Source organism: Ursus arctos, unplaced genomic scaffold (genome assembly GCF_023065955.2).
Source record: "Ursus arctos isolate Adak ecotype North America unplaced genomic scaffold, UrsArc2.0 scaffold_20, whole genome shotgun sequence".
Classification (NCBI taxonomy): Eukaryota; Metazoa; Chordata; class Mammalia; order Carnivora; family Ursidae; genus Ursus; species Ursus arctos.
This window is the reverse complement of record NW_026622875.1, coordinates 49,716,910-49,857,969: the sequence shown is the minus strand read 5'-3', so window position 1 is coordinate 49,857,969 and position 141,060 is coordinate 49,716,910. Positions and strand designations below refer to the sequence as shown.

At 47.3% G+C, this 141,060-nt stretch overlaps 4 protein-coding genes and 1 non-coding gene across 9 annotated transcripts; 3 read left to right on the top strand and 2 right to left on the bottom strand.

Annotated features, from left to right (window-relative positions):
* The first annotated feature begins 21,819 nt into the window (after positions 1–21,819).
* WDR48 (WD repeat domain 48) lies at positions 21,820–66,561 on the top strand. 2 transcript variants are annotated; one of them, XM_026496752.4, is made up of 19 exons: positions 21,820–21,907; positions 35,483–35,623; positions 37,837–37,915; positions 38,812–38,894; positions 39,010–39,139; positions 41,071–41,159; positions 41,549–41,650; positions 45,728–45,952; positions 47,650–47,724; positions 48,824–48,926; positions 49,720–49,817; positions 53,606–53,713; positions 54,044–54,140; positions 56,322–56,417; positions 58,609–58,714; positions 59,642–59,729; positions 62,060–62,136; positions 63,502–63,694; positions 64,569–66,561. In XM_026496752.4, exons 1-19 carry the CDS (start codon positions 21,860–21,862, stop codon positions 64,662–64,664), a joined length of 2,034 nt encoding a protein of 677 aa, XP_026352537.1. In that variant the 5' UTR covers positions 21,820–21,859; the 3' UTR covers positions 64,665–66,561. The 2 variants fall into 2 exon arrangements, with proteins under 2 accessions (XP_026352537.1, XP_026352538.1); XM_026496753.4 differs by lacking the exon at positions 47,650–47,724 and having other exon boundaries at positions 21,827–21,907.
* On the bottom strand, positions 66,503–77,306 carry GORASP1 (golgi reassembly stacking protein 1). 3 transcript variants are annotated; one of them, XM_044383309.3, is made up of 11 exons: positions 77,129–77,194; positions 73,401–73,609; positions 73,230–73,310; positions 72,915–73,098; positions 72,474–72,677; positions 71,151–71,237; positions 70,880–71,010; positions 70,402–70,624; positions 69,526–69,676; positions 68,919–69,068; positions 66,503–68,671 (listed from the first exon to the last, which is right to left on the bottom strand). In XM_044383309.3, exons 2-11 carry the CDS (start codon positions 73,460–73,462, stop codon positions 68,418–68,420), a joined length of 1,527 nt encoding a protein of 508 aa, XP_044239244.1. In that variant the 5' UTR covers positions 73,463–73,609; positions 77,129–77,194; the 3' UTR covers positions 66,503–68,417. The 3 variants fall into 3 exon arrangements, with proteins under 3 accessions (XP_044239244.1, XP_057171782.1, XP_026352539.1); XM_057315799.1 differs by lacking the exons at positions 73,401–73,609; positions 77,129–77,194 and adding an exon at positions 76,461–76,846 and having other exon boundaries at positions 66,562–68,671; XM_026496754.4 differs by lacking the exons at positions 72,915–73,098; positions 73,401–73,609 and having other exon boundaries at positions 66,562–68,671; positions 77,129–77,306.
* TTC21A (tetratricopeptide repeat domain 21A) lies at positions 77,241–109,750 on the top strand. Its single transcript, XM_026496751.4, has 29 exons — positions 77,241–77,515; positions 78,779–78,908; positions 79,725–79,835; positions 80,508–80,674; positions 82,034–82,156; positions 83,995–84,152; positions 86,881–86,965; positions 88,581–88,679; positions 89,598–89,790; positions 92,165–92,262; positions 92,429–92,629; positions 93,316–93,445; positions 95,227–95,384; positions 95,615–95,830; positions 99,858–100,096; positions 100,890–100,962; positions 101,064–101,174; positions 101,494–101,632; positions 101,800–101,903; positions 103,041–103,229; positions 104,353–104,463; positions 105,147–105,228; positions 106,088–106,238; positions 106,461–106,622; positions 106,780–106,960; positions 107,044–107,268; positions 107,729–107,849; positions 107,965–108,032; positions 108,141–109,750. Exons 1-29 carry the CDS (start codon positions 77,489–77,491, stop codon positions 108,216–108,218), a joined length of 3,930 nt encoding a protein of 1,309 aa, XP_026352536.1. The 5' UTR covers positions 77,241–77,488; the 3' UTR covers positions 108,219–109,750.
* A 1,473-nt stretch (positions 109,751–111,223) lies between these two features.
* CSRNP1 (cysteine and serine rich nuclear protein 1) lies at positions 111,224–123,632 on the bottom strand. Of its 2 annotated transcripts, none has more exons than XM_057315797.1 (5): positions 123,472–123,632; positions 116,946–117,198; positions 114,323–114,582; positions 113,481–113,819; positions 111,224–113,397 (listed from the first exon to the last, which is right to left on the bottom strand). In XM_057315797.1, exons 2-5 carry the CDS (start codon positions 117,157–117,159, stop codon positions 112,417–112,419), a joined length of 1,794 nt encoding a protein of 597 aa, XP_057171780.1. In that variant the 5' UTR covers positions 117,160–117,198; positions 123,472–123,632; the 3' UTR covers positions 111,224–112,416. The 2 variants fall into 2 exon arrangements, with proteins under 2 accessions (XP_057171780.1, XP_026352548.1); XM_026496763.4 differs by having other exon boundaries at positions 113,481–113,795.
* LOC113254199 (U6 spliceosomal RNA) lies at positions 115,762–115,868 on the top strand. The gene has a single exon (XR_003315716.1). It is a non-coding gene; the product is annotated as a U6 spliceosomal RNA (small nuclear RNA).
* Positions 123,633–141,060: the final 17,428 nt, after the last annotated feature.

The window sequence follows — 141,060 nt, the reverse complement described above, 5'->3', positions numbered from 1 at the left end:
TCCACCAAAACAAGAAAGAAGCAGCCTTGGGATATATGAAACAAAGGCCCAGTTTCCTTTGGAGAGGAGTGAAGGTAGATCCCAGGATAATAGCTGAGCACCTATGTAGAGGAAAACCAGGTCATATTGGAGTGGTCAGAAGGATCTACAAACAGCTTCATTTTAAAAGATTAAATTATGAGGACACTTGTTGCACCTGAATACATTTAGGCCAGTAATTCTCAAAGTGAGGTCCAGTGACCCTAGGGGTTCCTCAAGACCCTGTCAGGGAATTTGCAAGGTCAAACTGATGAGGTACAGGTGACTATACATGAGGTTCAGTGGGGTGGAGTCTGGAGCCCATGACCAAGAAAGAATTCTTGAGGCATCTTTGGTGCAAAATGGGTGTTTATTAAAGCACGGGGACAGGACCCGTGGGCAGAAAGAGCTGCTGCCCCGGGGTTGTGAGGAATGGCCCATTATATACCCTCAAGTTGGGAGGGGGTTAGCGATAGCGTAAATCTCTAAGGAATTTTGGAGGCAAGATTTTCAGGACCTTGAGGGGGCTAGCTGTTGTTGGGCAAAGGTCATTTATTACCGTCTAATAAAACCTTAGTCATGAGACCCTTCAGATGTATATCGGTGGGCCATATGCTTGGGGGATGATTGTCAACACGTATCTTGGGGGGTTGGACATAAAGGAAGTTTCCAAAACAATTTTTATACGTTAAAGTAGACTTACAGGATCTTAGTGGAGGAGAGGGGATCAGGCCAGGACTGCCTTTTGCCCTTAGCAAAGTATTAACATTGAGGCAGCTGAGTTCCTAGAGGAATGTCGCCATGCCTGTTTCAAGGACTTGTCAATGGGCTGTAGGTAGTAAGGACTGTTTCTTTGTCCTTTAGGGTAGCCAGGAATGCCTGAGGAATGTTGCATACATCCCATGGGGGGGGGGGGTTTGCAGGGTGTCAGCTTCTGCTTTGTCTTCAGCTTGCCTTCCATTCCCTCATCAAAACTATTTTCACATGAGTATACAGTAGAGTTTTCCAGAGGCTACTTAACATACAACATACATACAACAGATTGAATGCAGAAGTAGAAATATGAAGCCAGATATCTACTAATAAACCCAACATTAGAGAGACTAGAAAATATGTAAAATAATACCACCCTTTTTATTAAATTTATTTTGTTTTGGAAAATATAGTTCTGTTTCATAAGAAAATGTCTCTTACGTTTACATGAAATAAATTTATTAATGCTTTTGAATGTGTATATAAATATTTTTTCCAGTTTTGATTTCTAATATGGTACATGTTAGTGGACATGATCTACATAAACAAAAACTTTTTGGGATCATCCATAAAATTATGAGTGAAAGGGGGTCTAAGACCAAAAAGTTTGAGAACTGCTGATTTACACAGCTAATAGGATGTTTGAATTACATTAGTGTTAAGTAGACCTAACCAAACAAATAGCCATAAACTCCAGAGAAGAGAGAAAATCAAACAGAAAAGGAAGGTATCCATAGTATAATGCATGGCTCAGCTGAGAAAAGCATTTACATGTAAACTGATACTGTCTAATTGAAAGTATGACATAACTATGTTAGGGACTGGGGGCAGGACCAGGGGGCTAAAAGGAAGTTCACAAAAGAGAGCTAACTCTGCATCTCCCACAGTAGAAAGTTGGCAGATAATAACATAGTAAATTGGGGATTTTAAATTTTGGTTTGAGAGGTGGGAGATGATATGTTGATTTTCAACGGGAGAATGGGACATAAGAGAATCGCAAGAGTGGGAATGCTGAGGCAAGGTAGGTGTGATCCGAAGACAAACAAACCAGTGTTTGAGAACCACTAATATTTATAGGAAGTAGTGAAGGTAGAGTCAAGAGAATGGTTTGTGGTTCTGCTGTGCCACTTACTCACCTAACCACGTCACTTGGTCTCAATTTCCTGCTAAGTTAGAGGGCTATACTTGACAGTCACTAAGATTACAATTAAGTCTAAAAATTACTGTATGTTCCACAATATTCTTTTTTTTTTTAAGATTTTATTTATTTATTTGACAGAGAGACAGCCAGCGAGAGAGGGAACCCAAGCAGTGGGAGTGGAAGAGGAAGAAGCAGGTTCCCAGCAGGGGAGCCTGATGCAGGGCTCCATCCCAGAACTCTGGGATCATGCCCTGAGCCGAAGGCAGACGCGAAACAATTGCGCCACCCAGGCGCCCCTGCACAATAATATTCTGAACAGCAAAGGCAGGTCAGTCAGATTGATCTAGACAAGGAAAGTCTTTTTTCTTTAACATAGAAATAAGAGGGGGCGCCTGGGTGGCACAGCGGTTAAGCGTCTGCCTTCGGCTCAGGGCGTGATCCCGGTGTTCTGGGATCGAGCCCCACATCAGGCTCGTCTGCTGGGAGCCTGCTTCTTCCTCTCCCACTCCCCCTGCTTGTGTTCCCTCTCTCACTGGCTGTCTCTCTCTGTCAAATAAATAAATAAAATCTTTAAAAAAAAAAACATAGAAATAAGAAACATTTTGGAGAAGAAAATAATATTTGATTTGGGCTTCGAGATTTCCAAATTAAATAATCCGTAATTCTATTCATTCAATAAAATTAGCATTCTGGATACAGTTCCATTACATGCAAATGCCATGGTGTTTTTTTCTAAGCTCCTTGTCAACAGCTTCTCTGCTTCGTAAATTCTATTTAAGATGCTGTTTTCTCTTCCTGATCTCTATGTGGCTAGAAAAAAGGAATTATGCTTAAGTAATAAGTGATGATACTCATCTCTTACTTTTTCTTATGTTCATTTCTATGGTTTCTACAGCAATTATGTTTCTTTACGGAGGATAGCTAAAAATGTATCTGCAGCAAGAGCTTGTAAGTGCAAGGTAAATGCTTGATTAGCTGCAATTAGGGGCTCATGAAAATAAATACCAGGTGACAGTTTGCACTATTCATCAAAGTATTAACAGAGGTGAGAGGGAGCACACTTTTTTTCTTTTTTAAAAATAACCAAATGAAGAAAAGTCATCCAAAATGCTCACTTAAAGAAAACCCCCTTTAATAGATTGTATCATTAATAGTGTCTTCCAGGGGACACCTGAGTGGCTCAGTTGGTCAAGTGTCTGACTCTTGATTTCAGCCCAGGTCATGATATCAGGGTTGTGAGATCGAGACTGTGCTGGGCTCCACACTCAGCACAGAATCTGCTTGGGATTGTCTCTCTCCTTCTCCCTCTGCCCCTTCCCCTGCTCACACGCACGCGAGTGCACACATTCTCTTTCTCTCTAAATAAGTATATAAAAAATAAAATCTTTTTTTAAAAAAACAGTGTTTTCCAATCCTTTTTCTTGGCAGATCTAGTAAACAGAGTGGTCCAGAGACAGATTTCAAAGGCACATTTTAAAAGTGCACATACACTGTCACATATAGAAAAATTTGTACGTGCCATAGCTGGTCTATGAAGGAGACATGGCCGCTGCCATAGATGATGACCAGAACAGAGAGGAAGAGGAAGAAATTCCCTGGCTTCCTCCTTTCTTTTCCTTTCTGGTCCCCAGTAGTGCCAACCCCAGCCAGAAGCCAGTGGACATGAGGGTCTAGAAAGTGCAGCGGGCAGCAGGCAAACCCTACCCATCAATCAGAGAAGGGTCAGGGTGAGACATAAACAAGAACCACATCAGCACAGTCCACCCCTTTTGCTACGCAGCATTCTTTCCCATCTTTCTACCCAAACTTAACTCTCTAAAACAACTTCATGCTTCTGCCTAACAAAACTGCAGTGTAAGTGCCTGGCATTAAGCTCTTGATTGCTGAGGTATCCATTTAGAAAGACATCCATCTTGAATAAACATTTTGCCAGTTGTGTGGCACAGCTACTAGCAAAACAACCAGATAGGGAATTGAGCCACCACTATCCACGAAGTTTTCTCTTTCAGAAAGCCCTGGATAACCTGGAAAATTGACCACTCTGATGACCCCACTTCTCCCTTCCCATGCCCTAATTTCTACTCTTAAGCTTTAAATTAGCCAATGAGGAGTGAACCCATGAAACCGCAGATACCCCACACTTGGACCCTAATAAAGGCAGAGCCCTAGGGCCTTCCTCTCTCCCTTTACCCTCTCTCTCCCTTTACCCTCAACCTCATTATATGGCCCTCCAGCATGCTGGAGGACTTGTGGGTAATAAATCCTGTTCCTCAAATTTCTCTGATAGTTTCTTGCTAAAATGTATCCTGAAATCATAATAAAAATCACAAGGGCTAATCCAGCCACAATACTGGCTCAGGTGGGGACATGTCTGTAGGGGATTGCTAAGAGTAATACAGGTCGGGACAAGCGCCTCAGGGTTCCTGGCCAATAGCATCACTATGAATAGGCTGAGACCAACAAAATGTCAGGCAGAAGATGTACCCTACAAATGAAGATGCCCTCACCCTCTCCCCAACAAGGGGAAACACAGTTCCATCTACCATGTTGTCCATATCAAGTTGGGTCTGAGTGTGACTCCTCATAACCTGTTGCCATTTAATGAAATTATAAAGTTAAGCACTGCCAAAACTCTTTATGCAAAATGACAGGAAAAGGAAGGGGGTGTTGAAATCATTCATTAAAATATACATAACATAGCAGCTTTAGTTCTCAACTTCATAACTCATCACAAGGCCATAGTTGATATTTATCATATCCTTCTCCCTCTACTTATTCCATGTTACTTTTGACATCATTCAGAACCTTGGTTGCTTGGAATTCTTTACGTAGTGAGGGGACACCAAACTTCATTCTTAACGGGCTTTAGTCCTTTATCATCCTGCCTTTTCGGGTTACTATTATCCCTTTCCCCCACACTGACCTTTCCTAGTGAACATGAAAGTATTAAGAAGCATCCCAATGAGGGGAGCCTGGGTGGCTAAGTTGGTTAAGTGTCCAACTCTTAACTCAGCTCAGGTCTTGATCTCACGGTTGTGAGTTCAAAACCTGTGTTGGGCTCCATACTGAGTGTGGAGCCTATTTAAAAAAAGAAGAAGAAGCAGGAGGAGGAGGAGGAGGAGAGGAAGGAAGAGGAAGAGGAGGAAGAAGAAGGAAGAGGAGGAGAAGAGGTAACAAATCCCAATTCCAGGCATAGTCTTATCTTCCTCCACTGTGTAAAAATGCCTCCATACCAATGGAAATTTTGTTGTGTATTCTAGTGGAAACATTCCACTCTTGGAAATTAAAACTTCTAGATGAGAAGAGCTAAGGTTACAGAAATGAGAAGCCAAACTCTTATAAGTGTGTTACTAGTTGTGAGAAGCTCCTCCCAACCAGTGTGCTCTTGCCATGAAAGAAAATGCAACATGTATTAACCGTTGGTTCAAATCATGACCCATAAAACAACACTCCAATTTGGTAAGGTGCTGTCTCCCAGCTGACACCAAAACTGGGTCTTCAGTAGACCTTTTCAACATTTTGTAAAACTAGCAGCTTCTGAATTTTGGGACACATGATAAGACTAGTTGAATCTCTTGCTGCATATACTTATGGTAAAATGAGTTCCTTGGTTGGAAGCAATGTTGTATGGAATACCTTGATGGTGAATAGGAATGCCATAAGTCCATGGACAAGGGTGCTGGCAGAAGCTAATGGACAGAGAGAAATAATTCATATTCAGAAAACAATCAGTGAGGACAAATTGCTTCCTATTTAATGATGGAAAGGCTCCAAGGTAACTGACCTACCACCAGGTGGGCCTGGCTGGTCCCACAAGGGAATGATGCCATATGAGGGGCCCAGCTCTGCTGCTGGCATATTGTGTGCTCAACAGTACAATAGCCAGATCAACCTTCAGTGTGAAAAGGTCCATGTTGTTAAGCTGAGGTATGGCCTGCATTCCTAATGTCATGGCCACTTTATTCATGAACCCCTAAGTGAGCAACAGAATGGTTGAAAAAAGAGAACTCATTTATATCTACAGGGTGGTTATCTTATCCAATTCATTGTTGTGAGGCTCCCCTGACATGGTTGCCTTTTGGTTGGTATTTACATTGGGTACAAATATCTTTGTACTCTTTGTCTCTCCTAAATCAGGTTCCCCAGAATAGAGTTAGACAGAGGTTCATATATGTGTGATTTATTTTTCAAGCACTCTCAGGAGAATCTGATAAGGGAATGAGAGAAGCAGAGTAGGGAAGGGAAAAGAAATAAGCAAGAACGCGGTTTCAGGTGAAGTCCAGCTACGTTCTGATCCCACAGGGCACTCTGGAGGGTAAACTGTACCACAAAATGTGTCCCACCTTGAGCCAAGGGGTTTTGCATCTCCACCTCAGTCAGTCATTGACTATGGGCTGCCAGGACAGAGAAGCAGCATAATTCCCAGGCACCGCTGGGTAAGATAACCTTGGCTGTTCAAGGACAATCCTCCTGAGAAAGCTGCAAGTATGAGGCATTGCCTGACCATCCACTCAGGTCAGAGATATGCATACAAATTAAGCATTAAAAGGATCCCATTTCAGGGCTCCCAGCTGGCTCAGTTGGTAGAGCATGTGACTCTTGATCTCAAGGTTGTGAGTTTGAACCCCACATTGGGCATGGAGCCTACTTTAAAAAAGGGGGGGATCCCATTTCTAGTGATCTTTGTTCCCTTATATAGATCCAGATTTCTATCTGGCATCATTTTCCTCCTGCCTAAAGGACATCCTTTAATATTTCCTGTTGTGTGTGATGTCATAGTGATTAATTCTTTCAGCCTTTGTGAAGTCGTCTAACATCTTTCACCTTATTTCACCTTCATTCTTGAAAGATATTTTTATTGGGCATAGAATTCTAGTTTGACAGGGTTTTTTTTTCTTTTAGTGTTTAAAGATATTGCTCTATATTGCTCTATTATCTTCTTATTTGCATTGTGTCCAAAAAGAAATCTGAAGTCATCCTTACTCTTGTTCCTCCATATATAGCATGTGTTTTTTCTCTGGTTATTTTTAAGACTCTCTCTTTATCACTGGTTTTAAGCAGTTTGATTATGATGGGCCTCTATGTTGTTTTCTTCATGCTTCTTATGCTCGAGTATTTGTGAAGTTTCATATATATATATGTATATATACATATATATATATGCACACATATATATTATAGTTTCTATCACATTTGGGAAATTTGATTTTTTTCCTTTTTTAAGAAATTTCATTTATTTATTTGACAGAGAGAGAGAGAACACAAGCAGGGAGAGTGGCAGAGGGAGAGGGAGAGGCAGACCCCCCACTGAGCAAGTAGCCCGATGTGGGGCTCCATCCCAGGACCCTGAGATCATGACCTGAGCCAAAGGCAGATGCACCTAACTGACTGAGCCACCCATGCACCCCAAGTTTGGGAAATTTTCAATCATTATTTATTTAAATATTTTTTTCTGTCTTTCCCACTCTCTCTGGATACTCCAACTATACTTGTATTAGGTTGCTTGATGTTGTCTTACAGTTCACTTATTAATTTTCATCTCTGAAAGCTCTATTTGAGTGTTTTTTTAAACATCTTCCATGTCTCTACTTAACTCTTTGAATATATGTATATGGTTATAACTTTTTTTTGTTAAAAGTAGGCTCCATGCCCAGTGTGGAGCCCACCATGGGACTTAAACTCACCACCCTGAGATCAAGACCTGAGCTGAGGTCAAGAGTCAGATGCTTAACCTACTGAGCCACCCAGGCTCCCCTATGGTTATAACTTTTAATATCCTTGTCTGCTAATTCTTCTATCTGTGTCCATTCTGCGTGGTTTCTTTCAACTGAATAAATTATCTCCTCATTATGGGTCGTATTTCCTACTTCTTTGCATTGCCTGGCAGTTATTTATCAGATAGCAGATGCAAAATTTACTTGTCAGGAATGGACATTTGTCTTTGAATAAATATTCCTGAGCTTTGCTCTGGGACACTATTAAGTTACTTGAAAAGTGCATTGATCCTTTTGGGTCTTCCTCTGATGATTTGTTAGGTGGCACTTCCACAGTGCTCATTCTAGGACTAATTATTTCCCATTACAGAGGTAAAACTCTTCTGTGTACCTTACCCAGTACCCTGTGAATCTTGAGGTTTCCCAGTCTGGCTGGTGGGAACAGGAACTCTTCCTGGCTCTGTGTGAGCACTGTGCATGGCATTGCCATCTCTCATACTTTTGGTGCTGCTTTCCCTGTCCTCAGGTTGTTTCCTTTTTTTCTTTTTTAAATATTTTATTTACTTATTTGAGAGAGAGAGAGAGAAAGAGAATGAGCAGGGGGGAGAGGCAGAGGGAGAGGGAGAAGCAGGCTCCCCACTGAGCAGGCAGCAGGACATGGGGCTCAATCCCGGGACCCTCAGATCATGACCCAAGCAGAAGGCAGTCGCCTGACTGAGCCATCCAGGCACCCATCTCAGGTTGTTTCCTTACATGCATTTGCTGACCCGTATTCTGCTGAATACTTGAGAGTACTCTACAGGTCTCTGGGTTTCTGTGTGCAGTTCTCTCCTCTTTGGTAGCCCATCCTGAGAACTCCAGCTTTCTTATTCTCCTCCAAACTCTCAGTTCCTCCTCAACTCATGGAGTCTGCTGGGGTCTGCCTGGGTTCCCCTTCCTGCACCAAGGCCTGGAAACTCTCTAAGGTGGGGCTCACCTCGTTCCTTGTCAGAGATCACTAGTCCTTTGTTGCCTATATTGAATTGAATGTCTTGAAAATCCCTGTTTTACATGTTTTGTCTGCTTTTTGGTTGCCCAGTGGGGAGGGTACATCCAATTCCTGTTATTCCGTCTTGAGCTAAATCAGAAGTCCTCTCCCTTGTTATTTTTATTAGTTACTTACATTATCCAACATTGATTTCTTTTCCTAACCTTCTGAGCAGAATGTTTAATTCATAGGTCACTCTTACTTATAATGATATTCTTTTTCATCACAGCTTTAACCAGAACTCATATATTTGGCCAAACAGTGTTTTTCTTATTGGTGCTTTCATTTTCTCTATACAGAAATTTTTTAAATCCCCAAATGATGGGAGTATTTACTGTTGGATCATTATACCTTTTTTTTTTAACATTAACTAGCATTCCTAATATTATTCTAACATAATTAACATTTCTAATAATTTTTTTTTTTTTTTTTTAAAGATTTTATTTATTTATTTGACAGAGAGAGACAGCCAGCGAGAGAGGGAACACAGCAGGGGGAGTGGGAGAGGAAGAAGCAGGCTCATAGCAGAGGAGCCTGATGTGGGACTCGATCCCGGTACGCCAGGATCACGCCCTGAGCCGAAGGCAGACGCTTTAACGACTGCGCTACCCAGGCGCCCCCATTTCTAATAATTTCTAACATTAACTAACTTGTAGTTTTCCCACATTATGATTAAAGGCTGTGGGGAAGCGTACTCCATAGTGGTTAGCAGCTGCATTCTTGAGTCAGAAAGCTGAGATTTAAAGCCCTGCTCTGTCTTTCCTGGCTATATTACCTTGGGCAGAGTATTTAACCTAAGGCTCAATTTCTTCATTTGTAAAATTGAGATAATAATCATACCTATCTCAAGTGGTTGCTCTGAGAGTTAAATTAAGATAATATATGTAAATCCTTTAGCACATAGTAAGTATTCAACAAATTTTAGTTAAAATTTCTATTTGGGGAAACTTATAGGGAATTTTTGCAGTCAACTTTTGCTGTTCAATTGGCACTTGCAAAAAGTGAAAAAGTGTATTATCTGTAGGTATAAAGTTTAATACAGTAGCACATTCTCTTGATCCCAGCTCCATACCCCCTTGGCTCTCTCTGAGTTTGCCTGCAGCTGCAAGGAACAATGTGCTGACAGTCCCCTCAAAAACCCAAACATCTCTTCTTCCCTGCTTGAAGGTGGCCAGCAATGTTTGGGACTTAAAACTCTCAGAGACAATTCTCAACCAGTGAAGGACAGGAGAAAGCAGATAAATATCCCAGCTTTGCTGTCCCTGGAGAGGTTATATCTAAGATACATTCTACATGTTCCTCAAAGAATCCCCCAGAGGAACTGAGCTTCAGTTACCCACAGGTGAAACCTGCTCATTATGCATCCTAGATGGGGCTTTCCTCCTTCCTGGCTCACTGCCCCTGCTCTTTTTCTTGTGCTCCCTGAGATTACCTCCTAAATAAACTATCTGCACAAGACTTCACCTCAGAATCTGTTTTCTGGAGGAACACAGACTAACACAGATATATACGTATTAGATTATCCTAGTAATTGTACAGTTTACATCCACTAAGCAGTCGTTCTCAAATCTCATTTGATATTACAATCAACTGGAGAGAAATACATCAAAATTTCTAGGAAGTGTTGAATAAAAAACAAATCCAGATTTAGTAAGGAGAGATAATTGGAAGGGAGTAATGCAAAGGGGTTGGGAGGGACTGCTCCTGCAAGGAGAAGCTCTGACCATAAGATCTTGAAGGTTAGACAAGAAGAGTTTTTCTTTTATAGAGAAGAGTAAACAAGACTAGAAGGGACTAGGTGTGGGGAAGTGGGGTGAAAGGGTGACCTAATGGAAGAGTAGATCAGAGAATGTTTTCCCCTACGGATGTTGCAGGAATTCTCTGCCTTTAGTGCCAACGGTTCTTGGTCATGTCGCTTCAAAGAATGAAGAGGTAGACCAAAAGAGTGGTGGGTAGCAAAGCAAAGTTTATTGAGTGATAGTGTAAAGCTACTGGAGAGGGCGGGAACCTGAGAGGGTTGCCCTCAGAGTTTCTAAGTTTAGGGATTTTTATGACCTCTTTTGTGGAACTATCTTAAGCAACCAGGGTGTGCTGAGTCGTGCCAATCAGGGCTTTGGTCAAGTTATCTACCTATTAGGTTAATGTCAACATGCTGATGGTCTTTTTTGTTGACATCTGGGGCTTACGTCTTAACTGCCCCTTGTCCCCGATAGTGACAAACGCTTTGTGGGTGATTGCCTTATTTTAGGATGTTTTGCGGAAGTCATTTCTGCAAAGGCTGCAAAGCAGAATGCTAGTGCGCTCCTCTCCAAACTGTAAAACAGGATATTAGCTGTTCTATTTTAGCTGTCCTGACTCCATATTTTCTTGTTGGGGACCCAGGCCCTGACTACCTAACTGTCCTACTAACTCCTAATAAGGAGAGGTTGTTAAGGAGGAGTTATGTGCTGGTTCAGGCAGGGGGTGGGCCAAAGCTCAGGGACTTAGGAGAAAGAGAGAATCTTAACTAAAGTTTGGTTAACAAGCATTTTGTTTTGATTGGTCAGTGGGAACAAGCAGATCAGCTAATCATTTATGAAGTCACTGGTGGGAACTTAGAGGGTCTGTGCCTAGTCTTGTCATAGGTAAACAAGGGGGCATAATTGAGTCTTACCTAAGTCATATGGGAAAGGATAGTTCTTTGCAGGAATTCTTTTCCACAACACAAAAGAGGTTCTGTGTGTGTGTGTGTGTGTGTGTGTGTGTGTGTGTGTATGCGTTATTCCTAAACTGTCACTGTTTTCCAGGAGCATAGGGCTCAGGTAAAATTCAACACTGTCAGGATGGAGCCTGGACAACAATAGTTTCTAGAAGCGCCCCCCTCCCCCGCCCCGATAATGTACAGATTACAATAAAAGACTTGAGAGACACATCAACTAATTAAAACATGTAGACCTTATTCAGGTCCTAATTCAAACAAAACTGGTTTTTTTTTAAAGACATTTATAAAACAATGAGAGATTTTTTAACCCTGAGTCTTTGATTAAGTTTAAGAATTGCTGTTTATTTTTCAGGTGTGATAATGATATTGTGCTTATGAATTTTTAATTTAAAAAAGTGATAATGGTATTGTGGTTATGTTTTTAAAAGAGTCCTTATATTTTAGAGCTACTCACTGGACAAAATGTTCATATACTGAAGGATTTCTGGAATTGCTTCAATATAGTACGGAAAGGGGGAAAGTGGGCAGAGAATTAGCTCGCCGTGACTTGGTAAAATTGTGAACGGTAGGTGGCAGGTCCCCTGGGTTCATTACAACAGTCTGTTTACTTTTGCATAGGTTTGAAATAAAAAAGCTTTTCTAAAGAAACCCCTAGTTGTTCTTAATATGCTATCCATGTTGAAACTGCTTTTCATAGCTTTAATTATTTTTTGTCTGTTCAACGATCAAAATCTGAAAGAGGTTTGTTAAGGGTTTCCCTCCCCTATTACATTTCTATCCATTTCTCCTTGTATTTCCTGTGATGTTTGGTTTATAGATGTCACTGCTTTATTATTTGTCACACGGAGGTTTATGAAAGATTGCCTTGGAAAAATAATACACCCTTATGGCAAAAGTAAGGAAAAAAATCAAGCAATATATAAGGGAGTACCGTGAAAAATAGATTTTTTCACATCAAATTCCCAACTTTCAATCCCTCTCCTGAGTGTCAGCCACAATTACCGATTTCTTCTGTCTCCGTTGAGGAACAATCAATGTGTGTGTGTTTGTGTGTGTGTGTGTACATTTGCATATACCTGAATGTCCTTTATTTAATATAATTGGGACCCCAGTGTTTTACACTGTTAGACTCCCTACATTTATCACTTAAATCACTTAAATCTTGTACAGAAAATAGCGCAGTGGAAACTGTGCCCCTCAGCACACCCTGCTGTTTCTGATTCCGTTTCTGAAAGCTATTTCACAGCTCTGTAAACTACAGATAACAATGCAAAGTAATTCCTGTCTATCGACATGCAAATCAATTCTGGCAGGCGCAGGGACAAGCTCCCCCACCCGTGGAAAAACCAGTTTTGCCCTCATTTATTTCAACATTCCTTTACTCCACAGGAATTCTTTGACTTTTCCTTTGAGTCAGTAATGGCATCTGCCTAGTTCGTTCCTTATGACCAAGTAAAATCTGCAGCTCATGTTCATTTTATATCTGCATGAGAGTCATGATTTTACTTTGTTTTTTTTTTTTTTTTGAGAATTATCCTTTAACAGTGTTTAGCCCATTGATTGAACATACAACTCATGGGATGTGAAGAAAACCCAACTTTATTTTTATCTCTCAGTGCCCTATGTGAGTAACCGTCTGGATGTATCGGTAACTCATTTACTCTGTTCCAGTCATTTACTTCAACAAGCCTTTGATAAATATGCTTTTACTTGTGTTTTTAAGTCAAATGTAATTACACTTGTAGGATGACTATCTAGAAGAAGGACTAAATCACTCTCCAAAGAAATTATACCAATTTATCCTCCCACTAAGAGTGTATAAAATGATGGTTCACATTCTCTGAACACAGCACATTATCAAAACTTTAGATCCTTCCATTCTGGTACGTGAAAAATGGAATCTTATTTAAATATGCATTTCTTTCATTAGGAATTAGATTGGCATATTTTCATACAATGTAAGCCATCAATTTTCTTTCTCTGTAAGCTGCCTATTTATGTCCTTTGCCCATTTTTTCTATTGTTTTGATTTTTCATATTAACTTGTAAACTCTCTTTGGTTATTAAGGAAATTGGCCCTTTGTCATGGGTGTTGCAAACATCTTTTCCCACAGTGGGGCTGGGGAACCGTGAAGAGACGGGGCCAGGCAAGCACAGTACAACTCGGTGGGTTCAGAATGTACCTGCATCTAGAAAGGCTGCGTCTCTCACATCTCCTGCCCTCCAGATGTGACTGAGTCCTCACCTTCTCATTCACAGCCCCTCAGCAATGAAGATCTAATTGAAGTGCAAGAAAAAGGGTGCACTGAAAAGTCACCATGGAAACTGCCCCTCCCACAGCATTTACCATTCAAAGGCTTCTATAGGCATTCATGTACAACAAATTAACAAAGAAAGATTTCCAGACTCAACCCTAATTTTGAATGCGGTTTGAAGGTGTTTAGAGGCAGGAAGAATGCCTGTGGTTTCCATTGGGAGATTACTAGGAAAAGAATTGTCTTCAGTTCCAGCTTCTGTGGAGGATAATTTAAGACGTTAGACTGTATTTTGTTTTTGCTGCAATTTTCCATCCTCCCCTACCTTCTGCTGATGGTTGCCAGTCCATAGTGCTTAGTGGGCCTTAAGCCTAAAGACTACCTCTGGTCTTGCCTTTAGTGAAAGTCTGGATTCACTGAAGAGGTTAAACTAGGTGGGAAAGGGTGTGCAGAGGAAAAATCCATTCTCTTTGGAGGGCAGAGAAGTCAATGAAATCAGGAAGAGAGGTTCTGCCAGGGGTGATGACCTATGGCCACTGCTGAAAGCATCCAGGATGGTGACTGCAGGGGAGCAAAATTTGCCACCCCAAAATGTGTCTCTTTGGCATGTGGATTATTTAGGATGATCACTTTTTAAGAAACAAAAGGGTCAGGAAGAAGCTTTGACCTTTCCCCTGACTGCCTAGAAGAATTTAGACAGAGGACCTGCTCCAGGAAGGGAACAATCACCATAGATAACTGCAGTATAATACGAATTAGGGGTGGTAGACAGGCCGCAAGGTAGCAAAGTCTGTGTAAATTCCTCTCTATGTCCCTTGTTTCTGGAAGGCCCAGCAAACATCTGCTTACCAAACGTTTATCTTTTTCATCTTCCTGTGGTTTATCTTCCTTCCTCATGAAGTCCCAGACAACTACCCCCTTCTCCTTAGCTCTAGATAAGCCTCAGCTGCCTGTGGGTCTCATATTTTTATGTAGTCCACCTATGTATGTAACTAAATTTAATTTTTTCCTGTTAATCTGCCTCATGTCAATTTTTTTTAATTTAAAGATTTTATTTATTTATTTGACAGAGAGAGAGAGACAGCCAGTGAGAGGGGGAACACAAGCAAGGGGGGTGGGAGAGGAAGAAGCAGGCTCCCAGCGGAGGAGCCCAACATGGGGCTTGATCCCAGGACCCCAGGATCCCACCCTGAGCCAAAGGCAGACGCTTAACGACTGAGCCACCCAGGCACCCCGCCTCATGTCAATTGAATTCAGCCAGCCAAAGGAAACTTGAAGGGTAAAGGAAAATTTTTCCTCCGAACAGTGACAGAAAGTGATCAATGATGGCTAGTGATCTTAAGGAGGTGGGGACTGAGGCACTGGGATTTCCAACTGTAACAAAAAAATTCCAGTCCCAGTGCAGGAAAAGACCAGGGGCCTGGTCACTTTCAAATGACATTGGGCATCTCTTAGCCTTAACCACTGTGGCCTAGGACTATTGATGCCTCCTGATATCTATGGGTGACTCCCAAAATCTATGGGTGACTTATCGTGGGTCACAGTGGCCAGAGGAGTCTAATCAATGACTGAGGTAGACTTTACCATCATTTTGGTTGGCTGAGGGCTCAAAATTACACTTAATACAATTCTAATAATCTCATATGATATATTTATATATCAGAGTTTGTAGAGTAAGATTCATACCCAAAGTACTTCTTAGGACTAGCATTTTGGGAAGCTTCAGCCAGTCAGCTACTGTGAAAAAGTCCCACCACAAAAAAAGTGTATTTGTGATGTAGTTTTAATTTTTTCCCTCCACTTAGTAAATGCTTATAAATGCATAACTTTTGCTATATTTTCTTTTATTTTCATAATCAATTATGGCTTTTTATGGGAACAAATAGATTTCCTTAAAAGGTACTTTGATTATGACATTTTAGCAGTAGGAAATCCATTTTAAGGTTTGATTTTGTCACCTCAGAGCTAGTGAGGGCCAAAATCAGGGATGATCTGGATGGTTCTCTACTGCCCTCCAGTGGGAAGTTGGATGGAGATGAAAACATTTTTGGAGTGAAAGAGACTGCTGTATACTTCTAATACTGGCATGTAAAAAATATAGACAGAAAGAAATAAAAAGAACCAAAGGCTATTTTTCTCTCAGTGTGTTCAGAAATAAGTGAACTGTTGAATGATGAGTCATTTAGTACCATGCCTTCTAAGGACGCCTTTAAACCTGAGGAGTTACTGACAAGACATAAAATAGCACACAATTTTTGATGTAAACATCTTAAGCATTCTGAATCTCTATATTTACTTATATAAAATTGATTTTCTTATGCATACTTATGTAGTTATGATGTTGTACTCCATTAGATATCAAACATCCTTCTTAGTAGAGAATTATTAAAGAGTTATAAGAAAAATGCATACAGCTTCTCAATTTCTCCATGTTTCTGACTGATAGCATGGCAGATTTACATTAACAAGTTTATTTAGCACATCTGTGTGAGGCTTAAAATTTGATACTTTTTAAATTGTTTTTAAGGATTTTATTTATTTATTTGAGAGAGAGAGAGAGCACAAGCAGGGTGAGTGGCAGAGGGAGAGGGAGAAGCCGACTCCCCACCGAGCAGGGAGCCCAATACGATGTGGAACTCTGCCCCAGGATCAGGGATCATGACCTCAGCTGAAGGCAGATGCTCAACCGACTGAGCCACCCAGGCACACCAATTTGATACTTTTTAAAATTCATATTTCAAATATCCAAATTAATGCTTTAGGTACTAGCAAAAGGTAATAGTTGCAAACCAAGGCTCTAAAGGGTTTCACATTTGTAAACAAATTTTCAAAACTTATTAATTCCTCTTAAACTACTAAAACAAAAAATATGACAAAATTTATGTCTCTCCCTGGTGATGGCAAATCTGGGGTGTGGTACGAAAACGTACCTGGTTACCTTCACTTTGTGGTTAGATGGATCATTGAGCCAGAAAACATGATTTAAGCATGAGGACAACCTGTAAAAAGGTCTTATCATTTCACAGATCTTTTTCCAGGCCGTTGAGAACAAGAGAGGAGGCAAGAACAAAAGGTATGAAATTTCAAGTTGGTTTGAAAACTTTAAAAGGTGATAGACCCTACATTACATAAAGCTTCTGAGACCTACTCTATGAAAATAAAGCACTTTGGCAATGTTCCCCGAGGAAGGTGATGATTAAAAATTACTCTGAAAATATATTGAATATTTCCTACATACCAGCTACTATGCTAAGATTATCTCATTTACCTTCATAAGAACCACATGAGATAGGTACCCTTGTTATTTCCATTGTACAGATAAAGAAACTGAATATGAGTAACTGGAAGAATCAACCTCCAGAGGAAGATTAAATATGAACATATCTGGTTTATTTGGAAGTAGAAGCCTTCTATAACTCTAATTTGCTTTTTATGTCTACTGCATTTTATTTAATACGTGTGCAGATTTTTTTTTTTTTTTTTTTGCAGGATTCTAAAGGCAGAGGTCTCAAAATCTGAGAACAATATAATAGGTGTCAAGCCTTCTTACATTTTGAATAAACATGCCAATCTGCCCATGCAGGAATTGCTAAGAGATTGATGAAGAAATTCTGTCAGGATAAGCCTCCTGGAAGTTACATAAGAAAAGACAAAGGATGAAATAGCGATTGCAGAGGCTGAGGGTGAGAATATCTTTGCAGAGCTATGAAGATGCTGTGACATTTCTCCTCCTTATGCAGGAGGGAGGGTTGTATCAGTTATCTATTACTGTGTAACAAATCATCCCAAAAGGAAGGTACATAAAACAATAAACACTTACTATCTCACACAATTTCTGTACATCAGGAATTTGGGAACAGTTTAGCTGAATATGCTGGCTCAGAATTTCTCATAAAGTTGCAGTTTAAGATATCATCTGATTGAGCACGCTGAGGTCACATGCCTATACCCTCCCTGTAAGAAGGCTAGAAAAAGTGAGTAACTGTCTTTTTCACTTTTTGTAAGCAGTGCTCATCACCACCAAGACACATGGTGGGTAATTCCCCAAACACAGAAAGAGAACTCAAATGGTAGACGGCAGAAAATAAAACCACAAAAACTTCTAACTCAAAGTCATCCCTTTGGCTGCTCAACACTGATATAACCACTGCTTTCAATGCTTATACTTCAAAAAAAGTTGCCACTTAAAATGTTGCAAATATCCTTCATACAGTCAAAGATGCACTCACTCCAAGGAAGTCAGCCAATGGTTTCATCAGTTACCACATCCATCTGTCCATTTCCAAGTCCAGAACCTCTAGTTGATATCCAGTCCTTTGCAATTTACAGGCTAAATACTGAAGTTTACCAACAATAGTACAACCTACATGCAATAGTGAAGTAGAGGGCAAAGAAAAAAAATAAAAACTAAAGCACATAAAAGTGCACACAAGTGCACACATAAAGGAGACACAAGTAAGGGTGCCAGCTCTCATTTCTTCCCCTGATCATGAGGACTTCACCACTCAGTGACTTCCTTTCTCCACCAGCCATTCTTTGTTTCCTTTACCTTCAGCCAGTACCTTCATTGCTAAGGGATCTGTGTATTTGATAGATCTGTTTAAAGATATAACCACAAACCTATTTCTGCTTGATGATCAGGGTGAATCACTCCAGTCAATACCATAATCTTGTTCTTCTTTTCCTTATCTTGCCTATCCAATGACACAAGACATGCAAAATGGTTAGATGGCAGTCTCACCCCCAAATCAATGAAACCATTGCTCAGGCTTTGTTGAAAAAATTCCTTTCTTTGGTAACATACCTCTAAACCAACAAAACCCAGAATCTCAGAGACTGGCAGTTAAAAAAAATTTAATATCCCGTTGTTCCTAAATCCATTATTTTTACGTATGGAAGCCTGAGAGTTTTAAAACATATCCACAAATTCTTTGACCCTTCTCCCATTAAGAAAACGAGTCTCCAGTTGCTGGAGGGGTGGGGGTGGAGGGATGGGGTAACTGGGTGATGGACATTGGGGAGGGTATGTGTTTTAATGAGCACTGGGTATTATAAAAGAATGATGAATCACAGTCCTGTATCCGTGAAACAAATAATACTTTATATATTAATTGAATTTAAATAAATTTAAAAAGAAAGAAAGAAAAGGAGTCTCCTTTGATATAACCAACCTTAGTGACTAAGATCCTAATGAACTGAATGTGGTTTTGAAGTGACTTCCATTGTTAGTTTAGAAAGGCATTACAGTTTCCATTCAGATTTCTCTCTCTGAGGATGTTTTGCCCTTGGAACCCAGCTACTATGTTATGAGGAACCAAATAGCACTGTAAAAAGGCCACAAGTGGGTGTTCTGGCCACAGACACATCATCAGTCCCCAGACATGTGAAAGAGTGAAACTTTAGATGATTTTAGCTCCCAACTTTTTGGCTGCCCCAGCTGGCATCAAATGGAAAGTGGAACAGAGATAAACTGTCCTGAGTCCTGCACAAGTTATGGATTTGTAATCAAAGTAAATGTTGTAGTTCTTTTAAACCAGTAAGTTTTGGAGGTAGTTATACAGCAATAGACAGCAAGGACCTGAAGGAAAAGAACCAAATATTGCACACTAGTTCAAAGCATATGCTGCAAAAAGGGTTATCTCTCAGAACACACCGGAACTAAGTCTTCAATAGGACATGTGCTTCTTGGTGATAGACAATACAATTAGACCAATGAATTCTATGGGCAATAACATACTGCATTACCTCTTTCATTAAAGAGTGAGCTTCTTGGTCAGAAGCTATATGGTGTCAGACACAATGACTGTGTATAAAACATTCAATAAATCCCCAGATGGTGGCACTGACAGCAGCACAGCAAACAGGGAAGCAAATCTAAATCTAGAATAAGCAATTTCAGAGAGGAAAATAACTATTCTCTTTCAATGACTGGGTAGGGGTAAAGGAATTGACTTGCCTCCAAGTGGCTGGCTGGTCCTCCTGGAGCAGGGGTATCTCACCAACTCAGAATTGGTCATTGCTGCTGGCAATCTGAACACTCAACAGTGGTTTGGTAATCCTAGGCATAGCTCCAATCCTGCTATCATTTCCATTTCATTCATGATTCCAATGAGCAAGCACTGAGCCTGGAAAAGGAGGTTGAGTTTCCTCCACAGAGCAGTTCATTTCATCCATATGATTCATAAGATTCATTCTGCTAGGTCCATCAGCATATCCCATCCCCTCCCAAATATTCCTTGTCACCAGTTCTCCAATCTTGTCTTTCCAATGTCCTTGAACACCTGGCCAAACAATTAGCTTTGCACCATGAATTATTATCCAAGGCCAACTCTCCTTTCAGGCAAAGTGAACTTCTGGACATACTGCTGGCCACTCTGCACATTAAAAGGACTTCATGACTTCAATGGTCTTCAGGTCCAAAGTGGGACCCCAACAATCTCACAGTGCATTTCTGGCAGGTACCACGATATTGCGCAGAGCAACAAACCTGAACAAGTCTGGCACATCATGGGTATTCAATAGACATTTGTTGAATCATGCTTTAAAAATGTAGATCATAGCTAACTAAAATTTAAATAAACATTTGGAAGAAAAAAATGCAGATCATTTCCCTCCCTCCCCTGTTTAAACTCCTTTAACAGCTTCCTATTGCTCTAAAAGCCCCTGCTGGGTGTGGCCTCTGCTTTTTCCTTCCCCTTGTTCTCTGAACTCTAAGCATTGGTCCTCAATTCTTAGATGTTCCCTATGCCCTCCTGCCACAAGACCTTTGCTCAGACTGTACCCTGTCCTTGCCGAATTAACTCCATTCTCAGATCTTGACAAGATTCTTTCCTGTCTTATAACTATTTTTCTTCACTATAATTAACTCCATATTTATTTATGTGTTTAATTAATTCCTGCCTTACCCTGGGACTCTAAGAATCTAAGGATTATGTGCACTCACCACTGGATCCCCAGCACCTAATATATTGCCTGGCACTTAACAGATGCCAAATATTTTGCTGAATGAACACATGAATAAATGAATGAATGTGTCTGTAATAAAATGTAGTATACGTAATTTATCTTCAAGTTATCACTGCCAGTTTTGCTTAAGAAGCTTTCTGCTATCAGTTCCTACTCCTCGAATTCACATTTCTTTATTAATTTAAAAAGGCATTTGTCTAGACAAGAACTTTCCTAAGCATCATTCTGTACTAGCACTATGCAATAGAAATATGTGAGCTACATACATAACTTCAAATATACTATCAGCCACATTACAAAAACTAAAGAAATAATCTTACTATTTAACCAGTATTTCCAAGACATCATTCAGTGTGAGATCGATATAAAACATATTAATGAAATATTTTACATTTTCTTTATCCTGTCTTTGAAATTTGGTGGGTATTTTAGTTTCATCATATCTCAGTTTGAATTAGCTATATTTCAAGTGCTCAGTAGCCAGACGTGCGTAGAGGATGCTGTACCGGACAGTGCAGTTCTATAGAATTCACTTTCACAAGAAGGAGTGTGGCCACCCTCAGCACCTAAAATTAGTGCCAGGAAAGCGTCCTCAAGTCAAACTTTCGGCCAGAAGATCTAACTGTCCCAGTATAAAAGATGATTTAAACCAGATACAACAGTGAGCCCCAACTCCTTCAGAATTCATTAACTTAGAAAGTTGTCTCTAGGAACAATTTTAATGTTTATCTTCCTATAACATCCTTTTATCTCTTATTTAAATAGAAACGTTCCTCCTCCTGAAGATATGGGCCACCTTCTTTGCCAACCCTTCTATTTCTCCTCCTTCGAAGCCAATTTGTAATTCTTCATTTTTAGGTACTTCGTGGCAAGTCTGCCCATTCCCTTGGCTGCCTAGGAAAAATGGGGCGGGGGTAGGGGGACTCTGTCCAAGCCTCCCATGTCTAGTGTTCATTCTTTCGGCGTCTTTCTTATGCCTGCTTGTACCTCTGGAGGAGGCACCCCAGACAGCAGCGCAACTCATTTAAGGCCCAGAGCTGGAGTCGGATTGCTCTTCGATTCAGGAAGTGGCTCTCTCTCTGCCAGCACTATACACACGCAACGGTTTTTAGGTGCTTCAGCCTCACGAGACAACCACTGCCCACAGCGACAAACAGCATTAGGTGAGCACAAGACCAGGCCGACCTCGGCTTCACCACCTGCCCTTGGCTAAAGGGGAAGAGGCGGGACATCCGCCCGGTCGGAGACACTTCCGGAAGTGACGTAGGAGTGTCAACATGCAAGATGGCGGCCCATCACCGGCAGAACACGGCAGGGCGGAGGAAAGTGCAGGTATGGGAGTCCCGCTCCTCGACCTCCTGGACGTGGCCTGAGGCTCCAGGCCCACCTGCAGCAAGCAGATGCCTCGGGCCGCGGTCGTCCAGGGTAGCGGCTTGGGGCCAGTGGGACAGGGCGCGGCCGGCGGCGAGGGGTGGGGCCGCGGCGCTAACGGCTTGAGGAAGGGGCGGGGGGGGGGGGGCGGCTGGGTGGACCTGCCTGGGCCCAGTCCCGGGACCCTAGGGTTCGCTGTTTGGAGCTTGGGCTTGCCAGACTCCAGCTCTCTCGTAGGCTTGGGCTTGCGGGATCTGGATGGGCTCGTTTCCCGCCCACCTGCCTCCCCCTTCCCTTGCTTTTCACCAAAACGCTCTGCCCTGTCCGCGTCTGAGCCGAGGCCTGCGTCCACTTCTCCCGCGAGCGGCGGCGGAATGGGCCTGTGCGGGGGCGTGGCGGGGCAGCGGGGCGCAGATGGCCCTGCGGGGTTTCTGCGGAAGATTCTGCACATGGGAGCCCTCTGCCTTTTTTTTTTTTTTTTTTTTTTTACTTTTTGCGGAAGCTTTGTCCCTTGTGAGGTGGAAACGACGTGGGAGTGTGCTGGTGTTAGTGGGAAAATTATCATTTTTATTAATTTTTTTCATCTTCATTGTGCATTCTCGAATCTTTCTTTCCTGTTCCTGATGATTTATTATCCAAGGGTAAAGAGTTATTTGATCGTTTCGTGTGTTCTTTATGCCTTCGTGAATCCACTTTTATTTTGGGCAAGATTAAGAGTTGTCGCTACCTATTATTTTCAGCGGTGCAAGGAGTAAAACCCTATTACAAGTGTTTGCCTGCAGATATATTAGGATATATCTAGATATAGGAGTGACGGTTTATGCGCTTATTCATTAAACGTTTACTGAGCTCTTTAGTCCCAAAGATGTGCAAAGAATTGAGACAGTATGGGAATAAGTAATACCCAGGATCTCTTTATGAACCACAGAATTATATGTAGTTCTGCAGATTGAAATCGATTGTTTAATAGGTAAACAGGACAAAGTGATCCTTCAGTAAGGTAACCCCAACAGTGGCTGTATGCCATTGTCTTCTGGGCAGTTTACTTACTTATTTTATTGATCTCATTGATCACTACAATGTCCTGAGCATTCGCTAGATGTCTCTGAGTTGAGTGAAATTAATAAGAACCTAAAATAGCTTATTACCCTGTTAGATGATTTTTAAGTGCATCAGTAAAGGGATTTAAGTAACCCCAGCATCCAAGCCAGGTGGGTGGGAATGTGTGCTGCAGACTAAAATGTAACTCAGAACTCAAAATGTAACTCAAAAATGTCTTAATTGTATTCTAGACAGTAGAGTGGTACACTTCTTAGGGTAGTAAGGAGAGTTAGGCATCTCAGTTTCTTGCATTTAAATTTAAAAGGCCATATAAAAGTACAGGATGAGGAAATGTAAATTTACCACAGTGTGTGGAAAAATTGAGTGTTTTAATAAGCTGAATGTGAGCCATCACATGTTGAATGACAGAGATAATTCCATTCTTTGCTGGTCATAGTACAAAACTGCAGGTTGGGATTCAGCACTTACTGCCTTGTTCTTGATGGGTCTAAGCAATCAGATTGGTGAAGTAACCTGAAACTATTTCCTGTGAAGAGCGTCAAAAGAACGAAGATTAGCCTGCTAAAAAGAAGATTCAGTGAATTGTTAGCTGCTCTCAGAATTTGTCCCATAGTTATAGAACCAATGTGAGAAGCTACAGAGATTGATTGTATCTCAGTGTGAGGGAGAACTTTTGTTGATGGAAGTGTTTTTCAAACTAGTGCATGTCCGTTGTGAAAAAAAAACCCACAAACAATAGAAAGGTATAAATGATAATTGTCCTCTACTCTTCCAAGAATGCTACTGTGGACAGTGTGATATATAATCCTAGACCAGTTTTTTGTTTTGTTTTGTTTTGTTTTGTTTTACTCGGAGCACTGTTGGCATGTTGGGCTGCATGATTCTTTATTCTTTATTGGGCAGGGAGGGGGTCCTGTGCATTATAAGTTGTTTTGTGTCATCCTGGCTTCTGTCTACTAGATGTTAGCATCTCTCCAGTGTTGACAACCAAAAATAACTAGATACTTTCAGATGTTCTCTGGAGGGTATAATTGCCCCTGGTTGAAAACCAGTGTTCTATACCTCTTTGTGTATGTGTACCCAACTTACGTGATTTTTTTGACTCTAAACAAAGTCATAGTTTTTATTGTTCACTGTCTTGCTGTTTGTCAAAATTTTAAATACACATTCCCATTGACCCAGCAATTCCTCGTCTAAAAAATTGTTTTACAAAAGAGCAGATGAGGGGTGCCTGGGTGGCTCAGTCAATTAAGCGTCTGCCTTAGGCTCAGGTCATGATCCCAGGGTTCTGGGATCGAGCCCCCCCCCCTTGCTGCTCAGTCCGATTCTCTCTCTCCCTCTGCCCCTCCCCCAGCTCATGTCTCTCTCGCTCTCTCTCTTAAATAAATTGATTAAATTAATTTTTAAAAAAATTTAAGAAGTGCATATGCATATATCATACTCTAGTTATGCAAGAGTGTTTATTTTAGGAATGCTGTCATTGTGAAAAAAAATCTCAATGTCCATCAGTAGTCACTTAGCAGATGAGTATACCTACATGGTGGATTAATTTGCAGTTGTTAAAAAAATAAGCTTGATCTGTATTATTAAAAAAGGAATGGTGTCCAGAAGTCAAAAAACAAGTCAACATAGCATAGTCCCATTTCCACAAAGGAAATAATGTGTCTTAAACATCTGGAAGGCTATTAACAGTGATTATCTCTGTGTATTAGATTATGTGATTATGGGTAAGGCAGGAAATGGGATATCTTTTATTTTAAAATATATATTAACTTTTATATTTTTGAGCTTTTTCCATTCTTTGTTTTTATAAATAAAATCTTTCCATTTTGGAAAAAGTGTATATGGCTACCTAAATATATTTTGCCTCTTGGCTGTCTTGTACCAAGAGGCAGTAGCCCTGAGCTTCATTATTAAATTGTAGGCCAAAAAGAACCCTTGAGACTTATAATATTGATAAATAACCTGTGGAGAGGGGTCCAAACATAGTCCTTATTAGTTATAGACATAATGAAGAATGAGTACATGTCCTACCATCTTCAACTTCTTAAGCAGCCTGGAGGTGAGTATGAGGGAAAGGGGTGGATTTGTGATTGGCAGAAACATGATCAGACAATCAAATTAATGAATTCAGATATATGATACAGATTTTTTCCTGGTAATCAAGTTTCAAAGTAAGTCTTCACTCCCTGGTGGTCCCTTGTTGTTATTATTTTCCAACAACCAGAGTCTGATGGTTGACTCAGTCTCTTTCTCTCTCTCTCTCTCTCTCTCTCCCTCTCTCCCTCTCTCCCTCTCCCTCTCTCCCTCTCTCCCCATTCCTCCCTCTCTCTCTCCTCCCCATTCCTCCCTTTCCCTCCCTCTCATTTCCCCTCTCCATCTTTCCTTCAGCAATGGCATCTTCTCTCACTTGCTTCAGAATTCTTGGAATGAGCTTGTCACTGCTATTCCTGGTTTAGGAACAACAACCATGTCCTAGTACCCAGGGATGTTTCAAGTATATACTTGGCTTTCCATAACAGGATTCTTTTCCTTGGAAATGACCCCAAATCCAACTTAACCAGGCTCCCATAATAAAACACATGTATTGGCTTAGGTAAATGAAAAGTCAAGAGGTAGTGCTGGTTTCATGCAAATCTTGAACCAGCAGGCTCACTGTAACTCTCTAACCTAAGAAGTGCTGTAAAGTCAGCTTTACCATTGGGCTGCTAATGCATTCTCTTCTATTCCCAAACTCTCAGCTCTTGGCCTTCCCTCTTGGGGGCTGTCCCATCCCAGTCCTCATGTCCCTTCATACAGTATTCAAGGCAACAGTCACTTATGTGGCTCCTGTACATTTTCTTCTAGGATTTGCTTGCCTTGAGGAGAAGAAATGGGGAATGGAGAGGCAACCCACAGAGGTCTCTTCTATCAGTACTTACCTTTTTTCTCTGCCAAATATTTAGTTATTCCAGACCTATTCAGAACTCAGTATGGGTCCTTATTTCTGATTCTGAGTTCCAGTTCTGGGTTGGTTGTTTAATCTTTGAGACTTTTTTTTTTAAAGGAAGTAGAATGATGCCAAATAAGCTTTAAAGGTTAAAAAATGGTTAGTGATAAGCAGCAGAAGGAGGGGGAAGTGAAATTTTAGTTCTGGTGGCCAGAGTAGGCCTTGCTGAGAAGCTGACTTTTGAGTAAGGATCTGAAGGAAATGAGATTGCCATCTGGAAGAACATTCCAGTGAGAATATCAGATGCAAAGTCCTCATTGGGAATGTACCTGGCTTATTTGTGGAACGCTAATGATGCCTTTGTGGCTGGTGTGGAGTGAGTGAGGGAAGAGGAGTAGGAGATGAAATCAGAGAGGTACCTGCAGGCCAGATCTTTTAGAGCACTTCAGGTCATGGGAAGGGCTTTGGCTTTTGCTCTTGAGTGAGATAGAAAGCAGTCGGTGAATTTGGAACCGAGGAATATACGCAATAAATATGTGTTTTTACAGGACCAGCCTGGCTGCTGTATTAAGAACAAACTGAAGGTGAGCAAGGGCAGAGCAGGGGGACCAGTAGCTATTTAAGAAATCCAGATGCTATGGAATAGTGCTCCACACAGAGTGGTGAGAAATAGTTACATTTTGGAAGACTAGACTTACTGACAGGATGTGAGATGAGACAAATTGAAGTAATGATGGCACCAAGGTTTTTGGCCTGAGTGACTGAAAGAATGAAGTTGCCATTAACGCACATCAGTGAGGGAGAATACAGGAAAAGCTAGTTTGGAGAGAACTATTGGGAGCTTGGTTTGGGAAATGCCACAATTAAGATGCTTGTTAGACATCCAAGTGGAGGTGAGTCAGTGCACACTGGGGGGCGGGGGGGGGGGAGCTGGGGAAATAGCCCAGAGTGCCTCCTTTGTGAGCCTGAAATGCTCTATTTTTTTAAAAAGATTTTATTTATTTGATGGAAAGAGAGAAAGCACAAGCAGGGGGAGCGGCAGGAAGAGGGAGAGGGAGAAGCAGGCTCCCCGCTGAGCAGGGAGCCTGAAGCGGGCTTGATCCAAGGCTCAGTCCCAGGATTCTGGGATCATGACCTGAAACAAAGACAGCTGTTTAACCAACTGAGCCATCCAGGAGCCCCGAGCCTGAAATGCTTTGAAATATCCCTTCTTTTCTTAAAAGGATTGTGAATTTTTTACTTATTCCATGATATATCCATATTTGTTTTCATATAAAAAATTGTTACTGTGATAGGCAGAATTCCTCCCCCGCCCCCCAGCAAATGCCCATGCCCTAATCCCTGGAATTTGTGAATATGTTATATTGCATGATAAAAAGGACTTTGCAGATGTAATTAAGGTTACAGACCTTTAAGGGGGATTATCCTGGATTATCCCAGTAAGCCCAATTTAATCATGTGAGCTCTTAAAAGCAGAGAATGTTCACCCAGTGGACGCAGAAGTCAAAGAGATTTGAGGCACTAGAGGGACCCTCTTTTATAGGAGAGGGGAAAAATAGAAAGTATGAGAAAGACTGCAGGCCTGTAGGAGCCTTTTTTTAAGGAAATTAAGGTGGTCACATATGAGCCTTCATCTTCTCTGCCTTTGCCTGTTCTCTTGACTGTCTAAATAAGGTTTTCCAGGACTTTACTCACTCATTCATTATCACTATCTCCAGCACCCTCTGCTTTTTTTTTTTTTTTTTTTTTTTTACTTCCATCTCTTTTGCCTGTAAAGCTTACCTATATCATGGGGCGATGGCAGGGGGGCGGGGTGGCAGCAAACTTCACTTAACTTGCTGTGACTTCTCTTATATTCTTTCTCCACTAGAATGAAAGCTCCAGGGTCACCTGGGTGGCTCAGTCAGTTAAGGGTGCAGCTGAGGTCATGATCTCAGGGTCTTGAGCCACGTGTCAGGCTCCCTGCTCAGTCAGGAGTCTGCTTCTCCCTCTCCGTTTGCTCCTTCCCCCCTCCCCCCCCCCCCCCCCGTTCATGAGCACGTGCTATCTCTCTCTAATATAAATGAATGAATAAATAAATAAATAAATAAATAAAATATCTTAAAAAAATAAATAAAAGAATGAAAGCTCCAGGAGGACTTTTGTGCTCACGCACAAAATCTTCAGTGTTAAGAATTGAGCCTGGCCACTGGTGGATGCCTCATCAATATTTGTTGAAAGAATTGCATCCTGTTTTTCTTTTATCTACAGCCATTTTTTTTTTAGATTTTATTTATTTATTTATTTGGGAGAGAGAGAGAGAGACAGAGTGAGAGAGAGAAGAGGGCACATGAGCAGGGGCAGAGGGAGAGGGAGAAGCAGACTCCCCTGCCAAGCAGGGAGCCCAATGCAGGGCTCGATCCCAAGACCCTGGGATTATGACCTGAGCCGAAGGCAGATGCTTAACCAACTGAGCCACCCGGGTGCCCCATTTTTTTTCTTTAACAGTAGGTTTTTAGGGGTGCCTGGGTGGCTCAGTCGGTTAAGCATCCGCCTCTTCATTTCAGCTCCAGTCATAATCTCAGGGTTGTGAGATAAAGCCCCTCACTGGGCTCTGTGTTGAGCATGGAGCCTGCTTGGGATTCTCTCTCTCTCTCTTCCTTTCCCTCTGCTCCTCCCCCTGCCCTTGTGCTCTCTCTCTCAGACAGAAGTTCTTAATGTGATATGTCTTGGAATATATCAGTGTATGCAGTTCATTTTTTTAAGGTTTTATTTATTTATTTGAAAGAGTGCGTGCATGAGAGAGCACAAGCAGGGGGTGCAGCAGAGGGAGAAGGAGAAGTAGAGGGAGAGGGAGAAGCAGGCCCCTGGGCAAGCAGGGAGCCCGACGTGGTAGTCGATCCCAGCACCCTGGATCATGACCCAAGCCAAAGGCAGACGCCCAGCCGACTGAGCCACTCAGGTGCCCCTCATCTTCATTTTTTAATGACCACTTAGAATGGATAATTTATCTAGTCGTTTCCTTTTTGAAGATACCATTGCTATTTTGTCCCATCATACTAAAATTTACTAAAGAAGATTAATAGCATTTAAAAAATAGTAAAGGAGGTCTTACAAAAGTAAACAAAAGGACAAAGATCCATAATATAGAATGCATAAATGAAGGATCAGTTTGAAGGTTCCAACATCTGACTGATGGGGGTTTAAGAAGGAGCAAACAGAGATCATTATTAATGACTTGATACAAGAAAGTTTTCCAGAGCTGAAGCGCCACAAGCTTCTAGATTGAAAAGGCTTTCTCAATGCATTGCAAAATTATTGATAAAAGGACCAAAAAATAAATAAGTAAATAAAGCAGCAAGAAAATAGATCCTAAACACTTGGGAGTGAGACGGTGGGCAGGTGGCAGTACAGGAAAGAATGAAAATGAGATCACTTTAGAATGGAATGAAACAGAATGGCATTGAATTCAGTGGCAACAGTGGGTGCTGGATTGGAAGTTGGAGCAGTGCCTTCAGAAGTGGAGGGGTTTTTCTACATGGACTTCTTTACCCAGCCAAATCAAGTGTAGAGGTAAAGACCTTTTTAGGCTTGCGAGGGCTAAATCACCTCAGGGACCTTTTCCTGTGTTAGTTTCTTAAGGTCCTGGGAATGTGTTTCAGCAAATCTGGGGAGTGAACCCAGAAAGAAGGAGACATTGAAATTCAGGAAACAGTGACCCTAACCCAGCCCGGAAGAGAAGTAAAGGGAAGCATCAAAGGTGACAGCTGTGCCAGCAGACAGGGCAGGTAGCCCGGGCTACCGTGAGAAGATGTGTGTTTCTGAGAGAAGGCTTCTGGGCAAAGCAGGGTGGTCTGGGCTCTTGCTAAAATATCTCATGTGATGCTGCAATGAAGGGGAGTGAAGTTAAAGTAGAGGAAAGCATAGAAGAAGGAAAGAAAGGGAGAATGCCAGGGAAAACAAGCCTCTAAGAAAAGAAATGTATTCATAATATAGTTCTTGGCTAGTCAGCAGACAGCAGTTTATTCACCCGAAAATAGTGGTACATCTATATTGGAAGAGTAGAGGGAGGAGTTACTAAGGGGAGTCCAAAGCTAGATCCCAGTCTACCATAGCCTGAGTAAATAGACAGTGTCTAAAATGGATAAGCCAGAAGATTGTAGGATAAGCACAATGTTTTGAGAAATGCAGTAATTCTTCAAAACAATGAAGAATTGAAATTAGTTACCCCTAGGAATTAAGAACGGGTATGGGGAGTCTTACCCAGACAACAGGGAGATGGTTTTTCATTAGAGTCTTTCAATACTATGGCATTTGATCTTCTGAATACAGGCAAGAATTACTTGGACAGAAATTAAATTATAAGTTCAAAAAACTAATATGTTTCTATTGTAAAACATTCGTACCATATAAAAAACCCACGAGTAACAGTCACCATAATTCCATTACTCAGGAATAACTACTGATAGTTTTATGTATGTATATTCTTCCAAACTTATGTATTTGTTTTAAAATACACATTTAAAAAGGGGATCCCTCTTACACTGTTGGTGGGAATGCAAGTTGGTACAGCCACTTTGGAAAACAGTGTGGAGGTCCCTTAAAAAGTTAAAAATGGAGCTACCCAATGATCCAGCCATTGCACTACTGGGTATTTACCCCAAAGATACAGATGTAGTGAAAAGAAGGGCCATATGCACCCCAATGTTCATAGCAGCATTGTCCACAATAGCTAAATTGTGGAAGGAGCCGAGATGCCCTTCAACAGATGACTGGATTAAAAAGATGTGGTCCATATATACAATGGAATATTACTCAGCCATCAGAAAGAACGATTACCCAACATTTGCAGCAACATGGATGGGACTGGAGGAGATTATGTAAGTGAAATAAGGCAAGCAGAGAAAGACAATTATCATATGGTTTCACTCATTTATGGAACATAAGAAATAGCAGGGAGATCGGTAGGAGAAGGTAGGGAAGAATGAAGGGGGGTACACAGAAGGGGGAATGAACCATGAGAGACTGTGGACTCTGGGAAACAAACTGAGGGCTTCAGAGGGGAGGGGGTGGGGGATTGGGATAAGCCAGTGATGGGTATTAAGGAGGGCACGTATTGCATGGTGCACTGAATGTTATACACAAATAATGAATCATGGAACACTACATCAAAAACTAAGGATGTACTGTATGTCGACTAACATAATAAAAATTATTTAAAAAAATAAAATATATAGGGGTGCCTGGGTGGCACAGTGGTTAAGCGTCTGCCTTCGGCTCAGGGCATGATCCTGGCGTTGTGGGATCGAGCCCCACATCAGGCTCCTCCGCTATGAGCCTGCTTCTTCCTCTCCTACTCCCCCTGCTTGTGTACCCTCTCTCGCTGGCTATCTCTATCTCTGTCGAATAAATAAATAAAATCTTTAAAAAAATAAAATACATAAAATAAAATACACATTTACTATTCTGCAACATTTTTATAGTAATTATTATACCCTACTCTGTTGAACATATTTCACTTCAAAAAAACACATAATGGCTTTCTTCCTGTGTTGGTCAGTCTAGATCTACATCAACATTTGTAATGATTAAATAGCATTCTGTTTTATAAGGTGTGTGCCCTTGGGGCGCCTGGGTGGCACAGCGGTTAAGCGTCTGCCTTCGGCTCAGGGCGTGATCCCGGCGTTCTGGGATCGAGCCCCACATCAGGCTCCTCTGCTATGAGCCTGCTTCTTCCTCTCCCACTCCCCCTGCTTGTGTTCCCTCTCTCGCTGGCTGTCTCTGTCTCTGTCAAATAAATAAATAAAATCTTTAAAAAAAAAAAAAAAGGTGTGTGCCAAAATTTACCCAACTAGGATACTTCTAATTCTTTGCCATAAAAATCACACCTCTGTAGTAAATACCTTTGAAGAAGTGGGCCTTGATTTGTTTTGCCAAGAATTACTTTCCACCTGGAATGAGGACCTGACAATCATGTTGTTATTCTCTGACCTTTTCCCACTGGACCAAATCAGATAATCTCCCAGAAATCTGAACATTAAGATTCCTATGTGCAACATAGTCTCCACTGTGAAATGCACTGAGAGAAGCAGATAAGGGGCCTTGGAGCCCCAGAGAAAAAGAGATCAGGAGAGATTGAAATTGACATTGAAGCCATCTTGGTTCCGATGGCTCTCCAGTGTCTGATTCATGCAACAATATTTATTGTGTGTCTTTTATGTGCCAGACACTATAATGAGGTACAGTGGTAGAATAAACAAGGCAGACAAGTTCCTTACCCTCTTGAAGCTTTTATTTTAAAGGAGAAGATATAACAAAAAAAAGAGAAATACGGAGTGTGGTTAAGAACAGTGCAAGAAATAAATAGGGTAAGTGATGGAGGACGGAGACCAGGGGATGCTTTTCAGAAGAGGTGACTTTTCTGCTAAGACCTGAAGGGCCAGGATGAGCCAGACAAGATAAAAGCCAGGGGGAGTGTATTCCTGTGGGGTTCATAGAGGTGGGGGATGTTCTTGGCATGGGGAACAGTAAATTCTTTTTTTTTTTTTTAAAGATTGTATTTATTTGTGTGACAGAGAGACAGCCAGCGAGAGAGGGAACACAGCAGGGGAGTGAGAGAGGAAGAAGCAGGCTCCCAGCGGAGGAGCCCGATGTGGGACTCGATCCCGGATCACGCCCTGAGCCGAAGGCAGACGCTTAACGACTGCGCCACCCAGGCGCCCCAGGAACAGTAAATTCTGAAGCCTTCGGGTGGGTGGGAAAGAGCTTGATGTGTTTGAGGAACAACAGAGTTTGGGGTGACTTTCATGAAAGAAGCTGGGGGGAGTTAGTTTGAGGTGAGTGTGAAGATGCGGGATAGATCCAAAGCATGTGAGGAATTCAGACTTTAAATGCAGTGAAAAACCTTTGGAAGGCTTCAGCAGAGAAGTGCCATGATTTTAAAAATGTCTCTTATGAGTCATGACCATATTTCCTGCCCTTGGGCTCTGATAGATATCCTTGTATCTTTATGTTAAATTCCCCCCCCCCTTTTAATTTAGGCTGGTTTGAGTAAATATCTATTACAGTTACTTATACAAAAGACTAGGCCAAAAACAACAGTCTTGTTGTCTTTGTGCATACAGCCCTGGCCCTTTTCATGTCTTTTTTATGTGTTTGTTGGCCATTTTCTTTTTTAAAAACTTCCTCTTTGTGATCTTTATTCCTCTGTTAGAGAGTTTGACTTTTTAAAAAAAATATATTTATTTATTTATTTGACAGAGAGCACAAGCAGGGGGAGCGGCAGGCAGAGGGAGAGGGAGAAGCAGGCTCCCCGATGAGCAGGGAGCCTGATGTGGGGCTTGATCCCAGGACCCTGAGATCATGACCTGAGCCTGAGGCAGACGCTTAACCGACTGAGCCACCCAGGTGCCCCAGGAGTTTGACTTCTTATTGCTTTGTAAGGACTCTGTAGTTTCTCAAGAGTAAATTTTTATCTTTCATATTTATTTCGTTTTTTCCCAGTTAGATGTTTGCCGTTTAGCCTTGTTCATCTTATTTTTTGGCATTCAGGGTTTTTTTGTTTGTTTTTTTCCTAAATAACAGCATTCTTGAGATACAATTTATGTGAACTCACCCTGTTGAAGTATACGATTGAGGGCTTTTTCATAAATTCACAATATTTTACAATTGATCAATACAGAGCCTTTTGTCACCCCAGAAAGAAACCTCATACCCATTAGTATTTACCCCCATTTTCCTCCCTTCCAAGTCCCTGGCAACCACTAATGTACTTTCTCTTTCTGTAGATTTACCTGATCTGGACATTTTGTGGAAATAGACTCCTAACATAACTGGTCTCTTTAACTTCGCTTAATGTTTTTAAGATTCTGTCAGTGTTAGAGCTTTTGTCAGTACTTCACTGCTTTTTATGGCTGAATAAGATTCCGTTTGCACAGATACACCACATTTTGTCTATCTGTTCATGCGTTGGTGGGCATTTGAGTTGTTTCTACTTTTTGGCTGTTGTGAATAATGCTGCTGTGAGCAGTTGTGTATATATGGAAGGTTTTGACTTGTGTTTGGTCAGAGCAGCATTGGTCTTTTTCTTTTGTTTCTTTTGTTTCTTTCTTGTTTCTTGTTAGCAGAACCTTCCCTATGTAGAGATTATACATATTTGCCTGTCTTTTTTAAAGTGTTTTTTATGATTAAATTGTTAAATTTCAATCTTTAGTTCATATGCAAATTCATTTTGGTTTAAGATTTGGAAAAAGGATATAATTTTTCCCATTAGAATCACTAGATGCTCCCAGATAATTTATTAAAGAGGTTATCATGCCCTCGTTTATTTGAAATACTATATTTATATCAAGATTAAAAATTCGTAATAGGAAAATATGTGTCCAAATTTTGTTTTATTCTGCTGATTCTTTTTTCTGTATTCCTGTTGTGGTACTCCATTGTAATTCTCCTAGCTTTGCCTTTTAAGATCTTTAAAGAATATCCTTTCATTTAAAAAAAAATGACTGGGTATTCCCCTAGAGACACTGTACTGTATGTATTTCATCAGCTTCTAGAAAGAAATCTGATAGGATTCTGACCAAAGTTGGGTTAAATTCATAAATTTAGGAGTTATTAATTTTGAATCTTCCTGTGCTACAATATGGCATGTCTCAGGTTGTTCTTTTATGCACCTTGTGCTGTTGGTTATGTATCTTTCTTGCAAAATATGTTTCTAGGTACTTGTTCTTGTTCCTATCGTAAGTCATCACCCTCGCCCCCCCCCCCCCCCCAGTTTTTTCTTAACTAGTTATTTCGTTAGATTAGAAACGTTTTGCTTTTGGCTGCCTTTTTCTTACTTGTAATTGCTTTTGGTCAGTTCTCTTGGGTTTTCACGTGGAGCAGACAGGTTACCAAGAGCAAAGTAGAGGAAAACGCTCTGAAGGAAATATTGAGCCTGTTATAGGAACACAAAGCTTCATTTTGTGTGGCAGGTCAGGTGAGGCCTTTCTGAGGAGGCATCATTTAAACACACGTAAAGACTGCAACAGAGTGGGGAGAAAGAGCTTCCACACAGAGGGGCCAGTGCGTGCAATGGTCTGGAGGCACAGTGTACCAGAATCGCGAGCAGAGCGTGCAAAGATGAGTGGCAGGAGAAGTGATCAAGGCACTTGAGGCCGGTCAAGGAGTTCAGATCAAATCCTGAGTTGAGGAGAGTAAGCAGCTGAAGAGGTTTTTGAGCAGAGGTGAGACATGTTCCAATTTACATTTTTAAAAGATTGCCCAGCTGCTTTGTGGAAAATGAATTCAAGATAGACAAGAGTGGAGAAGAGTCTGGTTAGGAAGCAGTTGTAGTAAGTTAGCTTTATACCTGCTGATCCTGGACTAGGTTATAATGAATGTCATTCTTCTCCACTGCTCAGTGTTTCAGTCTCTGCAGAATAAAATAACGTTTTTATTGGATTGAAAAATAAGTTTTATATCGGAAAACATGGGATTTTGAATTTCAGATTGGCTACCGGTAGGCTACATTTTATTATTGTATGTCTTACAACTTCATAAAAAGCAAATCTGGACGTATTTATCAGGTTTCCTATGTTATTCGAGATGAAGTGGAGAAGTACAACCGAAATGGAGTCAATGCCCTGCAGCTGGATCCAGCACTGAACAGACTTTTCACAGCCGGTCGAGACTCAATCATAAGAATATGGAGTGTCAATCAGCACAAGGTAAGGCAAGGATTGAGTTTTACATTTTAAATCTATGCTCAGTAAATGTTTGTCTAATATGGCACCTTTCAGAGTGTCAGATTTAATCTCTGAGCAATGAGTTATTTGGTATACTGCAACCAGAATTCTATAAGCCTCTGAGAAAAAGCCCCTAGGGGAGTATTCATAACTGCTTTAGCTAAGGTGGGGACTCCATAAACTAGGTACGTGATAAGAGCTCTCTGCTACAAAGGAGCAAAGATTTGTCTGGTAGGAGGACTGCTTTCAACAATTTATTTTCCTGGTTTAAATATGTTCCCCCAAAAGCTTCTTGGCAACCCTTTTCAATGCTTAAAAAAAAAAAAAAGTTGAATATGCTCTTTTACATTTATAATTAATCTGGAACAAACATTTGATTTCTTTATTTAAAAGTGATTAGAGTGCCCAAAAAATCCATAGGGCCTTATTAGATAATATAAGGTTGATATAAAAATAGAAAGACAACATGGTTGACTTCTTCAGGAGATTTAAAGTCTGTTTTCTTAAACAGGGAAAGGACTTAAATCTATGTAAAAGTAAATCCCCCGTCAAATGGAAAGGAACTCTTTTTGTATTTTGTTTGGATGCCTGTATTGGGAAAGGAAAGATTCAGGGAAGGAGAAAGAGCATTTATTGAGCTCCTAGCCATGTACCAGATACACTTTTAGCCCTTTCCTATCCAGCGTGGTTTTAATTCTCACAACAACCCTTCAAGGCAGCTGATATGATTCATTTTCATAGATGGGAAGACAGGCTCAGAGAAACCCATGGTTAAATAGCTAGTAAGTGACAGAATTAGATCCCAGTCTAACTTAAGAACTCTGGTGCTTGACCTTGTAGTTTTAAAAAGTCTGTGTCTCTCTAGCAAGCTGTGCGAAGTCTGATGTTCAGTCTGAAAAAGAGCCACTACTCTGCACAGTTGCTGTATAATTTTTCTTCAAATGGATTTTGGTCCAGTGGGCTCTAAATTTTTAACCAATGGAAATAGTGGTGGCCCAGTATCAAAAAAATGGAAACTAAGGCTTTGAAATACTTTTTGGAACTCACATTTGAATTGGAATGTCACCTTTCTAGGAATTGACAGTATTTCAGATAAATTAAGGAAAACACTCACAACAACTTAATCCTGAAAGAATCTAGAAAGCTACCTATCCTGCCCTTAGACATTTTTTTTCCGGTCTTCATTTCATGACAAGACTGAGTAGCATCATTTCTCAAATAGACTTGTAGAGAGCTGTTCTCTTCACCCTTGAAGAGTCTTGAACTTGCCTGTGTTCGGTGTAGAATGTAACTAAATGCTCTTTAAAAGGCCTGTCCTGGTAATTAAGCCAAGAGAGAAGAATGGAAGAATCTCAAGGTACTGAATTGATACGGTGGCATGAGTAGTACTCCTTTAACCTTGGGCTTCCAGTTCTTCTCTGAAGGACTGTAGATATCATGAGGAAAACATTTAATTCAGAAGGTAAAAACCTTAGTAGGAGGTTAAGAGCAAAAATGTTCATCTCCCTCTGCAGTGAGGCTGGGCTCCTCACTATTCTGGTCAGTCACATCTTCATTTCTGGGTCTGCTGTCTGCTGTGAGCCTTCACCACCCCTGATCCAAATCCCTCCAGCCTGGAGATCTCCCGTCCTGTCCTAGGAAACCGCTGCCTGCAGCACTCTGTGTCATGCAGTGCCTCGCCCAGATCTTGTTGCCTTTGCTAATTTAAGACATAAAAATTAAGCCTTTGTCCTAGAAACCTAAGCTTTCATCAGTAATAAAAGTCCTGAAACAAAATTTCTGTTTACCTCTGTTATATGGAAGCACCAACTGTTCGATAAAATTCTACTCTGGGGGCACCTGGGTGGCTCAGTCGGTTAAACATCGGACTCTTGATTTGGGCTCAGGGATGTGAGATCAAGCCCCTCATTGGGCTCTGCGCCGTGCGTGGAGCCTGCTTAAGACTCTCTCCCTCTGCCCCTCCCCACCCGCTCAGTGTGCATTTGCGCATGTGGGTGTGTGCGCATTCTCACTCTCTTTTAAATAAATTCATTCATTCATTCATTCATTCTACTCTGAATTCAACTGTCAATTTTAAGACCTGAGAACAGTGTGTCACATTTATTGAAGAATGTAAACATATCTATAATTTGTAATATATTTCATCCTCTAATGTAAACTAATGACCTTCTTAAAATTTTTTCTTTTAATTTTAGCAAGATCCATATATAGCATCTATGGAACACCATACCGATTGGGTAAATGACATTGTACTTTGTTGTAATGGGAAAACATGTAAGTACTTCTTCCGATTATTGGGCTTCTGGAAGTCTTTTATTCAATTTGATATGCTTTTCATTTTTTATGTACTTTTTTTATTGAAGTTTGACATACATACAGAAAAGCACACACACCTTGAGAACACAGCTTAGTAAATTTTTTAAGGTTAATACCCATGTCTACATACAGATTACCAGAAGCCCCCTTGGACTATCCTTTTAGTCACTCCCTTATACACCAAGATAACTGCTTTCCTGTCTTCTAAGCACCATAGATTAGTTTTTTCTGCATTCGAACTATATATAAATAGACTCATAACAATATTTATTCTTTTAGCCTTATTGATGTCTCTTTTCGTTCTTATTATGGTAAGATCCATTTTTTGGATTTGTAGTCTGTGTTAGAGAAATTTTTTTCAATCAGATTAGTTGTTCCTTCAACAGGAACATTAAAAAAAGTTTGCCCTGCCTATTTAAAAAAATAAATTTGAGGGGGCATCAGGGTGGCTCAGTTGGTTAAGCATCTGCATTCAGCTCAGGTCATGATCCCAGGGTCCTGGGATGGACCCCGGCATCAGGCTCCCTGCTCAGCAGGGAGTCTGCTTCTCCCTCTGCCCCTCCCGCTTCTTGTGCTCTCTCTCCCTCAAAGAAATAAAAATAAAATCTTAAATAAGTAAATATTTGGGACAAAATACAATAGGTTCTAGGAAGAGCTTTTAGATATGTGTGTGTGTATGTGTGTATGAACATTAACAGATACTTGAATTAATGTTAAGAATACTACAAATATTCAAGTATATATGTGTGTCTATGAACATTAGTTTGAAAGTATGTTGCATTGTTATAATTGTGAAATTGTTAAAATGGTAAAAGTCTTACTACTTGAGTTTGTTTATTCTTTGCCTCTTCTAGTAATATCTGCTTCTTCTGACACGACAGTGAAAGTGTGGAATGCACATAAGGGATTTTGCATGTCAACACTAAGGACACATAAGGTAAAACAACAAACATAATTTTCAGTGTCTATAGTGTAATATTGAGATCTCGCTACTTTATGCGTCTCATTTTCTTACTGATCTAGCAGATCATTGTATGTGTGTTCTGTTACAGGATTATGTAAAGGCCTTAGCATATGCCAAGGATAAAGAACTGGTAGCTTCGGCTGGGTTGGACAGACAAATATTCCTTTGGGATGTGAATACTTTAACAGCATTGACTGCCTCAAATAACACTGTCACAAGTAAGGTGTTTGAAAAAAATTTCTTTCTTTAAATAAAGAATGGTTTGTGAAACATCTTTGATAGGTTTGCATCAAGACAGTGGTTCATATTTTGATAGTGCTTCTACCTACAGTGTTCTAGCCCCTAAGAGTATGATTGAACAATAAGGAGCTTGTTCCTCACTGCAATCTAAAAATGGTAACTTCTTCAGGTGTAACCTGGTTATTTTTATATATGTGCATGTCTTAGCTCCCTAGCTAAAACGTAAGTTCCTTCAGGGCAGAAGAATCTGTCTTATCACCACTTTGTACCTCCCACAGCATTGCCTGGCCCAAAGCCACAGTCTCAGCAGATACTGTTGATAGAGGTGGTGATTACTTGACAAAGTAGGTAGTTTCTGACTCTTATAAGTGTTACTATATCTTATAAGCCCTTGAGTTGATGGCCAAGATGGAGAATGCCCAAAGGAAAGAAAGAAAAGTCCTCCAAATCGGTCCCTTTCAGAGCCACCCTAAACAATCCAGCCAATTTCAGAAGAGTTCAGAGAGTTTGGGTGCCTCCAGAGGCAATTCAGAGACATTCACAGCAGGTTAATAGCATGGGTGCCTCATCAACTAAGAGATCTCAGATTACCAGGTCAGACCCAAACAAGTCTAGATATGAAACTTAGCCTCACAGTTGGCTCAACCTACCAGAGTCCTCTAGTCCAGGTGGCAGTAGGGACGCTTAGGAGTACATTTTTCGCTAAGCCTGGCCTGGAAAGTCTGTGTTCAGGATCTGAACTATCTAGATCCCTACATATAGGTCCAATTTGTCATGACTGTGGAATACTCACATTGACATAGCTGAAACAGTCATAATATAATCTAGGATGTGCCGGGAAGGGCACATTAGGAGACTGGATGTTTATAATTTCTTGAATATTGTTCTGCCCTTTTCCCCAGGAAATACGCAAAGCTCTAAACACTACCCTCCTCTTGTTCTCCTTGATTTTTCACCAGTGCATGATTGTAGTGATTCAGTAACTGATCCCTGCTGAGGGCTATCATGACACATCATTTAGTTCTCTCTAGATGTAGGGTCTGCCTCAAAGAGACACTAACAAGAGGGAACAAAGCAAAAGAAGTCAGGATTGTCCCAAGGTCAGAGACCAGGCTTAGGGTTACAGATTCTGCAACAGATACATCTTGCTTAGAATTGTTTGCAGAGGTTACCACACAGGTTTATTTATGATTATAGAAATACTAATAGCTAACATTTATTTATTGAGTGCTTACTATAATCATTTTCTAAACATATGTATTAACTGCCTAACTCATAACTTCTCAGTATGTCTGTTTATATTTATTTTTTATTGAAAATTAGGATCATACTGTATAGACCGTTTTATATGCAACTTTTTTCACCTCAGTGAAACTGAGTTCTGAATCCAAGAGCATGAACATGATTCTTGCTACACATTGCCTCACGTCCTTCCAAGAGCTGTACCAAACAAGTTTACTTATCCCACAAGTAATGTATGAGAGTACCATTGTACTGTTTTTTGAGAATTATTACCTCGTTGAAAATCTGAATTGGTAGGTGAAAATAATATTTTTTGTTTTGATTTGTGTTTCCTTGAAAATGATGAGTTTGGACATGTTTTTCATATTTATTGGCACATGTGTGTCCTTGAAAATACATCACTTATGTGGATAGTTTTTAAATGGCAGTGCAATTCAATTTAGCCAGTATTTATTGAGCACTTGTGTATGCTCAAATCTAGAAAAGATGTAAATTTTGATAACAACCTTGTTTAGAATGACCTCCATCATAGCTAGACTTCTTTTCCTTAGAGCACTCACAAAGATAAGATTTTCTAAACAGTATAATTAAATTTACGTTTTTTTGCTGACTAGCTGCCGAACAGCTGATGATTTTGTTAACATTTAGCTTCGTTTATCCTTAATAGCTTCTTCTTTAAGTGGGAACAAAGATTCCATTTATAGCCTGGCAATGAATCAACTGGGAACAGTCATCGTATCAGGGTCCACTGAGAAGGTAAGGGGGAGCTTAATGGGTATATTTTAACACTGGAAAACAAAAACACCAAAATAATTTGATCTGTGTAATTACTAAATATACAGACCAAGGTTTTGCCTGGTGGGTGCTAAGGGAAAGGTTTTATTTGAACAAACGAGAATATAACTATATAATTACTGTCATGTGTGGTGATGGGGGTGGGGTGGATGGGTGAGGGAGGCCTATTCGTTGACATTAGAAAGGCTTCCTCCTATCTGAAAAGATTGGGGGCCTCAGACAGTGTCCATTGGCAGAACAATATTTCCTTCTCAGAATATAATGGTTGTCACTTGACTTCTAAATCATGTATCTTTGAAATGTGTTCATATGTATACTCAGTTTGTGTAATATTTTGTTAAAATACACAGGTTTTAAGGGTATGGGATCCAAGAACATGTGCAAAACTAATGAAGCTGAAAGGACACACAGACAATGTCAAAGCACTGCTGTTGAACAGAGATGGTTCACAGGTATGCACTTGCATGTGCACGCTTACCTAATGACCTTGTCCAAAATTTCATGCACCAGAAACTTCCCTGCTTTGTTGCTTAGGTTGATTTCAACCCAAAGCCACATGTATTATAAACTGTGATCTACTTTTTAATTCTTAAAATACTCAATTGTTTGTAATAGTAATCCACATTTTAAAATTATTGTTTGCATCACTTCTAAATAAAGGCCAAACAAAATGTTCCCTCAGAATAATTCTAATGCCAATAAGTATATGCAGTTATGATGTGTATAGGATAAAATTAAAATGTTACTTTGTGTAAAGCAGAAGGAAGTTTTGGTATTGAATGCTTTGTGCTAGTGAGTTAAGGGGAAATTTCCTGACAGTGGGTCTGACTTTGGGCAAATCCTCTCATTTGACTATGTAGGCACAGTCTATAAATTTAGTGATCTGACATAATACTTAAGAGTCAGCATTTCAAAAAAAATTTTTTTTGGTAATGTTTGAACATGTACTGGTACTCTCGTACTTTGTTGGGTACATAATTCGATTTCTTCTGTAGCAGTGGGAAAATGATCTTTCATCAATGTAGATAATAAAAACAAAAACTAAGCACCATTTTCAGTTAAGACCTACCCCAACCCTGTACCCCTGCCTCCCCCAGCCATGTTTTCTCATGGGCCAGGGAGAAGCCCAGAGCTAACTGGAATTGATTGCGAGTGAGTTAGGAGAGGGAGAGTAGTGAGGTGGTGCGATGAGAGGTGCCATCACTCCTATGGAAATTACGTCATAGAAACTGCCTCGCACGTGATTTAGAGAAACCTTTGTCTCCAGAGGTGAGAGGAAGGTTGGGAAGACTAGCCAAAACCAGGAACTCATTTTCAGAACCAGGCAAAGAGAGGCTTGAAGGTACCCGTGGAGGTCTTTGAAGATGCGGAAGGATCTTGATGTTAATGTACTGTGTGGCCTGGAGGAGGGAACTTCACACTACTAGTCCTTAGTTTACTCCTCTGCAAAGCAGGGACCATAATATTTAGTTTGTGTAGTTGGTAAGAAGATGAGAAGTAGTAAGTATGTTCTTGTCTGTAGGCTGTGACATTTTCTAGCACCCTTGAGTTCCTCTACAGCCCCATTTTCATGGGAGTCAAAGAAGCCCAGTTTGGTCCACTCCTCACTGTTTTGCAGTGTAGTTGCTGGGCTACACGTGAGATGGCTGCCTCTGCCTTGTTCTGTGGGCTTCGTTCAGGATTTGGCTGTGTCCTCTGGTCTTCATGGGACTGTCCTGAAATAGAGGGCTGTGGACAAGATGGTTTTCAGAAGGAGGCTGTGGGCCCGGCAGACTTTCTAAAGCTCCTCCTGCTACTATACTCCTTGCCTTGTTTCCTGTATCTACATAGTCATGAATGTGCTTTTACCTAAGATAATTTAAGTAGCACATATGGTTACAGGTACACTTCATGTGAAGTCAGCTCCACTTACTGTAAGCAGACTGCTTGGAAGGCTGCCCTTGGGCGGTAGAGCGCATAATTAGGCAGATACCACCCTCCTCGAGTTCCTCCTCCATCCATTTTCCTTACTGGCAGCCAGAGGCGAAATGTAAACTTAACCACCAACTACGCAACACACTTGTATTAGGGAATTGATCAACAAAACAGCAATAATAACTCCTTGTTTGGGTCAAAGGAGGAAAAAGAAACCTTTACATACTGATTCTCAAACTCTTGGAACATGCGAGAGAAGCAGTTAACAGTTACTGGACCAGAGCATGTACTGCATCCCCAGAGTTGCCCTGCAGGCTTCTCATGTAGGATCTCTGGTGGCTTCATAAGTCAGGGACTTGTGATAAGATATATGTAACAGGCCAGTGAATCCCATGGACGTCCCCTTCGTTGTGTTGTTGTTATTTAGCAAATCTTACTGTTTGAGGTCTGTCGCCATTGCAGTTGTTTTGCTTGGTGCCAACATTACTGGGCTGAGGCACCAGACATTTCATCCCTTATACTTGCTCAGGCAACTGCTTGAGGAACTGGGACAATCTGCCGTCTTGGTTTGAGTCAGTGACATCCTCATGTGTTCCTCACAGGGTTTTCCTGTAATTGAAGTCCTGCTGAACCTAGCTTAAACTCTAGGGGTCTTTAAGCATCAAGCCACTCCTTGCCCCGACTTACCTTGCCCACTTGGCTGCTGTCTGTTGGCAGTTATAATTGTGTATGAGTGACCATCCCAGAAACATGTTGGTCAACAGTGACCTGGCCTCAATACACTGACCCACGTTCAACAACGTGATCAGGGCTGTAGACTCTGTGCCCCTAAGTCTAATGTAGTAGAATATTCAGGTCCTTCTGTCTTACTCCTGAGAATTACCTCCTAATGACAGGGTCTTCACGTTTATCCAGTGGAAGGGTGGAGGTAGTGGGAAACATTTGATGATTACTCTAGCTTCTACAAGGTCGCAGGCACTAGAATTCCTATTAAATAGGCACATCCTTCAACCATACTACCAAACGCTGCAAAGAAGTTTGCCAGCATTGTACTGTAAAAGTAATTGTTGTCTACTTGGCTTTTTAGCAGTCTTAGAATACAGTTACCATCAGAGGTTATTTTGTGTTCACTATCAGAGTTGATACAGCTCTGTTCCCTCATCTGCTTTCCGCTGTACGCTTTGGGATTGGAACTTACCTCTTCCCTGCTGCAAGTTACCGAGACAATGAGGACCCCAACCCGCCACCTGAGCTTTCCTTATCCCAAAGTTGTCAGACCTTACTCCCTGTAGATACATGGCCTAGTATCGGAGGGATCAAAGCTATACTAACAGCTTTGCCACCTCAGAGTAGCAGCTCTTCCTGGACAGGGCAGCCCCTCCTTGCTCCCTCTCCATGAGATTGCATGGATCCTCCCACAGGCATGTCTGGAGGGCTGCTTATAACTTACTGCTTGTAACTTACTCCAGACAGTTTCATTGTTGGTTAGACTCTTGGTTGCCTTGTAAACCAGTTGGAATAGGGGATTAAAACACTAAGGCTCCTGGTAACTTATGGGGGAGTCTCCTAGTGGGTGTTCATTTAATTAAACACATCCAGAGTTCTAAAGGCCCCTTCCAGTCACAGGGCACGCCAATAAATCTTAATATTCTTGAAGGCCTCATCTGTTCAAACACTTTTGGAATCTCCAAGCCCACAACCATCTTCTCTTCTGTGAAGCTCTTTGCCTATGTAATTTCATACACCAGCACCAGCAGTTGCTTCTTCTTGAGGCCATTTTTTCCCCAAAGAAGTAACTTGTTATTCTCTTCTGCAAGTCACCACGGTAACTGGTAGTGAACCCCAGGCATGCTGAATGTGAATGTGGGGTGGCCGATTCAGCCTCTTTCTGTCAGAGTCACAGTGTGCTCAGCCCTGATTTGTGTGCCAGCAGCTTCTATGTAGTTGATGCTCCTGAGCCTTTGGAAAGTTTCAGAATTGCTAATGTTAACTCTGAATGCTAAAGGTCCACATTTTATATTAATAGATGTTGAACTTGAGGCTCAGATGGGAAGTATCCAAGGTCACAGAGTGAGTGGTAAGCCTGGGATTAGATTTTGCTTCTGACTCCCTATTAGTAGAATCTCAGAGACCTGGCGGGCCATTAGGAATCCATTTCCATGAGGTAGGGGTGAGACAGAGGTGTGACCTAGGGCTCCAGAAGGCCTGTTGGCCTAGTGCAAAGCTTGTCAACCTTAGTGTCCCAGAATGACCTGGAGAGCCTATCAAAACAGATTGCTAGGCCCTGCCAGAATTTCTGCCTCATTAGGTTTGGAATCAGACCATCTGCATTTTTAACAACTTCCCAGGGGTTGCTGATTCTGCATGTGGCCAGGTAGGAGAGGACAAAAGCAGTTTTGCTCAGAAGTTTCCCCTGCTTGAGCATGTCCTGTTGCCTTTGGTCATTTTAGCCTGTGGTGCATGTTTATCAGAAGTCTTTATCAGAGGCAGAAATACAGGTTGTTAGAGGTGGATGTTTGACAGTGTGGTCGGGAGAGGCACCAAGTACAGAGCACAGCAAAGCAGGAACTTTTCTGGCCGGGACATTTTCTGACTTTAACTTTCTCTGTTTTTAGTGCCTTTCCGGTAGTTCTGATGGGACAATTCGCCTTTGGTCCCTTGGCCAGCAGAGATGTATAGCGACGTACCGAGTCCATGATGAAGGTGTCTGGGCTCTGCAAGTCAATGACGCCTTCACGCACGTGTATTCTGGAGGAAGGGACAGAAAGATTTATTGTACAGACTTAAGAAACCCTGACATTCGGGTATTAATTTGTGAAGAAAAAGCACCAGTTCTCAAGGTATGTCCTATATTTTAGTTTTGTGGTTAAGATTGTTACATGTGCTGGCTAAATCCGTCAGAATCTGTATTAAAGCATGAATCGGCTGTGGGGTTGTAAAAACAGATATTTTAATTTTCATTAGTCACTTGTAGAAGAAATTGTGACTTCTTAGATACCTCAGTGACATGTACCTGTCCCACTGGCGAATCCTGGTGCTATGGCCCCACATTGCTCCTGAGCGCACTTAGCTTTCCTGACCTGTCCTTAGTGGAGGAATGTGATGAGTTCAGGTATCTGTGAGCAGACAACAGCAAAGCACAAGTGTGTCCACTGCCTCAAGAGGGAGGATGTGGAAGAGTTGCTCCAGAAGAAGAGAGAACAAGCCAGTTCATACTCCAAACCATTACTGCCTCAAAGTAGTCCTGATTGCTGATCAGCATCTGCTGCATGGGTGAAAGGGTACTCGAGAAGCCGTCCATGCTGACACCTGCTGAGAGTGAAGCCTGGACTGCGAAATGGCCTTATCATCATACGACAAGATTATTCAGCCTCCCTGATAATCTCAGAATTACACATTAAAACCATAGTGAAGAGCTTAACAGATTTAAAATGGAGGCATAAGGACAGCAGTACTTCCTTTTCACAAAAATCATCCAAAAACAACAAGAAAAGCAAGAAACAGAACTGTAGATACCCACGAAACTAAGTGGCCTGAAACCCAGACCACAGTATAAGAGGAAGGGCTGAAAAAAGGAATAAAGGTCAAATGAGACAGTCGAGGGGATGCTTGTGGCCTAGGAGCACACACATCCTGCCTATTTTGGCTCTTTAAGATAGGTGGTGCCCCTCGAGAGGACAAAACCAATAATTCTAGGGGAGCAAGGGAGTTGAGACTGAAATCAGAGCCCGTGTGCAGGAAGCAGGCTGCTGGGAGGAGAAACACCGCACTGAGTTCTGCAGCTGCCAGGATCTCTTGGCTGTGGAGGAAAAGGTGCAAGAACTTAGTGGCGACATAACTGTGTGTGCCAAGAAACATCACTTTGAACTGAAGACGATTCCTACTTGCTAGGAGTCCGGCCTGTCCCACAACTCCCAACCTTCAGTTTCCTGGCACAGGAAGAACAGTGGATGACTGACCGTAGAGGGATTTCATGTGCGTGCTATCTATATACATGGGTGTAGGGACATATTTCTATATGTGTACTACTTAAAAAATACAGAAGGCACACGGTAAACTGTTCACAGGTGTACTATTCTTAGGTGAAGGAGGAGAATTACATGGGTACTTTTCACTTTTGCTATGTTAGAATGTTTTTTTACTACAGACATTTTCAAAGAGAAAAAGAGACTTATTCCTTGTTATTAAAAAAGAACACGAAAACAAAACAAAAGAGTAACAAAAACAAAATCATGGTAAGTCACCCTTTTGACTACACATTTGGATCCCCTAACTGTTTAATTTAAAATCACGCTGAAACTTTCAGCTGCTGTTTTTGGTGAGAAGTCACCCCTATTACACTTGTAAAAGGTCATCTTTCCTTTAGCAGAGACTCTCCCTCATTATTCTGTGCAACTCTAGCTTTTAATGCATGTCGCGGTGCAGTCAGCATACAAACATGGAATGAAGGAATTGATATTTAATAATCTATAGCTAGTCCCAGCAGCTCAGGAGAGTCAGCATTCCACAGAGCAGTGCTTTTGTGCTTTGTTTTCAGATGGAGCTTGATAGATCAGCTGATCCCCCTCCCGCAATCTGGGTTGCCACGACTAAGTCTACAGTAAATAAATGGGTAAGCGAACCGCTGTATCCCTGGCAAAGGTTGGTAAACATGTGGTTTGTTATCACAGACCTGCCAGATGCCAGTAACAAAGGCTCGAGGTGAGTCTGATGCTCAGCATGCTTTCGAATAGTGGCAAAAATCTGAAAGCCTCTGGGAGTTCGATCCTAAGGATTGTACTAAAGATAATAGTCAAGATGAAGCTTCTGACTTCTTTGTCAGGAGCCAAGACAGACATTTGATGTGCTTGGAATAGGCACTATTGCCTGATAAGCCAATAAATGTTGGTATAGCATCTGAGCTCACAAAACTGCATTTGAAAACAGGCAGCCCGGGTCCAGGTTTCCCCCGCTATCCGGAAGTTCACTTTGTGCCATTGTTTATTACCCATTTTCTCTAACCCAAAGAAATCAGAGCAGAATTATTGCTTTTATGAAATGGTGATTGCTTCTTTGTCTTTACACTACATCTTGGCTTACAAAAGGCTTCCTATGAACACTTTACTTTTGGATAGCAGGAAATACCTGTACCAACATGGCAGGGATGGGACACTTGTTAGGCTTCTCTTTTTCCAAATGTAAGAGAAAATAGAAAAATTATGCTTTCAAATTCATTTCCTTTTTCCTCACAACATGAAGAACAGGGATAGAAATAGAGGATAAGCAGAAGTCATTAAAAGTGCTTTTAATTCTTAAATGTTAATGAAAGAAGATTTAAGTTTCCTTGCTTACCAGACTATATGTGGATAACAAAAGAGAGAGTGTTTCCATTTATTTCTGTTTTTACACCAGTCAAGTGGGCATTCTCAGTACTTGTACAAAATGTTATATATCTTATCTAAATTTCGTTGTGCCAATATGAGATCAACATAGCTTTACCTGGAAAAGTGCCTTTTTTTCCCTCCAAAAAGACAGTATTAATATTCCCTTCTTAATACATGTTTTGTTTCTTGAAATCATGGTGGATAATTGTACTTTATGACTATTTTTTGGTTGATGTTATCGTTTTGGTTTTTCTCATTTGTTTGTTCTTTGTTTTTCTTGCCACGTTAAACAGATTGGCAAAGCTTAAAAAGCATAAAATGATTAAAAAATGAATTTTGTTCCTTTAGACCTTGAAAGGAATTCATAATTTTAGAGCCTCCGGAGATTATGACAACGACTGTACAAATCCTATAACACCGCTTTGTACGCAACCTGACCAGGTTATTAAAGGTGAGTAAGGAAGGTGGAAGGTATTATACCTTTTACTGAGGCTAATTATAGTTATTAAGAGATTGACAAAAATAAAGGAGGTGACCTTCCTTTAAATGTAATTCTGATGTCAACAGAAGACACAGTGTATTGGTTTATTTTTAATAGAAGAAAAATATTTTTAAAACGCTATTTAGTGACTTTAAAAGGGGGACTTTCTTGAGGTCATCTTTTTGCCCAGCATCAGAATAATCATGGCTGGGTCGAGCCAAGAAACCACTTTATAAAATGTATGGGGTTGCATGTTGTGTTTTGGCACAAGCCATATCTGGTCCCTGACTTTTCTGTGCTCCAGCTGGTAGTGGCAACTCTGACTTGAACACTCGCGAGAGGAGTAGAATATCGAACGGTCACTCACCTGCAGTTCTGTGCCTGTATCTTTAGAATCGCATGTCCATGCAGGAGGCATAAGTTAGAGACGGGACTGATCCAGAGGTTTCCTGTCATCATTATAACTTTTCCCAGCGGGTAAAACTGTTGGCCCTTAACAGTTTTCCATTAGTAGCCCCTCGAAGGAGGGAGTTTTTTCATCTATAATCTCTTTTTAAAATCGGACAGTTTTGCTTTAGTTGGCCTTAAACTGCCTTAGATATAATTATACATGTATATATTACTGTATGTGTATCTTTTGACTCACCTTCTCCTTTCTGGTGGATAGTATGATTTCTGTTTCACGCCAATGAGAAATTACTGCTATATGGTGAATTTAAATAGGGAATTGTTTTTGCTAATTGTGTGGGTTTTTTTCCTTTAGGGGGTGCGAGTATTATTCAGTGCCACATTCTTAATGATAAGAGACATATATTAACCAAAGATACCAATAATAATGTGGCATATTGGGATGTATTGAAGGTAAGTAATTTTTTGTATTAAATATGAGTTATTGGATCATGTATCCCCTTTATTTTTTATTATAATATACATGAAATAACCAAGGTAATAAGTATGTAAATTAAGATTAGGTTACAATAATACTGTATTTGGGGGAGTGGATACTTTTTTATACTAGTATTTAGATAAGGTCATAGTTTATCTTTTTAAGCACCTTAAATTTGAGTAGAACCATTTCCGCTGTGTTATATGCTACCTTGCCTTAAAATAAATATATTGCAGTTCCTCATCCTTGACACTATGGACATTTTGGGCCAAATAAGTCTTTGTAGAGGGGGGCTGGGTAGAGTGCAATCTGCCCTGTGCATGAGAGGATGTTTAGCAGCCTCCCCAGCCTCTACCCACCAGGTGCCAGTAACCACCTTTCCTTCTACCGCCAGCTTCAGTTGTGATAGCCAGAACTCTCTCCAGACATTGCTAAATGTTTAGGGGGAAGAAGGAAGAAGCAACATACAAAATCACCGTAGGTTGAGAACTCCTGCAGTGTACAAAATAAGTTTAGCCATTTCTTAGGATTTATAGATACCACTGTGAGCATCAGTTACAACTCTGGGTCATGTTAAGATGACCCTGTGGGATAGTTAGATGTATTAAACTGTTCACCCACATTATAAATAGCACTAAAGAATTTATAGGCAGGGCGCCTGGGTGGCTCAGTGGGGTAAGTGTCTGCCTTGGGCTCAGGTCATGATCCCAGGGTTCTTGTAGGAATCCCTGCTCAGCGGGAAGCCTGCTTCTCCCCACTCGTGCTCTCTCTCACTATCTCTGTCTCTCTCACAAATAAATAAAATCCTTAAAAAAAAAAAAGGATTTATAGGCAGATTGAAAAGTTTGCTTTTCTTTGTGTTGTTGGTGTATTTGTTCAACACCTATTTCCTGGATTGAATGAATATTGTGTGCAGAGAACTGTGTCGAGAGTCATAGATGACAGAAAGTCTGTACCATGATCCCCTCTGGTAGGGACAAGGGTAGGGGAATGGGAATGCCTCAGAGATCAAAAAAACCAGATGGATTACAGGGTAGTTTGTGGACAAGGGCAATTACTTACAACTAGAGAAATCAGGTGAGCTTCTTGTGGTGGGGAAATCATTTGAAGAGAGTCTTAAAGAATTCCACCAGATGACTAATGGGAGGGCATTTTTGGGAGAGGGAATGAATGAAAAGGCACAGGAGGGAAGGTAGTGCTCATTCAGTGACTTTGAGTTTTGTGTAATTGGAGACTAGAGGTAATGGGAGGGGCAGTATGGGTGTAAGGATGAGAGGTGTCATTCAAGTCATTTCCCAGAGTCTTGAATACAGGCCCCACGGTTGGCCTACTTTGCTATTCCCTAAAGAATCTTAATCTTGGACTGTATTGGAGCAGAAAGAATCCCTTGCCCAGAGGGACAGTGGTCTGTGTGATGGGGAAGAAGCTGGAAGGCCATGTCTTCAGCATAATGACTTGGGGATCTAAAGGAAGAGACAGATGTCGGATACATTTTAAGGAAGAATTGAAAAGCTCTGCAGTTTCCGTTAGGCTCCTGGTTAGAAGAAATGTCTAGATCTAAAGAATAAGATAAACAGCTTTCTTTCTGAGAAGAAGGGACTATCTGAATAGAAACCTTGGCCTGACTGACACTTTCCCTCCCCATTGGGGCAGGGGTATGGGAAGTCCCATAATGAAGCGGTTGCCTGGTGAGCATGGTTGCAGGCTTTAGTAGTTGAATGGAAAATTAAATTGCAGCAGACTCCAGAAGTCCACTCGGTTTTTCTTAATGATAGAGATACACTTCTGAGGCCACTGAAGACCCACGTTTGTTTCAGACTGGGAGGATCCAGAGCAGCCCTGAGGACCTGGTCGGCAGGAACTTGGCTCCTCCACCAGTGATGTGGCCCTAGCTCTGCCCCGTGGCTGGGCTCCCCTCATGCCACCCAGCACCTAGTGCTCTCCAGAACATAACAGAATCTAATTGGGCCAAGCTACTCTTTCAGGGTGGGCCAGCTGTGGATCTGACGTTCTCTCTTGGGCAGATTAGCCAAAGCCTTGGGAGGTGGCTCTGCTTAGGTGGGGCACAGACCTGGCATGGTCCATAATTGGCATTGTTGTGTCCCAAGCAGCTTTCTGTACCCAGACACTAGACCCTGAAGTGTCAGGATCAAGTGATTGGGCGTAATGGATATGACATTAAACAGAAGTAGGGAGTCAGGAGTATTTAGGAACATAGGCTCAGAGTGAAATAGAGTTGCATTCTAATCTTGGTTCTGCTAGCTACTAGCCAAGTGATCTCTGGAATATGCTGAACCTCTCTTACCTCTGTCTTTATTCCTAAAATGTGTGTGACACCTATTTCTTGGTGAGGTTAAGGAGATGTTTGAGAAGTATTTATCATAGTGGCTGGTACATAATAGTTAAGAGGCTGTTACACTAATGCAGGTGAGAGATGAGATATCTGGACTATGATGGAAAAAAACCAAAATGATGAGGAAGAGTATTGAGGCCTATGGATAAGAGGGAGCTTGAATAAAAGGGAGTATAAACAAAATAAAGTAGCAGAGTGAGTCCCAGGTTCCTAGGTCAGATAGTTTGGTAAGTGGAAGTGATGGGAGGGTGATGTAAGAGGGAAAATGGGTTGTTGGGGGGAAACGGGGGCCATGCTGAGCAAGACAATGAATTTGAGTTTATGTGAATGTCTGGGTAGATAGGAACTCACACACCAGTAAATGAGCTGGGCTGGAGAGACAGGCTCAGCAGTCAGCGGCTGGTGGATTATAAGTGAAGCAATGGGGACATCAGAGTTTCCAAGGGTTACATCTGTACTGAACAGAGAAGAAACCAGCCATCACCCTTTTGGGAACTGTTAGAAAAGAGGAAACCACAGGTAAAATAAAAAGGGGTCGGAAAACCAAGAGCCAATGGCGGCTCAAGAACTAAGCAAGCATTTCCCAAAAGGGCTTGTGGTTAGCAGCACTGGCCTACGGAGAGTTCGCGTCTGATTTGGAATGTAACGTGCCTGGAATTTAACCAGTAGGGAGGATGGTGTTGGGGGGGGAATAGTCTTGAGGGAGTCCTAAAAGCAAAAGCCAGATAGAGTGGGTTGAGTAGTGATTGGGAGGTAGTGGAGCAGTCTAATGAAATTTGACTTTGGGGAGGTGGGCAGGAACAGGCAGTAGCGAGAGAGGATATAGGGATGGGAGGGTCAAGCAAAGGTTTTGTTTTGGTGTTCGGGTATTTTTGGGATGGGAGTAATTGGAGTGTGTTCACTGCTCATGGGGAGATGTCAGGAGAGACATGAGAGGGTAGATGGCAGTACCAGGTCCCCAAGAAGTGAGGGGGTCCAGAGCACAGCAACAAGGGGCACTTTTTTCCTCGCACAGGGAAAAACGGTAGCACATAGTTAAGGGGATTTTTGTCAAGGCTTCTCTAGTTTTGAAGTGTGGGGGTCAGTGAAGGAGGTGGCAAGGCCAAACATGACGTGAGTAAAGATTTGACCATGGTGCTGTGAAGAACTGACTTTGGAAACAGAAGAAACCCCAGGTAGCAGCAGTATTGAGGTTGGAGACCGTACATCTGTGGCAGGAATATTGGCAAGGATTTGAGAGGCGGGCGTGCCATGTGTGTTATCCATGTGGATGTCTATGTCGTCCAGCATGCTTTTAGACTCCATTGTATTTAGACAGATGTGAAAATGTGTAAAATTTTGAACACCTAGGTCAGAATTCATCCACTACGTAATATTGATAATTACCATACTTTCTTTTTTGCTGTATAGGCATGTAAAGTTGAAGACCTGGGCAAAGTGGATTTTGAAGATGAAATTAAGAAAAGATTTAAGATGGTATATGTGCCAAATTGGTTCTCAGTAGACTTAAAAACTGGGGTAAGTTAGCAGCTGATATTTGTACAATTTGAGATAATGGAAAGTTTCTGATATAGCTCAAAATTAAGTATTATTAGTTACAGAGTCCTGTGTGTCTAAGTGTGAAGGCAGTACATTTTTCATGTTATTACTTGCAAAATGCAGTTTAAAAATGCCTCTTGGTATCCCAGTAAATTAAATTGTAGTTGCAGTGAATCATGTGAAACACATTTTGATTCTGAATCTGTGGCTTAGCTCTTTAGTCAAATAGTACAGATGAATAGGGCCTTAGAGACTTATTTGGAGAACTTATTGAAATGGAATGCCAGTAACAGTTTTTTCTTTTGACAGATGTTGACTATTACTTTGGATGAGAGTGATTGTTTTGCTGCTTGGGTTTCTGCAAAAGATGCTGGCTTCAGCAGCCCTGATGGGTCAGATCCAAAACGTGAGTTTTAAGTGTCCTTCCTTCCTTTCCTCCTTTCAAAAGAGAAGGTGGATCTGTGCTGGGTTGGGGTTTTTTTTGTTTGTTTTGATTTGTTTTGTTTTTTGCTATCTGCTCTTTTATTTTTTTTTAAATATTTGAGGTTTTTTAAATCATTTCTCAAGAAATCCATATATTCTCTCATGGAAATGGAAAATACTATTTCGTTTTAAATGTTTTGGGAATCTTGATTTTTCTCACAATATGTGGTTTAGCTTTAACACTTAAACACTCACTACACTCTCTACCCTTAAACTTTTCTGGAAATCTGATAGGGTAGGAAAAGTGAAGCTGGGAAACAGTTCTGTTGTTTTCCTTTTTTTTTGTTGTTGAGATGTAACTGACATAACATTATATTAGTTTTAGTTGCACATGTACAACATGATTCAATATTTGTATATACTGCAAAATGATCACAAGTCCAGTTAATACTCATCATCATAGTACATAATTACACATTTTTCCCCTTGTGATGAGAATTTTTAAGATCTACTTTCTTAGCAATTTTCAAATATGCAGTACAGTATTATTAACTGTAGTCACCAGGCTGTACGTTACATCCCCTGACTTATTTATAACTGGAAGTTTGTGCCTTTTAAAAATCCCTTCACTTCCCTACCCCTTGCCTCTGGCAACCACCAATCTATTCTATATATCTGTGAGTTTTGGTTTTTGGTTTTAGTTTTTTAAGATTCTACGTATAAGTGAGACCATATGGTGTTTGTCTTCCTCTGTCTAACTTATTCCACCTAGCCTTCAAGGTCCACCTAAGTTATTGCAAATGGCACAATTTTGTTCTTTCTTGTGGGTGAATAGCATTCCATTGTACATACATACCACATTTTTTCTTTACCTGTTCATCCATTGATGAACATTGGTTGTTTCCATATCTTGGCTGTTGTAAATATGGCTGCAGTGAACATGGGGGTCCATATATCTTTTCAAGGTAGTGTTTTCATTTTCTTTGGATAAATACCCAGAAGTGGAATTGCTAGATAATATGGCAGTTCTATTTTTAATTTTTTGAGGAACCTCCATACTGTTTTCCACAGTGGCTATACCAATTTATGTTCCCACCAGTAGTGCACAGGGTTCCCTTTTCTCCACATTTTCATGAACACTTGTTGTTTTTTGTCTTTTTGATAATAGCCATTCTAACATGTGTGAGGTGATAGCTTGTGGTTTTGATTTGCATTTCCCTGATAATTAGTGACAGTGAGCATTTTTTCATGTACTTTTTGGCCATCTGTATGTCATTTGTGGAAAAATGTCTAATCAGGTCTTCTACCGATTTTTTTTTGAAGATTTTATTTTTAAATAATGTCTACAGTCAACGTGGGGCTCGAACTCATAATTCCGAAATCAAGAGTCACAGTCTCCACTGACTGAGCCAGCCAAGTGCCCCTTTCTGCCATTTTTTAATTAGATTGCTTGTTTTTTTGCTGCTGAGTTGTATGAAGTCCTTGTATGTGATTTGCAAATATTTTCTCCCATTCCATAGTTGCCTTTTCATTTTGTTGATGTTTCCTTTGCTGTGCAGGAGCTTTTTAGTTTGATGTAGTCCTACTAACTGACTTTTGCTTTTGTTGTTTTTGCTTTTGGTGTCAGATCCAAACAATCATCACCAAGCTCAAGGAGCTTGCTGCCTATGTTTTCTTCTAGGAGTTTTATGGTTTCAGGTCTGACATCCAAGTCTTTAATGTATTTTGAGTTAATTTTTGTGTGTTACGAGAAAAGACTTGTGAAAGTCTATTATATTTTGTTGATTATATCTTTGGTTGGTTTTCTCCTAAGAATGTAGCATGTAGGCATACATGATATATATATAAATATAGTTTTAGTGGCTCTATATGGAAATAATTCCTTAAAAAATGTAATTCCTCTTTTGGTTTGTTCATTTTTAAAGAATGGCTATATCTGAACAACCAGATAGAATATTATTATTACTTCTTTAAACATTCTAAGATAAATTTTAATAGACATGGCAAAATCTTTCAAGTCTTGCTTTTGAACATCATTGGCATTGGGTTAAGAATTTAATATCAGAATATGTGGAAACATGATTTTTATTCCTTTCCGTCTGTTTTTAGGCTAAAACTAATAACTCTTTTCCATTTCTTTTCATTTTAATTCACTCTTTTGCAGTGAACTTAGGAGGACTTTTACTGCAGGCACTCCTAGAATATTGGCCTAGAACACATGTGAATCCAATGGATGAAGAAGAAAATGAAGTAAACCATGGTTCGTGTTTTTATATCAGGATAAATGATTTGAAATTACTCAGAAGTTTAAGATACTTGGAGTGTTTGTTATCCAGGAATGTTTAAGAAACATTGAAGCATTTGCTAAGTCGGCATAATAAATAACTTGTGATGTGCCCAGTTTATCACCCTGTCTTCCACATATCAGAGAACATCCAGTCTTAACTGAGGTTCCAAGAGCACTTTGAATCAGTGAAGCAGCTCAAAAGGTATTAAAAAAACCCTACATATTCAAATGGCCTTTGCCCTTAAAAGCAAGCAGCTTAGCAGCCTTCTTCCAAAGATATTTCTCAGAGTAGCTGTGGCCCTGCTGGACTCACCTCCAGAGCTAGCTAATGAGCTGCATCGAAAGCCATTTCTGTCCTTACCTCATCATATTTCATGTCGGCCTGAAACACAGACATTACCAAATCTGATGATCTACCTGATATTGGCTCTAAACATTTCAGAAAATCAAATTCCAACTCAGAAGTGTCAGGATAAGTGAATAAGTATGTGTAAGAATTAGTGGCACTGAGGATATTGTAAAGCTGTGTGTGCCACAGGCAGTGGCGGTAACTTTCCCTGGGCAGCAGAGAACATGTTTTGAATTTATAAGCTTGGTTCAGTTTGATTGAAGAAAGGGGAAAAAAAAGAACTTAAAATTTCACAGCTCATGTGTTACCTACAGCGGGTTGAAGAGTCCTTTAGTCCCACCTACCAAGCTTACTCTGCTGAATGTTCTCTGAATTCTCTGAAGATTCTGCTGAAGATGGCCCCCTTCTGGTGGTCAGCAATGATGAGGACCTCCTGCCGGAGACTTCGTTCTGGCTGAATGACTCATCTGAAGTGATTTTTGGAGTTTAAATCTCTTGTGCAAGGATGGCATGCTTCTCTGCAAGCCATTCTTCTGATGTCCCTGTCAGAGAGGGCACTGACCCCACCCATGATGGCTTTTCTTCTGTGTCACCTGGCCCACTCCCCTCTTCGTCAGAATTGTATAGTGGGCTCTGAGCCAGAGAAACTCAATGGAAATGTCTTTCCACAGAGGCTTGAAATAGCTAAGTTTTAGTGTGGGCTCTGCCGTTTATCAGCTGTGTCACCATGGGCATATTATTTTCAGTTCTTGGCTCATCCCTCTCCATCTGCAATGTGACAGTTAGACAGGTTGCCTTTAGAGGCCCAAGTGGACAATAAAGGTCAAAAACCAGTAGTACAGTCAGCACCCCTGGCATCCAGGCTTTGTTGTGGGAAAATCAAACTGCCATAGTAGAGGCAGAGCAGGATCCACGCACCTCCCAGTCAGACGGCTGCTCGTTCCGCCTCTGTGGTCACCTGCTGTACCAGCGCCATGACCAGTAGACTCTTTCTGAGTCGTGTACGTTCTACTCAGTGAGCAGCGCAGGCGTTCGGAGGCCTGTAGTGAGTTGCAGGTGGGGTCGATAGACATAAATGGGCGGGACTACATCCTTTAGGGACTGACATTCTGGTAGGGCAGAGAGCTCCTCAGAGCAGACGGAACACGATGAGGTCAGAGGGAAGCGTTGGTTGTTGCTGCAAGGGAGGATCTGAAAGTGCTGTAGGTCAGAGGGTGAGGTTGCTTCTAGATTCACTAGGGATGCTTTATGAGCAAGGTGGCATCAGAGTGGGGCTCACCCATACTTGGTCAAAAGATGACAGAGAAAGCAGAGTGAAAGGAAATCTACAGAGAATAATAAAAAAGACATCTTGACTTCATTGAGGATTTTATTTTTCAACAATACCTCTGACATTAGTTATGGCTGCCATTAAGCATAAATTTTTTTTCTGGCTCAAGAAATTTTTCTGAGCTTGGTGGTCTACACACACACACGCACGTGCATATTGCCATTTATTAGCAGGCCGTCCTAGACTTTCCTGTGGCTGAAGTAGAGTTGTCTTTTTGTTTCAAATCTCATATGTTAATCTCTCCTATTAAAAATTCCTAAAATTATACAGTCATTTCCCATAAGGTACATCATAAGTTGCTTTACTTCTTATTCTTTGTAGAAATTTAACTTTGATTTGTTTTTTACCTTTTTCTGACCGGCTGACTCATCAGACTTTTAGCTTTAAAAACTTCGCGGTGTTTGAAGCCTGTAGAAACAGAATGTTTAGACTCTGTGTTTTTAGCACTAGTTCTGGATACTGACACCATCTGCATCTTTCCCTAGTAAATGGGGAGCAGGAGAACCGAGTGCAGAAGGGAAATGGATATTTTCAAGTGCCCCCCCACACCCCTGTGATTTTCGGTGAAGCTGGAGGACGCACGCTGTTCAGGTATAGGAGTGGAGGGCTGGAGACCCTGCCTAAGAAATCATCCCATTTGCTAAGAAGTACTGAGTCAAACGTGGTAACTTGTTCTAGGGGTGTGAGGGATTTGGAAGCTTTTCCATCTCCATGAGATAGTTAAGTGTCTGATGCCATTAGACCACATTCTAATGAGAGCTGAGCCTCTCGTGTTAAGGCAGATTCTCTGGTGGCTTCTACAGGAAGCTGTCACTTTCTCTCACTTAGTTGACTTGACTGCTAGGGTCAGGGAATCACCAGAAGTCCCTGCTCATAGAACAGCATCAGAGTAGGTAACTTCCCTCAGGCCGGGCCTTACAAGATGGGCTGGGCTGCTCCTGAGAACCGTTGTGCTCAGCGGTGCCCGACTGGAGGTGCAAGGCAGTCCTTCATGAGGCCCTCCCGGGACGCTGGACTGGCTTCACCTCACGTTCCAGCCAGGCGCTGGCGGAATCACAGGGGAGAGCTCAGTGGAGTCTTCTGTGGGGCCATACGTAAGAAAAATGCTTGTCTTGCCCTTAAGCTCGGAATTCTCTTCCTTTACGGTGGTTTCCTGAGAATGTGATGACCAAAACTCTCCTGACCCCCATGACGTGTGGAGGCCTGTGCCCTGCACTGCAGCCCTGGCAGGGGACGTTTCTTTAGTGCTTTGCCTCCACCCAGTGTTCCTGTCATCACGCAGGGACTCAGAGAAGCAGCTGTAGCATATGTGTGGCCTCAGGATGCTGGGGCCTGAGTGTTAGCTCCTGCTGCCCCCGTTAGCTGAGAGAGCCATTCTGCCTGGCTGCACTTTAGTTCCTCAGCCGTCAAGTGGGGGTCATCCCGCATAACTTCAGGGTCCCTCCCTCTAATGTTTGTTGACAGTGGTTTGTCCTTTGTGCTACTTGTGTCACTGACTACCTTCTGGGTTATGTTTAGGCTGCTCTGCCGAGACTCCGGGGGTGAGACTGAGTCGATGCTTCTTAATGAAACAGTGCCACAATGGGTAATTGACATCACTGTGGATGTAAGTGTCCTGCACTCCTGCTTTGCCCTTTTGTTCTGTCCAAATCACGAAGGAAATTAAGAGCAGCTTTAGGCTGTACTGTCTTACATGAGTAAAAACCAGGCTGCTCCCCTGCAGGCCCAAGGTTGCGGAAGAAGTACTGGTCATTAGTTATGTATCTGTTTATATCTTTGTTGGATTTAGTTATAAACGTAATGTGTGCTTATTAGAGAAAATAATAAATGAATCAAGTGAAACTCCCATCTCTTTCCCAGTCATTCCTCTCTTCCACTCCCTCCTGTCCTCCTTAGAGGAGATAACTAGTCCATGTTCAGGCCATGACCTTCAGGACTTCTTTCTGTGCATACACAAGCAGATTTTACTGAGGTGTGTGTGTGTGCACCTATGTGTGTACACACACACAAGTTCATTATTTTGGACCAGATCTGTTATACATAGTGGTCTGCAACTTGGTTTGGTTTTTCACTTAAAAATACATCTTGGACATCTTTTCATGTCTGTACATATGGGTCATTCCTCTTTAATGACTACATAGTATGTCTTTGTATAAATGTGCCATCATTTATTTAACTGGTCCCCTACTGACGGACATTAAGGTTGTTTTCAGTGTGTTCTACTACAAGCAATGCTTCGGTGAACACCCTTGTACATGTATCTTTGTGTACTTTTTAGGATAAATTCCTAGAAGTGGAATTGCTGGATCAAAGGGTATGCGTGTTTTCAATTTTGATAGATACTGCCAAATTGCCCCCCACAAAAGCTGTAGCAGTGTACGCTCTCACCAGCATTGTATGAATGCCCATTTTTCCACACGCACCGACACTGGGTGCTTTCTGTCTTTGCTAAAAGATGGCAGATATCTTGTTTTGATGTGGGCTTTTGTTTTCCATGTGTAGTGAGGTTAAGCATCTTTTCATATTGGCCATTTGTATTTCTTCTGTGAGTTTCCTTTTTGTATTCTTTGCTCATCTTTTGGGTAATTTGTATTTCTTACTGATTTGTAGGATTTCGTCATATTGCATATTAACCCTTCAACTATTATCTGTGTCTCTTAATTGAAGTTTTACTTTGTTCATGGGTGGTGTCTTTTACCAAGCAAAAAGTTTGACTTTTTATGTAACTAGATTGATCTTTTATGGCTCTGAGTTTCATGTCTTGCTTCGGTATTTCCTGCTCCAAAGTAGCAAAAATGTGTTCTTGTCTAGTATGTCTGTGATCATTGTGTATGTCTAGATCTGTAATCTATTAGAACTTACTTTGTTTGGTGTGAAGTAGGATGCTAACTTTCTCCAGATGGTTAGCCAGTGTGCCAAAACAATTTTTTGGAATCTGTCCTTTTCCTACTAATTTGAAATTCTATCTTTATCATATACTAAATTTCTGTATACACATGGGTCTATTTCTAGACTCTCTAATGTGCTGTTGACCTGTTTTATATATTCCTAAAGCCGTATGAAAAGAGATTTAATCTCTAGAACTTTCAGAAAATGTGTTTTCTGTCCCAGATATACCTCCAAGAACTTAAAGCCAGTGTGACACCTGATGGATATTCTGTGCTCTTCTCTAAGTCCGAGCTCCCCATAAACCACTACTTCCTTTGAGTGTGAAAGTCACCTGGGATGCATTGCTGACTTTAGGCCTGTGGCTTATTCCTGAGAGGAGACATCCAGACAGGATAAGACATGAAGGCTCGGAGGGGATTAATACCCAGAGAAAAGATGACCAGTTAATTTTATCCTTCATCTAAGTATGTGGTTTACTTCATGGTAGACATCTTGGTGGTTGGCCGAAGTTTCCACTCTTGCTTAAAACCTCAGACCTGAGGTCAGAGGGAAAGAAAGTGGGAGGACCTGAGTGGTCTTTTCAGTCGGATGATGGGCCTCGCCAGCCTAGAGTGTACAGTTTTGCTAAAAGGTGAATGTTGTGGGCTTCTCTCAAGACACCAAACTTTTTGTTTGGGCCCTTCGGTATCAGCCCCAATGTTTTAATGTAGAATTGAGATTTTTATTTCTAGGGCTTTGAGAGTGAAAATAAAATTTGTTTCCCTTTAATACCTTGAATTACTACTTGAGAAGAGCCATCCTGCAGCTTCATATTGCCACCGACATATCATTTTTCTCACATATCTTTTATTACAAAACTAAACATGATACTTTCCTGATATATTTTCTCTAAGGCTGACTTGGATAATTTGATAGCTTACTATACATTTCATAGAAAGTCCGTTTTAATTATAAAATAACTTGCAAATCATGTTTTTCTGTTGACATCATTTTCATTCATTGGCTAATCAATTGATCATACCTTTCTTTTTACTTTTAATATTCCAGAAAAACATGCCCAAATTCAACAAAATTCCTTTCTACCTCCAACCTCATGCATCTTCGGGAGCAAAAACTTTAAAAAAGTAAGTAAATGTAGTGTCACATGATGCCTTGATCTAATTAATTGGCAGAGCTTTCTTCTTCTTTATGATTGCTTTTACAGTAAAAGAGATCTAAAGCTAGTTTTTATAATACTGAAAACTTACATAATTTATCATACCAAGTACCTCCTGTGGTAGGCCACAAATGTTCAAAAAAGTAAGATTTGGTTTTTGTCTCTTGCCATAGCATAGTTTAGGACACAATCTGTGTATAAAAACTGCTTTTATGGATACTTAGGGAATGATGAGAGTGGGGGAAAGAAATGAATTGTGGACTGGAGATGTCCAGAAGGCTTCTTGAAAGACAGAATTTGAGCTAGATATATAAGGAATGGATAGAATTTCAAAAGAGAGGTATTCGTGGTCCAGGAAATGGTTTGATTGAGGATGTGGAAGTGGGAGCATGCACAAGATCCTAAAAATGAGCAAGGACCGGTGCAGCTGCCGCAGAGGATGTAGGGGTGGCCGGAAGTGGAAAGGGAAATCGGAGGTCTCATGGATGTATATCCAAGCAAGTAAAATCAACAAGACTTGAAAACTTTTTGTTCGGGAAATTTCCAAACATACACAAAAAAGAGATCAGGAGCATGAACCCCCATTATCCTATGAAACAAATGACACATGGCTAACCATTGTGCTTCCTCTCTACCTCTGCCTCGCCTCCCTGCCACCTACCTACACACACACATACACATACACCCCGGATTATTTTAAAGCAAGTCCTAGATAGCACTTCAGCTAGACTTAATGACTGAAGTTCAAGATGGCTTTCAGAGTTTGAGCCTGAGCTGCTTGGGTTGGCCATTTTTAACTGACGTCAGTGATACAAGAGAAGTAGGTTTGGGGGTGAGGAAACTGATGAATCTGGTTTGGGACACAGAGTTTGAGGTACCTGTGGGATGTCCATCTGTAGATACCCAGCCAGCTGTTGGGCTTGTGGCCTAAAGTTCAGGCAGGAGGTCTTGGCTGGAGGGCCGAGAGCCGCAGGAGAAAGCACTAGGGGATTTGAAGCCTGGTAAACACTGGGGGCTGCCTTCCCTCCCGGGAGCATTTAGTTTGCCCACGCTCTAGGATCATCTTTAAGAGAAAAAAACCCAGAAGGCTGTTCTTGATGTATAGGTAAGTTTTAAGAACATGTATTTAATCTCACTTACATGTAATCTGTGTCTTGGGACATGATGGAAACGTTGGCAATTCTAAAACTAGATTAAGGCAATGACTAAAAACACTTCTTGGTTTACGTTTCAGTGCTATGTTTTATCTTTATCCAATGTGAACACCAAAGACTATGTAAGAGACAGTATCTAGTGATTTCCTGATGGCACAGTCTGCCCTTGCTTTTTACAGAGATAGACTCTCTGCTAGTGACATGCTCCAAGTCCGAAAGGTAATGGAACATGTTTATGAGAAAATCATCAATTTGGACAATGAGTCGCAAACCACTAGCTCTTCTAATAATGAAAAACCAGGAGAACAGGAAAAAGAAGAGGATATTGCTGTGTTGGCAGAGGAGAAAATTGAACTTTTGTGCCAGGACCAGGTAAGTGCACTTGAGGACCACAGCCCCATTTTTTTCCAGCGCCGATGCTCAGAAAGTTAAATATGGTGTGATTATGGTTCCCATGTCTGTTACCTTTGGGGGTGCTTCTGCTTTTACGGAGGCTTTAAGGAGTGCTGCGTCTCTCCCACCTATTGGTGAGGCTCTTTCTAGAGGGGCCCTGCAGCCCACCCCCAAAAAATCTATTTACCCCAGGGAGATTCTCAGGAAAAGGACACGGAGATTGAAATGCACACACAAATGGTGAATGTGCTGACGGCTTTTTTTTTTTTTTTTTTTTTTTAAAGACTTTATTTATTTATTCGACAGAGATAGAGACAGCCAGCGAGAGAGGGAACACAAGCAGGGGGAGTGGGAGAGGAAGAAGCAGGCTCATAGCGAGGAGCCTGATGTGGGGCTCGATCCCAGAACGCCAGGATCACGCCCTGAGCCGAAGGCAGACGCTTAACCGCTGTGCCACCCAGGCGCCCCGGCTTTTGTTTTTTTACCTGACAAGCAAAAGACACATGACTGCCTTGATTGGCAGAGCAGTATCTGCCGAGTTGGTTTAAGATTTGAAGCGGAGGTGGGTAGAGCATTGGGGAGACTTTTAAATAAAGGTGCACTCAAGGCATTTCCTAAGGGGAATGGCTGAAGTTGGGATCTCTGGCCTAGTCACACAAGCCACCCGTCTCTCAGGGCCCGGGTTCGTGTCTGCGTGCGTGGGAGCGCTGTCAGCAAGAGCAGGCCACCAGGTGCAGGTGAGGGGAGAACAAGCTGGATCACCTGATGAGAGTCCCTGAGTTCACAGTGAAGGTCTGGGGTATTACAAAGTAGAGGCTTTGACATTTTTTATTATGTATTTTTTGCTGTTCAGGTTTTAGATCCAAACATGGACCTCCGAACAGTGAAGCACTTCATATGGAAGAGTGGTGGCGACCTCACCCTCCATTACCGTCAGAAGTCCACGTGAGGGGGGGCGCGTGCTCCTGGGTATTCATTTACTGACCTTCCTCTATGGCCCCGAGAGTAGTCCTAGGAAGCCCACCGAGCCCCAGCGGGAGCAAGACTTCTAACGGCCGATTTGGTATGGACCGAGATTCTCTTTCAGTTGAAGTGACTAATGCGATGTAAAATAGAAACCAGTCTCCATGTGTAGATTAAGCTGTCCCCAGGGAAGCAGAGAGCACGAGCAGAAGACCCCGCAAGCACACTGTGTCTTGTGAGATGGACAGAGAACGGATGACAGGCCAGCACAGACTTGGCTTCCTCCTTTCGTTTCAAAGGACCTTATCTTTGTCTGTAAGCACTTGTTAGAGACACATAGGTAGAGCCACATCTGTCACTGTGTTTCAACTTCAAACCCACACGCTCTGTAGCTTTTCTGACCGAGTACATTCCATTCATGCAGCACCTATGAAGGCTTTTTCCAAGTCGGTCATTAAAAACAAACGAGTTGTTCTCACATTTAAGACAGTTATTTTTAATAGGAATTTGCTGTTGTACAATTCCAGAGCCAGCCCATTTCATAATAAATTATCCTTGTTGGGCTTGTTTTAATATTGCATCTCAGATGCGTTCTTTTAGGAAGACCTATAGAAATTCTGGGTGCTGGACAGTAGCACTTGGACCGCCAGACTGGAGTGTGCCCTGCAGTGCCCAGGGCTGCCGCACCCCCACAGTGCCCCCAGCTGTGCGGCAGCCACAGGCAGGTCCAGCTTTGTTGAGGCGCCAGGCCAAGTGACACCACAGGTTCGTGCTCTGGGTGAGCAGTGTGACACCATCAAAACTTAAGACCATGAGGAAATACTCGCTTCATTTAAATGCTACCTAAAATGTATGGTGTCAGAGTAAAAAGGCTATCCTAGTGAGTTTATTTGGTATTCATATCCTGGAAGTATATGTACTTGTTTTCTCCAGAGTTTTATATGCAGGTTTTTGTTGTGTTACCTGTATCCAGAGTTCTTTTTGTTCTTACAACCTGAAGCTTTCATAGAATCATTTGAGTCTTGTACAGAATATAACTTATTGGGGATAAACACTTAACTTTTGGCAGAAAAAAAAACTTTGGATTCTCCCCAAGGTCATTTGTATTCAGAACAGAACAGTGGTCCACCCCTGTAAAACTATATGAGACAAGCCTCCTGTATGAAGCCAGAAGCACAAGTGCCTTCAGAGGGCAGTTTATTCCAGTCCAGTTGCCTCCCCAGCTCGTGTGCGGTCTGTCCCCACAACCGCAGGGACTGGGGAGGGGCAGGGAAGGTTTTTTCTTTTCTACATCTTCACAGGTTCAGCTGGAGGCAGCTGATGGGCCTGGTTCCAGACCTTTCTATTTGAGATATTCTTACCTGCACAACTGTAGAGACAGGGTTCCCTCACTGCTGGTCAGCCTCCTTTGGAAAGTGGACAGGTCACTGCCTCCAGCACTTTGAGGAAGTGAGCAAAGACACGCCGCATTTCCAGTGAGTCTTTCTCCATTACACAGAGAGCAACCGGCTTCCTTTTTTAAAAATCCTTTCTATCTGTTGGATACAACAGTGCGCTTTTGGTGCACATTTTTTAGCAATAGTTGTGAATTAATGGCAAAAACAAACCCCACAACTCACTTATCAGCCCTCCACTGTGTTTGCAGGAGTCCTGGGCCCTTGGGCTAAAGGAATGGTCTTGCTGGGCCATTTTTCCCCATGTGCCCAGCCTTGAGGGGCGGCTGCGTTCCCTTCCTGTCATAGATCTGACCCTCAGCATGCTTCTACTTTTTTTCCTTCCAGTCAAACCAGTAACAGTTTCCAGAAAATCTGACAGTCTGCAATGCCAAAAGGGTAAAAATCTGTATTTCACAGTTGTATAGAATAAAGGCTTTAGTTACAATATTTCAAAGTGTAGTACACCTTTATTTCTTTCACTTGTCGTTTTCCTTCATAGCAGATTACAGAGAAAGTTCTGGTTCCGTGTTTACCCTGGCATCGTTAGCATCAGTACCATTTTATCCCCCTATTTAGGGCGGGGAGTGTGCAAAAGTGAGGGAGGAAAGAGCCAGAATCCTAGGGTGAGGGTGATTTTGGACCAGACTGCCAGGCAGCAGTTCAGGGAAGCAGGCCTCAGAACAGTCCTGTGGTGATTCTCTTCTACCTCCTGGATTCCTCCTACAGGCAGACGCTGGGCTCCCAGACAGTCCAAGAACCCAGCTGCAGCCCTGGCTTCGGACACAATGCCTCCCTGTTCAGCAGGCTTATCAGCTGCTCTGGTAGGCTTGACAAGGGCTTGCTTCAAATGCAGTCACAGTGGTAGAAATTTGAAGTGTTTGCTAATTGGGGCCCTCCCTGCATATACTTGGTCTGTGCCCTCCAGAGCAGACAGTCCTTGTCCTGTGGGCCTAACAGAACTCTGAATGCTCTGTTAAGTGCACATATTACAGATCAAGCGGCAAAGGTGGGACGTTAAACTGGGTAGCAGCTAGAAGACCAGGCCAGAGGCAGCTTTTGTGGCAATTAGCAAGAAGTGGGAAGGTGAGGGACTTCAGGGGATGAGAGGCCGTTCCTGCGTGGAGCCCTCCTTTTCCTACAGGAACCAGGTAGAGCAGAAGACCTGGCCTAGTCTTAGCCTCTTGGGGCACCTGGGGTGAAGGGAACAGCCTCCTCCCATTCTATGGAAAAGAGCAAAATGGACCCACTCTCGTCCAGGCCCCTTGTTCCCCCATAGGGTGAGAGCTGTGTGTAAAGAGATCCAGTCAGGATTGGCTTTGAGAGTCTGCTTAGGATGGTGAACTTAGATTTGCAATTTTTATTCACCGCTGGGGCTGACTGGATGCCTTGTATATTTACAAGAGATGGCTGTAGAAGTTTGGGAGCTGACAGGAGTCACCACTAGAGATACCGGGTCTGTGGGGTGTAGGCCCTGGGAAGAAGAAACATCGTGGTCCAAGAACAAGTGAGCCTCTGCTGAAGGGCCTAGAATTTCCAGTCCTCCTCTTCCAGGAGAGGGGGACAAGGTCACTGCTTCTCTCCTCCAGCTGTAACTGGCAGATGTCAGTCAGCCGAGTGACTGTGCAGTGTAGTATAGAGATGAGGGCACATGACAGAAGAGACGGTAATTGGGGCTTCAGGGATCCCCAAGGCGTGGGACTGCCTTCTAGTGCACACGAGGCTAGCTGAGCTGCGCAAGAAGAATCAAGGCAAGCCCTACCAAGAGTTAGGCAAACTCTCCAGACCTATCCCTTCCTCCCGCACTCCATCTGCACACCCGACTCTGTGTGGACCCTGCTGCCTCCTGGGCAGCCATAGTGTCCAGAGCAGGAGCAAGCACTGGACTTAAGGGTACATGGCCGAAAGATGCCCTTCCCCAAGGCCCATGGCCTCCTCTTCCTACCCACTGAGGCTCTCTGCCCCACGCAAGCTCCTGCAAAACTTGATCTGGGTACTGCTCCCAGCCCTCCACCACCCCAGAAGGACTTGTCTGAGACTCAAACAAGTGCCCGATTCCCCAAAGCCAGGACCATCAGGCAGAATTAATGCTGGGAGGTTATCTCTTGGACACCAGTAGGGTCTGTGTGGACACACAAGCCCCGCCCCACAGCAGTCCCTGCACATCCTGGGAGCCACCGCCTAGAAAGCTGCACACACGGCCGGGATCAGGCAAGGGGCTAGGCTGCGTGTAGTGTGGCCTAAGCTGCTTCCCCACATCTAGGCCTCACGAAATGCCATCAGGGGCCTCGACACAGCCTAGGGCGTTATTCGGGGGTGGATAGCTGGGCCTGGCTGGCTGCCTCCTCAGCCTCTGCCCCGAAATCTGGGCTCTCTGTGCTTGCCAGCTCCTCCTCAGCCTGCGCTTCAAGCAGCTCAGCAGACAGCCCGTCTTCTGGTGAGGCTGCAGAGGTGAGGCTGTCGGGAAGGGTTAGCTGAGGCAGGTGGTCTGGCTGGGCCTGCGTGCCTGGGCTGTCCGGGAAGGAGACCTCAAACTCTGATCCGGACCATGTGGCCTCACCTGAAACATACAGGGAGGGGCTGAGGAGGCCTACAGAACCCTGGGCCCATGTGGCCTGGGACAGCCACCCCACTCCCACCCCAGGCATTGATGGGGAATGGGAGATCTAGTGGCCGGATGCTTTGATGTGGTTGCGTTTCACCCAAAAGCCAGCCTCCCAGCCTCCCACCCTGCTGAGAAACTCGGGGCAGCCTTGCCAACAACCAGGGTCCTTCCCGGAAAGCTTCCGCAGCTGTGGGCCACTCACCACCACGCTCATGAGAACCACTGCTGGAGACGTCCTCGGGCCCGGAGGCTGAGAGAGCTGTGGAGGTCACCTCTGTGGCAGAGGGCAGGCTGGGCCAGACACTGGCATTGCTGCTGTCCAAGAGGGAGATACCCGACACGTCCAGGAAGCCTAGGGAAGGGTGCAAGTCTTCACTAGCATAAAACCCAGACTACTGGAAGGCCCGTACCCTGGCTCACTCAGCCCCGTTCCTGGGGCACCTGGCCTAAAACTGTAATCTCAACCCAGGGGGGGTACCCCCACCCAACCCCAAAGTGATCCCCACTGCCTGTTGCTGAGGAAAGAAAGGGAACAGCACAGTGACAGAGGCCCGGACCCTGCTCTGTCCCCGCTGTGCCGTGTGATCTTGAGCAGGCCGCTTCCCTTCAGTGGACGGCAGTCCCCCCCCCCCCCATCTGCCCACTGGACTGGCTCATCTGCGACCAACTTGGCATGTATGAGCTAGGAGGCCTCAGCAGGTCTGAGGAAGGTTTGGCACTGCCACGGGAGCCTCGCTGTAAACCTGGGGCCCACCTCAGCACCAGGGGTTGCAGGCTCCTTAGCCTCCTCGCCAGAGCCCGCTCGCTACCTGGGTCCATGACGCGCTGCACTGGAGGTGGAGGCTGAAGAGGAATCTCCATGGCACGTGGAAATCCCCCAAGGTCTGGAGCGCCACGGCTGGGACTCCCAGGCTCAGAAAGCTGTCCCTCCACAGAGGAGCCAGGTGCCTGCAGCAGGGCCTACATGGGCCAGGGAAGGAGGCGGGAACAGGGCAGGGGCCGTTGGGACAGAGTAGTCCAACCTAACCCCTAGCCCACCCTGGCCACGGAAGCACCACTCTGCCTGACGGAGCAAACGGCCATGGTGACCTGCCCTTCCCCGACAGGGGATCTAAAGTCAGGCACAAGGGGCCTCACTGGCCTCTCCGGCAGTGCTGACTAGGAGGGAACACCCTTCCCACTCTGCCGAAGAGCCCCAGGTGCCCACCTGGCTGGGCCCCTCTAGTGACCCACAAGAAGAGAAGGCCTTCCGTGAATTCCAGCGTGCCTAGGGAGCAGTCCTCGCATGCCCCCGGTACAGACCCCAGGCACCAGCCCAGTGCCCAAAGGCACTTGGTGACTTTTCAACAGGCATGAAGGCAGGTCTGGCCTTCCCCTACAGAGCTGGCCAGACAACCAGCCCAACTGGGGCCCTGGGTGCCCAGCCTCCGGCCCAACATTACCAGACTCAGGCACAGTACAAGCTCCACACACCTGAGCCTCCGTTTCCCACTCGTGAAATGAAAATGACAACTAGTGCCTTGCCATTACCCTCACCTCCAGACCCAAGTGGCAGGCGGGCTCCACAAATGGGCCCTTGGCACCCATGGCGACAGCAGACTTGAGTCCTCTTTTCCCAGGTAGCAGGCCCCTTTGCCCATAGGAAGCTCCCCACGTCCCCTCACTGGCAGGTGCTCCCAACGTACCTCCATGTAGTCATCCTGCCTGGAGCCCATCTCTGGGCCAGGAGGGGCAGGAGAGTCCTGGGGGATGGGTCCAGGTGGCGGAGCACCAGGAGGCAGGACATCAGGAGGCAGGGCATCAGGAGGCAGGGTACCGGGAGGCAAGGTACCAGGTGGCTTCTTGTGGTGGCTGGGGGGCTGGGTTGGGATCCGGTGTAGATACCCGTAGCCAATACCACAGCCCAGACTGCCAAAGTCCAGAAACATTCGATCCAGGGGGTTGTCCTACAGCCCTTCCTAGGTCTGCCAACCCCCCCACCCCCGCTCCTGGCCATGAGGGGCAAAGGGTGCCTCCTGGACCAGTGGTCATCCTCAGGATCCCTAGACCCAGAGCCCAGCCTCCACCCCCCACCATGGGATTCTGGGCGTCCATGTCCAGTGGCCAGGTCCAGCCAGGGCTCTACTGGGCCCCTGCCCTGCCACCCTCCAACTGAGGAAGTACCTGCCCTCTCCACCCCAGGCTGCGTTGGGAGTTACAGTCACCTCCCGGCAGGAGTCGGACTCGGAGTTGTAAACCATCAGCTTCAAGGGCTTCCCCTCGTGGGACTCGATGAGTGTAAAGAAGTCCTCGGACTACGACAAAGCCAGCGCCTGAGCCCCACTCCCAGCACTGGAATTGGAGGCCTCGACAAAACGAGGCCCTCCTCATGGACAGCACCCACCTCCACACCGTATCCAGGGGGCCTGGGGAGGGCAAACCAAAGGTCACTCACCTCCTGGAGGATCTGGTCTGAGCCAACCACATAGTCTGTGTAGGGGCGCAGGCCAGCAAGGGAGGCAGGTGAAGAGGGTTCCACGTCCTGGAGAAAGAATCACCAACGACCCGTCTTGCTCCTCAAGTTGGGGATGGGGTGGTGAGGATGGAGGGGGCCGCATCTCCAGGTACTGAGCAGGACACTTGTCCTTGGGCTCTGGGCCAGGACATCAGGCCCAGACTTGCTTACTCCACTTCTTTTCCCGACCGCCCCCAGGTGCACAGACTGCCCAGCAGAGGGCAGCATGAGGGCACCGCTCACAGCCCTGAGCTCTAGAACGTGACCTCGTTTAAATCCTGACTCCACCAACCTCTAGCCTGTAACTATGGACAGATACTTAACCCCCCCTAGCGTCAGTTTCCCCACAATTAAAAGTAGGATATGCAGTACTTCCTCATAGGATTGCTGAAAAAATTAAAAATAGAATATAGGCAAAGAATGAAAACCACACGTTGGCCCACAGTAAGTGCCCAACTGCCGTGCTGTTACTGGTGCAGGCATATCGCTGGAGACCCCTGTGTAGGGGCTGGAGGCGGGGCAGTGAGCAGAACTGGGTAGAAGGATCATTTCCTCCCTGGGAAACTCTACCACTCCCAATCTCCCAGTCTCCCCGAGCAATGCAAAGGGATTGGCCTCATCACCTCCACTGCACTCATGGACAAACTAAGGAGGGCGGAAAGGTTGAGAAATCACCCATGAGAAGTCAGCAATACAGGAGGGTAGAAATCAAATCAGTCCATTTCCGGTCGGGGCACCCTCCTTGGGACCAAGCATCAAGATTGTGGGCACCACCGATGAACGTACAGATCACGCGTGTGTGTGTGAGTGTGTGTGTGAGAGAGAGAGAGAGAACAGACACTAACAGCAACGTCTGCAACAACTCAGTCACTGAGACTCAGGAAGACCCAGCCCCCAGGCACTGCCCAAGGCCCAAAGAGGCTCTGAGGAGACCTGCCAGAAAAGCCTCGGTCCTGGTATACCATAGAGTCTACCAGAAGAGACACGATCTATAAAGGCTGGCAGCAGCAGCCTTCTGGCAGTACGAGCACCCCTCCAGCAGATGGTATCCCACCTCTCAAAATAAGAAACCAAGGGTTAGAGGGTGAGAAGGTGCCCAAAGCCGCCTGGCTAACAGGCGGGCTGCACAGGTCAGGTGATGATGAGTGGCCCTCAGGGACCCCTCTCGCAGAAGCACTGGTTGTTGGCCTGGCCCAGCTGCCCCACACCTCACCCCTACCCTAGCCGCCTGCCAGCCCCACACCACCCCCCGCGCCCACTCACCAGCACGTGCCACACGTGCTCGCTGGCCCTGCGGAAGCTGCAGAAGCGCACGCTGGCGCCCAGCAGGCCCTGGCCGCCCCACATGTTGCTGGGCACCACCTCCACCTCGCGCACCTTCATGGTCTTCATGTTGAACACCTCTAGCTTCACAGGCTTCTCCACGTTGGCCTTCAGCAGGGCCTTCAGCGTGTCATTCTCCTTGTTCTGCGGGGGCAGCGGGGCTGACGCCAAGGGCCCCCACCCTGGGTTGGGGCCCCTCAGACAAGTCTGGGTCTGACAGGAGGAAGGGCCCCGGTGGCCAGCTGCCCCAGCAGGGTCTGGTGTGGGCGTGGGTCAGGACCTGCGACCACTGCAAACCCCACCAGCCCTAAGCACCATGAAACCTGCCTCCCTCAGCCACCCCCCCTGCCGGAAATACAACAAAGTGAACAAAGGGCCTACTTGGTCCAGAGCACCGCAGGGCTGCCCCTCTCTGACGGGCCTCTGGGCCACTTTGACACCTCTCATGCTCCAAGAGGCAGGCCCTTTAGACCTTGTGGCTCCAAGAGCCCCCTCACCGCCCATCCACCTCAGAAAGCTCAGGAGCTGGGCAATGAGCAGGGCCCCAGTCAAGCGGAGTACAAGCCTAGAAGAAGGAGAGATGGGCTGGGCCTCCCTCCGGAAGGAAAGGGAGGCAGGAGCAGGGTGGGGCCTGCTGTGGGACAGGACACACACACACACACACACAAGGCAGCCGTAGCATGGGGGAAGCCTCACCAGCCTCGAGTGCCCGATGGTGATGATGAAGTCAAAGTAGGGTTCCAGGCCCGCCTGCTGGGCTGGGGAGTTCTCCTGCACCTGTCCCACAGCAGAGGCCACAGTCACGGCACAAGCCTCATGACTCTCCGAGAAACCCCCTGCCCCCAAATGTCAGAGACTGTCCATCACCACTTCAGGTGGTCCAACAAGGACCCGGGCACTGCACGAACTGTTCCAGGCAGGCCACACATGTGCACTGTCAAAGTAACGCCGTCATCTCCTGCTACCTTCCTGGGCAAGACTGTCCTCCTCAGGAAATGGCTCTTGTCTGATCACAATCCACACATCATGCTTCCAGAGATGCCTCACAGGAGAGCCCAGGCAGCCCGGGGGGGCTTCTAGGAGGCCACACAGACACAAGGTGGCACAGGCCTGTGGGGAAGCTTGGGCCACTGTGAAGCCAGCAGGTTTACCAGAAAGGTTTAGGAAGGGAGGGCCCCAGGATAGATGAAACCAGGGATGTGCTCAGAAAGACAGACAGGGTAGGCAGCCAGTGGCCAGATCCCAGAGGGCCCAGACCCTGTGGTGACAGATCCAAGCTCAGCTGGGCGGGCGTGGGAGCTGCTGAGGAGTGTGGCCGAGGGAAGCAGACCCAAGGCACAGGGATGAGCCTGAGCTGGGAGCCCTATGAGAGGAAGTCCCATGAGCAGGCCAAATCCCCGCCTCACAGCCTCGGCTCGGCTCGGCTCGGCTCGGCTCGGCTCGGCTCGGCTCCGCTCCTCTCGGCTCCTCTCGGCTCCTCTCGGCTCCTCTCGGCTCCTCTCGGCTCCTCCGGGAGCCACTCCTAGCCCAAGGGGGCCTCCAGCCCTGTATTCCGGAACTCACTGCTGTCTCCAAAAACACAGCAACCAAGCCTCCCAGCTGGAGTAGAAATCCATCTCAAAGGCCCCATTTACAGAGCCTTGCTCAAACAATGCAGCCTTTATCCCCAGGGCCAGACCCTGCGGTGGGCCCCACACCCTCAGGCCTTTGGCTGTGAGCACTTGATGTCCTGCTGGTCAGGCATCAGCCCAGAGGACACAGGGCTCAGGTTCTGGATGCCTCCACCACGGGAAGGCCCTGTGGCTTCCGACACCCACTAGCCCCTATAGTCTTGGATTCCCCAAGCTGAAGGAGAGCTCACCCTGAGCCCTGGGATCCAGGGGAATTCGCCCCTGGAATTAGGACGCCCTTCTAGTTAGGTCACCACCCACTGAGCCCCTGCTTGCCACCCCCAGAAACTGCCATGGCTTCCAATGACAGTGAGCCCAGAAACCGACTCCAGTCCCAGTTGGCCTGCGACAGGGGAGCTCTGAGCCCTGCCCCTCTCCCTTCATGGGAAAGCGGGGACAAGGTGTCTTTGGAAAGCCATTGGACAGTTACTCAGAGACAGCTTGTGCAGAAGTACTCCTCCCTGCTCAGGACCACTTTCTGTGCCACTCCGCCTACCTCTGGGAAGGTCCCTGCTCCTGAGGCCAGTGCCACCCAGCTGCCGGCCCACTCCCCTCCTCAGTTATTCCCTGTCAGCCGCCCTCCATCATTACTGAGGTCCAGAGGCTCAGGCCTCCAATCCCCCGGCCCTCTCCCAGACACCCCCAATACCTCTCCCCAACCTCCCCCATGACCTTGTCCCCTGGCTGTACTCCACTGCCCTTGCCCCGGGCCTTGCCATCACCCACAAAGGCTCTAGTGCAGAAATAATCTACGTAGCTGCCACCGCGCCCACCACAATCACTGCCCTCTGTCCCGCTCTCCTGTGGGGGCTCTCATCACCCTCACCCCACAGCCCCACGATGCCTGCTGCTTTCACAACACTTTCCACTGTGTTCCGCATCAGCGCATCTAATGTAATTAAAGGGACAGCAGCTGACACTTGCTGAGGATTGGCTCGGTGCCAGGGGACTGCGCCACCTGCCCTACCTTGCACCTAACCTTTTTACCAGCACCGACTTATGCAGGAGGAAAAGTACTCCATTATTCAGAAATCTGACCCCAGGAAGTCCAACCCAGAACCTGCTCTGTTCCACTGCCCTGTCACAACCATTTCCTGGGGAACCCTCCACGCCTCTAATCTCCCTGAGGGCAGGGACTTTTCCAACAGGCCGGGTGCACAGTGAGAATGTCAGTGTTTATAGAAGGCAGCACACACAGTTTTCAGGAAATGTAAGCAGGTAATGTCACGCTTCCACGGAAAACGTCCCGATGGCTCCACGTGGCAGAACAAAATCCCAGATCTTTGGGACACAACGGGCCCCGCATAATCTGGCCTCACCCTTTACCTCTCACACAGGCCACCCCACCTATGTATGCCAGCCTTATCTCCTGCTCTTCCTCAACCCAACCGACACAACCCGCCTCAGGCCCTCCCTCAGCCTAGAACGCTCTTCCCCTAAGTCTCTGTACTGTCCACTCCTTCCTTCCCAGGTGTCTTGATGTGAGGCCTTTTCTGACCCCTCTATCCAAAACAGAACCGGCTATCCTCTGTATGCACTTACTCTACTCTCTCCTCCCCAGTACTGATCAGCGCGTACCATAGATTTCTATTTCATCTCTCACCCTCCTCTCCGTGCCAGCAACCAAAGGTAAGCTCCCTGAGAAGAGGGATGACATCTGTTCTCTCCACTGCTTTACCTCTGGCACCCAGAACTCGGCCTGCCACAGCATGTGCTCAAAAATACCTGTTTTTGTGAGTGGAAGACCTCCAATCCTTTGACCTCTCCACTCAGCCCCTCTCCCACATTCCCCCCCCCACCCCACCTCTCCCACTTGCCAAGTCCTCAATTTCTATGTTTTCCATCAGCCTGCTGGAAGATTCTCCTGATGGGATGCATTCCACTGTCCACCTTTTCTGTCAGGTGCCTCACCATGATGCCGACCAGAGAAAGCCCATCACCAAACAGGGTCCTGTCAACTCTGGGCCCTGAAGCCAACCTGACTTTTAGGAACCCCCTTCTTTAGCCCTCCCCTCTTGTAGTTGATAACAGAGCTTTAGACACCCCTCAGCAGCCAAGCACCAAACTGACCAGCTTGCCGGCCTACACTCAGCTCTGCAATCCATCCACGGTGCCCATGGAAAAACACAAGGTCCTTCCCCTAACTACACTGTGGGTTCGGAGACCCTGTGCCCCCTCACCTCCATTACAACACCTCCTTCTCCACAGTACACATCGCCACCCCAACTCTCCAACTGGCTGCAGGCCCTCTCCTCACCTTCAGACTCTAGGAACCCCACTCCGTCTCCACTTTGCTCAGAACTGCTTGTCCAGACCTCCAGGTCCCTCCCCTGCTGCCAACGCTCCCCCCGTGCCTTCTGAGGCATTCTCAGGCTCTCCCTGGCTAGTTGTTTCTGCTCCTCGAGCCCCGGACCGGAGGCCTGTCCGACCCCAAGACGGCGGGATGCGCGCCGGCAGGCTCCCTGGCAGTTGACATCCACTTGGCCACCCCGAATCTATGGACCCAAGGACGGGGAGCTAGGTTCTGGTCTTGCCGGCTCTGTCCCCAGGCCCAGTAAGGAGGCGATCACAAGTGATGACCTAAGTGCGCAAGTGCGTCCCGACTGGACGTGGTGTAATCTTCACCCGGGAGAAGTGCCATTCCGGGTGGCCCGACCGGACCAGGAAACTCTCCCGCTTCCTGCATGGCTGGCACTCGGGGCCGGCGCCGGGCCGACCGCGGCCGCAGACGGGCCGGGGGCCAGAGCGCCGCGGCGCCGCCTCCCGCAGGCTGCTCCCACCGGGAAGGAAGCACACCCCCACACCAGGGCAGCCGCTCGGGGGGCCGGGACCCCGCCCCTGCCTCCCTCGAGCCGGCGATCAGACGTCCCCTCGCGTCCGTGCGGGCGCCCCGCCAAGGTCACCGGCGCCGCGGGGGCGACTCACCCCGTGCAGGTGGAAACCCTCGGCGCCGCCCGCGGGCTGCTCGGCGCTGGCGCCCAGGCCCATGGCTGCGGCCCGGCGCCGGCGCCCGTGTCCCGGTACCGCGATGCCAAGCCCGCAGGGCGAACCCGCGCCACCAGCGCGCACTAGCCCTTTCGGCGCTCGATTGCCAGCGCCTTGTCACGTGGGTGCCTGCCTCTCCCACCCCTGACTCTGACGCTCTTAGCAACCGGCCTTACCTCCGTTTCCAAGGACGCGCGCCTCCAACTTCCGGCCGCGAGAGAAGTGCCCAGGACCCTTACTCGGGAATCCAGCTCTGCGCGGCCGCACCAGACCCGGACTCGGAGCCGCGGGCGCCCGGAGATGAGCGGCAATGACTCCTCCCTTATGGTGCGTGGCCCGAGCGCGGCCAGGCCGCTCCCTCTGGGACTCTCCGCCCCTGGCCCCGAGACTCCCGCGCCCCGCTGCTCTCCTGTCACCTCTCCAACCGCTCCTGCTGTCCCCTTCATCCGCCTTTCGCTGTCCCCGGCCGGCCGCTAATGAAGGGCCTGGCCCCCTCTGGCCTCACTGTTCTTTACGAGCGCATCTTTCTCCGCTGGTGTTCTCTGTGCACCCTGAGCTCCAAATCAGCGTCTCCACCCAGTCTTGTCCTCGAGCTCCCCCCAACCAAGGTATCCAAAACCCTTCTCTGTCATCTTGCCATCATCTCCCCCTCTCCTGCCTCTGCCTCTTCTGCGTCCCCTACCTCAGTAGACGGCACCACTGTTTGATCCTACAGCCTTCACTCTTCTCCATTCCCACATCGGGTCCTGTCTATCAGCAGGAAATGTCAGCTCCTACAAGTGTTCTGACAGAACCCACGGCTTTGTATCTCCTAGCCCAGGATCCCCACCATCTCTCTCCAGGCATCTGAAACAGTACCCCCCCACACACACACCCCAAAAAGTTCTCTGCTTCAGGTCTCTCTTCACCAGCAGTCCCCACACCACCACCACCACCACTCACACACACATATCTGAACACATTCCTCCTCCTGCTTAAAACCATTCCAACTGCTTCCTATTACCCTGAGGATGCTGTCCGGGCTCTTTCATATGGCCCACAAGACTGTTCACAACCCAACCACATCTCCTCCCCAGCCGCAGCACCCACAAACCTTAGGGGAAGTGAGACTTCACTTTGCAATCTCAGCCCCTACTACTGCATGACCTTTGTCAAGCCATGGTCTTTATAGGCTTCAGCTTCTTCAACTATGAAGCATATGGAGACAATAATGCATAAGATAATGGGTGTAAAGCCCTTGATACTGTTCCCAACAAGTGTTTAACCCCAGTAACTTACAACTCTAACTGGTGGTGTCCCCATTCTTGCTACTGGTCCTCTCTCTTTCCCCTTATTCCCTTCCTAAAACAAAGCCTAAGTTGAATTCTCCATCACATTTGAACCAGACTCTGTGGATAATTCACAAACACGTCCAAGCTCCTTCCTGGGGAACTGCAATGGAGCTACTCCTGGGGCTGGTGAAGAACAAAATGAGGGCTCTTCCCTGCCTTCCTTTTGCAGAATGGAGGAGGAGCAGAGAATAGGGGAGAAAGTGGGTCAGAACAGAGAGAAGGGACTGGGGCTGTTGCCACTGTGTCTTCCTCTCTACAGGCTGGGATCATTTACTATAGCCAGGAACAGTACTTCCACCATGTGCAGCAGGCTGCGGCCGTGGGCCTGGAAAAATTCAGCAATGACCCTATCCTACAGTTCTTTAAAACCTATGGGATCCTCAGGGAAGGTAAGGACTTGCCAGTGTTGGCCTTCTGACGTCAGGCACCAGCCCAGCACTGACACTCTGGCTCCACCTGGAAAGTCTCCTTATACCCCAACCATGTTCCCATGGAGAGAGTCTTACACTCAGTAGCTAGGTTCCCAGGTTAATCCACACATGGCTGTGTAATACATATCTAGTTGACTTTTGAGACATCAGAGAGCTCACTACCCTTGCTCTGCACCTCAGTTTCCCTCTCTGGAAAATGAGTGGGTGGGGAGACATGACTGCCTGCTTATTGGGTGAATCCCAGGCTTGGAAACTGGGATCTGGTAGTGCAGGAAAAGGAGGAAGTGGTAGGTATGGGTAAAGGCAAGTATGGTGCAGGAGCAGGGGGAGGAACGAGCCTCACACAGGTGCTGACTCACTGACAGTTGGAAGGTAGTCCTGGGCCGGGGGCTGGCAGAGCCACCGATGGCCAACGTCAATGGATGCAGAGGGGTATGTGTACTCTGAGGCTCTTGAGCAGCTAGCTGGAATGACCTGACGTCCTTCTTCAGAACTGACCCCCAGGCCCAAATCCTGGCCTCACAGGTGTCCCTTCAAGTACTCACAGGTACATCTGAGCTCCAAGCCCTCTAGCCCCTGGCAGCCTGGACCGTGGGACCAGCAGCTGTTTCAGGGAACTTGGGCCATTGGGGACGTTTGGACCAGTTAGCCTAATGATTCTGGGTGAAGCCAGGTGGTGCCAAGCCTTGAGTCAGCTCTGACAAGGGCTCCCATGTGTCTGCCACAGAGCCTCCTGCCCTCTGGGGACATAACCGTGTGGGCTTTTCTTTGCAGAACACATCCAGGATGCCATCAGCAACCTGGAGAGCATCCGGAATCATCCAGACGTGTCCTTGTGCTCCATCATGGCCCTCATTTACGCTCACAAGTGCTGTGAAACCATCGGTGAGTGCAGCCAGGCCCAGCAAGGCCTGGCCCCACTGCGGGAAGACAGCCCCACTCCAGAGCCGCAGCCCCCCCAAGGGCTGTCACAGGAGGTGGGCTCACCAGTGACAGCCCCTGCCGTTGGCCAGTGAGGAGTGGTTTCTGTTCTCTCCCCTTGGGATCCTCAAGGAAGATCCCATGCCCAGGTTCAGCTGAGTGGGAGCCACGGGCAAAGAGCATGACAGTGGGAGGGGTCCTCTTTCCAGATCCCCCGAGTTGGGAAGACACCCTGCTTTCCTTTGCCCAGACTTTGTTGAGACAAATGAAGTTGATATAAATAATTCCACCCCTAATGTCCACCGCTCTAGAGTCAGGGAAAGATTCCAAGACACTACAAACAACTATTTCCCCTCTCAGGATGGGTTGTGGGGCTGAGGTAGGGGATTCAGTTTGGTCTGTCCGCTCGGCAAACTGCTGGGCACAGGGGAGAAAAGTGAAACCTCAGACAGCAAACCCAAGTCCCGGCGTGGGCAGCTCCTGTGGTTTCCAGGCCCTGGGCTGGCATGTAGTCTGCTGTGTGTTGAAGGAGGCTCAGAGTGGCCAGAGGCAGCTCCCAGGGCCCTCAGTGCCTCCTGCAGGACCAGGCAGCCCTCCTCCCTCTGACTCACCCTCTTCCTCCTCTCGGATTCACAGACCAGGAAGCCATTCAGGAGCTCGAGAGCAGCCTGAAGGAAGTCCGCAATATGGCCAGCGCGACGGCCCTGTACTATGCCGGCCTCTTCCTCTGGCTCATGGGCCGCCATGACAAGGCCCGGGAGTACATCAACCGCACCCTGAAGATCTCCAGCAGCTCCAGAGAGGTACCTGCCTCAGGCGTCAAGGGGACAGCAGCTGCAGAGAGCAGCCTCCCAACGCAGCCGAGGGTGGTGGCCGTTACTCCCGCGGAGCACCCTGGGACTGGGAGAGTGCCGTACCCGGGCACTGACGAGACCCCCGGGCTCATAGGAGCCCCCACCCACGTTGTCTCAGTGGTTAGCTGAGGACACATTGGCATGTGTGCAGAGTCTAATCTGCAGACAGCTGTTCTGAGGCCTCTACTGTGTGTTTTTTAGATCTTGGATTAGGTGCCGACATTTTGAAATCAAAAGATTTTTGCCTAAAAGCCCAGATTTCTGGGTTCTTTTGGAAAACTAGACGAGTTGGCTATGCTGGGCCTACCTTCCCTCCTTGCAGTGGTCTGCTGGGTATCAGTGGTGGCCCATACGGCAGATTCTCACACGCGGTGCATCGGGACTAATATAGAGTTTGAAGCCTCAGTCTAGGCTCAGGCTCGTTGCCACCTCAGCAGGGATGATCTCACCCCCAAGGGGGTGAAAATTGGTTCCCTGAGGAGGGGGTGAAAAAACTCTTACCATTTATGTATAAAACACAGATTTATACACTGCATAAACAGATAGTAGTATATCTGTGATATTAAAATGTCTTGGAGGGAGAGGGAATGATTAAGAAAAATGTCTGAAAAGGCCCCTTAGGAGGGGAGCGATGGGAAAGAGTTGAGAAGCACTGGTCTAGGGCATGAGGGCTGCTTCAGGCCAGTGTCACCCCAGTGCCCCGTGACCTCACCTCCCAGGCCTGGCCACCTGTCTGCCAGCACAGGCTGGGTGAAGACTGGAGCAGAGCCCACAAGGCCCTCAAGCTCCAAATGGCTCCTGTTCACCCCCCAAGAAGGCATTCCCACCTCCCACACAGTCCAGGCCCTGCGCAGGGCTAAGGCCCACGTGGAGAGAGCAGGAGAGGCCGTGCCCAGTGACGCATGGTGGCCTTCTGACCCCAGTGTAGAGTAAACAGGCAATGACAAGATAGGTGACAATATGTCAGTAGGAACAGCAGAGCCGTGGGGTTCCCGGGGAGGGCCCACCCTCAGCCTGGAAGATCACGGAAGGCCTCCGACAGGAGGGTCCTCCTAGGCGGAATTTGAGAGACTTGTGGAGTTAATCAGGTGAAGGGGTTTGCCTGGGAGCGCTGTGTGGGGACAGGAGCAAGCAGAGCAAAGTCCTGGCAGTGGGAGGGAGCTGGGCTGTCCTGGGATCTGCAAGTAGGTGCGCCTGGAGGGGTCTCGGGGTGCAGAGTGACAGGGGTGGGACATGAGGCAGGAGAGCAGGCTGGGTCGAGGCTCTGCAAGACCCAGGACTTCATCTTCTGTCTTGTTCTGATCCCAGGGCTATGTGCTCCGAGGCTGGGTGGACCTCACCTCAGACAAGCCCCACACCGTGAAGAAATCCATCAAGTACCTGGAACAAGGAGTGCAGGACAGCAAAGATGTGCTGGGACTGATGGGAAAGGTGGGCAGTGGGGGGAGGGGAACAATCCCTACCTGGGCCATTAGAGCCAGAGACCCTCTGTCTCTGGGCCCTTACCTGGCTGATGAGGAGTGGGGGCCCAGAGAGGGTCAGGGTCACACAGCAGCCCAGGGCCCACTCGGTTCTCACAATCACACCTGCTCAGTCTGAGTCCCCATCTCGTTCTGCATGGGGTCTTGTCAGGGTCTGTCTTTTTTTCTCCGTATCTTTCTATCACGCTTTCTCTTCTCACCTATTAAGTTCAGTGGGGCAAAAGAGAAGGGATGTATGTGGTTTGTGTTTTCCGATCTCAATTTAAATTAAGTTACATTTTCCTTATGTGACCCCCACTGAATCAGTCTGTGAAGGAAAAGCTAGCCCTCTTATTCTCTTCTCTTAGTATATATTTTCTTAGAAAATGAATATGTACTCATTAAAAAAACAGAAGGCTAAAAAAGTCAAAAGGTGAATTAAAATGACATCCTTCATGCTCCCCCTCCAAACAGCTCATGTGGACCTTTTGGGGCCTTAGTGTGTTCCAGTCTTTTCTCTATGCATGTGGTTCAGGGTGTGCCTTAGAAGGGCTTTCTGGGAAACAGAAGCCAAGGAGAGCCTCATGCAGCAGGTGTATTGGGGGCACCCTTGGGACCAACACCTGTGGGGAAAGGGACAGAAGCAGGACTGGATAGCAGGAGAAATTGGGCTGTGACACAGCCATAGCAAAGGCCTCAGCCAACTCGGGGTTCTAGAGCTGGGGTGGCCTATCCCTGACCTCCTCCCTGACCACATGCCGGATGGGGGCTACCCCTGGGGAGGGGGTGACCTGGCATGAGGCCGCTGCCTTTAGCCATGGATGACCCCAGGGGGCAGGCCCCCCAGCAAGCTATCAGCTGCCAGCTCTCCTGGTCCTGAAGGGGACCCCACTGAGCACCCTCCACAGGGAGGGAGATAGTGTTGTTATTTAAGTTAGTTGTAATCATAAGGCATCTTATCATTCCGTTTCCTTTTCTTTATGTAAGATTTTGTCATAAGCCAGTGTCATTTTGAAAACTCCATTAAACCAATCCCCTGTTGTATGGACCTCATATAATTTGCCAGCCCCATTTCCTATTTTGGACATTGAGATTGTTTCCAATTTACACTTAGAAAGAGTGCTGCAGTGAGCACATCTATTCATCAATCTATCTAGAACAATACTCCTCTTGTTTTTAATAAGTTTTTTGAGGGCGGGTTGCCGAAGGTCTAACGTAAGCTATCCTTTTCAGAGTCCAGTTTCAAGTCCTTTGGGAGCATTGCTCTCTGCCCCTCAAGCACCTGCATCATGACACACTCGGGAGAACCTGGTGGCTCGCACTGGCCTGCACAGGCCAGAACCCCAGCCCAGTGGGCCTTGACAGAGAAAAAGCTATCAAGGGGGTTGCCTGCAAGCCCGAACTGACCCTGGGCCCGAGCGAGCAGTTTTCAGTGGTACACTTCAAGAAAGTGAATGGCAAACGAGTGGGCCTTATGTGGGACTGGAAAGTGCCCAGCACCCTCAGGTCTCCCCCAGGGGTGGCCCACACATGGCCTTGCCATATCCCGCACCTGCTAGGGCTCCCTGTCTCCCCTGAGCCCTTGCTTTGCCTGTCCAGGAACCCAAGCCTGCTGCGGACTTTGATCTGTGACTTTGAGGGATGACTCCTTCCCCTGGGGATTGGAGGGATTCCCTGGCACAGCTGAGGGGACCTGCAGCACCCCTGTGTCAGACTCTGCTCCTGTTCTGGTAGAGACCTGGACACCCCCTCTCCCCCGACCTCCCTTCGTGAGCACTGATGGAGGGTCTTCTCTTGGGCTTTCAACAGGCAACCTACTTCATGTTGCAGCAGAACTACTCGGGGGCGCTGGAGGTGGTGAACCAGATCACCGTCGCCTCAGGGAACTTCCTGCCTGCCCTGGTCCTAAAGATGCGGCTGTTCTTGGCTCGGCAGGACTGGGAGCAGACAGTCGAAACAGGACACAGGTGAGGGGCGGGGGTCAGCCAACACCACTGCACCAGTGTGCTGCTGCTTTCCTTTTTCACAAGCTAATATGTTCCCATCTTACAAGCTGGGGAGAGGGCAGACACCATGTATTTGATGGAACAAGACATAAAAGTAAATACTGTCAACAGAGCAGGTAGCAATAGTGATGCGATCATATGGGGGGGGGCAGGGAGGCCGTGGCTTCTGATGGACAAAGAAATGGGCATATCTAGAGGTATAAGCACATTGTTAGGAGACAGGTGGGGGGAGTGACCCAAAGAACCCAAAGCACCCAGGGTTACAGGGCAACAAGCTGTTGCCTCTAAAGAATAGGGGGTGGGGGGCATAAAGGGACTGTTGCATTATTTAATTGTTGTAAACTATGGGTATGATATACTGTGATAAAAACTTCAGGGGGCAAGGTCATTGGTGACCAGGAGAAGACCTTTAGCTGAGGCTGGGCCCATCGGCCAGACAACCAGAGCTGGGGAGTTCCTGGGGCTTGTGGAAGCCAGACACCAAGTCGGGGTGACCTTGGAGCGTGGTCACTGTCCATAGAAATAAAGACCATTTGGGGGGAGGGATGTTTGATGGAAGGTTTTCTGAGGATGGAATTTTCGGAGATAACTGAAGCTTACTCTTTAAACTCTAACACTTGAACTATTTTCATTAAGTAAATTAAAATGTATGCTACTCATTTTCTTCCTAAAAAGAGTTAACAGATTATTTTTTTTCTGAGTGACCACAAGTTATCACTATGAATCGTTACTAAATGGTGGTACCGTACGGCACAGTTCAAAACCAAAACAAAACACAAGCAGACCTCTTTCTTCCCAGTGGAGAGATGGTAATACCTGTAATGATCAGCCCTGGAATTTGCATCCCAGAGAGAGGCACGCGGTAGCAAAGGAACATGATTCGAGCCTGCTCAGCCCACAGGGGCCCCCTCGTGAGTGCCTGTGTGGGCCTCGGCTTCCCTCTCTCACAGTTGACACCTGGCCAGTGTCCTCGGCAGGAGCTGGGTCAAGAGCTTGCTTTAGAGGCTTGGCCTTCGTCCAGCGGGATCCTGGGAACACCTGGCTGAAGGCCACAACCATGGTGTGCGCAGCCTCCCTCGCCCAAGGCCCTGCTGCCCTGCCCACGGGGAACAGTGTTTAGTGCCAACAGGCTGAGTCCCACACCCAATGCCTGCCCTCCTGGAGGTTTCCCCAGCTAGTGGTGTTCACAGAACTCCCCCACTGTTTTTTATTTAAAAGAAAAATTTTAAATGTGTTTTTAAAGTTTGTTTATTTATTTACTTATTTATTTAAGCAATCTCTACGCCCAGCGTGGGGCTTGAACTCACAACCCCGAGATCGGGAGTCCTGTGCTCTACGGACTGAGCGAGGCCGGCACCCTGCCCCCATTGGTTTTTAAATCTCTGCCCCCTCTAGGTGTGTTTCTCTTTACATCCCTAATATTATTTATTTTTCCCTTCCCTCTTATTTTTCCTCATCAACATTAAAGTAATTTGTTTCTTTCATTAGTCTTTTTAAAGACCCAGCTTTGAGTTTTGTAGCTGGTGTCTATCACACCTCTGTTTTCTACTTTGTTAATGTCTGTTCTTTATGATTTCCTGCCAGCTCCTTCCTACGGGCTGTTCTGCTCTGGTTTTCTAACCTTGAGTGGGATGACTGGTTCATCCATTCTCAATTTTCTTTTAGAATATAAGTGGTTTAAGTCTGTGCATGTCCCTCAAGGTACCATTCTAGCAGGATCTACACATTTGGATGTGATATTTTCGGTATCATTTGGTTCTAAGAATTTTCTAATATCCATTCTGATTCTTCTTTAGTCCATAAGTTATTTAAAGGTTTTTCTTTAATTTCCAAATGTATTTGGTTCCCAGTACCTTCAGAATCACTCTAAAGGGTTAGAACCATTTGAACGTTGACTGCCTAATCAATCCTGTTGGAATTTTGTATGTTAATTAGAATAACCCTCTATGAAGCACAAGGGCATCCCTGACCAGGCTGAAAAATAGGAAGTTTCCAATAAAGAAACAGAATATCAAAAACCCCATAGTATGTATGACCGGAAACTGTGTCTTCACAATGACACATGATGGAAAGCAAGCTTCCCTTTCTATCATTCAACCACAGATGACTCCCCAAGCACCTCTCCACCACCCTGGAACCATGGGACCATGGTACCATGATCATGTCTGTGATACTTGGAATATGAATAGACTTTTGTCACAAATCGCCCCAGATACATGACTTAAATAACATGAGAGGTTATTCCTCTCTCAAGCAAAAGTCTAGGTGGTTGTCCAGGACTGGGGCAGCAACTTAACTCTGTAGTGTCCCACGCCCCTTATGTCTTGCTGCTCTACCATTCCTGGTATGTGGCTCACGTGGTCCACGTTTCAGCCAGCAAGAAGGAGGAAAGAGAAGAAAGAGAAGGCAGGCTCTAAGGATAGAGCTTGATGTCACCTGGGGCACTTGCACTCACATCCAGTTGGCCGGAACTTAATCACAGGGCCACACCTCAGCTGCAGGGGAAGGCTGGGAGTTGTAGTCTTTACTCTGGGTAGCCGTGAGCCCAGCCACATGGGGAGTTCCATTATTGAAAGGAGAAAGGGAGACTGGATATGGATATTTCAAGACAATCGTGAGTGGCTTGCCGCACCATGCTAGCCTGGCCTACGAATACTCTCAGTTTATGGGGCTCCTCTTCCTATTCCAGAATCCTAGAAAAAGATGATTGTAATATCGATGCCTACCAAATCCTAGCTGTGCATGAGCTTGCAAGAGAAGGAAACATGACCACAGTAAGTTCTTTCAAGACGCGGGAGTTGGGCCTTGAAACAAGCACAGCCTGTGGGGGGGTGGCTCTTAGTGCCTCCATCCCCAGGGCCTCGGAGGGCGCTCCCTGGATCTCGGCTCTCTCCCTTCCTCCTCACCTCCCTATAAGGAGGAGGTCAGGGGGTCTGCTGTGGTTTGCTCTTTGGGCAGGGAGTGAGGTTGACTCTGGTTCTGCCCTGTGTTACCTGTGTGAGCCTGGGCAGGTTCACCCGGAGAAGCCCCAGGCTCCTCATTCATAAACTGAAGATAACTCCAACCACTTTGTGGGGTTGTCAGAAAGACTAAGTGGGATGACAGGTGGGAGAACTTGGAGTAGTGCCTGATTTCGGGAAATGCCATTTTTTTAAGGAGTGGCTGGAACCCCTCAGCTATTGGCCAGGTAGGACCTGGCCCCAGACTTGCTCCTAAGCCCTGTAGTTTTCCAAAGAAACCCAAAACGGTCTTCAAACACAGTCAGACACATCTGGTATTCTTCATGAAAACCTTGATGCCCGGACAGGTTTTTATTTTCAAGAAGAGTTTGTGTTTTCAGCCACAACATTGCCTTTTGAATAAATGCATTGCCTCTGTAAAGAGTGGCAAATTAGGAGTCTGTAAGGGTTTCACGATAGGAAGAGGAAGCTTCTGGTTCCTTCTGCACAGCTCTGAGACTATGGATTTTGTGGGGTGGGGTGAGATGGAGGGTACAGTCCATACTTGGGAAGAACCCTCACCAAGGGCCCCAATGCCATCTCTGGGTAGGAACAGGAGAATGGGCCTGTCCTCAGCTCCGTGCATTCCCAAAACCTTGGGCAGGCCTTCCTGGGGCCTGGCCTGAGGGTTATTCCCAGCAGCAGAGTTAGCATTAATGCCCCTCCGTCATCCCTCACCCCCCATCTCAACCCCTGGGGTTCACCCCTCTCCCCAGGCCTGGCTGCTCAGTGCTATCCTTGCTTGCATCTACTAAGCAGAGTAGTCCCGCCCCATCCAGGGTTTCCCTTCTGGCACTTCAACAACTTTGTGTTGGAAAGAACACAGGCTTTGGAGTCAGTCACCCAGTTGGCTGAGTGACCTCAGGCAAATTCCCTAACCTTTCTGACCCTTCGTCTGCCAGACGGGAAAGTTCAGAGAGTTACACTGACTTACAGGGTCATTGGGAGGATTCACTGGAGTGATGGACAGGCACCAGTGTGGTGACTCCCATCCACATGGAGCAGAGGCTCAGGGCCAGGGACCCACCGTGACCATCTGCTCTCGAGCCAGCCCAGCTGGTGCGCTGCCGGCCTGGTGGGCTGCTGTGTGGGCACCGTGACAGCTGGCTTCTGGCTCTGGCGGGGCGGGGGGGGTCTGAAACGGCACCTTCTCTTCACAAATCTGTGAACAAAGGGGCAGTGCCAGCTCTTGGCTGAACAGTGCTCCCAAAAGCTCCACCTACGGGGCTTTAAAATAATCCTGGGCCCACCCCAGTCCAGTTGAATCCAAATCTCTGGGGCTGGCTCCCAGGCATGTATTGTAAGATCTCCCAGGGGATGCTGGGGTTAAAACCTCTGCCCAACTCCCATTTTATGTTACCTTTGACCTTGTCTGTTTTGTCCCCCACAGGCTGCCAATCATGTTAGAAATCTGATTAAGGCACTGGAGACAAGAGAGCCCCAAAATCCAAGCCTCCATCTTAAAAAAATTCTTGTGGTTAGCAGGCTGGTAAGAAGGTTTTCCAAGTTTCTGAAATCGTACTTCTTGCTATGTTCTTAAGGGGAGTGCTGTGGCTCTCTGAAAGCTGCCCGGATACCCTGTCCTCCCGTCTCTGGCTCAAACTTGGCCTCTCAGGCTGGTGGGCCATACCCAGCGGCCCCTACCTGCCTCTGGCCAATAACTATATCATGTAGGCTCTGTATCTGGGCCCAAATGCTGCTCAGAGATGCTGTAAAGATCATCGCGATTGAGTCTGGAAGTGCTTTTAGAGTAGGAGGTCCCTTATTTGGGGGAAGAGGGCTGTGCCCGGCCGTGACACCCCACTGCCATATTCTCTCTGTGGAAGTGATCTGGAAAGGCGGGCCTGCCTGTACCTCTCTGACATCAGGCAGGTTGCCAAACAATCTGTCTCTGTCAGACCCTTCAGCCCCAAAGCAAGATTTACTAGAAGGAATTGCTGCAAAAACTGGGATAGCTCTGGGGCCTTGGGAACCAGAACCGTGGGGTCAAATGCCATAGGGACACCATCTCTCCTGCAGAGCCACAGATCTGTATCTGATGCTCTCTGCTCATTCTACACATCTGGCAGCGGCCACTTCCCATCAACGGGACACAAAAGAGCCTCTCTCACCCCGCTTCAGTTTTTTAAAAACTTCTTGGTGACTTGGACCAATTATTGTGGCCAGACAGGAGATAGGCCCTTTGGAGGGCCCTGCGCCTGGAGGCAGGTTCCCCAGATGTGGCCAGGGTGAGGTTCTTTGGAAGCCGGACAACCACACAGACCCAGCTATGGGTGGCAGGCAGCCCTGAGGCTCTCCTGAGCAGCCCCCAGCAGGCCTGTCGAAGTGTCCCCCGTTTCTGACCTGGCCTTGTTCAGACAGGCTAGACTGACTGGTTTCTCTATTCCCGTGTGTCCGTTCCTTGCAGTGTGGGAAGCACCAGGCGATTCTACGGCTAGTGTGTGGCTTCATCGAGCGCACATTCATGGCCACACCGTCCTATGCCCATGTGGCCACACAGCTGGGCTATCTCTTCATCCTGCAGGATCAAGTGAGGGAGGCATCTCTGTGGTACTCGGAGGCCATGAAATTGGACGAGAGCAGTGTGGCTGCCTTAACAGGTCTATGCAGGTTGGGGCGGGGCGGGAGTGGGGGGGCCAAGGGAAGGCAGGTAGCAGGGTAGCCTCCATGGATCCGGAAGATCCCTGTGTGAGTTTGGGCGTACATTGTATGAGGGGTGCCTTTCCACGACATAGAAACGGAAACTGGTATGCCAGCAGAGGCAGAGATGGGGCAGCTGAAGATATGAGTTGACCCATTTTCCCTCCAGATAGCTCCAGGAAAAACAGAAATTTAAAAAACAAACTAACAAAAAAACCAAGCTGAGGGTCACTGGAAGCTGGGTGGGGCCATCAGTGAGATAATGAGATAACAGGAGGATTACTGACAGGCAGAGAATGCAATCAAGGAGGCCTTAAGGGGGGTGGGGCAGGAGGGAGCAGAGCCCCCATGCTTCCCACCACCAGAGACATGAAGGACAAAAATCCTTGCTGCTCCACACACGGGCCACATCCCCTGACATTCCCCCACCTGGCCCAGTCCTTCCCCACTTCCACGTTCAGGGGAGACCCCCAGCCCGTCAGCCCGTCAGCCCGAAGGGAAGTCCACCAGCCAGAATAATCATCCCACGCACCAGCCCAGGCGCACTGTCAGGTGTCAGCTGGAGTCACCCTCTCATCTGACCAGTCTCGGAAAATCGGTGACCTTAACAATTTGGGAAATGTGCTTTAGCTGCTAATACTCGTCAGTCTAGTCCATTTGTAAATCTGCTAACAGTCTGAAAGAGGGGCCGGGTGGAACAGGCGAAGCCACGGCCCTCTGAGGAGCAAAGTTAAAGTCGGATACAGAGAAGACTCCCCCCTCCCCCACTAAAACACCTCCAGTGTTTGCAGAGGCTATAATGTGAGTCAACAAGTAAAGAACAGGCTACTGTGAAAAAGGTTATAGGGAACAAAAAAGTTACTGAAAATTAAAAATACGATTGCAAAGTACAAAATTTCATAGATGAGCCAAATGGTGGGATGGATAGAAGTGAAAACCAAGATGGTAATTAGGAAGACAGTCAGGAATAAATACACCAAAATGACCAGGAAATACCTATAAAGGAGGAATAGTAAGAATAGATGGATTTGTCTTCCCAAATCCAAAACACAGTAGGAAACAACAGTAGTTAAGTCAGCTTGAGGCCGATGCTGGAATAAAGGGACGGCTAAATGGCACAGAAACAGGTCTTACGAATAAGGTGACATTTCAAGCCAATATGGTGGTAGGTTTCAATAACTCGTGGCTGGACGTGTGGCTATCCAGTATGAAAAAAGTAAAGGGAAGCTCCCATCTCAAACCACACTCAAAAATAGACTCCAGTTTATCGGCTCGGTTGGTAGAGCACATGACTCTGGATCTTGAGGATGTGAGTTCGAGACCCACGTTGGGGGATGGGGGTAGAGATAAGTTAAAAAATAAAAAATAAACTCCAGATGAATTAAATATGTAAACATAGAAATTCAATCGGACTTGGCTTCCCTGGGAGAAACTCAGAGGCTGGAAATGAAAATATCTTACCAATTTGACTATGCAAAAATTTAAAACTAATGGACGGCAAAAGACACTGAAAAATAATTAAGATGTAAAGGGCAAACTCATGGAAAATGTTTGTTACAAAGGATTAATCATCTTAATATATAAAAAGAAAACAACCCTAAGAGAAAAACAGCCTAAAGCTATGTATGGAGATTCATAGTAGAAAAGAAAAAGGCCATTCAATACATGAAAAAAAAAGTTCCTTTTCCCTGGCAATAAGAAAAAAAGTGAATTCAAATGAGTTGCTATTCACTTTTTAGACTGGCAAAGAGTAAAGCATGTCTGCAAGGTTGTGGGGAAAGGCCACTTTCAAATTCTTGGCAGTAATATTAACTGAAATGTCTCTGGAGGACAAGTCAGCCTTATCTGTCAACATTTTAGATATACATGCCCTTTGACCCATCGGCTCAACACGGAAATACGTTTACCATGGCCGTGCAACATTTAAGTGTCAAAAGCAAACTAAATGTGAGATGAGGTGTCCTTCAGTGGGGCCACAGTCAAATACAATGTCGCATCCGCAGTGGCATATTATGTTGTCATTAAAGAGAGTGGGGTGGATGTGTGTAAACTGACGCGTATCACGTAGACGTGTACACACTGCTGACAAATGAATGCTTAGAAAGATGGTTGAATATACCGCAAATTGTTAATGGCGGTTACCCTTGGAGAGAGACCTGCTTAAAGCTGGAGCGTGAGCTAGGGATGTGTTTCCATATTGCCTCATGCTTTGAATTCCTCACCCTGAGCATTCCTCACCCTTCCTTCCGCTGTCTCATCTGTGCTCCTTGGCGGGCTGGCCTGCTGGCTCCCTGTCAGAGCCGGCTGTTCATGCTTGTTCTATCCCGGGCCCAGGGATCATCTGGTGCCAGATCCTGGACGGCCACCTGGAGGAGGCAGAGCACCAGCTGGAATTCCTGAAGGAGGTGCAGCAGTCCCTTGGGAAGTCTCAGGTCAGAGCTCTCTGGGGGCATGGGTTGCTCCACGATTGGGTCCCCCACCCTCCTCCTACCCAGTTTCCAGTATCCAGCAGCCCACATGGCCTGGACTCCTGTGTCACCCTCGCCTGCCCGCTGCCCAGCTGGCGTTGGTGCTGAGACCTGGACCTGCCTCCCACAGGTGCTGGTTTTCCTCCAGGCCCTTCTGGCATCCCGGAAGCACAAGGGGGAGCAGGAAGTCACTGCCCTCCTGAAGGAGGCTGCGGAGCTACACTTCTCCAGCATGCAGGGCCTCCCCCTGGGCTCCGAGTACTTTGAAAAACTGGACCCCCTCTTCCTGGTCTGCCTCGCCAAGGAGTACTTGTTCTTCTGCCCCAAGCAGGTTAGCAGAAGTCCTAGCCTCGGTCTGGACAGAGGCAGGGACCTCGCCTGGCTGGCCACCAGGCTGCTCTGTACCCCTGTGGCTGGGGAACTCCTTCTCCTTCAAACTTGCATGTGTAGCATATGAATAACCTGAGAGTTGTTCCAGTGCAGATTCTAATTGGGGGGGGTGAGGTGGGGGAGGAAGGGAGCCTCCCTCTGGAACAAGCTCCCAGGTGATGCCCATGCTGCTGGTCCTCAGACCACATGCAGAGGAGCAAGGCACTGGCCCCTGCCTTTATCCTAGAGAATAACCAGGCTCCTTTTTTCCAGAAGTCTTCTAAGAAGTCTGTTAGCCATCACTTGTTTGTCTGCTTTACTTGTTTGCCTATTTTCCCGGCCAGCCAAGATTCCCTGTGGGCAAGGATCATGTCTCCCCAGTGCCATGTAATGAGTTGTCCCGCAAATATTTATCGAGTGCACTAACCGTGTATGTGCCAGACTCCACATTAGGTACTGGGGACACAGTAGCGAGCAAAACCAAGTCCCCGTTCCCCGGAGCTTATGCCCCAGCCCTCGGCGGCACAGAGTAGATAATACGCATGTGGAACGAAGTAAAATTCCTTCACTGACACAGTGTTTTCTGAGAGCTTTAGGAGTCTGTCTGGCACGGGGCAGACCGTACAGCCAGGCCCCGTGTTCCTCCAGCCCCGGTCGCCGGGCCAGATCGTGTCTCCACTCCTTAAACAAGTCACCGTGATCCTGAATCCTGTAGTCAAAGCAGCGCCAGCTCTGATTGACCCACTGTATGTGATGGCTCAGGTCAAGTACCTCTCAGGTGAGCCCGCGGGCCCCTCACATCTGCTCATCTCTTCAGACACTGCCCTGGGTGAGCGCCCACAGGCCCCCTGCCTGGGGTGTTTCTTACACACGCGTGCACGCACACACGCACACATATACACACACACACACCCTCACCAGGCCTGCCCGCATGTCTGGTCTCCACTCCCCTGAAACTGCCCGACTTCCCTCGCCAGCAGGGCTCTCTCCCACCCGGCCCGCTGCTGCTTGCTTCCGTCCTCTACACCAGGTAAGAGTCCCTGAACTTCCATTATACACCAGGGACATGCTGACGGTGGGCTCCACGAGTCCTCAAAATAGGCAGAAATTCCCTCATGAGGTTTGCATTCTAGTGAGGGGAAGTAGACAGTAAACATATTAACTAAGCACACCCCTGCGTTGTTTGTTAGGACACAGTAATGCCATGGAGAAAACTAAAGCAGGGGAGGGGAGGGCGTGGCAGGGTTGCAGTTTTTTAAAGGTGGTCTGGAGGGCCTCATGGGGAGGTAAGACCCTGTAGCATTAGGCTTTCAGGGTGGCCAGAGCAATATCCTTCCAGCGTCTTCCATCTGAAGGCCCATGCCCAGGAGAGAGAGAGGGAAAGGGGGAGAAGCCTCCGTGGGAGCCTCATTGTCCTCTCTGAGTACTCTCCCCCGGAGGCCTTGCACCGAGTCTGCCTGGAAGACAAGCCGATTTCTGGTGTGCTGGGGCCTTCCGAAGGATCCCAAATGCCAAGGCATGTGTCTGGCCTCCGGCACTGCCTTGCGTGGGTCACGCTGTGCAAGAGAGCTTCCCCATCTTCATCCTCTGGCCTCCCAGTGTTTATCTGGGTTCCAGGCTTGCCCACAGTTTCAAGGGCTCCTGGGTATGAGGCGAGAGCAGGAGCATGCCCCCAGGGCTGCTGGCAGCTGCCAACAAGTAGGTTTAGGGCCAAAGCCAGGTCTCCAGCTGCTTAAGTTGCCATAGTGACATATTCACATTTCTGCAGCACACAAGGAAGGATCGGGGAGTTGGGATCCACAAGCAGGTGCTCCCCACACACCAGGTTATGGACCCTGAGCAGGAGCTGTTGAGAGACCTGGATGCAGAGGGAGGAGGACCCTCCTATCAGCTCAGTGCACCCAACTCTTGGGCTGCCACCACTGCCCGCTGAGGGCCAGCCTGGCCTCAGGGAGACCCCGTAGCCTCCTAGTGCCAGAGCACTCAGCGCTCAGCCTCAGGAGCCAATGGTCCTGGATTTCAATGCTGACTTGGTCCCTTGCAAGCTGAGTGACTTATCGTCACGGGGTTCCAGTCCTACAGCTAAAAGACACAGATAATACTGCCAATCTTGTAGGGCCCAGCAAATATTAAACCACCCTTTCTAAAAGTGCTTTGCATGTGTTGGGCATAGAGCAAGTGGTTCATAGGTTGGGGCTATTATAGTTGCCGTTATTGTTAGGTTTCCTGCTGCTCTCAGGTGTGAGAATCAAGAGTTAAGTGTTCCCCGGAGCTTCCAGACGGAGGAGTGACGTGACTTAGTCGTCTCCCTGAGGGTTACGGAGAGAAAGGAGGGTTCACACCATGGTTTGAGTTTCCTGGCTTTTGTCTGGGTCAAGGAACAAAGTGTAGTTCTGATTTTAAGAAGAGACATCTGAGTGAAACAGAACAGAGCAGGGTTAAATGGCCAACTTGGGTATTTCCAGGTAAAGGGACATAGAAACTTCATTCTGCCTTTACTACTGGGCCCTGGGAGTCCCAGAGGACCCCTGGATGTAGAGGTCTGTTTCTCATTTCTAGGAGAGTTAGAGAATGCCCAGAGCACCCTGCAGCGCTGCCTGGAGCTGGACCCCACCTCCGTGGATGCCCACCTCCTCATGTCCCACATCTACCTGGCGCAGGGCAATTTTGCCATGTGTTCCCACTGCTTGGAGCTGGGTGTCAGCCACAACTTCCAGGTGTGGGTCCTCTATGCCCAGCCACCCACTCAGCACCCCACAGCCCACTTAGCTGCAGCCCCTACTTGCCCTGGGAGGGTAGTCCCAGGAGCTCCCTGCAGCCTTCAGACCCTTCTGCTGGCCAAAGGCAGGGGCAGGCTCAGTGGGCTTCTAGAGCTTTCTCCAGGCTGGGTGCTGTGAGTAGCAGCAGCAGCATGCTAGAGCCCCCGTGCTCCACTCTGCTCCTCTAGGTCCGAGACCACCCCCTCTACCACTACATCAAGGCGAGAGCCCTCAACAAGTCTGGGGACTATCCAGAAGCCATAAAGACACTGAAAATGATCGTAAAATTACCAGCTCGGAAGATGGAAGAAGGCAAGAAGTTCCGTGGGCCCTCTGTACAGCCCAGCGAGCGGGTATCCATCTTACTGGAACTGGCAGATGCCCTCCGGATGAATGGGGAGCTGGTAAGAAATGTGCTCTCTTCCCTTGGGACTGGGGCATTTGAAGGTCCAGGGTAATCAACCCAGGCTCTTTGGTTCTGACTGGTGTTTATTTGTGCTATTATTTGAGCCTTTATTCATCTGGGAGCATATCTTACCCCTGCCTAAAAGCTTCATTGGCTCCCACTGCCCTCAAGATAAGGTCCAGTCCCTCGAGTCCTCATGATCTGTCCCCTGCCTACCTCACTGTCCCCACGAGGATCTCACACAGGCAGAGCACAGAGACCCATAAGGGCAGCCATAGGTGGTCACGTAGAGTGGGCGATGTACAGCTCCAGTAGATGCCCTCATTACACCACAACCTTTAGGAACTGCGTCCCCTTGGACTTTTGTGGTATACAATTTGCTCAACTGTACGAGGCAGCCTTGGGGCCTTGGAAGGTCTGGCTAGGCAAAGGCAGGGAGCCCCTGAGCATCCCATGCTGGTGTAAAGGAGCAGCAGAGAACACAGAGTTGGGGGGGGTGTCGTGTTAGGCAAGGGGGGAAGAGGGGAGCTGGCTCCACATGCTCCCTTGGCCCCGCTGTCCTCACTCACCCACCTGCTCACAGGAAAGGGGTTTGTCAGCAGAGCTTCAAGACCATCTCTGTGATCCACCAGTACTGGGGCGTCTGGCCTCCTGTGATGATCCTGCCATTGAGAAGGAACAGCCCATGAGGCCCTTTCTCCTTCAAGTTAAAAATAGCCTTTGGTCAAAGATGGGGATGTGGAAGCCTGTTTGTTGTACTTTCCTCCTTTAAATCTGCCAAAAGGAACACAAGACTTAAAAATGAAGAAGTAATCTCCATCTATAACACAATTAGGGGAGAGCCACATCCCAGAAGAGTTGAGTCAGCCAGTCATTTATTCGGCTAGTGATTGAGGACCAGCTATATGCCAGGTGCCATGTGGGGGCTGGAGATAGAGGAGAGCAGCCGGCAAGCTCCCTGTCCTTTCAGAACTTACCGTCCCTGGGGGAGAGAGAATGCAGGGTGCCCTGAGTGAAGGCCTGAGGTTCCTGCATTTGCTTGAAACTTTCTGAACTGGAGATGTGGTCAGGCCAGGAAAAGCAGGGACATTCCGTTTTTGGAAGGGGAGGGCCACTGAACAAGGACTGTCTGCTAAAATGCCTCCTTGCTTCTCTCTGTCCGGACTCCTTTCTAAGAGACATGGGCCAGGGGAAAGTAAGGAGGGAAATGACCGGAAAATCAGTTCTGTAGCTGGCTTTGCTAGGATAACAGATCTGCAAACTGAGGCCTTCCCTGTGAGCCAGGGGTTCCATCCTGACCCCCCACCTTCTCACAAAGTCTACCCCAAAAGGGAGGACCCACAGAAAGCTCAGAGGAAATGTGCTTCTAGGGCAGCTGTGCTAGGCCCTCTCCCTCCCCAGCCTCGTTCCTGAGAAAAGGAAATGAGAATCTCATTTGAGAATGAACAGTGATCAGAGGGGATCCAACATAGTGATTATAGGGAAGGAAGGAGGTGAGGGAGGAAGGAAAGAAGGATGGGAGGAGGGAAAAAGGGAGGAAATGTAGGAAGGGGGGAAGGAAGGATGGGAGGGAACGAAGGAAGGCAGGAAGGAGAGAAGGATAGAAGGAAGGAAAGAGGAGAAAGGAAACAAAATCACAAGCCAAAGACAAGAGAGGGTTACACTTTGGAGAAAGAGTACTATACAAAATAGAAGAAATATTTTAAAAAAACAAAAAGTTTTCTGCACTCAGTGAAAATAAAAAGAACATGGACTTTTGTAAAAACCAGCTCAAAGATGAGCACCAGAGATCCACAGAGGGGTAGAGCTAGCAGAATTAAAGACAGTAAGCACAGAAAGCAGTGATCCCATTCGTCTCACTAGAAAAAACAGAAAGTGGCTGAACCCTTGCTGAGGCTCTCTGATGGAGGAAAGGGTTGAGAAAATCATCGAAATGATTTGAGAGGATGACAGATGAGAAAGAAAGAGACAGACAGCTAGCAAATGCAAAATCAACATTCCTGCAGAAGAGAGAAGAAATGGAACAGGGGACACATCAGAGACATACCAGGAGAACAATTCCTTTAGGGGAGACACAAATCCGTGACATGGAAAGTCACTCTGTGCTGGAGAAATAGCAGTAAAATATTAAGACCAAGAAATATCCTAATAGTAATATCCTAATGAAGTTATGAGAATCAAGGATTCACAATGTCATTGAAGGTCCTGACAAGCATCTGGGTAGGCGACATATTACCCTCAATGAGAAAAAAAATCAACTTGGCCTCAGACTTTTACTCAACAATACTAAATTCAGGAAGACAACAGAACAATATTTACAAAATGTTGAAGGGGGAGGGATGTCCTCCAGGATATCTTTCATGTATGAAAGCAAGAAAGGATACTCTAAAAAATTGAATAACTCCAGAATTATGGTGTTAATTAAAGCTTTTTGAAAAATCTACTTGTCGATATAATCCAGACAACCAAAACACAAAAGAAAATGAAGTTTTAATAAGTGAGAAAAAAATTTGAGCTATAAAAGGACTCATAGAACTAATCTAAATAAATTTAAATATAATTACATTGAAATAATTACACTCATTTCCACTCAAAGCCAGCATAATAGCTAAGTTCTTGAAATAAAAGTTATTGAAGTCAAAATATCAATAGTACCCCATAAAAAATTCAGGGAGGAGGATGTGAAGGGAAGGTAGGGTTACTGTAAGCATGCTAGTTTTTTCCATCTTTATAGAGTGTGAAACAAAAAGTTTTCACAAAATGTTTCTTGATAGAAAGATGACTCTTGGTAGAACTTAAAAGAGACGATTTCCACTACATTTATCAAAAGTTAAGAAGAAAAGAAAGCAGGACCACACATAAAGGCAGAAATGAAGCTGAACACAGCAGCATATAAAAATGAAAACCAAAAACAAAAAAAAGAAAAGTTGACAGAAAACCCAAGAATGTATATGTGATAATAAAATTGTAAATGAAATAAATGTACGTAGTAATTAAAAGAGGCATTAGAGTGATTTAAACAAACAGAAGGAACCCTTCCTGTCTGTACTTTGAAAACCAAAGGATCCAGAATGAAAGTAAAAACATGGAAGTAAACAAAAAGAAAGCAGAGGTTGAGGAAGAAATGTCTGGTAAGGCTGAATCCAAGTCAAACAGCACGAAAATGGGGAAAGAGAGTCACTTTGTTAAAATAATCAAGAGTACAAATATAATGAAGAAATAATTCAAATAGACTTTTATGTACCAAATACCGTAACATTAAAATACCTTTGGGGCACCTGGGTGATTCAGTCCATTAAGCATCTGCCTTCAGGGCGTCTGGGTGGCTCAGTCATTAAGCGTCTGCCTTCGGCTCAGGTCATGATCCCAGGGTCCTGGGATCAAGCCCCGCATCTGGCTCCCTGCTCCGCTGGAAGCCTGCTTCTCCCTCTCCCACTCCCCCTGCTTGTGTTCCCTCTCTTGCTGGCTGTCTCTCTCTCTGTCAAATAAATAAAATAAAATATTAAAAAAAAAATCATCTGGGGCGCCTGGGTGGCACAGCGGTTAAGCGTCTGCCTTCGGCTCAGGGCGTGATCCCGGCATTATGGGATCGAGCCCCACATCAGGCTCCTCCGCTATGAGCCTGCTTCTTCCTCTCCCACTCCCCCTGCTTGTGTTCCCTCTCTCGCTGGCTGTCTCTATCTCTGTCAAATAAATAAATAAAATCTTAAAAAAAAAAAAAAATCATCTGCCTTCAGCTTAGGTCATGATCTCGGGATCAAGCCCCACGGGGTGAAGAGGTGCTACCTGCTCAGCGGCGAGTCTGCTTCTCTCTCTCCCTCTGCCCCTCCCCCTATTCCTGCATGAGCACGTGCACACACGTGTGCTCTCTCTCAAATAAATACATAAAATCTTTAATAAATAATAATAAAAATAAAACATACCTTTGACCAAAAGTAGGAAAGTAGAAGGCGATGTGTCCATAGGTCTCCAACAGGAAGGTGGGCGACAGCTAACAGAGGGTCTGTTGGGTTCCCGTGTCCCAGCATGAGGCCACCAAGGTCATGCAGGATGCCATCAACGAGTTCAGTGGCACACCAGAGGAGATCCGCATCACCATTGCCAATGTGGACTTGGCCCTGAGCAAGGGGAACGTGGACATGGCACTGAGCATGCTGAGGAACATCACACCCAAGCAGCCCTGCTACACGGAAGCCAAGGAGAAGATGGCCAACATCTACCTGCAGACCCACAAAGACACCCGCCTCTACATCAGCTGCTACCGGTAAGCCCCAGGTGGCCGCACCTGACAGCCTCATTTCCGGTGGTGTTTTAGGAGTGTTTCTTCCAGATCGTGTTTCTTCCACCTGGGTGTCCAGTCCGCGTCCTCCAGGTGTGTTATATGCAAGTACAGAATTTCCTATGGGTCAGAATTTGAGTGTGATAAGTCAGGCCAGCTCATTGCTGAGTTCTAAAGATACGGAATTGAATCTGTCCTGCTTGGCTGCCCTGTATGGCCCCACATTCTGGTGGGAATCATGGGAATGCACTTCTGCCCCGGGCCCTGACTCTGCCCGTCTCTGAAGAAGTGTCCAGTGACTTGATGTGGTCGATGAGAGGTGCAGAAGTGGGGAGAGCTGGGGTTAGAAGCCCTGTCTATATGCTTTGACATTGGGGCCTCAAAAGTACCTTCCCAGCCCCTTCCTCAAGCAAAACTCTTGGTGGGAGCCAGTGCTAAGGGGGCAAAGCCAAGAGCAGTGGGAAACCAATAAACAGTGAAGTGGTCACATGGAGTTTTAGAAAGAGCAGAATGCCTCCTTATGCAGAGGGGTCTAGGGGGTTGGGAGTGGAGGCCAGAGGAACGGGTGGAAGCTCTGACATGGTCCAGAAAACAGATGAGGAGAGCCTAGACTAAGGCAGCTAGCACAGTGCCTCCTGCACAGTGGGCTTTCAATGAGTATTGGGTGATGAATGAATGAATGGATGAATGAATGAATGAATGAATTAGTGGGGAGGAGATGGATTCAGAAACACGAACGATGCACAGGTCTGAGCTAAGTTTTTGGTTGCTTTTGCAGGGAGCTCTGTGAACACCTGCCTGGTCCCCATACCAGCCTGCTACTGGGTGATGCTTTCATGAACATTCAGGAGGTGAGTGAAAGCCTCATGGCCTTGCCAAGTGGTCCCCCAATCTCATGTCTCCAGTGGGAGAGAAGAGAGAGAGAGAAACGTCTGGACACTCTCCCCACCAGCCCGAGAAGGCCCTGGAGGTTTATGACGAGGCCTATAGAAAGAACCCACACGATGCCTCCCTGGTCAGCAGGATCGGGCAAGCCTATGTGAAGACCCACCAGTACACCAAGGTCAGGCTAGCTTGGGGTGGGGAGCAGTGGGGGGGCCAGCCCGGCAGGGAAGAGGGAAGAGGGTGCATGGGTGGGAGGGGAGTGGCTGTATTTCTACCCTCACTCCCTGCTGAATGGGCTACCAAGGAGATAATTCAGAAGCCACCCCCCCAACGCACACTGCCAGCTGGGAGCCCTCTGCCAGCTGGGAGGGCCTTTTCATCTCAGGCTTCTGTATTCTGGAGGGACGCACAGGTGTGGTGGCCGCTGAGGGGAACGCGGTGTGAGGCACTCAAGGGCAGAACCAGACCCAATGCCAATAGTTCCTGTTTGCCCTAAGGCAATTAATTATTATGAGGCCGCCCAGAAGATCAGTGGACAGGACTTTCTGTGCTGTGATCTGGCTGAACTTCTCCTGAAGTTAAAGAAATTCAACAAGGCAGAGAAAGTTCTGAAACAAGCATTGGAACATGACTCTGGTGAGGCCACATTCTAAAGTCTCTCCCCTAGCATACTGCGCCCCTTTCGCCCCCCACACTTTCTTCTCCTGCAGAATGATGCAGGGGTCCTGAGCCCAGTCCCCTCCCTCCCCCATCCCCGGCTTCCCAGGGGTCAGAGAACACTGATTTGAGTTTCCATTTTGCAGTCAGAGATGTCCCATCCATGATGAACGATGTCAAGTGCTTGCTTTTGCTGGCAAAGGTTTATAAGAGTCATAAAAAAGAAGATGTGATGGGAACTTTGGACAAGGTAATTGACAATAGACAACAGACTCAAGCTCTTTATCTGCCATTTCCTGATGGGAGCTATAAAAGGAAGGATAGGACTGCAGGTCTGGAAGTCTTGAGGCCTGGCCCTCAAAAGAGGACCTAGGTTATACCTCAGACCTCTGCCTTCCATTTACTTCTGCACCTGTGCTCTTCCTTGATGGTTCCCCAAAGTGCCCAAAGGCCAGCTGGACTGGGCTGGAGAAGGTGGGGAAGAAGCAGCTTGTCCTCAAGGATGCTGGTGGTGATAAAACTGGACAATGCCAGTGGTACAGCACTAGGCTTTTTGTTTTCTTATTCATTCTCACAGTAGCCCTTTGAGATAAGCACTGTGATGTTCCTGTTTCACAGATGAGGCTCCAAGAGGTTAAGAAATGTGCCCAAAGTCACACTGCTAGTAAGTGGTGGAGCTGAGATTTGAAGCAGGTCTGACCTGATCCAACCGAAGCTCTTTCCCCACTGGACTGCCTCAGTGGAACACTTCCTGGCCATTCCCGCCATGCCTTCCTCGCTCTTTCTAGCAAGGGTGTGGCCTGCCACTTGTTCCTGGGGGGCGTCCTGCAGGTGCAGCAGCAGAGCCCACTCTCTGACTGCTTGAGATGATTTATTCCCTTGTTTCCGGATTCCCACTCCTGTTTGGCCCTTAGAAAGCCCAAAGCCTTCATTCCGATGCTCCCTGGTTACTCACTCAATCCCTGTATGTCGTGGATATTTGCAGAGGCTGCCTCAAATTCCCAGCAGCGCACTATTCAGAGCAAATGCATCTACCAAAACCCAGCCTGCTCTGAGCACCTACTGTGTGCTTGCTCTAGCACAAATTAGACACAGGAAGTCACAGGGTGTGATGGAAGCAGGTAAACAAGTACAGTCCAGTAGAGCGTTTTGTTTGGGTGACTTTGCTTCTCCTCTGCCCCAGAGGCAGAGCCAGCTCGCCTCCTGAGCACTTAGCCAGTGGCCTTGCCTGTCCAGAGTGACCCAGATTTGCTCAAGGGCACTTGAGATGCCCTTTCTGATAATCTGCTGACACAGAAACAAGAGCGTGGAGACTTGTTGTGAATTGGCCTGGGATCTAACACGTCAGGCTCTGCGTCTCTGATCCTGAGTTTACTGGTTTCCCCAGGCCATGGACCTCCAGTCTCGGATACTGAAGCGCGTTCCACTGGAGCAACCAGAAATGATCCCCTCGCAGAAGCAACTGGCAGCCTCCATCTGTGTCCAGTTTGGGGAGCACTACCTGGCAGAGAAGGAGTTTGCCAAGGCGGTGCGGTCTTACAAGGATGCCCTCTTCTACTTGCCCGTTGACAATAAGGTGGGGTTCTCAAAGCCAGAGCCCACTTCTCTTGGGCCATGACGCCTCCCAGAGTCCCCTGCCTAGGGGCAGAGGCCAGGTCCTTTCCTGTGCCTCGCTGAGGAGCTGCAGGTGTAAGGCCCAGGGCCCCTGGTGTGGGGAGTCTGCTCTAGCTGACCTGGGGCCCTCAGCCATCGCAGCTCTTGGACCCAGGTTGGGAAGCCTCACTTTGAGCAGGCACTTGTGGGCAGTAGAGCGGGGAAAATGCTGCCAAAAGTCATGTTAGTCTGGCATTTTCAGGTGGGGACACAGTGAGAGCTGTGGCTGCCATGGGTCTTTGGGAAGGAAGCCAGACTAAGCTTCCAGGGAGGTTTAGGGTCGTGAGGGAGGTGTGGCCCACATGAGACAATGGTGGCTGGAGTCCGTACAAGAGAACGGAGGAAGAGCTTAGTGGCAGAGCCAGTCATTCATTTGGGGCACCTGGGTGGCTCAGTCAGTTAAGTGTCTGCCTTTGGCTCAGGTCAACCTGGGTTCAAGCCTCACAGGCTCTCTGCTTAGTGGGGAGCCTGCTTCTCCCTCTCCCTCTGCCTGCTGCTCCCCCTGCTTGGGCTCTCTCTCTCTCTCTGTCTTTCTGTCAAATACATAAATAAATAAAATCTTAACAAAAAAAAAAACAAAACTAGCACTCATTTAACAGATGTGTCTCATATGTGACAGGCACGGTGCTAGGCCCGGGAGACGGTGGGCCAAGACCTGTCCCTGCCCAAAGGCTGCCTCAGGCAGGGGGACAGATAAGCACATTTGCAGTTCCAATGCTACACAGTCTGTACCTTCATGTGGGTCTGCACACTGTGGGAACTCAGAAGACGGGTCCCTGCCCCGGAGTCTGGGGCACAGAAGCCGGCCCAGAGACGGTTAGGTCAGAGCCAAAGCTGAAGGTTAAGTACGAGTTACTCAGACTCCAAGTTTCGGAGGTTGGTTAGTAAAATCATGGTATGATTAGAGAATTGGTGAGGGAAAAGGGGAGGGCCAGAGACCTATTTTGAAGGCAGAACTAATAGAAATGGGGGATGAGAGTGGGAGACATCAGTCTGCGTGTTTTCCCACGATGCTCACTGGTCGATTCTGTCTGGTCTTGTTGCAGGTGGTGTTGGAGCTGGCGAGGCTCTATCTGCTGCAGGGGCAGCTGGACTTGTGCGAACAGCACTGTGCCAGCCTCCTGCAGTCCGAGCAGAACCACGAGACCGCCTCAGTGGTATGGGGCCCCCAAACCTTCTGCCTGCCCTACCCAGGCTCCCTTTGACCACACATAGCTCAGATGCCTGACTGCCCTGCCCCCAGGGGCTGCCAGGCAGAGGGGTGGAGCGCAGGGCCCGCTGCCCTTCACATGATAGGGGTGGGCTGGCAGCAGGGGGCAACGTTAGTCTCTTGGGCCAGTGTTGGGGGAGGCAGTGAAGCTGATTCACTTTCATGGGGGCACACCCATAGTTCCTGAAGGCAAGGGTGCGACAGGTTCCTGGATTTAAAGAAGTGTGTGGGAAAAGCCCTCTCCTGTCTGACTTCTCTCCTCCCTAATACCCAGACAGCAAGCAGGGCCACCCCACAGAAGAGGGGAGCCCTCATTCCACCTCCACCGCCTGCAGCTGGCAGTTCTCAGACAGGGGCGGAGAGGCTGGCTCTGCTGCCTGTCAAAGGGTCCCACAGATGTCCACCCCGGGGCTTATCTTCCCACATCCGTCCTCACCCCAGCTCTCCCCCCATCCCAGGCAGGCCGTTCCTTCTGGGCTCCTCCTGTGGCCACTTCTCCCAGTGCCCAGAGAGGCTCTCCTGGAAGTCCTTTCCCACCTGCCCTGCTTATCCCCACCCCCGCCCAGCCTCCCCACCAGGCCCATGCGAACTGCTGTCAGGAATTCCGGAGCACTGTGTGTTTTCTGATAGATGATGGCTGACCTGATGTTCAGAAAACAGAAATACGAAGCTGCTGTCAATCTCTACCACCAAGTCCTGGAGAAAGCACCAGGTAACTGCCTGCATTAAGACTGCCTGCTTCAGTTCCCAGCCAGCAAGGGCTGCTCTCCCAGAGAAGGGTGGGCCCCCTCCCCTCCTTCCTGACTGGGCAGAGGAAGCCCCTTCCTCTCTGATTGTTCCCAGAGAAGCAGGAAACTGATAAAGCTCCGATAGAACATGCTGGCCCTTCCCGAGTCCAAGAGGCCAGTTCCTGGTCCCAGGCAGGGCAGTGCTTGGCACTGGACCCAGGAGAGCCTGTCTGTCCCATCACAGCCATTGGACTGGATGTGGCCCCCTTCTGACGTCACAGCACCTAGAGGTGGCTAGAAATTCTGCCTCATAGGTAGCTACATTTCCCCTCACTGCTGTATCAAACCACCCCTCTTTCTGGGGCAGGGGCCATACCTGAGGCTCACACTAGAGCCCCTGTAGGCCCACAACCAGCTCAGCCTAGAGGCCCAGCAGAGTGCCGCTGTTAGGAGTACGGATCCTGGAGCCAGACAGCCTATGTCTAACTCAAGCTCTTCCACTCACCAGCTGTGTAACCTTTGGCAGATAACTTGTTTATGTCTCAGTTTCCTCATCTGTGAAATGGGAAAAATAGGTACCTCACTGTGTAGTTAATATATAGGTAAAGCACTTCATGCCAGGTACTGAGTAAGTGTTAGCTATTATAATGACTTTTCAGTATGATTATTATTATTCTCTCAACTTTGGAGACCAGGGGAGACACTGAAGCTGCTGAGATGTCCTGCTCAGCCCAAATGGGCAGTGTCCGCTGGTCCACTCGCTTCTCCATGCCGGCCCACGGCACCCAACAGGGCGTAGCTAGTGGTTATCACAGCCTGGAGATTTCTGCTCTCTTATTTTAGATAATTTTTTGGTATTGAATAAACTAATTGATCTGCTATGGAGAAGTGGGAGACTTGAAGATGCCCCTGCCTTCTTTGAATTGACCAAGAGGATGTCCAGCCGTGTTCCTTTGGAGCCAGGGTTCAACTACTGCAGAGGCATCTATTGCTGGTGAGTTGGGAGCCTGGGGGTGTTGGAGCAGTTCTGTGCAGGGGGTTCTTCTTAGCAGACACGCTGAGCTTCTCCAGAAATTCAGCCTGCAGATCAGGGTGCCAGGAGAGCAGCGATCCAGCCCTGCTGTGTGCAGACTCAGGGAGTGGCCCTGCGTGTCCCTGCCCTCCCTGGCCCTCAGTTTCCCTCAGTGGTTCTTGGTATTTCTCTTCTCCACTACAGGCGCATAGGGCAACCCAACGAAGCACTGAAGTTCCTAAACAAAGCACGCAAGGACAGCACTTGGGGCCAGAGTGCCACCTACTACATGGTGCAGATCTGTCTGAACCCAGACAACGAGATCGTGGGCGGAGAGGTTTTTGAGAACCTGGTGGCTGAGAGCAAGTAGGGGCCCTGCTGACCTGGGGGTGGGGGCGCAGGGGTAGGTCCCTAGGAAAGGCGGGAAGAGCCGCTCGCGGCGGGGCCTGGGCCAAGTGAGGGTCCCGCGCGGGCCGAGGCTGCCTCGGGTTCCCGTGTCCGACGGCCGCAGCTGCACCGACAGGAAAGACTCGGAGCAGCACGGTGTGCGCACCGCGGAAAAGCTGCTGCGTGAGTTCTACCCGCACTCGGCCTGGGGCCAGACCCAGCTGCGGCTGCTGCAGAGCCTCTGCCTGCTGGCCACCAAGGAGAAGGCCAACGTGGAGGCGGCACTGGGCACCTTCATCGAGATGGCGCAGGCCGAGGTGGGACGGCACGCGGGACGGGCGGCGGGGGGCGAGGACCTGGAGCGCGCGCCCACGCCCGCTTCCCCCCTCCCCGTACTCAGAAGGACAGCGTGCCCGCATTGCTGGCCATGGCGCAGGCCTACGCGCTGCTGAAGCAGGTCCCCAAGGCGCGCACGCAGCTGAAGCGTCTGGCCAAGGCCCCGTGGGCTCTGGGCGAGGCCGAGGACCTGGAGAAGAGCTGGCTCCTGCTGGCTGACCTTTACTGTCAGGGCGGCAAGTTCGACCTGGCCTCGGAGCTGCTGCGGCGCTGCATACAATACAACAAGGCAGGGGTCGCGCGGCCGTCGGGGAAGCGGGGACGCCAGGTGGAGGCGGGGCGCGGGGGGGCGCGGGGGCTTCGGGAGCAGAGGAGGTGCCGGTTGGAGCCCGATGAGAAGAGGCCGGACAAAAGGGGCCATATGCTCGCTAGAGCAAGACGGGAAGGGGACCCGGGTCTGGGTTGGGGAGGGGGACGGGGCTAGGTAAGAGGGGGTGCACAGGGTCGGGCAGCCAAGAGAGATGGGAAGGCTCAGGGGGTCGTGGGGCGTGGGTCAGAGCAGGAGGGCTGTGGGGAAAGGGGTCATGCAAGCCTCCGGGTAGCCTAGAGGGGGCGCACAGCTGACCCCTCGCAAGGGTGGGAGGTGCTGCTGGAGTCCCTGAGAGGTTTGAGTTAATGCAGCTCACCACCCTCCTTTGCCCCCCTTGGGTTGTACCCTGTGCTGGGACCCGATGTGGCTTTCCCTGCAGTCCTGCTGCAAGGCCTATGAGTACATGGGCTTCATCATGGAGAAGGAGCAGTCCTATAAAGACGCAGCCACCAACTACGAGCTGGCCTGGAAGTACAGTCATCATGCCAACCCTGCCATTGGTAAGGCAAGCAGCCAAGGTGCAGGTGGGTGAGGAGGGAGCTGGGCAGGAGGACCACCACCCTGGCTCTTGGGTGGTTAGAGTGCCACTGTCTGTGTTCCCTGTGCCCCGGACAGGCTTCAAACTCGCTTTCAACTACTTGAAAGACAAGAGATTTGTGGAGGCCATTGAAGTCTGCCACAATGTAAGCCTTTTGTAAGCCCCTGGAAGACACTGGGGGTGGGGATGGGGGGCTTGGTACAGTGTCCTGGTCCTGGCCTGATGCTGCACACCCTTTCTCCCTCTGTCCCAGGTCCTCAGAGAGCATCCTAACTACCCCCAAATCAGAGAAGAAATTTTGGAAAAGGCCCAAGGGTCGCTGAGGCCCTAGCTGTGGTCAGTGGGAGCCAGGGCGGGTGGAAGCCATCAACCTACAGAAGTTTCGTGAAGGGGTTGGGAAGTGGGTCAGGGGAGAAGAGCTTGAGAAAATGACATCTTCTTACCCATTTCTATATCGTGTGTGGTTTATTTGAATCATGCCTCATGTGGTCTAAGGGAATCCCAAAGCTTTGTGTTTTTAAGGCACAAGAGGCAACTTTGCTCCGAGGAAGAGGGGGACCAACCAGCCTAGCTTATGCTGGGCTCACTGGGCACCTTCTGTTGGGCTCCATTTTTATTCCAGACTCTCTGAGGGAGCAGAGAGGAACAAAGAGGTGGTTTTAAGAAAAATTCTGCTATATTATTATGTTAGTTTATAAATGCCTGCCCTCCCTATCTGGTCTCTGGATTCCCAGAGCACAAGAAGCAACTGTTCCTCCCTGCCCTGCTGCCCACACCATCCTGTTCAGCTGGTGCCCAGACAGAAGGACCAGCTCAGAAGGTCCCAGAGCTGAGGCTGTGTGTGAGGGAGGCCATCATATTGCAGGTTGTGAAGGCCATTGGCTCACACTGTCCTTACATTCTGTCTCCTCCCCAAGTCCTGTGCTGGCCTCTGCGACAAACCTGATTACCCATGCCTAGTACAGGGAAATACAGCCCAAGAAAAAATAGCTCCCACTTCAGATTTTCTAAAAGACACTGACCAACAAATTTATCCTCCAGAAACCCTTTTCACACCTCAGGGGACAAAAGCAGTGGTCTCTATTTAGATGAATTATGTTACTGGTAACTGGCGAGAGGGTGACAGAGGTCACTTTCCTGCAGGTTCCAACACCTCTCTTCTTGTTTTTCCATAATGGCAATAATGGGCCAGTCTGGCCTCAGAGGGAGGAACTCTGAACTGCGAGTCAGGACTGTGAGCTTCCCAAGACCTTTTGCTCTTTGGACCTTAGTGTCCCCCTCAGTGACAGGAAATTAGATTAGATGTGTGTGTTCCCAAACCATGATACAAACCCCTGTCAATGGTATACAGCAAAAATTTTACAGTTTAATAACTATGCGTTTAAATATCATTGTTACATAATAGAGAAAAATAGCATGATGAACTCATGAATTCTTGAGTGCTGTTACTCAGAATGGTTCTAACTTTTAAGCACATCGGGATAAATGATGTAAAGCAAAATACTTAGCATGAGTAGAATGCAGCTACGGCAAAATTTTCAAGAGAAGTTGTCCGGTGACGACAGTTTGGGAACTGAACAGGTAGGGGTCGCTTTTAGAACAGACAGAATTGTCCTTGGTAGTGGCTGGGCCTTGTTTTTATAACATCCTGCTGATCACATGCACGGCCTCTCGATCTAAGTCAAGGATCTGGAATGCTTTCCCCAGGTTACTACCATCCTTCCTATGGGAAACCAGTCTCCTTTATTAGCATCTGCTTTACAATCTGGTTTCTTGGGGCAGGTCGTTGAGAGACAGGTTTGACTGTATGGAGAATGATGCTGTAAAGGATTGTACATTAATCACATTTTTATTGCTGTAAAACCTCAATTGTCTTCATTTATCTAAAGGGAAAAAAAAAAAAAAGGCCAGGAAGTGATCCTGTTGCCCTAGACGGGGGAGTGGGCAGGTTCCGTCCAGCCAACGGGCTATGTCCATGGTTTAGAAGCCTGTGGGGGCTTCCAGCCAGGGATCTGGAGGGGCCAGGAGCTGCTGTCCAGACCCCCTGGGTAATCAGAGTAGGGCCTCAGAGCCCTTGAAGAGACCCAGATTTTGAATCATGCATGCTGAAGCAATCTCTACAAGAGAGTTCCCAGGGACCGGCAGCGGGGAGATGGGGAGACAGAACAACGGAATGTACCAGGATCCTCCACCCTGAGAAGCCAAAGGCCTGGCTGGCCCTGGCTAAGCTGGTTACAGGGACAGGCTACCCACCATAGGCCAGGCACTGAGCTATGGATCCTCTCTCTTGGATGGGGCCACATGGCCATGTCCATGCATGTCCAGGGGTAAGAGATACCCAAAGAGTGACAGAACTGCCAAAAAAGAGCGGATAAAACACAGAAATAGAGGCAGAAATATGAAAACAAAATGGCAGTCACAAACATGCACACGAGGCTTGCATTCCCCAAGCACTCTCCTAAGTGCTGTGTATATACGCACTGAATGAGCTTATGAGGCCGATGCTGTTATCCGCACAGTATTGAGAACACCAAGACCCAGCGGTGGTAGAGGGGAAGTGATTTGCATGTCACCTTACCAGGTAGAAGAGCTGGGATTTGAACCTGGCACTCTGGGTCCGTGCTCTTACGCAGGAAGCCACAGAGATGAAATTCGTCCAGCACAGACCAAAAGCCAGAGAACTGGAGGCAAGAAAGGAGACCCAGATCCGGTCTCCTTGTTTGGTCCTCCCTTTCAGCAGTTTGCATAAATCATTATTCCTGAGGGGGAGGTCAACCTTGCTCCTCAGGCCCTAGGCTCCCCAGGGCAGGGTGCGACCTGCTCCTTTGGCCTGCAGCTGGGCTGCTGGGGACAGGTCAGACGGGTCTGGCTGGTGCAGAGGGTTGAGGTCCTGCAGCTTCCGGTGCTCAAGTCCCCAGGGGCCTCAGCTGCTCAGCCCCACAGGAGGCCTCTACCAGCCACATCCCACTGCCTGCCCCTGGAGGGGGGGGGACTTTGCCCTCAAGGCCAGGCCCCACCCAGCTCAGTGTGCGGAGTGGAAAACAATGGGAAGCAGCCAGAGCAGATAGCCCTGTCCCAGAAGACTGCCCTGCTGCTGCTCCCTACCACCCCAGGAGACCACTGGAGATGGGGAGACAGAACAACCTCCCAGCTGGCTTCCTGTCTCCGAGGTGACAGGCCTGCATGGAAAGAGGCCCACTGTGTTGTGGCCCCCACTCCTACCCCAACACAGCCTCAGTGTCCACACTGCCCTGCAGGGCCCATCTTCCCCTCCCTCCTCACTACCTCCTGAGGGTATTACCCTCCATCTCCCAGTCCCACAAATGCAGACCACAGTTAAAAATAGAGCCTCTTTATTGGTACCTGTAAGCTCAGGTACAAGGTGTTCCCACAAGCACGCAGGCTGGCAAGGCCTCCTGGGCAAGAGGGCAGGCCCAGAGCCTGGGCTTCTTGGCACAGACATAGAGAAAAATGAATAAATTATAGTTCTAACACTCAAGGACGATACAGAAATTAGGATGCAAAATTCAACATCAGCAAACAGGCATAAAAGCCACTGAGGGGCCACCCCTCACCCCAGCCAACTGGCCTTAGGGCATGGGCAGGTGGCCCAGGCTGGCATGCAGTGCCCAGAAAGCCCTGAGATAGTAGTCAGGGGCATGCTGTGGGCCCTGAGGCTAGCCCCTTGCCCTCTCTGGGCTTCCTGCTTCCCTTCTACATTAGTGGACCCAGAATAAAGGCTGTGGCCTTTGGGAAGGAAGATGAGGAGGCAGAGGACAGGAAGCAGAGGGGGCTGTGTGGGGCAGAAGTAGGTTTTGGTCACGGTTGGTCAGCCCAGCCCAGCCCCACCCCCATACCTAGACGCTGTCCCCAGCCACCCGCCCGGAGCCAGGCAGCTGCCACAGCAGACCATGGGGCCCCAGTCCACACCTGGTTTGTACCAAAGCCGAGGCAAGGCAGGGTTGCAGGACTACAAGGCCGAAGGGACTCATAGGGGTCTGTGCCCCACCCCAACCCCAGCACTGCCCACCAGCCAGAGGGGAGGAGCCTACGCCTCCTAGTCTCCAAATAAATTATGGAAATAAATTATAGTCTTCACAGTCCAGAAAATACAGCCACCCATGGGTCTGGGACTCAGGGTGGCAGGAGAAGCCATTAGAAGTGGCTGATTTCAGCCCTGTCTTGTTTGGGCTAAGGAACATCATACAAGACCAAAAAGGGGTCTGCAAAGCTCCAGGGGAGCCATATTTCCTCCTGTTCTTGGCACACACCATGGAAATGGAAGGAGAGACTGTGTGGGCTTTGGGGGGGGGGTGCCAGGTGGCTGAAAGGGAAAGCCCCCTCCCCGCCCTCTACTCAGCACAGAAAGTTACAAAAATAAATAATCGATCCAGAGTGTTGCACAAAAATCAGGAGTGCCCGCATAGATGAGCCAGCCAATGGGAAACCCTTGACAGACCTCAGGGAGCCCCCAAATTACAACAAAGCAGCAACGGGGCTCTTGCGGCCACAAAAAGGTACCCTAGTCCTCACACAGGCACTGGCTCCACCAGAGGCGCTGGGGCAGCGTCCTCGAACAACTGGCTGTCTATGAAGGGAGCCAGGGCCTCAGCAGCTGAGTCTGGCAGGCCCACGATGGACTCCAAGAAGCAGGCGCCAGCATCGCCCGGTGGAGAAAAGGCAGGCAGGGGGAAGCAAGGGGCCTCGAGGCTGTCTAGGCTGTCAGACACCTTCCGGGAGGTGTAGTGAGGCCCCAGACTATAGTCTGGCAGGGCCTGGAGCAGCTCGAAGGAGTCACAGGAAGACAAGCTGAGGTCCACTGAGTTGCTCTGGCCAGCGTCTGAGCTGGGCAGCACCGAGGTGCCAGGGAGGCTGCCTTCTCCCAACCCTTCAAGGCCACTGTTTAGGAAGAAGCTGGCATCCAGGTTGGCGTTCTCATCCAGAATGCCTGACGTGAGGCTAGAGCTGGAATAGCTGTGGGTCCAGCTGGCCAGGCTACCAGGGTCACCAGTACCAAAGATGTCAGCTGGGTGGAAGCAGCTGAGGTTGTCGAGGTTCCCTACCCCCCCGTCCTCCTCCTCCTCCTCCTCCCCTCCCAGGTCGGAGTCACTGAGACTCAGGACCCGGGCCAGGCTGTCATCATCCATGTCGGGCTGGAAGCCAGGGCCAGGCAGGGCTGGGTGGGCGGTGCTGCTCGGGGCGTCGCTCGTGCCCGAAGCTGTGGAGGAGTCGGTCATGTCACTGCTACAGCTGTTGTCTGCCAGCTCACTGCTCACGGGGGGCTTGGCCAGCGGGAAAGTGGGGACCAGGACCTGATCACCAGGGCTGGTGGGGCCGCTCTGGCCAGGAGCTTCCAGCTCCCCCAGGCTCTCAGCCCCCTGCTCCAGCTGCAGGCGGGTGAGCGTGTGGAGGAAGTGGGTCTGCACGCGGGCCTGATTAAATTCCACGCGGCCCTTGGGGTTCTCGCAGCCCTCCCTGCAGCAGCCGCAGGGGAACGTGGTGTGGTCCATCTGCAGAGAGAGCATAGCATGAGTGAGGGTCCCGTGGAGCCCAGAGCAGTCCCCGAGCTCAGGCTCCCCTTCCCAGCCCATACCTGGCACTTGATGCCTGCCAGACTGCAGCTGCAGGTCTCGGGGTCACAGACCCTATCACAGCGACAGCCACAGTCCTCCCGGGACTGGCGCAGAGCCTGCAGCTCCCGCTTCTCCTCACGATCGATCCTCCGCACACCGGCAGCCCGCAGCAGAGCCCGCCGTCGCCGGGCCGGGTAGGGCTGTAGGAAGGTCATCTCCTCCAACCGGCCGCCTGCCACGGCCACAGCCAAGTCCTCTTCCACAGAGGCATCATCAATGGCGTCCACTGTGAGTGGCGGGCTGGCCTCCGTCTCAGGTAGCCCAGTCTCTGCAAGCTGTACCCATGGGAGAGAGGAGGCCTGTGAGAGACAGACAGGGGTCTTGGCCCCCACAGCCGTCAGCCACTGGGCAAACGCTCCCCACATGCTTACTCTGGGCTGGGCACCACGGATACCACAGTGAACTAAAAGGCCAAGAACACTGCCCTCAGGGCATTTGCAAAGAGACTTCTTGTTCCTGTCATTCCCCAGTTTGTGGACAAGCCCCCCGCCTCCCTCCTCAGCCAGCCCGACACCCCAACCCCCAATGTCACCTCAACTCCCCACCCCCTACCCCGCGGTGAGGACAGACAGCTTCAGGCACCATGTCCCCAGCCCCTACACCAAACACAGGCCCTTCCACACCCCACTCTGTCTGCAGATAATCAGGCAACAGGCTCTGATGGAGCAATACTGGCCCCAGGGGCCTCTTTCCCCAAATACATAATGAGCAAACTGGCCCCCACCCTGGAAGCCCCTCCCCTCAAGGCTAGGACTTCAGGAGCTGGCCAAGGGCACAGGCGATGGAGAGGGGTCTCCCCTACCTTCCACCGCAGCGCCTCCAGCTTCTCCTCCTTCAAGCGTAGGCGCAGCTTCTCACGCCGTGCCCGGGCTTGCTCCTGGGTGAACTCAGCCAGGGAGAAGCGGCGGCAGGCACTGTGGCGAGGGGCCATACCCAAAGTGCAGCCGCCACGGCTGGGCACGCTGGTGAAACCCTGGCACCTCGGAAAGTAGAAGACGGTGATGCCATCGAAGGCGACTCGGCCTGGCCGCTTCCTGGGAGCCCGCTTCAGGATGGACAGGGCTGGAAGGCACGGAGGGAAGGGGCAGGGCATTAGTTCTCTGTGAGGGACCGCAGACCTCCCGGAAGATGCTGCTGAACGGCCTCTCCTCACATGTCCCGCTCTGACCTCCCACGCCGAGAGAAAAAGAAATGCATCTGAATTTAGGAGCCAGCCTCGCTGGGATCAGGGCTGGTAAAATCGAATGCCACTCCTAGGTCAACATGGGCTTCCTGTTACTTACCAGTCCAAATGAGAGCACTTGTGAGATTAAGCAGCTTTCCCATCTTTATTAGCCATTTGTAGGTTCCTCATGCAGTTTTCTATAGTTTTTTATTATTATTATTATTGATTTGTAGGGCCGCTTTACATGTGACATTGAAGACACTGATCATCTGTCTAACCCATCTGGGCAAATATTTTAGTCTTTTATTTTTGTTCAAGGGATTTTACAAAGTAACTTCTAAGGCCATGTAATTAAAAATATACTGATCTTTTCCTTTACAGCTTCTTGCATTTTGCAGGCTTAGAAAGGCTGTTATTTGGGATTGCCTTTCTAAGTTATGGATTGTTTATTGGTTAGTAAGCTATGTATTTGGTATATTCTATACAAATACTGGTACAGTACTGTGTTTAATTAAACTGTAAGTAGTTACCTTAAAACAGTTGAATACTGGCAACTGCATGTATTTTAACTTAATAGATTATTTTGCCTGTCCCAATCCAATACACAGAATTCTTATTCTCTCTGCAAACTGAACTGGGTAGCCCTTACTGAACAATGTTAACTACTAGTGGTGACAGACAGCATCCTCATCTTGTTCCTTAGTGGGATGGCTTCCAAGATTTCCTCATGAATTGGAATGCCAGCTTTTGGGTTGAGACAGTATTTTTAATCACTTAAGGTAGGATCCACTTATTCCTGTTTTACCAAGGGTCTTATCTAGAAGGAACACGACATTTTATCCAATGTTTTTCAGCATCCACAGTGGCTCTCATGGTTTTCCTCCTCGGACATAGTCACTGGGTAAACTCTAAGACTGGATTTTATAAATATTAAACCATATTGCCAGACTAAACCCACAGTTTAGTCAACATACTGTTAGGCTCTACATGCTAAAAATCATCCTCTATCTGTAATACAGAGTTATGGATGTTAGGGCACAAAGACACCGTATCTGGGGTATTAAAATGTCATGGCAGTGCTCGCTTCGGCAGCACATATACTAAAATTGGAACGATACAGAGAAGATTAGCATGGCCCCTGCGCAAGGATGACACGCAAATTCGTGAAGCGTTCCATATTTTTAAGTTGTGGTCCATATATACAATGGAATATTACTCAGCTATCAGAAAGAACGAGTTCTCAACATTTGCTACAACATGGACAGCACTGGAGGAGATAATGCTAAGTGAAATAAGTCAAGCAGAGAAAGACAACTATCATATGATTTCTCTCATCTATGGAACATAAGAACTAGGATGATCGGTAGGGGAAGAAAGGGATAAAGAAAGGGGGGGTAATCAGAAGGGGGAATGAAACATGAGAGACTATGGACTATGAGAAACAAACTGAGGACTTCAGAGGGGAGGGGGGTGGGGGAATGGGATAGACCGGTGATGGGTAGTAAGGAGGGCACGTATTGCATGGTGCACTGGGTGTTATACACAACTAATGAATCATCGAGCCTTTCATCGGAAACCGGGGATGTACTGTATGGTGACTAACATAATATAATAAAAAATCATTTAAAAAAAATAAAATAAAATAAAATAAAATGTCATGGCAGGGTTAAATAGGAAAAAAATATCTAAAAAGGCTCCTTGGGGGTGGGGGGCAGCAATAATGGAAAATAAAGTCGAGGAATAGTGCTTAAGGGCTGTCTTTGTCATTTTGAAATCAGAATGACACCAGCTTGAAAAATAACTGCAGACGAAACCTTTCCACTATGTTCAGGCAAAGCCAAGCGGCACTTTGACAGGAGAGGGACCGGCCTGACAGGCCCCGCAGTACACAAGTGTGGGGCGTGGGACTCCAGTGGTTCAGTTGGTAGGACAGGGTGTACAAGCTGCAGAAACGAAACTGGATCATAAGGGAGGAGTTGGAGCCAGAGGGCCCCAGGGCTACTCTGTGGAGCTCCGTCCTGACCTGCAGGACTTCTAAGCAGGGAGTCCTGAGGTCGAAGGTGAATCTAGCTGGGCCCAAGTGCCTCTGGACAGTGGGCATTCCCGAGTGACCACTCTATTACAGGAAGTGGCCAAGGTGGGGAGCCAAAGCCGCGAGGACACGACCTCCAGAGGCCAGAACAGCTTTGTCAGGGGCCTCCCAATTTCATCTTCAGGAAGGAAGAAGGGGTGTGGTGGTTCCTAGGGGAGGGGGACTCACGGGTGAAACTCCGGCGGCCACAGAAGTCCCGGTCAGGCAAGGGCAACTGATCCCAGGGGCCCTCCTCATCTGAGTCCCAGGCTGGGGAGACTGAAGAGCTTGGAGAGCAGGAGCGAGAACGACGGCCAGAGGAGGACAACGAGGAGGAAGATGAGCACAGTGAGGAAGAGTCCTCATCCAGCTGGTCAAACTTCCTCTTCAGTGGCCCAGTCATGGTGGGGCAGGGGTACTCTGGGGTCTGGGCACAGACAACCTGGAATGGAAAGGAGAAAGCTCTCAGTGGCAGGCCTGAGGGCAGGCGGCGGCAGCTCAGCCACGATCAACTCTCCCCAAACCCTCCAGGGTGTCCCAGGCCCCCCCCCCCACCGGCTCTGCGTTCAGGGGGCACGGCTCCAGGAGGCTTCTTTCCACAAGCAGAGCGCTGCGGTCCAAACCCTCATCCTGGCACTTGTAGACTCCCACCCCCTCTGCCCAAAAGCCTTCCCAGGACACCACCAGAAACCTTCCCCACTACCTCCTACAATCCACCTACACACATGCATACACCAGACCAACAGATGGACCAACAGACCTCAGCCCGGCCTCGCTCATTCCCCGACAGGAATCCTGGGGGCTGACTCACTGGCTGGGTGATTCACACGGCTTGCATCTGTGTGCCTTTGTGTGTGTGAGGCCGTCTGCCACAGCCTGCACAGCCCTGTACAGTGGCTCTGCTCCCTCCTCCTCCACCACCAACCCCCAGCACACCCACAGACACACCATCCCGCGTGCACGCGCGCGTGCGCGCGCACACACACACACACACACACACACACTCCCGCCCTTTCTCTCCTTCTCTCCCTCTCTCTCTGGGGCCAGGTTGACCAGGGCACTCCGGGAAACAGGCTGGCTTTGACACTGGCCCTGATTCCCAGACACAGGACTTTCCGGAGCCCCTCCTCTCCTCAGACAGAGCCACTCAGATTTTCCCTCAGAAACCCCCGCCCCACAGAAGTCCCCTGCCTCCAGGCCTGGCTGTACTTCGTGTCTCTCTAACAACTCCTGCTTGATCTTAAAAATGCATCTACATCTTGCCTCTACTCCAATCAATACCTAACCCTGTTTGTTTCAATTAACTTCCTATGGAAATTTTTTTTTCCCTCTTACACACACACACACACACATACACACACACAAACACACAACTCCTCCTCCTCTTAGTGAAACTGACCGGTCAAGATGATGTCCCACTCTCTGTTTGTAGCTTGGTGACTTGCGGGCACCTCAGGACACACAGCTTACTGTGTCCCCCCTTCGAGGGTCTCAGCCTTCAGAGGGGGTGCAACTGGAGCCTCCCACAGCCTGGCTGGCTTTGGCTTCAGGAAGTGGAGTTGGGGTTCCCACCCCTACATACCTCCACTATCCCTGGGAATCCCCAAAGGACTCAGTTCTAAGAACTGAGCTACCTTGTCTCTCTGTGTCCTACAGGGCTCAGGCCTGGGCCCCAGGAGGTCACCAGGAGGAAGGGGAAACGGTGCAGAGGCCCTAGTGCTGGGGAGCCCCTCCCCCACTGCCATCACAGGAAATGAGAACAGGAAAAACCAACCAGAAGGCTGGCCATCTCCTCTACTCAGGTGTCCTTTCTAAACACCCTCGTCCCCCTCTGCCAACCCTACCACAAAGTCTCTGGATCCTAGACCTAGAGGGTGCACAGTCAGTGGACTTACTGGATAAAATTCGTCCCAGGCATAGCCTCTCCCCACAGGCAAGAGAGAATCAAGAGAAACTCCCCTCCTTGCTAACCCTTCACACTGGGCCAGGGGAAGAGAACACACAGGTGCTTCCGGGGACTACTCAGCGGGTAGTTTCTCAGGCTTGGCACCCGCACCCCCCCCCCAAACCACAAACAAAAACAACCCAGCTCCCAGCTGACCTGCAGGCTCTCCCAGGAGATGGGGGAACTTATGACCCAGGGCAAGGCACACACACACACATATACACACGTGCAGACCACAGAGACACACACAACACATGTGAGCAAACCACACCCACATACCCTGTTCCTACCAGACCCGCTGGGAGACCCTATCCTTTCCCAAACTCCAGATGCTGTCGACAGGGTGCTGAATGCCTAATCACACACCCATGCCCAAGGCCCACCCCTGCCAAAACCAAATGCCCACTTTGTATCTCTGCCTGGCCGTCCCTTAGAAACAAAATTCCATAGGCCCCAAATCGAACCCCTTGTCTCTGTTCCCCACCCCCCGTGCCATCTGTTCCTCTTCCTGTGTTCCCTATCTTAGTAACGGCACTGCCACCCACCCAGTTACTCAAGCCAGAAACCTGCAGCCATCCTCAACTCCTTCCTCCCTCTCCCTCCAGCCACATCCAAGCAGCCAGTCCTGCAAGTACACACTAGCCCACTTAATGCACACAAGGCTAGGCAGAGAGACAGCGGGGATTGGGGAGGCCATCAGCATAGTGTTAGGAACTTTGGCTCCAGAACCAGACTGCCTGCACTGGAACCCTGGCTTGGCTATTACCCGGCTGCGCGACCCTGGTCAAGGTCCTTAAGCTCTGTGTCTCCAATTCCTTGCCTTAAAATCTCACAGGGTTGGGAGGTTTACATGAATCAATACATGTCAAGTTCTTAGAACAGTGGTAAGTGCTGAGTGAACATGTCATTCTACACTGTGAGAAAAAGGCGCTCCTGGATACAACATGTGAATCTCAATGGTGTCATGTGGAATGAAAGAAGCCAGACACAAGAATACATGTGAATGAAGTTCAAGGAAAGGCAAACCCAATCAGTGATGATAGAAGTCAGAATGGGAGGGGAGGGTGTTTGATACGCACGGGGGACAATCATGGGGGGGAACTTCTGGGCGGGTGGGTTTCTCAAAATGTTCTGTGCTGATCTGGCTGGTGGTTCCATGAATGTCTAAAACTAAAAATTCATCTAGCTGTACACATAAGATTCATATGCTTTATTTATTTCATGTATGTCTCCTGTTTTATTATGTCTCTGTCCCCACTGCTACTGTCCATGTCCCCTGCCTCTGCTCCTGCCATCCCCCAGCAGCCAGAGTGATCTTCCTTAAGATCTCTGCCTGCCACCCTATGCTTAGGAAAGCCGGCCCTTAGGATCAAGCCTAGAATTCCAAGGGGCTGAAGCAGGCCTGGCTGTGGCCTTTCCCCCTCCCCTCACTATATTCCAGCTGAACTTGCAGTTCTCCTAATTGCCATGACCTGCCCGCCTCCTGGCCTTTGCACAAGCTGGAACCCAGCCTACTCTCCTTTAATAGTCATTTCCAAGAGGGCCTCCCTGAAACCCCCACTCCTCACTCCTTACTACATGCCTCTCTGGGCTCCCACCGGCCCTGGGATTCCCCTACCCCTGCCCTTCTCTCGAAGTCTTGCTCCGGCCTCACTGCTGCTCCCTCCCACCAGGCTAAGGGCCTCTCTGCCTGGGCTTCCCTGTACCCATGCCTAGAACAGTCTGGCACAGATAAGGCACCTAAAGACCAGCAGAGGTGGGCCTCAGTGCGATTTCCTGACCCTGTCACAGTTCGTTTGGGGGTGGGGCATGCCCACCCCCCAGCCTGCCTGCACTGGAGCCACAGGAGGGGATGGCTCTGAGGGTAGGAAGTTCAGGCTGCAGTCAGGTGCCAACACAGGCATCTCAGGAGGCTCCCTGTTCCCCAGAAGTAAACACACAGAGATCAAGGAAGCAGATTTAAGCCAGACACCCTGGCTCTGCCTCAGGCCTCTCTACAGAATGGGAATTCAAGGTGAAGGTGTTAGAAGCTTCCAGGCTGCAGACAGGAAAACAGGGACACAGGGACGGTCCAGCCATGCCGCAGATTCTAGTGATGAACCTCTACCAGGATCTGCAGACCTAGGGTCTAAGGAGAACTGATCTCTGCCCTGACACTCCTCTGGGTCGGAGGGAAAAGGAGCAGCCCTTGGGTCTTGCGCTTCCCTGTCCCACCTGGGAATCCAGAGGCCGAGAGAGAGGCAGAGGCAGGAGATGAGAAAAAGATACAGAGACAAGGACAGGCCAAATCAGAAAAAGGAATGAAAGATAGTGAAAGAGTCCAAGAAAAGTGTCAGACAGTGAGTCAGAGGAGGGGGGAGGGGCCTTCAGCAGCTACCCAGGAATCAAGATCCCAACCATGGCTCTGTTCCCAGGGTGAACACGGCCCCCTCCTAGGGTCCTGGAGGAAGGAAGAGCAATTCCCAGGAGCTGGCTCAGACAGAAATACCACACCCCTGAGGAGCCCCAGAGACAGGCCCTGAATCAGACAGAGCCAGGCTTCTTCCTGGATCTGCCTGGGCCCTGAGAATCAGGCCACCCTCCTGTCACCACAGACAGGAGTTGACAGCTCAGGAAGAAGGGGTGACACTTCCCCACTCTACTACTCACAACTATCTACACACTCAGGCCGCACTGTGAATCCCAGGAAGGCTACCTCACCCCAGGCACCAGGCAAACAAAGGCTCTTTGGGGGCCGGGAGGATATCTCAGGGCCTCTGGGAAGCCACATCAACTCCGCTGTGCAGCTCAGCAGTCCCAATGTCCCAGTCCCCCGACCAGAGCTGATATTGGGGAGAGGGCGCCTTCAGCTGCCTCCATCCTCCTCTGGGAATCTGAAGAATGTCTTTTAACCTCAGATCTCCAGGCCTTGGTCAGGCCAGCTCCCCCCAACACCTGGGGTCACATGACCCCAGACCCTCAGGAACTACTTCCTAGGACAAAGAAAAGACACCCCTGAGTACCTCTGGCCCCCACTGGGATTGGCTAGAAAAACCACCTGGGCAGCACAGAGAGGGCAGACAGGAAGCCTTAGCACACCCCATCCCCCCATCCCTCTGAAAGTGATCCTGGGGGAGGGCACAGTTCCTCAGCCTTGGCCTCCAAGGCCTGGCACTGGGTAGGTGCCAAATGTTTGCTGGCTACAGGAGGCCAACTGCTCCTGCAGAAGGGAAATTGCACCTGACAGCAACTGCTTCCTCCACCTAAGCAAGGCCTCCTTCATTCTCATTCATTCATTCATTCATTCATGCATTCAACAAATATTGAGCTCCTATGGCATGCCTAACACTGTATCAGGCACTTGGGCAGACAGGGAGCAAGACCCACACTAGGACTGCACTCTTACAGCTTTTAAATTTAGTGGCAAGGAGTATGTAGTTACAAAACCATGGTAACTCAGAGGGGTGGAACAGGAGGGGGAAAGCTGAGGGTAAAAACAGTCTCTAGGAGGAGAGGAGGCAGAAAGTTCCAGAGGGGGGCACAGCATGTAAGAGAGAGCCAGAATGGTGAGGGGGAGGGGCGTCCTGGGACAGGTTTTGAGAACCAGGGCTGACAGGGCAGGCTTTAGCTTGAGGGCACTGGAAGCCACAGAAGGGTTTAAGTAGGGAGTGACAATACCAGATTTGCATTTTAAAAAGATGGCTCAGTCCCCGACCAGAGGGGGGTGTGACTAGTTGGCCCCGTGCCAGGGCTAGGTGAGCAATGACAGCACAGGGAGGGTAAAGGAGAAAGGGGAATAGACTTGGTAACCTCCGGATGTGGAAATGGAAGAGGGCAGTGATGTCAAGGATTTGGGGACGAGAGGAGGAGGTCTGCTCCAGAGGGCTGTGAGACATCTGAGTGGAGGCGTGGGGTGGGCAGTGGAGCGGGGAGGGCTCCTCGAGTGTCAGGAGTGTAGGCTATGTGTGTGACTGCCTGAGAGCCGGAGTGACTAAGTGTGTGACGGCTGCTGTGGTGGGGACATCCAAGGGTGCGTGCCTGTGGAAGGGCCCCCGGGGAGGGGAAACTGAGGACCGGGAGGAAGTACGTGCTGGGGAGGGGAGAAGTGCGTGGGAGAGAGCCTACGTGTGCCCGCGGGTGTCCGGTGGGGCTGCGCCCGTGACTCACAGCGGTGGCCTCTGCGTGTGACGGTGACTGACAAACAGGTGAGCGTACGACACAATCCCTCCTCCTTCCCTCCCTCCTACCGGGGTCCGTGACTCACGGAGCCTCACTCCTCCTCGCTCTTCCCTCCACTCCCTCTCTGACCCCCGCCGGCCGGGGGCGCCAGGCACGCGCCGCAATCCCGGCGCCCGCCCCCGGTGGGGGGGGGAGCCCGAGGAGGAAGGCGACAAATGTCACCTGCTCCGGCCATGCGAGGAACTTCTGAAAAGTTCTCAGGCAACTGGGTCAAAAGGAAACTCTCCCGTGGACGCGCGCGCCCCGTCACCCCGCCACCCGCGCCAACCTCCACTCGGCCGCCACCCGCGCCAGGCTCGGGGCGCCGCGACTTCTCGGGGTACCGGCGGCGGCGCGGGGGAGGGGAGCGGAAAACCTGCCACTCTCGCCTCTCCGCCTCCCCTCCCCGGACGCCGGCCCGGCGCGCAGCCTGGAGCCAAGCCGTCCCCGCCCCGGCGCCCGCTCAGGCCGGCGGGAGGCAAGTGGCAGGGACCCGAGGGGCACAGCCCCCCGCGCGGGACGCCCCCTCCCCAAGGTCCCGGCCCGCCGGGCCCGCAGCCCCTCGGCGCTCACCTGCGATCCGGGAGCTCGCCCAGGACACCAACGCGACCCGCGTCCCGGCCGGGGACGCCCCCCGCGCTGCTACCCCGTGTGCGCTCGGCCGGGCAGCAGTCGGCCCAGCCGCCCCTAGCTCTGAGCGTCCGGCAGCGGCGGCGGCGGCGGGAGACTGGCTGCGCCCGGCCCCGCCCGCCGCTCCGCCCTCCTCGTCAGTGGAAAACTCCGGGGCTCGCTGCGCTGACGCACGCCCGGCCTCCCGCCAGGCCGCCCGGCAGCCCCGCCCCGGAGGCGTCGCCTACCCCCGCCCGGAGCCCGGCGCAGCGGCCGCGGGGCCTCCCTGCGGACTCTGACCCGGCGCGGGCGCCGCGACCGCCCTGCGCCCTCGGTTGCCCTAGTCCGTCCCCCTCCCGCAGTTTCTTGAAGTTGCCGACGCTCCCAGCCGGCATAGCAGGGTCGCAAAGATCCCTACCTCGCCAGACGGCCCCCGTTCGCGGATAGGTAGACTGAGGCCCGGAGCAGCGCGGAGTGTCCGGAAGGCCACGGCGACAGTGGCAGAGCCGAGGACTCCTCCAGGCTTTCACCCCCACCCTGCCCGAGGCAGTTGCTATCATCCAATCTAAACGTCCTTCCTCTGTGCCCTCCTTACCACCCACCCCCAGATCCGCCTGAAAAGTAAACTGTGACCGGAGAGGAACCTGGGCAGGGAGCAAGGGGGAAGCAGGGGGAGGGGGGGAGGTCATCTGTGGGCCTGACCTTCACCTCTGCCCACGGGCCAGAGACCCTGCAGAAGCGCTGAGCCGGGGGTTCCTGGAAACAGCATCCCCCTCCCCATCCCTCCTTAAAAAAAAAAAAAAAAAAAAAAAGGTTCCTTCCGAGCCAGACCCCGGCCACTTAAAATGGCCCACTGCCTTCTCTGCTCCCGCCAAGGCCTTTCCTGACTAGTGCCCAACTCTCCCTGTATTACTGCACAAGGGAAAGTGTGTGCATGCCCCGGCAGCGAGCCCTGGCCAGATGACCATCCTCTGCCCTTCTTCCTAACCTCAGGTCAGACCTTACCCACCACGCGTGTACCTTGAGCGTTTCTACCTTCACACCTTAGCTACACAGCGTTCCTCTCGCCTGGAATGCCTGCCTGCCTTCTCGCTGCTTACCAGAATCTCATCGCCTTTAAGGTCTCAGCTTGCACTGCCTCCTCCAGGGAGCCTTCGTGGGAGCTTGACCCTCCCCCTCCCAGTCCTGCTCCCGCTGCATTCTGGGTTTTTCTCTGACTGTCCTAGATGAATGCTGTCACTGACTAGCCCAACCCTCAGGATTCCTTTCTACCTTCCTCCAGGTGGGAGGTGGGGGTGATCTCTCCTGCATGGATGGCTCTGGGGTGGTGATGATGGTGAGGGCCCTCTTGAGCCACAGGTGCTTATGTAGAGCGTGCCGGAAAGGTCTGCCTGCCCCTTTACCTTTCCAGGGAAGAAAAATAGGAGGAAAGCAGGTTGGAGGAAGCTACAGCTCTTGTCCTTGTATGTATTGAGTGTGTGTGCCTGGGGGACCTGTAGGGGCAGGTGTCTGGACAGCTGGAGCAAAGCTTCCGGTGACTTCCCAGTGTCCTCAAGATGAAGCCTCAACTCTGTAGGGCCTACAAAGCCCAAATAATCTGGCCCTTGCCCACCTTTGCAGCCTTACCTCTCTCTCGTTGTGCTCCCATCCCCCACTCCCCTGCTCCTCCATTTCCGTGTCCATAATAGGTATACAGGTCTTTTTACCTATACACTATACATGTAATATTGGCACAGCTGCATGTAGTTTAATTTACATGTGAGGTATTCTGTTCTTAATCTCATTAAGTTTCTTCCAGCCTTCTCTCTGCACTCCCACCCACACCTCTTGATAACCACTCCGGTCCTGTTCACCAACGACCAGTTTTTGGGTTGCATCCTCCTCATCCTGATTCAGACTTCCCAAGATGCTCATGTCCAGCCTGCACCTACCTTGCACTCAGTTGTGTGGTTTCCGTGTGCATTTCCTGGTGTTGTCTGGGAGTAGTGGGAGGGCAGGGGCTGTGTCTGACTCTCCTCCATGCTCAATCAGAACCTGTTGAATACATTAAGTATACCCAGTAAATGTGTACAGGGAACTGGGGCTCTAGGAGTATGCAGGGCTGGAAGTGGAGATTGAAGGGTCATCAGCATACAACGGTCCATCGAGGCCATGGGTGTGGCTAAGACAGCTCAAGAGGGAGTTTAAAGGCTCCGGAGCTGGGTGTCAGTTGTTAGAGGTGACTCAGCCCTCAGGGCTATGATGGCAGGTGGCCACCCACCCACCACCACCCCCTCGGACATTCAGCCCTGTCCTCCCTGTGGCTGCTGGTTGCAGACCTTTTTGGTTCCAAGGAATTCTTTCTTCCACTGCCGCCTCCTTCCTGCCTCAAACCTTCTGGTCAGGTCCCCAGGAGAAAGGGAGTTTCTATGACCTACAGTGGAGTGGAGTTCTAGTTGTCTCCTTCCCTCTCTCTCTCTCTCTGGACTTCAGTCTTCCAATTTGTAAAACAGAGGCATTGGACCAGAGAACCCCACCAGCTTCAACATTCCTTGAGTTTCTTTCTAGAAGACAATGCCTGCTGATCATCTGGGCAGAGTTGAGCACTAGAGTTTGGGGGTGTCTCAGGCTGCCTACGTTTGCATCCTGCTGGGCAGTGTACTGGGGAAACTAGACGGGACAGAGACCAGTGCAGGGAGTTGGCAAGGGCTGCAGTGGGGGCTTAGAGCAGAGAGCCCAATGGGTGACGGGTTTGGGGGGCAGTAAAGGAAGGAGAGAATAAGAGAAAATATAGGAGAATAAAAATAATCAAATAAGTGATGTGTTTTCTCCAGTGAAGTGTCTCCCTGTCCTGGGATGGGCTCACCAGATGTTCCCCAGATGTTGTTGGTGATGGGAAACATCTCCCTCTGGGATCCCAACTCTTCCTGTTCATGGGGAAATGAAGGGTCTGTTCCAAGGCAAGGAGGGTGGGGTCTGGAGCAGCATCCATCTGTGACTATGGCACATACATAGGCAGAAACACACCCACACATCCTCAGGGAATTTCTGAATACTTACAAGAGTCCAGAAAATTTCTCAAACATTCAACATCCCTGGACCACCCATTTTAGGTAAATAAAACAATTATTACGAGTTTTAAATAAATATTTTTCAAACTTAAAAAGGAATGATCCCATCTGAAAAACTAAAGTTAAAAAGAGTAATGCCAAATATGGGAAATTGAGAATTAACCAGATCTATCATGCATTTTTGGTGGGTGAATTGATGCAATCACTTTGAAAATAATGTGGCAGTACCTAGTAAGGCTGAACATGGGTAGGCTCTGTGATCATCTAGTTCTATTTCTCAGTGTATTCCCAAGAGGGAAACAATGCTTATGTCCACCAAAAGACACTTACAAAAATTGTAGAGCAGCTTTATTCATGACAACCTAGAATGGAAAACAACCCAGATGTCCAATGGATAAATGGAAACAAACTGTGATTTATCTTGCAATGGAATATTACACAGCAAAGAAAAAGAACAAATGCTCAACCCATGCCAGGACAGGGTGAATCTTTAAAACATATTGACTAGGGGCACCTGGGTTGCTCAGTTGCTTAAGCATCTGCCTTCCACTCAAGTCCTGATCCCAGGGTCCTGGGATCAAGCCCCACATTGGGCTCCCTGCTTGGCGGGAAGTCTGCTTCTCCCTCTGCCCTTTCCCCTACTCGTGCACGTGCTCTCTCTCTCTCTCTCTCGTCCACTCTCTTCCTTTTAAATAAATAAAATCTTAAAAAAATAAAATGTTATATTGACTAAAAGAAGGCAAGCACAAAAGAGCTATAACTATAATTCCATTTATATGAAGGTTAAACAGTGGAACTAGATAGATAACATTACCTTTGGGGGTACTGATGGGGAAGAACCATAACAGAGCCTTCTGGGATCATGGAGATGGTCTGTATCTTGATCTAGGCAGGGGTTGGACAGGTACATACATATGTAAAAATTCAAGTTCTCGGCTTCAGTTTTGTTCAGGTTCTGTATGTAAGTTTCGCCTTACTAAAAGGAGCAGGGAGAGAGGGCGGGGCATTCCAAGTGTGTGATTGGGACAGGGATGCCCTTTGTCTCAGCCTTCCACCAGGAAGTCAGTCTACTTACAGACCAGTGAGGGATACCCAGGACTCACAGGTCAGATTCAACTGTTTAGATTTTTTTTTTTAAGATGTTATTTATTTATTTGACAGAGAGAGAGACAGCCAGCGAGAGAGGGAACACAAGCAGGGAGAGTGGGAGAGGAAGAAGCAGGCTCATAGCGGAGGAGCCTGATGTGGGGCTCGATCCCATAATGCCGGGATCACGCCCTGAGCCGAAGGCAGACACTCAACCGCTGTGCCACCCAGGCGCCCCAACTGTTTAGATTTCTGAGATGGGTAAGAATTTTATTCCGCCGTGATTCTTCAGTGCAAGGAGCTTCATGTCATTTAGCACCTACGAGTTTTACAGTTTTTGCTCTCGTGTTCAGGTCTTTGATCTGTTTAGAGTTAGTTTTGTCCATGCTGTAAGGCCAGAGTCTACTTCACCCTTTTGCATGTGAATATCCAGTTTTCCCAGCACCATATATTAAAAAGATATTATTTTTCAACATTGAATGAAAGCAGCTGAGTCCGCCGGAGAAATTTTACCTCCCTCAGCTGCGATACTCTCCAGTATGCCACCCCAATCCCACAACCTCCAAGACTTGTCTGAGGAATGGGGGTGCCATTCCCTGTCCCAGATAGCCTGGGTCTCTGATTTTCAGTCCATGTTGTCTGCTCATGGCTAATATTCTCCTTACAAGCAACTTCAGCATCACCGGAGAACTTGTTAGAAATGCAGATTCTTGGGTTCTCCCCAGACCCACTAAGTCAGGAACTCTGGTACTGGGGCCTGGCAACCTGTCTTCCAAAGGCCCTCCTGTCAATTCGGATGCACGAAGGGGCTTGGGCCCCTCTGAGCTAAAGCCTTGGAAAGCAAAACCCAAGAAAGGGGACTCTTTTCAAGTACAGGTCTTGAACACTCTTGTTTGTCCAAACTGGAAGACTTTTGAATGGAGATCTGTGGATTAAAAATCTGAGCAGTGAGCTCTGGGTCAAAGGATTTTGACAGATATTGCCAAATCATCCTCCCTAAAAGTTGCCCCAATTTCACTCTCCAGGGTATCTGAGCGAGCCTATTTCCCAACACTCTCCCTGGCACTGGATGTGATCAAACATACTGATCTCTGCCAGTCTGGTAGGAGAAACAAAGAAGACGCCTTAGTGTTTTCCTTGGCATTTCTCTATGTATGAGTGAAGTTGTTTTTTAAGCCACCTGCATTTCTCTCTAAACTGCTGGTTTATATTCTTTACATATTTCATATAGGGTTAAATCTTTGAGGACTAAGGAGATGAACCCTCTGTCTGTCATTCATGATGCAGTCATTCCTGCTTTGTTTTCTAGCTTCGTTTATAGTATATTTTACATGGTATATTTTACACAGAAGTTTTAAATTTTTATATAATCAAATTTCTTAAGTATTTAGGGATCCTGGGTTTTATGTGCTCTATTCCCTATCATAATATTGTAAATTCACCTATTCTTTTAATATGTAAATCCTTATCCATTTGGAATTTATTTTGACTTAAGGAATGGAATAGTGTGCCCATTTTATTTTTCCCCCAAATAATTAGTTAATTTTTCAGCTACTTTTTCTTCTAATTTAAATGTTACCTTAAATGGATAAAATATCTGGTTTTCTATTCTGGTCCACTGGGTTGTCTATTTCATCTCTGGGTACCAAATTGCTTTACAAATTGTAATTTCATAATGTGTTTTATCATCTGATAGGTCTAGTCCCACCGTATTACTTTTCTTTTCCAGGACATTTCTGGCTCATATTTATTTGCCTTTTTGAGCTTCATGCCATTTTTTGGACAAGTTCCACACCTGGCAAACAAACAAAAATACAGCGAATATTTTAATTAAAATCACATTGACCAAAAAAAAAAAAATCACATTGAATTAATAGATTAATGGAGCACTGGCATTTTTATAATATTGTGTTCTTCCTATTCAAAAGCACAGGTTAGAAATTTCCCTCTAATTTTAATATTATCTTTATAAAGGCCCTTAGATGTCTTTAACATATTTTTCTAAATATTTTATCTTTTTTACTGTAATTGTAATTTCTTCCTATTATATTTTCTGACAAGTTGTATTTTTTAATGTAAAGGATGTTTTGCATATTAACCTTGGAAACTGTCATTATCCCAAATTCTCTCTCTTTTTTTTTTTTTAAGATCTTATTTATTTTTTTGCCAGAGAGAGAGAGCACAAGCAGGGGGAGCAGCAGGCAAAGGGAGAAGCAGGCTCCCCGCTGAGGGAGGACCACCGCCCCCCCCCAATGTGGGACTCTATCCCAGGACTCTGGGATCATGACCTGAGCTAAAGGCAGATGCTTAACCAAGTGAGCCACCCTGGTGTCCCTATCCTGAATTCTCTTATTGTCTCTAACAGTTGTGCAATTTTCAATCATACCATTTATACATAATTTTGCTAGTCTGTTATAGTTTTGTTTGTTTTAAGCAAGGATGGTTGTGGGATATTTGTCAGAAGTCTTTTTGGCATCTATTAAGATATTATAGAGTTCTCCTTTAATCTATTAATACGTTCTATTTTATTAGAAATTCCCTAATATTATTGAACCATTTGCATTACTAGGATGAACTTACTTGGATATGATAGATGATTCTTTTGAGATATTGTTGATTTGTATTTGCTAGTATTTTGAGGGTTTTTTTTCCTCCCCTCTCAGGTTCAATCACACTAATTACTGTTCAGATTCTCCACTTTCCTTCTTATCATTTGTTTTCTTGATAGGTCATGAGCTGATGGGATCGATTAAAATGTCCTCTTGTGCTGGATCCAATTTCTACTTGCATTATCTGTATATTGTTATTCTGAACTGTCATATCTTATTCTTGACTTTGAAGCTATAGAGATTTATTATAGAGGTGCATAGAGATTTCTAAAAACCAGATTCTTAATGTGGATACTGCTCTCTCTACTGTTCAGCTTCCTCGCATCTCATTTAACATTTTCATGTTTAATTTAACCCTGGCTGATGGTAATTGCAACCTCAGCTCAGTATTTTCTTGTATAACTTGGTTTATATTATATTTTTAAGCTTCCTAAGTTATTTTGGTAAAGATACATCTCTTCTATACAACATACAATAGGAGATTGTTTTACGATTCAATGTGAGAGTCTTTTTTCTATTATAAGGACAGGTTTATCCTATTTACATTTGTTGATATAACTGATATATTAGTCTTAATTCTGTCTTATCTCTGTTGTTTTCCATTTTAATGCTTCCTCTGTTTTCTGTTTTACCATGTGTATTTTTGTCTTCTTTGATATGCATGTGTGTGTGCACATGTGTTTGTATTTTTGTCTGATGGTTTGAAAGTTTACAGTCTGTTTCTAATTTTTCTAGTGGTTGCCTGTATATGGATTTATTTCTCTGCCAAGGGAAGAAAATCTTCAAATGTAGGGAAAGAGTCATCTTCTCAAAGACTGAGCCTTGACACCACAGTTTTGTCTTCAAATTCTTGATATTTTAGCCTCAACATGAAAAATGGCGGTAGTCTCACCCTGAAGCCAAAGGTTCACGCTGCTGAGCTGCTGCTTGAGCTAGTCATGGACAGCCGAGAGCTGCCAGTGCCACAAAGGCATGCTGTATGTCCTGTCTTATTTCAGAGCCTCGTGTGAATATCTTTCTCCACCAGCCAGCATACCTCGTTCAACAGTGTCATGCACTTGCTGTCCATTTCTCTGCACAGTATTTGAAGAGACATAGCCAGAGAGGCCATGAATTGAATTCATTGACTCTTCTTGCTTCTTGTTTTCACACATATCGAGATCAGGAGCCAGATTGTTGCCTGACAGCTGGTCTTTGCGAATACAGTGGTGTGTGGTTGGTGTTCTGATGCAAGTTGTGTGTGTGTGTTTTCTGGTAGGTCAGTGAGCATACCAACAGATAAAGGCACACTCAGAAGAGGGTGATTTTAGGAAAGCTTGTTTACGAGGACTATTTTCAAACGTGTAGGTGTGGGAGCACCTCGGGGGATGTTGCAATAGCTGGCCAGCACAGCAGAGCTGTTACCATCAACAGGCTGGAAGGGAAAGGGGATGGTCACCAGAAAGGAGAGAACTGAGCAGAGGAGGCTGGCTACCTTGGGAGGCCCAGTGCCCCCCCCCCCGCTGAAGAACACATCGTACACAGGGAGACTCACAGGCAGGAAACCAAGGGGCTAAATGCCCATTTTCACTCTCTTCCCTCCCTTTTCCTGCTGGGTCCCCATAGCTGACCCCACCTGGAAGCCAGAAGTTCATTCATCTCATCTTACAAGGGAATTAAGTGATAAATAGAACAAAGAGTCATCAGGTACGTTTCCCTCATGTTTTTCTGAAAATATGCGGAGAGCTGACACATCAGGGGTACACCCACTAGGATTGCTTTCAACTACCAGTACTAGAGAATCCAAGTTCCAGTTTAATTCTGTACTGTAACAGGAAGGCTGCAGGTAGGCAGCCAGTGACATTCAGTAATGTCAGTGCTGATGTATCTAGAATTCTCTCAGCCTTTGCCTTGTGCTGGTTGCTTCATATTTGCAAGATGGTGGCCCAGCACCAGGTATCATGACCACGGTTAAGTTAGGAAGAGGGGGAAGTGGGGGTACCAGCATGTATGCCCATTTTATTCAAAACAAAAACAAAAACTTTCATAGAGGTACCCTCAGTGGACTTCCCATCATATTTCATTGACCAGAACTGGTTTCGTGGTCTCTTATAGCAGCCAGGGAGACTGGGAAAGTGGGAAATGGGCTGGTCATGATTGATTTAGACTACTTGTAATTAACTGCCGAGACTGGAGACATTGGTGCATGGATCAAAATCAGGAATCTGTTATCAGGAACGAAGGGATGGAATAAATTCTGGATCAACAATGAACAAGGCTTACCACAAGTGGTTTTTATTCAACAATGAAGCCAATTGTCTGCTAGCACTCACTCAGGACAGAAATTGCTCTTTCACACTATGTGCTATTGATTTCATGTGACATCCGAAAGTGTTTGATCAAGTAATTTTGCCCAAAGCTTGCTCTGCTTTTCTCCAGTAGCCTATGACTCAATTTACAAGCCACAGTTTGAATCGTGTGTTGGTTTTCACTTTAAGTTAGACAACTTTAATGGTGCTTCCGTAGTTTGGATCTTTTCTCTGTCTTTGGTGGCAAAATGCATCATTATCACACAGACATCATTATTTCACCCATATTCTGGAAGGATTTGATTGGTTTTCTACCTAGCTTGCAGGGCCTGACGTGAAGATGATGCAAATGTCTCAGTGGGCCTCATGCCACTATTTGACAAAGTTTCATAATAGACAAAGCCTCAGGGACTAGAGGAAATGCATTACCAGCTAACAAAATCCTATTTTCAGATATCCATTCCCACATCTGTCTTTCTGATTCACACTTTTTTTTCCTACTTGTGTAAAATCATCTTCTACACACTCATCTACCCTGGTATATATGATCGCATTTGATATCACACATTTTTGTTACTATTTCCAATACTCCTTTTTTGCTTTAACGAACCTCTTTTGAACTACTGTTCCATCGTTATGATTTGGGACCACACTACCGTAGTGTAGTAACAACAAAATGGATATATGACAAATGGGAACAATAACATGAATATGGTTGAAATATCATAGCAAATTGAACTACAGTTAATGGCACTCTCTACTAAATATGAGCTGAATCGAACTGGCCAAAAAAGTTCTGGTGGCACAGGGGCACCGACAAAACCATGATGATTGTTGCAAGGTAATGGATTTCTATGGAAATAATCTCTTGCCTCACATTTTAAAAAATATATTTATTTATTTATTTGAATGCAGGGGGGAAGGGTAGAAGGAGAGGGAGAGAATCTCAAGCAGACTCCACACTGAGTGTGGAGCCTGACGCAGGGCTCGATCTCAGGACCCTCAGATCATGACCTGAGCCGAAATCAAGAGGTGGACACTTAACCTACTGAGCCACCCAGGCGCCCCACTTATCCCACACTGATGAAATGTACATAAACAAAATTGCTTGTCTGTGTGGCAGACCCTGCCACACCCTATTTGTGTCCTGTGGCACTCCCAATTCCCATACGTGCTCATGGCAACTCACCACAAACACATGGAATGCTCAACCTGGGGTATTTCTTGGGTCACAGGATGGTGCACACCTGGCACACAGGGCAGGCTGGGAGTGCCAGGGAGCTAATGCCCCAGATACAGACCTTCACCTGAGCGGACTAGGGTGGGGCTCTCCGAGGCGTGCTGCACACAGCATCCCGGAGGCCCCAGTGGGAGTGAGCCACAGTTGCCCACAGCAGCAAACATGCGTCAACACACCCTGTGGTGGTTTCCCTCCCTTCCCCACCTCCCCTTCTCTCTAGCAGTACTTCATGGGATCACTTCCCAAGTGAAACACTTCTACTCACATCTTTGTCTCTGGGTCCACTTTTGGGGGAAACGAGCCCAAGGCCGTTTTTCCTCTGAAATTCCCTGCTGGCCATGAGATTCATGAACCCCACTTTAGGAATGTCTTCTCTAGACGAGCCTGCTGATTTTACAAATGCCTGAGACCCAGAGCTGGGGGTCATTCTATGGTCACAGGCAGCCCAGTTCCCTGCGATCAACCAGTGCAGGGGGAGGCCCTGATGCCTTTAGGGGCTGCATTGGAGGGTCTGACCTAACTCCTGACCCAGATGTGGCACAGAGGGACCTTGAGGAATAAGGGCTGGGGTGGCTGGGGGCTGGGCCTGACAGCTCTGCACCTCCACATTCCCCTGAGCCCCTCCCAGCTTGTGGTCCAGTCCCTGCTTCCTGCCCCCACCACTGAAATGGAGGTTTTTCTGGGTCTTTCTTTCCTGGGTCTTTCCTGAAGAAGTCCTCCCCAAACATCCCATGCATATACACACAAGCTTCTCTCTGGGATCCCAGCTCTGTGGATCTCAAAGATACTGTGAGATGGATTCATGTCCATAGCAGAAGGGGAGAGATTTTTCTCTGCTTTTCTCCCGTTTCCTATGAGAGAAGCTTGCGACTTGTGACCCTGCCAACCATTTCCAGAGAAGAAATTGGCTTCTAGCCCAGCTTTCTAAATAATATGATCATCTATTTCAAATGCCCAACCCACAGACCTTTTCTTACTTCCATTTGACAGACGGGACATCTAAGACCAAGACAGAAATTATATCATGAGCCCATGATCTGACTCCCAGACGGTGATTTGTCATTCCATCTTCACAGCAGGCTTGCGAGGGAGTTTGTTTGAGCCACGAACTTACCCTCATGGTCACCCACAACCCCAGGATGTGTGGAGGCTGTTGGGGTCATGATCCTCTTGGTAAAACCACCTGCCCTCCTGGCTGTGCCCTTTCCAGGTCCTTCACCCCGATCTCTATGGGACCAACAGGGGTGTCATCCAGTGGAGCAGAAATGTCCAGGGCCAGCCAAAAGAAATTCACTTCTATAACATTTACTGAACTCTGCAGCAGACAGGGCCCTAGGTTCACTTGGGGAGCAGTGAAGGGGAGGGATCTTAATGAACCCAATGGATCACTGCCCTCCCGCAGAGAGCTCATAGGCTAAGAAGTGAGATAATTCACTTATAAGAAGCTAGAGTGTCCTAAGGGCCACAATAATAACAGTTGTGATGGTGTAAAAACATGTCCATAAACTCTTTCACACTCTTCTTATCAAGAGAGGGAATCTAATTCCTCTCCCCTTAAGTATGGGCCAGCCTTGGTGACTTGCTTCTCATGAATACAACGTGGAGGAAGTGATACTGTGTGATTTCCAAGGTAAGTTAGAAAAAGTGATATAGCTACTGCCTGGCTGTTTCCTGGGACACTCACTCTTGAAAACCCAGTCACCAGGCTCCGAGGAAGCCTGGATTACTTGAAAGAGCCATACGTGGGTGTTCTGATCAAGCCCCAGCTGAGGCCCCTGACAGCCGGCCTTAAATGCCACATTTATGAGTGGACATGGCTTCAGATGATCCCAGTCTTTGTGCCTCTCCAGTTATGGGGCCATCTTTACTAAGTCCTGGCCATCTTATAGATTCACGAGCAAAATAAATGCATATTAAGACATAAATCTTGAGGGTGGTTTGTTATGAAGCAGTAGCTACCTGGGTCTGTACTCAAGTGTATGGTGTATTTACTAGAAGTCAAACACTGTGCGAAACCCATTACAGGATTATATTCATACTGAATCCTCCAGACAACCCTATTGGGTAGATACTATGGGAATCTCGATATTGTGGAGGAGCAAAGCTCAGAGTGATTACGTGACTTGTCTGACTCATAGAGCTTGTAAGTGGCAGAACCAAGACCCAAGGTAGCCGTGTGCTGGTTAATGTTTACCAAAGAGCGAGGGGTGGGGGTGGGGGAATCAAGATGTGCAGTGTCTGCCAATTTTCACAGTGTAAATTCTCCCACCATGGCTGATTTCAAGCTACTGGCACCGCAAGAGAAGCTGAGAAGAGATGGGCATACTCCAGGCAGCCCTCCAGGAGGTTTAGGCCAGCTCCGGTACACCACTGAGTGGAGGGCGCCAACACCAGCAAACGTGTTCTGAGATGACAGGGATTGTAGTGAGCACTGGTCAGGAGAGTCTTCTTGAAATGTAGGTAGAGCTGTGGAAAAGTCCTTTTGGACATTCATGCATGCTGTTTACCAAACTATGCCAGACACTGTTGTAGTCACTGATCATTAGTGGCATGTAACACAGACAAGGTCTGTGCTCTCATGGAATATTCTTTTCCTCAGGACAGAGACTGAGAAACTCCAAGGCATAGGGCATATTGAGAAGTTTCAGTTATTCTAGGAGTGGGAGATGGAGAGGGAAGTGGAGCCCAGACTTAGCATGTCACAGCCAGTTCCCAGGAGGGGAGATGGGCTAGTGGCTCCCTTCCTTCTTCTAGCCCTTCCCTTTGGGGAAACCCCGAGTCTGAAAAGTCTCAAGTCTATTAGACTGGGAGTACCCCCTCCCAGCCCAAGGAGACAGCTCCAGGAAAAGGAGGGGACACGGGCTTCCCAAGGCTACCTCCACCAGCCTCCTTCCCATAGCCATCCCTCCAGGTGTTATAAGCAGTTTCCTGAAGTTGGCCTTGGGGCTGCTCAGGCTGGGTCCCTGCCCCAGGATCTGCGATGGGGATAAGAATCAGTGCACAATCCTGAAGTAATATCCATTTGGAGCGGATTCTTAACTGGAAGAAAAAAAAATGCTTCTAATCCAAAGGATTCTGTGCTCTGCAGGGAAGAAATACCTTGTCCAAGCACAGCTTCAGCAGAGAGAGAATTATGAGAAATCACTCTCTTCCAAGATGACTACATCCAAGCTGGTGTGATTTCTTCCAAGGAAAGGGATTTACTTATTTTTTTAATATACAAGACTCAAAATACTTAAAGCATGACACGTACCATTATTGAAAAAGTTACTAAAATGCAAAGAATTAAGTTTTCCTGAAGTCTTGGATTGTGCAGAGTGGGGGTAGGGCAAGTCACTGAGGGGATTACAGCGCAAACAGAACATAGTTCGAACCAGATTTCCGAGGTCACTGCTCCTAAAGGCGGTGGCTGGGCTGACACAGGGAGGAGATCCTTCCAGCAACACTCTCCTCAGCCCTGCCCCTCCCAGGCTCCAGTCGGTTCTCTTCAAGTCTCAGTGCTACCCCAAGACTGCCTTCTGGTTTATAAGGGGAAACCATGGATCTGCCCTTTCTATAAAATTGTCTCTCTCCTGCCGTGGGAGACTCTTTAAAAACAAACAAACAAACAAACAAACAATTTTTTCTTCCCTTTGATAAAACTCACACATGTACTTTGTTCAAAATATCCGAAATGGGCGGCTCCTGGGTGGCTCAGTCAGTTGAGCGTCTGCCTTTGGCTCCGATCATGATCCCAGGGTTCTGGGATGGAGCCCCGCATCGCATCAGGCTCCCCCTGCTTGTGCTCTCTGTCAAATAAATAAAATAAAATCTTAAAAAAATAACAACAAAAAATAAAAACGTTTTTAAAAAAATATCCAAAATAGAAGAAAATAAAATGTTGGGCCTCATTCTCTCTGTTTACCCTCGGTCTCTACTAGAGGCACTCTTTCTAGGGCTTTTTCTGTTTGTCTTTTTCTAGAAGCAGTCTATTTACATGACACACACACACACACACACACACACACACACACACACACCACACACCACACACCCAGACATACATATCCCTCATCTTACTTAACCTATAAGGAGGATATATCCCAGCCCTTCTGCTCTCCCTCCCTCCCTCCTTCTCTCCTGCTCCACACACTGGTGTCGCTAGGCTCTCCTTGAGCATGGCTCTCCTTGTTCTCATGTCTCAATCAATGCAGCTTTGGAAGATCCTTTCCTGGGTCTATTTTATTTCTTGATCTCTAAATATCAGACGGCAGCAAGCTTTGCCTCTTTTCTACCTACGCTCACTCCCTAAGCAGCCCCTTCTCGGGCTGGGTCCTTGCAGAGCACCCTCACCGCTGACCCCTGCTCTGGGTTCTCAAATTCTTCCATTTGCTGCCCCAGACCTGCTCACCACCCTTCTCCTCCCAGCTCTGCGCCTGGGGACTGACCTGTCTGGTATTCCATGCTGTTTGACCACTGGCCAACACAGACAGGAGTTCAGAGGGAGGAGAAAGAGGTCAGGATATACATTTTCCATGTAAGGTTGCCAGGGACCAGCTACACTCCTCCATCGGAGCTCTCCACTCCTGTCAGTGCGCCACATCCAAACTTGTATCTCAAAAATAAGTCCCCTACGCCTGGGTGGCACAGCGGTTAAGCGTCTGCCTTCGGCTCAGGGCGTGATCCTGGCGTTCTGGGATTGAGCCCCGCATCAGGCTCCTCTGCTATGAGCCTGCTTCTTCCTCTCCCACTTCCCCTGCTTGTGTTCCCTCTCTCGCTGGCTGTCTCTATCTCTGTCGAATAAATAAATAAAATCTTTAAAAAAAAAATTAAAAAAAAAAAAGTCCCCTTCCTTGGAGGAAATCACACAAGTTTGGATATTGTCCTCTCCACTTCACTCTATCTGTCCCCAGGTACCGGTAACTCTCACCTTTTCCGCATCTGAACTACGGATGGTCAAGTCCCCATTGCTACTAGCCCAGGGGTCCTACTTTGTCCTGGTGGTTTCTCTACACCCTGCTACCCTTCCGTGAAAGGCCCTTTTATTAAACTCTCCTCAAATTTCTCAATCCAAGCGCGTCAGCTGTTTCCCTCTGGAAAAATCTGAGCTACAAATTCCAAATAATTCTGAGATTTCTATCAGCCCTGAACTCCTGACCCACATAAGTAGCTCAGACTACGATCCCTCACCCCGCTGGCTAAAAGGCCAGATCCTCCCAGTCTTCCCCACCCTGGTAAATGATAACTTCACGCTTGTAGGGACTGGTACTCTTACTCTTTCCCAGGCACGTCTGGTCTATCAGCAAACAATGCTGCCACGAGCCACCTTAGGAATTTATCCTTGCAGTCCTGTCTGTAGGACAAATCCCTATGTGCGTAATGGTTAGGTTAAAGGGTAGGTTCCTTTAAAATTTTGATCTTATTGCCGGGTGGTTCTTCAACCTGGAAGGCCCAGCCTGTTCCTGTCCGCCCCGCCCCTTTCCCCCCTCCCCCCTGCAACAGTAGGTATCGCTCCGGTTTTCCCACCCGCTCCTCTATCAGGCAGTTATCAGACTTTTTGATCTCGGTTGACACAGATAGGTATGTTGGTGTCTAACCGGCAATTCTACGCCGTGGGAGAAGCGAAGCACTTTTTTCGGGGAACCTCCACAGGGGTCTGCTGGAGCTGAGCGTGGGACCCCGCGGAGCCAGGCGCCCCGCCGACTGCGTCCACGGTTCCACTCTCTCCCTCGTTTTCCGCGCTTTCCTTCCTCCCCCCCAAGTTTCTGATTCCTGGAACCAGGCTCGGTGACCTCACGCCAGTGACTTCACATCCGGGACCTTCTGGGAATTCTCAGCGGCACTTTTTCGTAAGAAACCAGATGGGGGGAGGCGGGAGGAAGGGGGTGCGACGGAAGGAGGAGTGCAGAGCTTTTGGGGAAGAAGAGAGGGAACCGCAGGGGCAGCTTCCTTCTTCCGATCGGGGACGGGTGGAGCTGGCAGGGGCGTGTGGCCGAGTTGCAAAGACAACCGAGTCCCCGCCCCGGCGGCGGCCAGCCCGGCACGCGCGCGCTCCCTCCCTGGGCCACGGACCCCAGCCCTGGTCGCTCCTGGTTTGGGACCAGGGCGCAATTCCCGAGGGCTCCCAGGTTGAGCCTTGGCCTGATTTTTTTCTGAAGTTAAATGTGCGTCTAAAGTGGCAGCTCTGCTACAGGTGGGGAACGGGTATCAAGAAGGAGAAAACGGAGGTGGAGGGGGTTATCGACTTGCAGGTACTAACGATGTAGTGGGAGGGAGATGCACTAAACTAAAAGGTTACAATCGGGCTTTCCAAGCTCCAAAACTGCATAAGATCCAGAGGTCAAAGAAGGACACTCTTGATGGCTTTTGCTTCCTTGAAGAGGTGGCCTCAGAGCTGAGTCTTCCTCCATAAAATAAGTATTTAAAAATAGATTTTACAACTGTGGTGGTATAAAGACGAATATGGTAATGTTAAGTATTAAGGCAATTTCTTCTACCTAAAAATTCCCCTTTTCCCCCTTCTGATTTTATTAGAAGTTAAAACATTTTCAGGGGCCTTGAAAGTATTGTGGGCCCCAGGTCCCCTGCTGGCTGTGTCCAATGGGTAAGCTGACTCAGGGCAAAACCAGGGCTGTGTGACACAGCCTGGATAGAATATTGTGGGGGAGTGGATGGAGAAAGGCTATAAACACAGGTAGCAGCATACACGAAGAGCCTTGAATGACCTGAAGGAATGTGAATTTTGTGGTAGAGCTGGTAGGAAATCGCTGCAGGGATGGACTGGAGGACTGACAGTTTGGAGGTAGCACTGGAGGTGGGGAGAACATTGGGATGGGTGTTGCTGCAATAGGATATCCTAAGTCTTAGCCACAGTGGAGATGGAACGGTGGGGAAAGGCAAAGACAGTTTTGGGAAGCCAGCAGATTGATGTGGGCGGGGGGTGGGCGCAGGGAGAAGCCCGGGCTGATTCTCATGGAAAAGGAGAAAACAAAGAGGAGAAACTGTACGGGTTTCAGGACTCTGGGAAGATCAAATGGAAAGTCCTTCACCAATAACAAAGCGGGGAAAATGTGCATACCATAACAGGCTTGTGGGTGGCTTCAGAGTCACCTCTTGCCCAGATCTCTGCAATAGCTTCTACTAGGCATTCCAACCCCCTCTCTGCTGTCTGAGGCACCTCTCCAAAGCTGTATTTCCATTGGGTCACTTTCCTTCTCCCTGTGGTCCAGAGGACAAAACTGCAGTCTTCTCCTGGGCATTTCCAGAGTTTAGAATGAGAAAAATCAGATGGGATTTTTTTT

Bases quoted from the DNA above. Each gene is read 5' to 3' on its own strand.
- WDR48 (XM_026496752.4), top strand. From the start codon at position 21,860: ATGGCGGCCCATCACCGGCAGAACACGGCAGGGCGGAGGAAAGTGCAG. The intron at 54,141-56,321 runs GTGAGTTTTAAG...ACTCTTTTGCAG, and splicing joins TGATGGGTCAGATCCAAAAC to TGAACTTAGGAGGACTTTTA. The intron at 58,715-59,641 runs GTATAGGAGTGG...GGTTATGTTTAG, and splicing joins GGAGGACGCACGCTGTTCAG to GCTGCTCTGCCGAGACTCCG.
- GORASP1 (XM_044383309.3), bottom strand. From the start codon at position 73,462: ATGTGTGGCCTGCCTGGAACAGTTCGTGCAGTGCCCGGGTCCTTGTTG. The intron at 73,099-73,229 runs GTGAGGCTTCCC...TCCTTCTTCTAG, and splicing joins CCATCGGGCACTCGAGGCTG to GCTTGTACTCCGCTTGACTG. The intron at 72,678-72,914 runs GTAGGCCCTTTG...CTGCCCCCGCAG, and splicing joins CCTGCGGTGCTCTGGACCAA to AACAAGGAGAATGACACGCT.
- TTC21A (XM_026496751.4), top strand. From the start codon at position 77,489: ATGAGCGGCAATGACTCCTCCCTTATG. The intron at 89,791-92,164 runs GTCTATGCAGGT...TCCCGGGCCCAG, and splicing joins CAGTGTGGCTGCCTTAACAG to GGATCATCTGGTGCCAGATC. The intron at 107,269-107,728 runs GCAGGGGTCGCG...CTTTCCCTGCAG, and splicing joins GCTGCATACAATACAACAAG to TCCTGCTGCAAGGCCTATGA.
- CSRNP1 (XM_057315797.1), bottom strand. From the start codon at position 117,159: ATGACTGGGCCACTGAAGAGGAAGTTTGACCAGCTGGATGAGGACTCT. The intron at 114,583-116,945 runs GTGAGTCCCCCT...CGTGCCTTCCAG, and splicing joins TGGCCGCCGGAGTTTCACCC to CCCTGTCCATCCTGAAGCGG. The intron at 113,820-114,322 runs GTAGGGGAGACC...TGTCTCTCACAG, and splicing joins TGGAGGCGCTGCGGTGGAAG to GCCTCCTCTCTCCCATGGGT.